The 139066-nt window shown below is 48.6% G+C and overlaps 8 protein-coding genes, 1 long non-coding RNA gene and 3 other non-coding genes across 14 annotated transcripts; 4 read left to right on the forward strand and 8 right to left on the reverse strand.

Annotated features, from left to right (window-relative positions):
* Positions 1 to 1583: 1583 nt before the first annotated feature.
* On the reverse strand, positions 1584 to 9725 carry LOC139340745 (sterile alpha motif domain-containing protein 9-like). Of its 2 annotated transcripts, XM_070976699.1 has the most exons (4): positions 8704 to 9725; positions 7364 to 7425; positions 7201 to 7261; positions 1584 to 6897 (listed from the first exon to the last, which is right to left on the reverse strand). In XM_070976699.1, the coding sequence occupies exons 2-4, from the start codon at positions 7384 to 7386 to the stop codon at positions 2389 to 2391; spliced, it is 4593 nt and encodes a 1530-aa protein (XP_070832800.1). In that variant the 5' UTR covers positions 7387 to 7425; positions 8704 to 9725; the 3' UTR covers positions 1584 to 2388. The 2 variants fall into 2 exon arrangements, with proteins under 2 accessions (XP_070832800.1, XP_070832799.1); XM_070976698.1 differs by lacking the exon at positions 8704 to 9725 and having other exon boundaries at positions 7364 to 8023.
* A 2055-nt stretch (positions 9726 to 11780) lies between these two features.
* tfcp2l1 (transcription factor CP2-like 1) lies at positions 11781 to 20036 on the reverse strand. Its single transcript, XM_070976122.1, has 15 exons — positions 19978 to 20036; positions 19399 to 19547; positions 17772 to 17845; positions 16153 to 16258; positions 15897 to 16003; positions 15659 to 15811; positions 15461 to 15571; positions 14334 to 14440; positions 13939 to 13990; positions 13726 to 13819; positions 13510 to 13600; positions 12929 to 13011; positions 12512 to 12654; positions 12211 to 12262; positions 11781 to 11879 (listed from the first exon to the last, which is right to left on the reverse strand). The coding sequence occupies exons 1-15, from the start codon at positions 20034 to 20036 to the stop codon at positions 11842 to 11844; spliced, it is 1419 nt and encodes a 472-aa protein (XP_070832223.1). The 3' UTR covers positions 11781 to 11841.
* An 899-nt stretch (positions 20037 to 20935) lies between these two features.
* On the reverse strand, positions 20936 to 86314 carry clasp1a (cytoplasmic linker associated protein 1a). Its single transcript, XM_070975298.1, has 40 exons — positions 86099 to 86314; positions 66864 to 66942; positions 66565 to 66668; positions 66274 to 66365; positions 66090 to 66165; positions 65855 to 65952; positions 63614 to 63684; positions 47936 to 48076; positions 47757 to 47830; positions 47046 to 47138; positions 46756 to 46901; positions 46022 to 46157; positions 45824 to 45894; positions 45673 to 45732; positions 45196 to 45273; positions 44921 to 45088; positions 44296 to 44342; positions 43876 to 44046; positions 41630 to 41737; positions 41070 to 41096; positions 40301 to 40465; positions 38793 to 38897; positions 37695 to 37757; positions 36879 to 36982; positions 35622 to 35866; positions 34784 to 34847; positions 34641 to 34643; positions 34376 to 34539; positions 33765 to 33843; positions 33539 to 33682; positions 31070 to 31219; positions 30835 to 30941; positions 29944 to 30069; positions 29461 to 29608; positions 29112 to 29358; positions 26416 to 26606; positions 26157 to 26285; positions 24977 to 25183; positions 24374 to 24490; positions 20936 to 23311 (listed from the first exon to the last, which is right to left on the reverse strand). Exons 1-40 carry the CDS (start codon positions 86294 to 86296, stop codon positions 23225 to 23227), a joined length of 4683 nt encoding a protein of 1560 aa, XP_070831399.1. The 5' UTR covers positions 86297 to 86314; the 3' UTR covers positions 20936 to 23224.
* On the forward strand, positions 67334 to 67460 carry LOC139340805 (U4atac minor spliceosomal RNA). The gene has a single exon (XR_011602962.1). It is a non-coding gene; the product is annotated as a U4atac minor spliceosomal RNA (small nuclear RNA).
* A 2834-nt stretch (positions 86315 to 89148) lies between the features above and the next one.
* On the reverse strand, positions 89149 to 92685 carry nifk (nucleolar protein interacting with the FHA domain of MKI67). The gene is made up of 6 exons (XM_070975968.1): positions 92461 to 92685; positions 91762 to 91890; positions 91299 to 91407; positions 90997 to 91208; positions 90771 to 90833; positions 89149 to 90481 (listed from the first exon to the last, which is right to left on the reverse strand). Exons 1-6 carry the CDS (start codon positions 92581 to 92583, stop codon positions 90251 to 90253), a joined length of 867 nt encoding a protein of 288 aa, XP_070832069.1. The 5' UTR covers positions 92584 to 92685; the 3' UTR covers positions 89149 to 90250.
* Positions 90552 to 90683, reverse strand: LOC139340807 (small nucleolar RNA ACA64). The gene has a single exon (XR_011602964.1). It is a non-coding gene; the product is annotated as a small nucleolar RNA ACA64 (small nucleolar RNA).
* LOC139340806 (small nucleolar RNA ACA64) lies at positions 91531 to 91660 on the reverse strand. Its single transcript, XR_011602963.1, has one exon. It is a non-coding gene; the product is annotated as a small nucleolar RNA ACA64 (small nucleolar RNA).
* Positions 92686 to 93497: 812 nt separating the features above from the next.
* On the forward strand, positions 93498 to 99027 carry LOC139340681 (high affinity cGMP-specific 3',5'-cyclic phosphodiesterase 9A). The gene is made up of 14 exons (XM_070976593.1): positions 93498 to 93585; positions 94273 to 94434; positions 94527 to 94578; positions 94757 to 94859; positions 95423 to 95565; positions 95659 to 95718; positions 96488 to 96665; positions 97197 to 97319; positions 97515 to 97607; positions 97767 to 97834; positions 97922 to 98024; positions 98168 to 98272; positions 98444 to 98590; positions 98682 to 99027. Exons 1-14 carry the CDS (start codon positions 93498 to 93500, stop codon positions 98874 to 98876), a joined length of 1620 nt encoding a protein of 539 aa, XP_070832694.1. The 3' UTR covers positions 98877 to 99027.
* A 721-nt stretch (positions 99028 to 99748) lies between these two features.
* On the reverse strand, positions 99749 to 101333 carry LOC139340022 (tubulin alpha-1B chain-like). Its single transcript, XM_070975574.1, has 3 exons — positions 101081 to 101333; positions 100825 to 100973; positions 99749 to 100729 (listed from the first exon to the last, which is right to left on the reverse strand). Exons 1-3 carry the CDS (start codon positions 101331 to 101333, stop codon positions 99749 to 99751), a joined length of 1383 nt encoding a protein of 460 aa, XP_070831675.1.
* A 3618-nt stretch (positions 101334 to 104951) lies between these two features.
* Positions 104952 to 116342, forward strand: LOC139340087 (glycerol kinase-like). 2 transcript variants are annotated; one of them, XM_070975696.1, is made up of 20 exons: positions 104952 to 105119; positions 107498 to 107571; positions 108389 to 108495; positions 108629 to 108706; positions 109507 to 109586; positions 109753 to 109890; positions 110120 to 110229; positions 110320 to 110386; positions 111786 to 111821; positions 112224 to 112291; positions 112605 to 112647; positions 112725 to 112805; positions 112901 to 112979; positions 113095 to 113191; positions 113301 to 113385; positions 113506 to 113626; positions 113902 to 114045; positions 114149 to 114235; positions 114353 to 114427; positions 115353 to 116342. In XM_070975696.1, the coding sequence occupies exons 1-19, from the start codon at positions 105066 to 105068 to the stop codon at positions 114424 to 114426; spliced, it is 1623 nt and encodes a 540-aa protein (XP_070831797.1). In that variant the 5' UTR covers positions 104952 to 105065; the 3' UTR covers position 114427; positions 115353 to 116342. The 2 variants fall into 2 exon arrangements, with proteins under 2 accessions (XP_070831797.1, XP_070831796.1); XM_070975695.1 differs by lacking the exon at positions 114353 to 114427 and having other exon boundaries at positions 104969 to 105119; positions 115353 to 115468.
* A 76-nt stretch (positions 116343 to 116418) lies between these two features.
* Positions 116419 to 120937, reverse strand: ddx18 (DEAD (Asp-Glu-Ala-Asp) box polypeptide 18). Its single transcript, XM_070975751.1, has 14 exons — positions 120791 to 120937; positions 120190 to 120369; positions 119908 to 120108; positions 119265 to 119400; positions 119076 to 119176; positions 118706 to 118905; positions 118412 to 118526; positions 118141 to 118280; positions 117894 to 118055; positions 117650 to 117802; positions 117403 to 117516; positions 117215 to 117271; positions 116938 to 117115; positions 116419 to 116821 (listed from the first exon to the last, which is right to left on the reverse strand). Exons 1-14 carry the CDS (start codon positions 120894 to 120896, stop codon positions 116676 to 116678), a joined length of 1989 nt encoding a protein of 662 aa, XP_070831852.1. The 5' UTR covers positions 120897 to 120937; the 3' UTR covers positions 116419 to 116675.
* Positions 120938 to 122519: 1582 nt separating this feature from the next.
* Positions 122520 to 125911, forward strand: LOC139340478 (uncharacterized). Its single transcript, XR_011602951.1, has 3 exons — positions 122520 to 122634; positions 123701 to 123793; positions 125276 to 125911. It is a non-coding gene; the product is annotated as an uncharacterized lncRNA (long non-coding RNA).
* The last annotated feature ends 13155 nt before the right edge of the window (positions 125912 to 139066 follow it).

Genomic DNA, 139066 nt, shown 5'->3' on the forward strand with positions numbered 1-139066 from the left:
AGACAGAGCAGGATCACATTACGTGCTTGCTTTCACTTCCCAGCCTGTTTATCATCCAGTCCTCTGACAGGGATGAGCAGGAACTTAATGTCTCACTCATTCACTTGGACTTTGTTGATCCTCATGACACAGAAAACAGCAGTAACTCATTATACTCATATGCAGTCCAGGTGGTCGTCCATGTCTCCATCTTCCCGGAATCTACACCTATGTTTGGTATCATCAGCTCCCTTTCACTACAATATGCTATAGGTGGGACTTAAACTGGTCACTTGTATGACCTTTGACCCCCAAACACATGAGCCTCAGCCATGTGTTGCAGTGCATCTGACTCTGTCCATCTTAAGAGATACTGGAGGAGAACGCACACACTAATGATCAAATTAACTGATATTGGTATAAACCCACCAATCAAGGCCTTTACAGATGAAACCACATGAGGATATTTGGACACCTTTGTGAGTATCTGAGATAACTCTGCTTGCAGATCTTCTAAACATGTCTGTGTATCACGACATCCGTGTGATTTTGATTCACTTAAAGACAAAGGTGTTAAAACTGAGCAGATGTTTATGATGCCTCTCCTCACATTTACACATAGATCTCTTACAGATGTTTGTCACTTGTTGAGCCATCTGCTGCTTTGACATCCACGTGGCACAGACTAGGCCCGTCTCCTGGGGCTGAGAACCTGAGCTCAGACAGGCCAGAGAACCACATACATATTCAGTAACAGGATCCACACCTCCCTGATCATCATGACCCACATGGTGACACAGCATCTGCAGCGCCTCCACAGGAGCGTGTGTGTGCAAGTCTATGAACAATGGAAATGGCAAAGTGAGAAGCAGGAAAAGGGGGGCAGCATTGCCTTGTTGACTAGTCAGACCTCAGATGACACAAATCACCCTGCCCATCATCCAGGGAGGTGGGAGTTCTTCTGTTTGGTGACCCTGCAACTGCCCATCAACGGCCACGAGGGCGCCCCATCTTCCTAAAGTTCACTTGCAACCATCTGTATATTGTTTTCATGCACAGTAAATGTGTAGATTCTAAACTTTATTCACACCCTCTGAAGTGCTTTTTGCATCACCTCGTATTTTGGCTATGAGCCGTATATTTAAGTATGCTGCATCAAAATTCTGTTTTCCTACTTTGTTCACTTTTAATGCAGCGATTCATTCAAGATTTGTGTCCAGTGGCACGAAATCCCGAAGTGAATTTAGGCTTAGCAAGATTTCTCTGAGATGTATTGAGCTATAATCATCTTGTTTTTGGTCTCAGACACTGGAGCACAAAGGAACTTAATATTGTACCTCTAAGTTTTACTGACTCAACAGACTCAATTGCACAGCCCATGGGTTCTATAATTTCTGAGTTTGTGGCGCCCTCCAGTGTGTCATACAGGTAAGGGCAGCCTTAAATGGACAATGCCACTTCATGTTGAAGCACTGTAATATACTTATCACAAATACCTGTATGTTTAATTTGTATATCTTTAAGTTCTTTTATGTAACTACTTAAGTGTTGGACTGGACAGTGACAGCTTGTGCACATAGTGAAGTAAATACATTCTTACATGGTGACATCACATCTTTATTTAAAAGGTATAACAAAGCTCACTGTTTTTCATGGAATGCAAAAAAGCTGTTCGAAGAAAATCTTTTCAGTAATGTAACGACAAAAAGTAAAAAAAAATCAGCAGTAACCGAATCAGGATCAAAATAAACACAACAAGTAAAAATAAAAATCAACAACTTAATATTCAGTATCAAAAAATAAGTGACAGTGAAATAAAAGAGACATTTCAGTAAAAGTTAAGTCAGTAAAACATCATTCAAAGGTTATTTAAAACCAAACCAGCTGCATCAGTAATGAAACATGCATGATCAAAGATGCTAAATGTAAAATATTGCAATATCTTACACAGTTGTTACAGTACACCATTTTTTTTTCAAAAGTTAAAAAAAGTGAAAATAAAAGTATGATGTAGATTATTTCATTTCATGGAATATTATTAAATCACTTTCACATTTCAGTTAATGCAGAACATGATCAAAGGTAATAGCTGAATTCCAATTCAAAGTCAGATAATACTGGAAAAAACAACATTTCAATTTCATTATAATGCTTCATACATACAACATAGAGTGAGCTACAGGACACATTTCAATAGTTATACTTAACAAATGTTTTCCTTTACGAAGAAATAGTATCAGTGACATAATGTACAGAGCCGAGGATGCAGGCAAAATGTAATATACTGCAGTATCATAATTCATTAAAAGCAACGCAATCCCTTTTTTAAAGTACAGGAGTGTATAAAACAGGTGGTTAAACAACAATAAGCTGAAAATATGGTAAGCTGGGAGCGGCTGCTTTCATAGCTTAGTTAATGTCAAGAGCAACAGGGCCTTTCATTGAGAAACCGATGAAGAATGTCACTTTTGACCCGTACGCACGGCCACTAAGCTCGCTTCGAAACACTGGAGTGACGTCGATCTTCAGTTCTGGGATACAAGTATCTGCCAGTATGAAGTCGCCCTTCACCTCACCAGTGACCCTGCAAAGGAGCTCCTCCACCTTCTTGTCTTTCCATATTTTGCCATTTTCCCACAGGGAGGAAAACTGTTCCTGGGTGGACATGATGCACCTTTTGATTGCCCGAAGGGGCACCAGTCGATGGTAGCCCTGCTTCTTTCCCAGGAAGAAATGGATCATGGGCCTCTTGCCATTGTACACTTCCTTCATCTCTGAGTGATAAGAGGTCTTCATCTGTGAGATGTACCTCCCCAGATTTCTATATTCTGGATTGGGCTGGTGTGGCTGTGGCCACAACAGCACAACTGCAATGAAGTGTAGTGGCAGACTATCACTTAATCGGAATTGCTCACACAGAACTTGGCAAAGGATATGAATTAGTTTCTGGTATGGCTGAATGTGTGGCGATTCCAGTTTGACACGACTCAACACAATGTTGAGATAGAGCAAGTTGATTCTCTCCTTCACAGTCATGTTACCAGATTCCCAAAGATATCCATACTGTCTTGCAATCTTCTCCATTATTTCAGGCGAGATGTCATTTGATAGAAAACTCAGAATCCCGGAATAGGTATCGGCTTTTTGCATCTCCAGGTATTGTCTTGCCTGGTGTAGCTTTAGCATCACTTGCATGGTTTTATTCTTCAAAAGAGCTGCAGAATCTGTCTTGCAGAAAAGCTTTGCATACACTCCAAAACATCTGAAAAGCTCATTTTGGGCTACTTGCTCACGGCTGTCTTTCATTCCAAATCTGGAACCCAAGTTGACAAAAAAATTGTCAAGGAAGTCAATGTTCACCTTCATCTTACATTTGAGGTTGTAGAGTAAATCCTCAAACTGTCTGAGAATGATGTAGTACAGTCTGTGTTTGCTTCTCCGTTGATCATGTCTTTCTACATCCTCAAGTTTAAGATCTCCAGAGAGAACCCTACTCATTATGTCATGGCGGACATTGTCTGAAGAAAAGATGGGGGTCTTTGCCAGCATGTCAATGACCAGGACTCCCACCTGAATTTCTCCCAGGCACCCTGATGTATTGAAAGGGCAGTTGTCTGTCTTGATTTGTAATCGGTGAAGTGACTCCTTCTTTGCAAGGCTCTGTGTTTCCTTGAATGCCTCCACTGCTGACTGAGCCATTTTGAGGAACATCTTCAGATCATCATAACCAATGAGGTCTTCCTTGTAGTTTGCAATGGCATTCTTCAGTTCATGCTTGATTACTTGTGCTGACGTGTCTGCAATATACGAGCTGTCTTTGGAAAGATCTCTTGCTCTCTTTGCCCAAAATTTGGCCTCTGAGAAATCCCTCTTTTTCAGGTAATAGTACCTGGCTAGTACCTGAGAGACCACGGCATCTTTCTCAAATCTTTTTGATGCATTTTTTAGCACCATCTCCTCCAGGCCTGGGGTTTCAGTGGTAATGTGTTGAATGAGTGGTGAGAACTGAGAGTCTTCCTCCACTGAATGATATCTCTTCACCAGAATGTGGTAAACATCCTGCAGGAGTTTGTCTTTGCCTTGTGTGCTCTCATAAAAGTTGTTTGTGGTCAGCAGAAGATCGGCGAGATCAGCTTTGCTCACATTGTGTGTTGTTGTAAGTTCTTGCAGACAGTGCTTTGCAATACTTGAATGGATAATTTTCACAGCTTTGAATACGACCTTGCCCTCAACTGAGCAGCTGGCAATTAAAGTGGAAAATTTGCCAAATCCTTCTTCAACTTTGATGGTTCCACAAAATGGTTTTGGTTGAAGACCAAGAAACTCCTCACACAGAGAGACAGAGAGAGAGGCACCCTTGCAGTAAACATGCAACAGAACTAAAACCGCCAGGAGTTGTCCCTCTTTCTGATTGATGTTGAAGCTCTTCAGGGTCTTGCAGGCCACACCCTGAACGTATTTTGGCGAAAAGTTCTTCTTCATGATCATGAATCCGTAGAAGGTTTTTTGAGCATTCTTGTGGGTTTTCTCAATTTCTACAAGTTTTTCCTCAAACAGTTTCTGCTCCTTGTCGGAGAGATTATTTCCAATGAACACTGTGTCTTCAGCCTCAGTGTGTTCAGGGGACTCTGACATCATGCAGTTCAGGAGAATTACCTGTGCAGAGTTAGACTGAATTTTTTTCTTCTCACATTCTTTTTCAACGAACTGCTGCAAGTCAAATACTTTTTCCTTGTCATCGAAGTCATCTATCATCAGCAAAACAGGGACTCGTGGTACTGTCTCCTCATATTTATGCATTAGCAGTTTGACCACTTGATCAGCGACTTCACTGAAGTCAGCGTTGCTGTCTCTGAGGACAGCACAACGGAATCTGTCCCGGAGAGCCCATAAAGTATGCATGGCCAAGGTCGTCCCACCGCATCCAGCTACATGCATGAGGTTGAATAGCACGCAGGCTTTTCTCAGAGAGCACAAATCTGGTATGACAGTGTTCATGATGAAGTCAAACTTGTCTCGCTTGATAAATGGTGTGGATCCAGGCTGCTCTGAGAAATAGAAATTCCACCACGACACCTTTCCTCCTTTGTAGAAGTCCTCCTCTGTGCTTTTTTTGTCCTCATTTCCTCCTTCACACTGGTTCACGCACAAGACCTCTAAGGTGTTCAGGCTGCGCTCCACTTTCTTTTCAAGAAGAACTTGGCCTCCTCCATGACAGGGTAGGAAACGACTGGATCTACGGTTTTTCGAAAAAAGACTAAGAATAGTGCCATTGATTTCAGCAAAAGAGAGCTCATATATGCATCTGTAGGAAATGTCCTTTCCGCACCGAGCATTGATGAGGTCTCTCCAGGAGTTGAATGCATTTTTATTGTCAAATAGGCAAAGGATTTGTTCTGTTCCTTTGAGCTCCTGCAAGAATGTACTGAAGGTCTCAACAAGAGGGTCCATCCTCTCACTCACTGTTGACAAAAGCAAGAAAATGACAAGGAATCTCTTGTTTGGAAGCACATCTTTCCGGCACAAGAAGGAAATCACATCTCGAACTGAGGCTCCCTTTTCCATCAACCACTGGTCTACGTCTGAAGGGACCTCATCCTCAATACCTCCATTACAGAATATCCAGCTGGTGTTTCGAGTTAATTTCAACTTGTTTGCAATGTCCTCGACTGCTTCTGTGATTTTATACTTTGCTGGTAAATGGACACTTACTGCACTCTGCTGTTCGAAGTAACACTGCAATCCATGTTTAGCCGATTCTGGATCAAAGTCTAAAACAGCTGTTGGGTTGAGTTCCACAAGAAATCCTAGTGAATCAAACTGGAATGCATCAGATCTGTTGGTTACAATCACGTACCGCTCAAAGTGCGACTTATCTAAACACAGCGTACCTCCAGTTATCATCTGACTTAATCTAGAGCCTTGAGTACTGCTTTTTATCACATTGAGATGCTTCTCTTCCGCCTGTTTGCGGCGTTGTGCCAACTGCGCCACACTGTCAACAAACTGGTTGTACTCCACCATTGGTTTAGCAAACGTGGTTGGTGCGAGGAGATCCCTGCTGCTGCCGCCATCTCGGACAAAGAATTGTTTCAGTGGCTGTGTTTCAGTTTGGGCAGTTTCTTTACCTTTTGCTTTTTTCTTGGCTTTTTTTATTTCCACGCTGAAAGTGTGGTAGATGTTGTCTTGACAGATCGTAAAGTCGGGAACTATGTCCACTTCGATCACACATTTGTCAGATGATGTCGTGTTCTTGTTGAGAACCCCAACAAATCGAGGGGGTCTGATGCACTTCTGAGCAGCCTGTTTGTGTTTATGCTCAAAATGACCATCAATGGCTGATTTTAGTTCATTTGCATAAGACTCCTTGTCCTCAACAGCCACTCCCAACACTTCACCGTGGACGAAGTTTGGCTTGTCCCCAATTCCAAAATGTATGGTGCCATTGGTGCGGCTGTTCATGCAGGCAGCTGCGAAGCGAACAATCTCAGCAGTGAACTTGCTCATTCTTGTTTCATCAGTTGTGTTGGTGAAACCTTTATACTCATGGCACGGTTCAATGAAGTCTGAGGCACCAGATTCTATAACATCAAGAATGCTGCCCTCCATGTATCTGTATGTATCATGGTACCTACAAAACGGATACGGCTTGCGTGGATTTGTAGAGCTTATTGGTTCCTCTTTTTTTAATTTAACTGCCTCATCTCTGGCATGAATGACAAGTTTTGCAGGTCCAAAAGTCACACCCATTTGGTTTAAGTCTGTTGTATCTAAAAGCAAAAGACTACGCCCATTAATGTCCTGCTGAAACAGTATTTCTGCAACTCTGTCCTCCACATCTTTCAGCTTGAGAACCCATTCTCTCACTTGATGTTTACTCCAGTCCTTGATGTCGGGTGACAGATCCTCCTCCTGACTCTAAAATAAGAAGTGCTGTTATTTTTCCTCATTTGCAATTCAAATTTTTGCAAGTGCAATTATTTGTTGATGATATTTAGTACTGAGGTATTACATGTTGCAATGCAAAACAATTACAGGTAGTTTAATACGTATGAAGTGAACACATTTTTAAGTTATGTTTGCTTGATAACTGTCTTTATCTTTAAATATATTTAAGTGTATATCTAATGTAAATGCTTTTATTGTATAGCAGCTGGCAGTTTAATGGATTGAATAGGAGCATCTCCCCCTAACATGTTGAGAATTTCAACAATTATTTACCTTCACTTCCCCTTGAGCTGCCATTACAGCACTGGTTCCTTCTTCGCAAACGTAGAGATCACTGTTGTTACAGACAGGATTTAAGAAGAGCAAGTTAGAATAAAGCACTGAACACTGCGCTGCAAGCACATAAAACACAAAATGCCACAGATTTCAGCTTTACCTTCCTTTTTCCTGGTCGTCCATCAGAGCTCGCTCACTTTTCACACATCTTGACGACTAATGCTGCAAGACAAAGTATAAATATGAATAAATCAGTGTAGAAACAAACGCTTGCTCTTATTCGTGACCACATATTGGATCTCAGCACTTTGTCAAGTCAAATAAATGAGAACTTTTTTTGTCCCCAGAGGCACAATTGGTTGTGCAGTTATAACATTACAAAGTGGTCATGGTTGTCATTTGTCATTTTGATTGGTTGTTAATGAGAGGAGGGCGTGTCTCACATGATAGGAGCCGCCTGAGGGCAGACGCCAGGCGAGTGAAAGGGAGTGGCATCCTGTTTGAGACTTTCATGGACAACGACTGATAACCATCGCCCTGAACTAGTTCAGTTTACGTTCTGTTTGTGTCTGTTACCTCATCTGAATGAAGCATCATGGCTGTTGGCACAAGCAGGAGACCTGATGTGTCTCAGCGTGCATCATGGCAGAAACAAAGCCGAGCTCACCTGGGTTTCAGGTGAGGCCACACTTCCTCTTCCTGGATTGACAACCAAAGGTGTTCAGCGTATGTGTTGGCCTGACAGAAGCCCGTAACACAAAACCTCAAAAGAAAACATTCAGGGTGCTCCTACGGCTCAGCTGGTAGGGTGTGTGCTGTCAGTGCTCTGCAGTGGTCGCAGGTTCGACTCCCACCTGTGGCTCATTTGCTGTGTTTTGTCCCCTCTCTCTACCCCCTCTCCTGTCATACCTTCAGCTGTCTCTATAATAAAGGCTAGAAAAGCCAAAAAATATTTAAATTTTTTTTTTAAAAAAAAGGAAAACATTCTCCCAGCTTTACCTGTTGTCTGTTATAAGACAATAGTACAGATATTTCACCAAAATGAACCAGTACTAGAGTAACAAACAACAGATACAACAGTACAACAGGTAAAAACGAACCCCAGACCTCCTGAGACGTCTCCTGACCTGCAGTGTCGTACTGTCGGTCTGTCTGATGTCTGATGTGAGATGGATTACTGGCTGGTTGAGGAAGTTCAGCAGTGAGCTCTCTGCTGCCAACTGTTGTTATCAGAAAACCAGGAAGAAGCTTTTATTCCCGAACTGTTTGCTCAACACACAAATCAGAGCAAACATTGTTTTAGAAGTGATAAAATGTTTTTTAAGGTTATGACAGGAGTCACACTGTCTGTCAGACAGACAGACAGACCGACAGACAGACCGACAGACAGACAGAGCTGGAGGATATGAAATTTTCCATCCACACTGATGTCGCCTGCTCCTCTCTGATCACACTCTTTTCCTCACCCTGCTCACACTGAGAAAGAAACGCAGCTCTCACCCATCCTCGCGATCCGCCGTCTGACGCTCACCGGGCTGATGTGACTCTTCGCGGCTTCTCTCCGTGATCTGCGCCGAGCTGCCGCGGAAAGCGATTCTTAAGTGGGAAACCAGTTCAGAGGAAACGAAACTTAACTTTCTCTGCGCGCTGATTGGCTCCAGGAAACGGTACCTGAGGCCTGAGGGGGACCGCAGACTTCAGGGTGAAGTCACAAGCGAATGACGGGGCGCGACGATCCTGCGTCATCACGTCCCTCCGAAGGCTGCTGTGCTCGTTCAATCCCCAAACTCAGCGGCAGCTTCCCGCCTCCTCCTGATGTCTGCACACCTGCACGCTGACCCGCGCGCACATCTCCGTCACCACGTGCAGGAGGGTGATGAACTGAGCAGCTGATGCTGTTGACGTGCTCTGTGTGTGCAGAGATGCTAAAGCTACTGTGAGGATTCAAAGTTATCCAAATCAAGAGTGAAGTTATGCCTTTAAAGCACAAAGTTCTGCATTCTGTACATCAGAGGGACGCTGATGTGACGTTCGCAGAGCGGCTGGAGGCTGCAGAGACGCATGTCTGAACAAAATGACCTTTCCTGGTGGATTTTGAAGGTGTGCTCCAGCTAACAGGCTAATTAGGCCATGCAAAGATAGAGGGGCTAATCATGAAAGTAAATACAGAATCTAAATTTCTCTTTATATCACAGCAGAAAAAAACATGTTTGAGCTCCTGTCCTGTCATATTTCCATAAATCTGCTCTTATCTTTCCCCACTTGATCCAAATCAACTCCCATCAGGGGCGGGACGAGACCTGAGAGGGGAGAGACACCTGTCTGTCCACAGTGTGTCCGAAGCAATATCTACAAACTAGAAATGCATTTCCTGAAGAAAATGCGTGGGCAAGCTGGGAGATGCAGGAAATATAAGCCAAAAGCACACCAACACACTGAACACAGAAGACGCCGTCAGTCACGTAGTCAAGCGACATACACATCCACACCTCACCTCCTTTACCCGGCATCATTTTCAAAATAAAAGTTCCTTCAGAATAAAAGACATGTATGGTGTGTTTTCCGCACGCATTTCCATTAATTTCACACGGCATTCTATGTCTTCCTGTGTTTCTGTCACACACACACACACACACACACACACACACACACACACACACACACACACACACACACACACACACACAGGTTTGCAACCTGCGCGCTTCCCAGATCACAGCCTTTAAAAGTCTAAACGCTACGCTGTCATATGTCCACGTAGAAACATGATTGAAACATTTTTCGGGTCTCAAAGACTTCAGAGTTCTCCGGTGAAATCTGTATTTTGATATCTAGTAGGGTTCTGACAATATCGCAATTTAAAAAGTCCCCTCATTTCCGTGTTCAGGCAGTGTTTCGCAGCTGCAGTTTGAATGGCTGTCTATGGGCCTGGTGGTCGGCACTCTCTGCAGACAGAGGCGATGTATTCCAAAACCGTAATTCGTATCACAATGACAACAACACAGTGTGACAGAAGACAACTTTCTCTACGTTTTTATGTAGAAATTGCGCATGAGGGTTGACAAATGAGGGAAATACAAGAGGTTGAAAGAGATTTTTTCAAGCCAGACAGCGTTAGAGCGTAGGTCACGTGATACGCTCTAGCTGGGCGCAATACACACCAATGGGACAGATCTGAAAGGCTCGGAAAACAGCAGTAAACTTAAATTATGATATCGCCGAAACTATGACACATACCAAAACGATGTGTACAACATGTAAAGTAGAACTTCTTCTGACCCGTTTAAAAGTTGAATGAAATTTCTAGCTGAAAGTATGAAGGAGTAGTTAGAGTTGAAAGAGGGCTGGGTTTGAGCTTTTCCAAACGTGTGTTCCATAAACTTCAATGTTAAAAATATTGTGGAAAAAAATTAATTATTGGAAAAGTACAGGACATATCACAAAGTTGAATTGTAGAAATATTCTGCTAGGTTAGTTGAACAGGTTACATTTTAAATGAAATTTCTGGCTGGAATTATGAAGGAGTTAAAAATCTGGAAATATTGCTGATTTTTTAACTTCCAGTCCAATGTTTTTTAATGGAGAAAAAAGAGGACATACTGTAGAATATTTCCAAGACTATGACAGATATCAAAACTCAAAGTAATAGCATACTGACTCAAAGGAAGCTTAATTTTTTTAAACTTTGCCTGCAATTTTTAGGTCCAGAATTGAAGGAGGAGTTAGGTGTCTTAGGTGTCAAAAAACAGAGAGAATAAGAAGAAGAAGAAGAAGAAATAGTGGGAAGAACATAAGTGTGCAAGCGGCCTTGCCAGCTTGCCCACTAATGACATGAAACGTTTGAAAACAGTAGTTCTCCTCCATATTAGACTGACACAGCACTTTCCTGTAGCTGTAGTACACTCACTCCATCACTTGATGGCACCTTAAACAGGGTGAAGTGAGAGAAACGTCTGCAGAACAGCAGGCTGATTTATATCCTCAGCTTTCGCACAGAACAGCCAATCAGACATTTTCATCCACCAGAATAAAAGCTGTGGGCCTCTAGAAAACAGTGCAAAGTACTTTATTTTGAGTGGAACACACTCGTCATAGAGCCACAGCAGTCAAAATCATCTTCCAGCCTGCAAACAGCATCTCTATTTTAACACACATTGGCCTACAAAGATCTCGCTTTCACCTAATTTAACTCCTCATGGAGAAAACAGGCCACAGCGTAAGCAGCACACAGTCAGTAAACCACATCACAGCATTTCATATTTGATATTTCAAGCAGGAAACGGACACGCGTCGCATTCAAACAGCATAATACAGTTTTGTTCATTTGTCTTTTCCATTTGTCTGTATGATGATGTGAGACATTTAACTTGCATTCATAGGTGGAAACGCTGAAAATGTGCGCACATGTGAAGGAGTAACACGGCACTGATTACAAAGCATATCAAACAGGAATCAGTAACTTTACAAAAATACAAATGAAACAGGAAAATTAACTAAGCAGAACTACAAAATCAGCAGTGAACTGAAGCCTAACGGCATTCTGCTCTTGGTAATGTCACACATTGCAGTCTAGAAGGATTTATTTACAATCTGTACAATTTCACTGACGAAACCTCGACCCTCACGAGTGCCGGCCGGTCATTTCAGCACAATGTGGTAGCCGTCGGTGTTTTCATCTGGATGACAGAAAGAAACGCAGTGAAGATCATTAAAAAACACCCAATAATCAAAGACACGGTTTGACGGATGCTGATGGCTAGATGTGAAATTAAGATGAATCCCCACATGGTGGAGAATTAAGTACAGTGTTTTAGAATATTGTACAGTAGATCAAATATATGTATATGTATATGTATATGTATATGTATATAGAGAGAGAGAGAGAGAGAGGCTCAGTGTGAAAGAAAATTAATATTGTACAGATATTACATGGATGTATCAGCAAGATGTTGAACATGAACACACAGCAGTGCAAACAGCAGGTGTGCAAAGGTTTGAGGCAGTTACCTCGTATGGTGCTGATGATGAAGCTCGTTTCCTCCCTGAAGTTCTGCACCATCTGAAACAAACAGGTCGACCGATGAAAACGTTTCAAGAGCTGCAGATCAAACTGTCCGCCTGCAGCTCATCGTCCGGTATAAAGTCCTAAAAACACGTCCTTTTACAGGTGGCACAATTAGCCGAGAAATGACAGTGCTATACGTCTTTGTCACTGTGCCTTCCTGTAAAAATGCCTCAATAAGTCTTAAATTGGCTCATTTGTAGAAGGTTCAAAGGCATGAGGTCAACAGAGGAGGCGAGAGGATACCTCGTCGGAGACTAAGACGTGGATCCCGTTGGGGTTTTGTCTGTAGATGTGTGTGATTTGCTGTGGAGTGATGGTGTACAGCATGGCGATCTTTTCAGACAGGTCCAACAGCGTCAGCTCCTCCAGGTACAGAGCCTGATAGACTGCAGGGAGGACGGAGGACAGTCCACACTTACACTCAGCGTAAACAGGCCCAACCCAACGCCGCCCTGCCATAAAGTCGCCTTTTATGACGCCTATTATGTTCAGTCTTAGTTGACACTGTCATAGAGGTGTTAAGTAAACATTAAAATCACACATTTCCAACATAATGAGCTCAGTAAAGACAGCAGGGCTGTTGTATTGGATTACCTGAGATTATACAGGTGTACCTAATAAAGTGGCCACTGAATCACAAGAGACAGTATGTGCACTTACTCTCCCCACCGTCCGGCTTGATGGGAGGCTGATGTCTGGCCTGCTGCTGACACACATAGATGGTGAGACGAGGCTGAACGCACCTGGAAAAGGTGAGCAGAGACTGACGCGCTGTTTCACATAAACACTGAAACGCCTGCGTTGTCAAAGTTCTCTGACACAAATCTGTGTTTCAGTTCATTCTACTGTCTTTTAGGTCAATTTTAACTAGATAAGAAAATATTGCATTTCCATCACTCTCAAGTGAATTTTAAGTCAAATGTTGAAACGTCTCTAAAAGACAAAGCGAGCGACGTGTGTTTCCATAAACTGGTTTGGAGTGAGTTAACCGAGCTGTCAGAAGGTGGCGCTATAAGCTACGTCACGCACGGCTGTGATAAAGAGGAACGATAACGTTCAAAGCCAGCGGAGAGAGTACGGAGAGGCTGATTCGTTCAGGTAAGCTGTAAGTCAATTTGTGCGTTTCCTCTCGCCGTAAACCAAGCAGCCTCTGCGTCGCCCGGCTTCTAGCGCCACCTACAGTCTTTTTCTGTGCGGCTCTGCTGTGACTGAGAGCTTCGAGGTGTATTTTAACGCCTCACCTTCCCTTCATGGTGTTAAAGAGGCGGATGCCGTCTGCTGGGCCGCAGATCTGGATCAGATCCTCCCTGCTCATCCTCAGCAGATCAGCACCTGCAACAACAGCAGAGGATCGATTCTTCCTCCCCGCTCAGAAACATTCAGGGAAATATTCCCCCGGCGAGTCGCTCAGCTCTTTTCTACTCATCGAAGTGCGCTGTGCTTTTCACCGCCGTTACCTGAGAAGCTGGAGAAGAGCCTGGAGAAAGGTGAGAACCTGTGACGGTGCAGCCACTGCAGAGTGTCCTGCGGCGAGGACGATGGCAGAAGGTGCTACATGTCAAAAAGAAGAAGTGAGAATAGCAGCAGAGCATCCACGGTCTCCAAACAATGGCCCAAAGGGAATCAGAGAGCAGCATTAACACTGACTGCGCACGGCCTCCGTTACTTACGTCAGAGCAGCCGGGCATGAGCAGCTCCTCCGGCTGGTTTGGAGAACAGTTGCTACAGAGAGAACAGATGGGGAGGGTTGAGTGTGGTTTGATCTACTGTGAAACACACCTGTCTGTCCAGGTACGATGAAAGTGTGTGTTTAACTGTGTGTTTGTAGAGTTTGGAGCCCAGCAGCGGTACAGTGGTCAACCCCAGGCCTACGTGACGAATTTACACCTTTCTTACAACTTGTCTGCCTTTTCACAGTGATCTTCATTAATCAAAATCAGCTCCACTTAAAGTCCACCTTGACATTAATCTACAGCTTTCCTACAACGCTCGACTAAAGCAGACTGATCACGCTGCTGCGCAGCGAACGTAGAAACGCCGACGCTGGCTGTGAACGCTGACTCACCCGTCTGTGAAGCTACAGGAAGTGGGCGACCTGTGGTAAGCTGGTGATGGAGCGCTGCTGCTGCTGCTGTGGATGGTGAGATTCAGGGCGTCAGGCCAAGGAGAGCACTTGAGAGGGAAGCAGGAAGAAGGTGTTTCCTGATTATTCAGCCCGCCAAAGTAAAATCATCTGAGCACAGAGGCTACAGGAGCACAAATTCAGGGTTAAAATATCTTATTAAACACAAAATGTGTATTTTTCTGCCAAATGACCATGCGTAACGTTGGTGCTGCTTGTGCTAACAGACCCTGAAACCTCTTCGCGCTCTACGAAGCCTTTCGTCGCTCAAAGTTTGCTCGATGTGCTAACAGGCAGCGGTTTGCGTATGGTTTGAGTATGGCGCTTTAAAATCATCCCTGAGCTCAGTTTTTCCATTTCTAATCTCGATTTTTAAACCAGCTGTGAAGGAAATAGTACATTTACTCAAGTATTGTACAATTACTCTCTACAATTATCTGACAACTATAGCTACTGATTGATAGTCACACATTAATGGTTCACATGTAACACGTATGATCGGTTTATAAAACATGTGCGATATAACAGAATATTAAGCAGTTAAATCCACCTCAAGCAGCTACAATGTTGTCTCTGTATTAATCCATCAAATGCAACGATACAGTAATATTTAGGAGCGCTCTGAAAGAGGCCACTCTGCCTTGCAGGTGACTCTGTGGTGTCTTTACAGGTGTAAAGGATGTAAGCGCTCAGTGGTAACACCTTCAGAAGATACAGTGCATGTTTGCTTTCATCCACTTGAATGACAAACCACATTAAGCAGGAAGTGCGGGGTCACCCGGCGTTCACCGTCCCAATCATTGACAGAGACTTTAAAAAGACTGAGTCAAAACAAGCACAGCGACATATTAACACTGATGGAGAGGTGGTTTAAAACATGTCAAAGACACGGCGGCGAAGCGACCGAGCGCCAGGCGAGGCCGTGACAATAAACCACAGGACTGAACGGCTTCGGCGCCCACGAGATTAGATAAACATGCAGATGACATAAGAATTTACTGCCGCGGGTCAATAAACGGCGAGCTGAAAGGCACCTCTCAGGTGCGCTCTGTTACATAACGGCGCCTCACCTCTTTCAGCAGGGTGGTCTCGTGGGACGGTTGGTACTTCTCTTTGTCCTGAAGGGTCTTTTTATCGATCTTTTCCCTGTCGGTCTTCAGTTTGCGGTCGGCTCCTTTGGGCTTCAAACATTTACACATTCATTTAGAAGATCAGCAGATTTTTCTGATGATCATTGGAGCGCAGGAAGCTCGTGCAGAGTTTCATACCTTGAAGACTTTGACCTGGCAGCTGGACGAGTGGACATGCTCCATGTACTCTCCGTGTTCATTGGTGGTGAAAGTGTCCACCTGGATACGAAAGGGGACGCCCTTCTCCCCGCCGTGCTTCCTGGGGGTGAACTCAGTGCTGATGCAGTTGACCTGAGAAGACAACAGAGGGTTTGACCAGCTTCAGTCTTCAGTCTGAACGCCTCCTGCAGATGTTTTCACCTGAATCTGACGGTACCTGGATGAACACGGAGGCGTTCTTCACGGGATCCCAGAGGAACTCAATGGTGTTGAGGTGCAGAGGGTGTGAACGAGGCTCCTGTATCCCCACTGACAGCGGGATATCTGCAAGAAATGAGCCTATGAGCGACGGGGCCGAACACTGACTGATAGATCTCAACAGCTATTGGCTGAACTGAAGACATTCATGGTCCCCAGCAGTTAGCTCAAAGCGTAGCTTCACAGAGCTGCTAGCGTTGGGACGGTGAACTCACCTATGTCCAGGATTCGGTCTCCGGGCCTGTTCCACCTCCACCCCTCCAGCTGCTGGTGCTCCATGTACTGCAGCCGACGGTCATGAAACACCACACGCACGATGCTCTGCGAACAGGCGGGATCAGGCGTTTAGGCGGGAGAGCAGCCGGGCGGGGCAGCTCGCACGCAGCCGAACAGCCGGACTGTCGGGCGCAGTGCGACATTGACATGAAGACATACTGAGACAGTTTCATGAGGGTCGGGAGGTGGAGTGTCATCTCCATTCCTACCCGTCACACATGCTTAAACAGAGCATCTGCAGACTGTGTGTCCAAAGGGAAATGACCCTCGGCCAATGAGCTACATGCATGTGATCTGTGAGATGCAGCTCCCACAACAGGTTTAAAGGTCCCATGAAATGCACATGTGAGCTTCCTGGAAAACAGCGTCTCTTCAGACGCTTTAAAAAATCCATTTTTCGTCTTTCATCCAGCACGGCTTTCCACCTCTGTCTCCACGCAGCTGTACGCTCATTGGCTGAGCAGTTTCAGCAGGAAATGCAGCACACTGAGGAAGCGCTGACGCCATTTTATGGGACCTTTAAAGACATTTTGGGGAAATTCAAGCATACAAAATTTAAGGGTGTGACGCAGTCTGAGACCTTACGATCATGTCAGGCTGAAGAAAAAGCTAAAAGCAAAAAGTTTTTGCTTCCATTCATTAATGAATTCATAAGAATTACTCTTTGTTTCCACCACGTTGATGCACTTTGTGTCGGCGGATAATAGCGTCCCGGCTTTCATTAGCACTGCAGCAGTTTTACAAAAAATAACCCCGCTGATGTCATGAAAATAACCCTGATGACATCATCCGGAAGCCTTCGTTGCGGACTGTGCGGTCGTGGTCTGATGAAGGATTCAGACTGAACAAACTGGACGGAGGACCTGTAGAAACACGCGCTGCTGGGATATTTATGGATGGAGGCTCGTGCATGACTGAGCCGTGAACCCGGCGCGTCGTGTGTTTGCGTACATGCCACCTGTCCCATTCCCGCGTTTCTAGGATGCGGCGCTGTGGCCTGAAGCGGCGGCAGCCTGACGAGGCAGACATGCCGAGTGGATGCACTCACACGGAAACGAAATAAAACCGCCTCTTTACTGTGAGGCGAGCGCGTCGACGAGCATCTTAAATGGAGCCTTTCAGCTTAAATGGTGTGCTGAAAACGAAACGACAGCCACTGACATCAGAAATACATCAGCTCGTTTTTTAAATCTCAGCTCACGAAACATGATGTCTAATCACGCAAAGAAGCGCGAGTCTTTCTGAAAAACACCCAGAGAAGGAGCTGATTGGCTCGTTCAGGTGAATCATACGGAGTGTGCGCGCGGTGTGCACATGAAGCTAACACCAGGTGTGTGTTTGTGAGGGCTTTTGTGACAATTCAGGAAAGAGGAAAGGTAAGTTTGGGTGATAGTACCAAGCTCTCCAAGGTCGACACCCCACCCCTGAAGTGGAAGGGAGGGTCGAGGGACCTGTGACGAACCACGAAACGCATCCATGAAAACAGATGAGAGAAGAAGAGGAAGAGGTCAACAAACAGACAACAACAACAACAGAAAACACAATACCTTACACCTACCTTCACATATTTGCTGCTTATATCTGTATACTCCACTAGTTTTCTGTTAAGCATACGGATTTCGTAGGACTGACCTACATTTTAAAACATTAAAAAAAACCTGATTAAAATTGAAAAATGTGAAATCAGTCAATCAGAAAAGAGGGGCAGTGGAGATAGAAACTGAATTAAATTAGAAACCGTTTAAGCCAGATGTGAAGGCCAGCCGCCAGAAAACGCTTACGAATCTCCATCCTGATCAAATACGATGCATTAACTTTAATATCACAAGGAAAGAGAATTAAACAGCCACTGAGGGACACTGCAAGGCTGACTACCAGTGATGAAGCTAAACTATGGACCCTGATGGCAATTAACGGCTAATCAATACACGCCATCGTTCCACGGCGGCGTGGTCGTTGGCCAGAAGCTGCATGCTACAGCAAGCTTACGTTCATTGTGTTTTCACTCCAACCAAATTACTGTAGAGCAGATAAGCAGGGCGGACTGGTAGATAAATGAAGCAATAAAAATGTCACTGTTCAACAAGAGAGACAGAAACAATCAGAAGGAGGAGGAGGAGGAGGAAGAGGAGGAGGAGAACAGAGAAGAAACAGAAAGGGTGAATTAGATTAGAAGGTAAAAGTCAGACATTTTTACACATGTAGGAGCTCATGTTGCACAGATCAATAATTAATGCGTCATAAATCCTTTCACATCTTTCCGCTGTGAGTTTCATAAAGTTTAAAAGTCTCAAAGTCTAAAGACAGACAGCTATGGAGGCAACAAAGGCCATAATCTGTTTTAGTTTTAGTCTTATTTTGGTATCAGACGGCTGAAAAATGCCAAAAACTGCAGTTCCTCTGATGGCCACTAGAGGCTGCCTCCAAAAGAGAGTCAACCCCCATAGACCCCCACATTAAAGAGGGTAAAGAAAAACGTGCTGGTGAATCTGAAAAGAATCTGAACGAGTGACTTGAATAAAGGCTCAAATAAAGCTGACAGGCTGGGACGCTTTGAGCGACGGCGAGCCGCGTGGTCCCGGCGGGAAAAAGATGGCGGCTGTTGGAGCGGTGGGAGGACTAACGAGGACGGTTCTGGTGAGTTTTTTTCTGCTTCTGTCGAGTCTGAGTGAAGTTTGTCTTCCGATGATCTGAGAGCTAAAATGACTGTTTCTGTGAGAGGAGTTCGGTGGCTTTGAGTGCAGCGACGTGGATCAAAAGGTCCGTCTGTCTGAGTCCTTTCCATAACGTCTACTGTCACGCCTGCTTTAACATCTTCAGCTTCCATTGTTGAACCGTGTTGTTCAGGCGAGGCGTCACTGTGGCCTATGAGAAATTCTGAATGCCATTTTTTTCTTTTAACGCTTCACTAACTAGAGGATAAGCAGCTTAATTGGTGCTAATTGCTTCTGAAAATGAGGATAATTGTGGCGTTTCTTTGCCTCCATAGTCAGTTTAGTCTGTGAAGTTACAAAAAGCTGAAATCTGGCTCATTGCTTACTCTGCTGACGCTCAGCTGGTTGGTAAACTGTCTCTTTGGTAGCTCCAGATTGGACATCTTGATGCAGTCTAACCTGCCGTGTGACAAAATGAGCTCCGGTCCATTGAGTCAATGAGGACAGTGGACTGACGGGACAGATAGCTACCTTGGTTGAGGTAAGTGAGACTCTCCTCCTGCTGTTTCACAGCCGGCGAGGTGGCTGCGCACAGGATATACTGGAACGGCGTCCTCCTGGCACCATTTTCAGCCATAAGCCTCGCTTCTTCGTTTTTCAAGAAAGGTGCCAAGGCGTCTCTGAAAGGGACCAGAAGGACAGAAGAGGGGCTGAGCGCGGGGGCCACAGAGGTGAGCGTCCCGTTTAATCTAATCATGTAATCACAGGAACAAAGAGGCTGAGGTTTCAAAGCACACAGTCACTCATCAGCTCGTGTTAAGTGGCCTGAAAAACAGCCTGTGCTCAACAGTCGTGCTCTAAATGTGGACTTTGAATGCAACGCTCCTTTAAAGTCAAAATCAGAAGTTCAGATGTGAGTAACAGCATACAGAAATGTGCTCCTGGAGGCAGAATTACTGCACGTTTCACAAGTACATTTCAAGTCCTGCAAGCACCTCTAGACCTCTGCAAATCTCGCTGCTTTGCACTTTGATTTAACCTGCAGGAGATCCAATGCTTCCCAGATGCAATCCACACGTGTCTGCAGCTTCTCAGCAGCTTGTGCTTTACCTAATGTAACTAGCAGAGTGCTGGTGGTAGGACTCAGGCTGGGAATGGCAGAACAGCATATTTTCCAGTGTGGCGCCTTCTTGTATCCCAGGACCACGAGGAGGACGTGGAGACAGACGGAGCTGCTTCTGCCTGCTGCTTTCCTCAGATTTCGCCTCAGAGAGGTTTGCAGCCAAACCTCCTCGCCCCCCTCTTATATGGTCCCGGTGATGTCATCAGACTCCCATTAGCATACCTTGGACGACCTTTGAGAGGCGGAGTGTGCGGGCACCCCTCCCACCACCAATGTGTAGCCGGGTTGATGCATTAATAGCAGCTTCACTTGAGCAGTTGTTGACACTGCCAACAGTGTGGCCCTAAAGCTCGACTTTAAACTCACTTAGTGTAATGATGTTTGAGGCAAATTTTAGAAAACAAACATGAGGACGGCCATACGTTTTGGGGGAGCACGGAGGAGGGTCATGTGTGCCTGCAGGTCTGAGATCAGCTGTAAAAGGGCTTCAGGATTGCTCTGATATTTCAAGTGGTTTAACTTTCACAGCAGCTCACACTGATAAAATATAGTGAAGGCAGTGATGGAGGAGCTGCTGTGGACACTGCATGAAACACTCCTGACTTCCAGTTTAAGTCCAGCATGCATGTTTATTTTTAAGCCCCCAGACTAATGAAGGAAGGCGGGACGAGTTCAGTCCCTCGCAGCTGTCTCCTCAAAGAACCTGAGATTAGGAGCAGGTCATCTGACAGCGAGCTCAGTTAATGTTTACACCGAGCAGCTAAGCACACCTCAGCGCTCGGACGCACGTGCTCGTAAATGGATGAACCGGACGGTAACGCTGCCGCTACCCCCCTGAAAGTCACGGACAAGGTTCAACCTGCGAGGGGAAGAAAAAGGCGAAGACGTGCGAGCTTCGGCCGAGCCGGCGCGAGATCAGACACACCGTGAAATCTGACATCCAGATCAGGTCTTATTCTGTTTATTTCTAGAGCAAACAATTTCTTTACATCGTTGCAAATCTATCACAGGTGGAAGTAAACAAAAGAAAACCTTCTGTACAGTTTATCATGAGAGAACAAAATCAAATAAAATATATAAATACAGGTGTGAATATTACACGACCGACAGACAAAAGAAAGACAGCGTACTGCAGAACATGCATAGTGAACAGATTGCAAGGAATACCATCGTGTTTGTTTCTAGGACCAGTAACGTGACAGCGACCAGCAGGCCGAGTGGTGAACTTAAACTCATGTCATGTGCAGAATGCAGATTTGCTTTAATTGAGAGAAGGTAAAACCCCATGAAGCCCAAACTGGGCTCATCCGAGTGTGAAAGCAGAGTGCAGTCAGGCATGTTACAGGCGTACAGGCCGCTGAAGTCATGTTCAGTACCAATACTTAAAAAGCTAAGTAGAACACATGGAAAGACTGTACATTCGTTGACTTAAATAACCACCATTGGCCCGTTCTCATTCATGAAAACACCACTCCGTCCGAGGACTCGGGCTGTCCTCGGGTGAAATCAGGAACTCTTATTATCATGATTAATCTGCTAGAAGTTAGCAAACGAGATAACAGAATTTGAAAGGCGAGATGAGTCTGATCCGGCCTACAGTGGCTGAACAAAGCACACACACCAACATCCGACTCCATCTCTTTGGGGTGAACCAATGAGGGATCAAACGTCTCGACTCCTCAAAGTTCACACTGAAGGAGAAAAACGCCGCCGTGCACAGAGGCAGGACCGAACCTTCTCCTTATCAGCCTGCTAACGAGACCGATCAGAGATGAGTGATCTGGTGATGTTACAAGTGCACTTTAACAGCCAAAACCCCCCCCGGGCCCGTCCAATCAGCACAAAGCTGCCCTGTGCTGCAGGTTGCATGCAAGCTAATTCGCTAACGTGCAAAAAAGTGAGATATTAAACCTGTTCACTTCTTTTTTCCCCGTTGACTTCACGTCACATCTTGCGAAGCAGTGGTCAAAAAAGTGTGTATGTACAAAACACCTTTGCAGGTGGATTCAGGGTTATTGCAGGAGCTGCGGGAGGAGCTACGAGAGGGGGAACCGAAGGAGGTGAGAGGAAACGGCTAATACTGCGTTAGCGTGGTCACAGGGGGAGAACGCCGCCGCCGCCGCCGCCGCCGCCGCCGCCGCCGGGGTCCGTCCTCCTGCAGATTCACATTGTTTAGAGCCAAGAGTTACAGTGCGGTGCGTCCCAGCGACTGTCCACAGTCCCAGCCAGCAAACCTGTGTGTGTGTGTGTGTGTGTGTGTGTGTGTGTGTGTGTGTGTGTGTGTGTGTGTGTGTGTGTGTGTGTGTGTGTGTGTGAGAGAATAAGGCCTGGTAACGTCCTTCCCGCCGCCTCGCCTCGTCCATCCCAGTGAGGGGAACATCTGCAGTATTTACAAAGCACTTCCTCTCCACTCACTCGCCTCAGGTTCACAGGCGAGACGCCACGAAGCGGCGAGCGTTCGTCAAACAAAAAGCTTCAACTTCTGCCCTCTGATTGTGAATTTAAGACAGATTTAACTGCAGTTTAACAGCAGTTAAATAAATAAAGATCTGCACAAAATTTGAGGGATTGTCAATTCGTTTGGCAGCTCATCGACTGTTTTTGTGGGAGCTCAATCAGGAACAGAGTGCAGTCGATGCACTGGCGTCCAGTTCACTTAAAACTGGAACTAAAAATGCTCATTCAGTGTTTTTCTCTCAAATTGTTTGTTCACACGCTTCTTTTTTCTTACATTATTTGGTTTTTATGCTCCCCAAACCTGTGGGCTCGTTGCCATCACTGGGCCAGCCAAATGACACGTCATCCTAACACTGCACCTCCTCACAGTCATCCAGGAGCTCCTCATCCTGTCCAATCAGGGGCAGAAGGAGAAACGGGCCTCCTCTGACTGAAGGCGATGGTGGAGGAGGAGGAGGAGGAGGAGGAGGAGGAGGAGGAGGAGGACAAAGTGTATTTCCTACATCCAAACACTCCAAATGTGTTGATTCCCTCCCGCTCGTCTCAAAGCGATCCGCAGTTACATTCAAAAGTTTGAGGAGCGAAGGTGGAGGAGGAGCTAAACGACGGGCCGCTGATGGGGTCTCCTCCAAACAGGAGACAAGCGCAGAGATATGAGGAGGAGGAGGAGGAGGAGGAGGAGGGGAAGCGCAGAGGCGGTCTGAAAGAATAGCGGCTTTGCTTTGGAAATCCTCCGCCGGCGTCCCCCGCGGGGTCTCCGACCGACACGTCCCTCCATTAACTGTGAGACGAGACGTCCGAGGAGCTGCTGCTGTTGCTGTTGGTCGTCTGGGCTCGTTTGATGTAGAGGTTCAGCAGCTTCATCTGCAAACAGGAGACGAGAGACAAGCGTCAGCTGAGCAGCATCACGTCTGACAGCGCGTCACGTTTCAAACAGTTTCATTTTATTTTGAAAGGCGCCACTTCCTGATCGTCAAGCTAAGATCAATCCAGTGGTTCCTGAACGCTTTAAAGCAGCTTTAGAAACGTGTTTCCATCAGCTTATTTTAAAGTACAGCATGAGAGAAGGCCAAAAAGGTTCATTCGAAGAGTTTGTGCTCAGCTGAAGCTGGAAACACCTTTTCTAAATAAGATCTGACGTCTGCGCGCAGGTGTGACGGAAGCTTCCTCACATCGACACGAGACACTTTTATTACGCTTTTATTCTGCTCGTATCAGAGCAAAGAACTGCTCATGACCACAGAAAAGCAGCCAGTGGAAACATCTGGACGGAAACCAAACTGAGCTCTCGTCATTGGTTTAATGCACCTGCGAGCTGATTTAAAGGTTTTTTCTTCATATTTGCACCTTAAATGCCGTCACGTAGCTCAGTGGTTCCCAGCCTGGAGGTCGGGACCCGCACAGGGGTCAGAGGATGAATGTGAGGGGTCATGAGAAAGCTGGGATGTAAATCACAGAGGCAGACTAAAGATTAGCTGGACGCTAATAATTTGCTGATTTTCATTTTGCAGCTCGGCAGGAGCTCGTCGTGGATCATCCTACGTGAGCGAACGAACGTGCCTCGTGAATCCTGGACAGACGAGAAAACATCTGCCATCCTCATGTGATCATAAGTGAGGGCAGGGGTGGTGAGGGGAGGGTCCCTGCATTCAGGTGAAGCTGACCCTCAGACCTCAACCCTTACATAACCCAAGGACACATGTAGTGGAAGTAGGGCAAATATGACCCCGTGCTTTATAATTGGCCAACCGGCTGAAACCTGCTTCGAAATAACAACATGGGAAGATGATAAGGCTCTGCGTCTGTTGAAGAAGAGTGTGTGTGTGTGTGTGTGTGTGTGTGTGTGTGTGTGTGTGTGTGTGTGTGTGTGTGTGTGTGTGTGTGTGTGTGTGTGTGTGTGTGTGTGTGTGTGTGTGAATGCAGTACCTTGCTGCCCGTGAGCTGTGCCAGGTGGGGTTTGAGATCCTCGCCAATCACGGAGTAGATAGCCACCAGACAGAACACGCTGGCCTTGCGAACGCTGCTCTCTGTGTTGTCATAGCCCTGCAGAGAGACGAGGCAGCATCAGGCACCGCGCACACGCCGCCGCGCACGCACGCACACACACACGGGGGGTCAGCAGGAACGTGGGAGGAGTCGCAGAGAGTGCAGAGTACACGCAAACATTTCCAGGGACAAATAAGGCAAATAATTCCCAGTGTCCAAATATGAACATTGTCCAAATATGCCTGTTTGGAGCCGGCAGGGATGTTTCTGCTCCGGCCGCCGTCTGACAGCCTGTTTCTGCCTCGTTTAATCCAAACCAATCACGAGACTTTAAAAGTGTTGTTTAAAAAACAGTCTTTACTCAAATGTCCTAAAGTCTGATTTTACTTGCAGGCTTTATCAAATGTTGAGTGTCCAGTCAGAACTAAAGAAAAGACAAGTTCAGGCCTTTTGAGCATCAAACAGAACTAAATTCAATCTAATCTTTATTTAAAAAGTCTAACTATACTGAATGTATACGTCTCTGAAAGCTGTGTCTGAGACCTGCAGCAGGCCGGGGATGATGTCAGGCAGCAGCTGCAGCAAGGAGTCCTTGACGATGCGTTCGATGACTTTGGTTTGCATCTTGATGGCGGCCAGGTTGATGGGGTAGTCGGCCGTCTGCACGATCGGGCACAGCACCTTGATGCACTGCTCCGGGTGGATGGAGCCGGCCAGGGTGGACGCCGCCTCCTCGGCTGCACGCACCACCTGAGAGCGCATGAGCGAGGGAAATGTGCCTCTTAATGGACTTAAACATCTCATTTCTCTGCAGGAAAATGACTGAAACACAGAACGTAATAATGATAGTGCAGAGTTAAAGCCTAAAGGCATCAGTCTGTAGATGAAAGCTCCTCATTGGGTGACGTGAGCAGCCTGAACATGTTGTTGTCTTTCACTCAGGACACGTTTGTCCCTGGATGTTGGATTTTTGATGGATGAGCTGAACCTGCTGTCCGCGTGAACACCTGAATCTTTGTCCCAAAGGTGGATAACTATTGATCTGGATGTGTCATCAAAGGGGAGTCTCACTGTTTATTTGGTGCATTTTCAATTTGTTATCAACCTCTGATCTGTGTTTACCCGCTCTGTGCCCCCGGGCACACCTGACCGCGCTGGGGGAAGGATTCTCTGTGAGTAGTCCTCAGAGCGGGGGGTCAAAGGTAGGAGTTACTGCATCGGCGATGACTGCTCATATTGATAACCAGATTATCTTAATGATGAGTCAGCAGTTATTAACCTTTTGAAGTGCAGGCCGCCTGAGGCACGTCATATATGGTGTTCTTATAGTATTTATTACAGGTTAGCATGGGTGTGCTACACACACTGTAAAACCGAATGCGTGTGTGTAAGTAAAGCTTTAAAGTGCTTCGAGCAGCACGAATCTTTCCTTTTATCAACGACGGATCAAATGTCGCCAAGCTCTCCGCTGAGCCGTTCAGCCTCTTTTAGCTCTTTGTTTTGGTTTTCCAGCCCACAAACTCATTAAACTCGATAAACCCGGTGCGAGCTACCCGCTCAGAGCCGACAGACAGTTAGCAACCAGCTGCTGAACGCTGTGGAGCCTTTAGCGGCTACAGAGGCAGGTGCTTCCCTCAGGAGACGGTGGAGACCGAAACAGAGCTACAAAGAGTCAACACGTGACTCGTCGTTCACGCCAGTGTTGCTCTGAGCGGCGGCGTACCTCCTTGTGAGAGTCCTTGTGAGCCTCCAGGGTCTTCATGATGGTCAGCTCGGCGTAGTTCTTGAAGCGGGCCGGCTGGTTCCTCAGGATCTCCTTCAGCACACGCAGGGCCAGAGCTCGGATGGTGTGCTGGGGGAGCAGAGGCGAGTGTGTGTTAAGCTCAGCGGAAACCAAAACTCACACCGTTTAACCTCTACAGCAGCGCACACACACACACACGCACGCACGCACACACACGCAGAGCCATCAGGTCACGTACATCTTTATCCCCCAGCGTCTCCAGCAGGAGGAGGAGGATGGTTTTAAAGTGCTCATCCCACACAGCCAGGCTGTCCTCTCGTGTGATCTTCAGCAGCTCCACCAGGGCGCCTTTACGCTCCTCAGAGCGCTCGTTGTGATTGGACAGTTCCTTCAGCAGGTCCGCTACCAGGTCTGAGTGGTCCTGACCGACTGCTTGCCAAGAGGAGACGAGAGGAGGTTACACATCAAAAAGGCCGTCAGTCCTCAGGCATCAGAAATCTTCACATAACTTTAACCCTCCACCTGTATTCTGTCTGCCATGACATGCCAAGAAGCCGAAACACGCAAAGCTAACGGCTAAATATGCAAAGCAAGCGTGAAGTCAAAGCCCCGAAAACATAGGTAAGAGTCAGCGATTCTGGACAAAGACTGCAGATTTACCTTTCCTCCCACTCTCTGAATGTGCACCAGACAAACTGACTAACCACCGAAAGAGGCGTTAATTACAGAGAACGAACGTCAAAGGTTAGTAAAAGCATCGACCGTTAGCAGTTAGCGAGCACCGTTAGCAGAGTTAGCACAGGTTAGCACGAACAACAGTGATGAGCTGAGAGCGAGTGAACGATGCAAACACACACAGAGTGAGTGAAGGTCAGTCAGTCAGTCAGTCAGTCAGTCAGTCAGTCAGTCAGTCAGTCAGTTTATCAGTCAGTCAGTCAGTCAGTCAGTCAGTCAGTCAGTCAGTCAGTCAGTTAGTCAGTCAGTTTATCAGTCAGTCAGTCAGTCAGTCAGTCAGTCAGTCAGTCAGTCAGTCAGTCAGCCAGTCAGTCAGTTAATCAGTCAGTTTATCAGTCAGTCAGTCAGTCAGTTTATCAGTCAGTCAGTCAGTCAGTCAGTCAGTTAATCAGTCAGTCAGTCAGTCAGTCAGTCAGTTAATCAGTCAGTCAGTCAGTCAGTCAGTCAGTCAGTCAGTTAATCAGTCAGTCAGTCAGTCAGTCAGTCAGTCAGTCAGTCAGTCAGTCAGTTTATCAGTCAGTCAGTCAGTCAGTCAGTCAGTCAGTCAGTCAGTCAGTCAGTCAGTCAGTCAGTTTATCAGTCAGTCAGTCAGTCAGTTAATCAGTCAGTCAGTCAGTCAGTCAGTCAGTCAGTCAATCAGTCAGTTAATCAGTCAGTCAGTTTATCAGTCAGTCAGTCAGTCAGTCAGTCAGTCAGTCAGTCAGTCAGTCAATCAGTCAGTTTATCAGTCAGTCAGTCAGTCAGTCAGTCAGTCAGTCAATCAGTCAGTCAGTCAGTCAGTCAGTCAGTTAATCAGTCAGTCAGTCAGTCAGTCAGTTAATCAGTCAGTCAGTCAGTCAGTCAGTCAGTCAGTCAGTCAGTCAGTCAGTTTATCAGTCAGTCAGTCAGTCAGTCAGTCAGTTAATCAGTCAGTCAGTTAATCAGTCAGTCAGTCAGTCAGTCAGTCAGTCAGTCAGTCAGTCAGTTCATCAGTCAGTCAGTCAGTCAGTCAGTCAGTTTATCAGTCAGTCAGTCAGTCAGTCAGTCAGTTTATCAGTCAGTCAGTCAGTCAGTTAATCAGTCAGTCAGTCAGTCAGTCAGTCAGTCAGTCAGTTTATCAGTCAGTCAGTCAGTCAGTCAGTTTATCAGTCAGTCAGTCAGTCAGTCAGTCAGTCAGTTTATCAGTCAGTCAGTCAGTCAGTCAGTCAGTCAGTCAGTCAGTCAGTCAGTCAGTCAGTCAGTTTATCAGTCAGTCAGTCAGTCAGTCAGTCAGTCAGGGGGGGCTTCTTTACCAGGAGCAAAGACTTTGGGGAGCGTCATCTTGTTCTCACCACTTTCTTGACGTCGGCCTGGAGAGGAGGGAGGTTAGGGAGGGATGGAGGCGGAGGCGGGGGGGTGGGGACAGGGGGGAGGCGTGGGGGGGGGGGGGGGGGGGGGGGGATGGGAGGGTGCAGAGCAGAAGGATGTGATGACGACAACGATAAGTGACAACAGAGGAGCAGCACACTCTCAGCTTCACCTGCACCGACAGGTGAGGCCGACAGGTGGACGACACACTGAGTGATGATGGACGAGGCTGCTGGCTGTTCTCACTTCAGCCTCTAAAAGCTGAAACACCGTGACCCTCAGCAGTTTCATGACATCACATAATTATTCTTTTCAGCTACAACGACCCTTAAATGAACCGAAGCTTGGTGCTTCAGTATCGTCTGTGAGACATGTTGTGAATCTGTGAGACGAGTAAAGTCTGAAGTGAGTCCAAACTGTGCAGGAGAAGACTTCAGAGCGAGCAGAGGATTAAACTGCTCGCTGCAGAGTCAGAATGTGCAAGGAGCAGCTCTGCTCACTGACTCCAGCTCTTTAGGTTTCTGTTTGCTCTTCTTTAACATGCTCTTATCTGTCGCTTTATTTATATTACTTTCATCTACTTATTTCACTCTCGTGACTTTAATTCTGCTTCCTTTCAGCTCCTGCTGGCTGCTGCCGGAGTCGTCTGGTTGGCCAGCGAGTTCCAGCTGCCTCAAACCAGTTTGGACAGTATTGACGACTGGACTGCACGTGTTCCCACGGCATCATGGGTAGGGGCAGTGTTCTCTGGTTTGATTTGATTTCTAGTTATACATTACATTTCCTGACATGTTCTGCAGTTGTAGTCGTTTTGTTTGAATGTCTCACTGCTGTCTGTCCCCCCGTGTGTCTGAATGCCTCTCATGGACTCACAGTCTCTGAACTGCTCCACGTCGTCGTCGAACACGGCCTCCTTCAGGGCGCTCTTGTCGTACGTGCAGATGGTTTCTCCGTAGCCGTAAGGAGCGAACTCGCGGCTCCGCGGCCCAGAGAAGGAGCGAGGCGACGGCGTGTTGAGGAGGGAGGTCTTGTTGTCCAAGGCGGTGCGACCCCCTTCCACCATGTCTAAGCCCAGGCGGGCGTCAGAGCCGGGGGAGGACGCCACGCCTTCTCTTCCTGCCTGTGAGACAGAGACGAGGACACAGGACATTCACTGAATATTACAGCTGTCTGTCGCAGTCTCTCCGTCGAGCTTTGCACTGGACGAGACCGCAGGACTCACAGCGTCGTCCCGCTTGCCGTCCTGTCTGATGGGCTCGTTCAGGTCCTCCTGGCTGCGGTAGCTGAAGCTCTGGATGGCCTCGGTGACGCCGCGCAGCGAGCTGTAGATCTCGTCCGAGTTCATGTTCTCGGTGTCGTACTCCATCATGCTACCGGACGCACAGACAGACAGACAGACAGATTAACATGGAGGAGACGCACGGACGTGCATTTGTTCTGCCAGCATGCAAAAAGTGCTTTCACACACAAACAGATTAGCTTTTAGAAAAGGAGAGCTCGGGTCTAACTGAGTTTTTATCTGTTTTCCACTGGAAGGCCACAGCGCTAAGCTCAGCTCTGAGGACACGTCCCTTCACTCAGAGACGAGTCGTCTCATCCAGTGAGAGACGCTCAGCCGGTTTAAAGGAGGACGTGGATCAGGACAAGCATCGGGTCTGCCCTCCTTCAGGGACTAATGTCTCTGTGTCTCAGCCCGCCTCATTACCTGGGTGAATATGCTCTGCGCAGGACCCTGAGGGAGGGGGCGGCGGGGGTGGAGTGGGGCGGAGGAGGAGGAGGAGGGGCGGGGGGGTGCTTTGACAGTCCGTCGACACCCCAACCCCATAACCGACTGATGGCACAGCGCAGCCGGGAGGGAAGGATGCACAGACAGGGGTGAGAGAGTGGGGGGGGGGGTCACCAACGAGACAAGACAGGAGAGGGGGGAGGAAGAGAAAAACGACAAGTGTGCAGAAAGAGAGAAAAGAGAAAAAGAAAGCAGTCTGAGCTTTGAGGTTAAGGGAAAGTGTTAATTCAGAGGAGAGGAGCAGAACCCCACAAAGCCAGCGTGCCCCCCCCCCACACAAAGCCCCCCCCTCAACTTTCAGCCGGATCACCTGGACAGGAAGCGTCCTGGAGGCTCTAAGCAGCTCTGGTTTCTGTGTTTGTGGGTTTCTGCTCGCAGAGAAAAGGACTGTACAGTGTGTGAGGAGAGTGAGCTGCTCAGAGTCCAGCTGTGCAGCCTTCACCTGCCACAGGTGCGCCTGAAGAGTCAAAACAGTGTGAAGCTCCTCCTGATTTTACCTTCCAGAAACATCTTTACATACGACGACATCACGGAGCCTGTTATCAAATGTTTAACGGCTCCAGCTGCCCTGAGGCTGGAAACACTGTTCTTTAATCTGATCTGCAGGAGACGAAGCTTCTTTATTTCCACCTGAAAACGCTCAGCAAAGGAAGGCGTTCTCTGAGCAACTCACTCGCCGCTGCCCCGCCCCGCCCTGCCCCGCCCGTCAGCTACGAGCGACGGTAACAGCGGCGGTTTTTCCACGAGGTTAAACACAGCCGAGCGTTGGACAGGAAACGTGCTGCAGGTAACAGGTCGGCGAGTATCTACCTGGGCGATAATCCTCCGTGGGAGCAGTTTGTCGGGGAGGTGAGCGGGCTGGTCCTGCTGGGGGTGTGACGCTGCGGCGTCCGACCAATGGTGTTGCTCGGGGACCCCTGCAAGGCATGGAAACAACTGATCTTATGACCGTGTGCTCACCATTTGAAGGTTGGCGCAGGTCTGTGATGCGAGCCAAGCTCCCGTTTGACTGACATCAGAGACGGCGGCGCGTCATGTGACTCACCACGCTGCTGCTGGTGTTGCTGGAGTTCTTCAGGTGGTTGTGCAGCAGCTTGGTGGCTCCGTCCTGGAAGGTCTTGGGCAGGGCTCCCAGCAGCATGGTGAACTCTGGGGTGTTGAGCTCGAACAAAGCGATCAACACCACCTGGGCGGCCTGGAGGGGGCGCAGGCGAGGCGCAGGTCAGGATGGAGGACAGGACAGGTGAGGAGGAGGAGCTGGTTTCAATGGTTTCAGAAGCACAGTGAGATACTTCAGGCAGACGAGCTGCGACTGAACCATCAGCTGCTGTGTCATTCATTTATTTTCATGTAATATTTGATCATTTTCCACACGACCAGCATCTATTAAACCAAAGCTCAACACTAATGAAGTCTTGAGACCAGTGAAACCAGCTTTCAGCTCCACAGTGCACATCTGGGTAGAACAACATCTGCTCAAGTCTGTCGAAAGAAACTGTTACAGGTGAGCGTTCAAAGCTGCATTCAGTGGCAAAAACTCATGAAGTCCACAGCTTTTCCAGAACACTAACACTACGTCAGTGCTGCAACATGCAGGCGTGTCGAGACCACAGCGGGAGGGGGCTGCAGAGGTCGGATGTTTAAGGCTACCGAGCTGAAGATCTGGCCCCTCAGAGGGTAGAGACTGAAACCAGAGCTGGCCTGAGATGTTAATCACATTTTGTGTCATAAGCTGCACATAAAGGCTGTTTTTTGTCTTTACTGGTTCACATTTCTGTGAATCTGCAGCAGAAGCGTCTGTTTTTAGTGATTCCTGAGTGGATTTATGGACGTTTGGTCTTCAGCTGGACTGGACTGTACAGACGTACCTAATAAAGTGGACACTGAGCGGATATATTTTATAAATATTTCATGGTGTTATTTCTGAGGGTCAGTGAGATAGTTCTGATGACGTCTATCTTTGGTTTCTATAAAGTTTGAGTATGTTTGCTGTCTAACGTCTTTTCATACAGTCTTATGAATCTTTCTTGTACAACCCTGATTCCAAAAAGTTCCAAAAAGTCTGCATAAATATAGAAATATTACAGAATGTGATGATCCTCTCTGACACAAACTGACCTGAGAACAGCTCAGAGTCAATATCTCTAATGTTCTTCCTCATCAGCTTCATTGATTTCTGTAAATATCTGCTTATTGTGAATCTGATGCAGCAAGGATGACGGATGTCACTGAGTTCAGACCTTCTGGAATCGCGGTTGTACAATAATAAAATGTTAACAGCATGCAGGTATGCAGGTGGATGAGAGGCCGTTAAGGTGAGTCGGACAAACAGTGTTAGGCACACGGTAGAGACAGAGCAGCATTCTGTTGATGTGGAGCAGTAAAACTGGTCATTTCATTCATTCATTCAGGTTAAACTGAAGTCTCTCCCGGCAGTGATCCATTAGCACGGATGTTACAGCAGAACAGCTGAAGCGTAAATGGCAGAGGTGAGTGACACTCTGGAGGAGCTGTCTCCGTCTTCAAGGTGTTGGTTAGGCGCCGGGCAGGCGGGGCGTTGCGTGCTGATCGTGTCGTGTTGTGATTGGCTGTCGGGGCGGGCTCTACCTGCTTGCACCTTTCTTCCTGGTTGCCCTCAGCGGACAGTGAGGCTGCGGTGCTGGACCTGCCAGCTAGCTCGTCGCTCACCCAGTTATGAAGGGTCTGGGGCAGCGGGGGAAGGCAGAACGGGCGTTACATCATGACACACACCTGCACCGTCACACGTGGGTGCAGCGCTGAAGCAAACCTTCATAACAAACCATCCGTCTCCTCACATCAGCGACATTTACAGGTGAAAACAGACTGAAGCGAGGACGTCTTTAAGAGGACTGAGCCTGGAGGTCAGGCGCTGATTTAAGAGAGGATTTCATTTTGAAGAGCAGCAGTGGAAAAACAAACAGAGGGGACACACGGGGAGAACATATGACGTGCATCAGACAAGGGGAAGATAATGGGCCGTTGACCCAAGGCCATCACACGGAGAGTGCCGATTATCAATGTTTACAACTGCTGCTCCGCAAACACCACAGGCTGAAGAATTCAGAGCAAAAAAAGAGGTGTGCAGGTATACAATCAGCTGGCTGAGGGATGACGGACCTGCGCTCCAAGCAAAAAGCCCATGAAATAAATGAACATCCCAGCAGTTAGCTTTGCAGTAAGCCTGCTCACCCACTCGTTCTGAGGGTTTAGTCTGCCATAACTTCCTCTGTGTGAACAATAAATACGTCTTTTCATGAAGATTTCAGCTGTGGGACCTAAACTTCCTGTTTTTTGCAGGTTAAGGATTAAAGCACCGTCATGTCCATCATGTGTCACAGCTAGAAGCACATAATGTTCTCATGAGAGGGTGAAGTTAAAAACATGAATATTTCAAATAATAATTCAACACCAGGGAGTAAAGAGAGACCCGTTTGTCAGAGGAGAGATTTCCATTGGCAGTGCTGAACAACCGCACTGACCAATCAGGGCCTACCTTCCTCACGTCAGAACTCTTGGGCTCAGTGGTCCAGGTGATGATGCGAGACACGGCCAGACGCGTCTCGCTGGAGTTGACGAAGTCCGTCGGGTCCATCTGCCGAGCCAGAGACTCGATGTACTTCAGAATGGCCACCTTAACCTGAGGAGACAACAGACGTTCAGCCGACACGTGCCGCCAATCGACCAATCAAAAGCAGCCTTTCTCTTTCTCTTCATCGCACCTTGAGATTGGGCGTCTGAGTCTGATCGACGATGAACCTCATCAGGATGTTGAACTGCTGGTCAAACGGGAACGACTCCCTGACAAACATGAAGGAGAGAAGTTAACGTTTTCAGTCTCAGGAAGTCATTTTTCAAACAGAGCGGCAACTTATTTTCATGACCGATTCATCACAAAACTGTGGAAATGCTCAAAGCTGCATCTTCAAATTGCTTCTTTTGTCCAAAAAAACAGCCCAAAACCCAAAGACTCTTCACTGACGGACACAGATGACGAAGAAAAGCAGCAAATCTTTAAATCTGAGAGGCTGAAACCAGCAAATATTTGATTTGATATTTTTTTATGTGAAAAACGACTGAAACAACTGACGAATGATCAAAACGGCTGTTGATTGGTTTAATGTGCAGAAACATGACTGAAGGATTTTCAGGGTGTCGCCTCTGATTGATTAACTTTCACAGCTCACAAAGAGACAAAGAGGAGCAAAGGTTGCAAAGCTTTACGTTCCACACAAACTCAATAGGTTAACGGTGGAAATGCACTCCGGCCTCTAATCTGAGCCGCCCCCTCCCTCCCTGGGACCTGACTGCCAGGCCTGCTTGCGCCTCACACCTTGTGACGTCCAGGGCCTTCTGGACTTTGGCCTGGACGGAGCCCAGCAGATCTGCCCCCATCTTCTTCAGCAGCTGAGTGAGCAGGACGAAGAGCCAGTCCTGCAGGTCCTCCCTGTGCACCGTGATGAAGTCCACGAGCGTCTCCAGGAACATGCTGAACACCTGAGAGCGTGAGGACAGTTCAGACCTGTAACACTGCGCGATCGGACCGACACGACATGAAGCTGCTCCTGCTTTTATGAACCTGGGTGAAAAACACTTACTCTCTGGTGTTAAATCCACAGCACGGCAGGCCATGCAACAAGAGACACTGCGTTAGTTTCAAGTCACTGATTGCTCTTTGTGGATGCTTTGACACGAAGCCGTCGTTAGTGACGCTGCTTCGGTCAGAACGGCTCATCTTTACCTTGCTGTGTGGGTCTGCGAACATCCTGGTGAAGATCTCGCAGAGTCTCTTCAGCTCCACTCGGCTGCACGAAGACAAACAGGAAGTGAGAAAAGCGCGGCAGGGTCCGCCACAGCACTTCACATGGTAACACAGGCAGCGTGACGCAGACTGTACCTGAGGCAGGTAGTGTGTCCCACACAGCACACAGTACACCTGATCACCTGTTCAGGTGTTCAGACGTACGCGTGTCCCACAGTTCACCACCTGTCCAGCGGTGGGCAGTAATGCACCTCTAACCTCCCCCGACTGTTATCAGACACATCTGACTTTACATCCTTTCATCTGACTCGTTTCATCACGTTTATCAGATGAAAACTGTTAAAAATAAAGTTGGACGTACAGAAGACGCTCGTTCTTCTGGATAACTCGTGTCTTTATTACTTTTGTTCCTCCTCTCAGCTCCTGAATGTGTGTGTCTTACTGTCCTCTGATCAGAACTGCTCACCTGAGCTGCTCTGTTTACTGCACCTTCATGACATGCACACGTCACGTGAGGTGGGAGGAAGCGATGCAGTCGAGAGACTCTTTGCCATCGCCATCTTTTGCATGAATGAGACAGTCAATGACATGCTTTTATATCACTGAGACTCCCATAAAGAGTGACTGGAGGCTGGACAAAATCCTGCTTATGCTGCCACAGACAGGACGTCCTGCTCTGTCTGAGCAGACGTCCTGCAGCTCAGAGCTATTACACAATAACACCTCTTTGACTGTTTAACAGCCTTTGGTCACGCCTGAGCGAGTTGGACGCAGAGGACCAAAGCTCACGTTTCCTCTCCGGCACATTTGGACACACCTGAGTATTCTTTGGCTCTTGAGCAGGTTCTGCAGACCCAGCAGGCCCTCCTTCCTCTCTGACCAGTTGGAGCTGGCGCAGTGGTTCAGGATCTCCGCCACATCCTCCGTCTGCCGCAGGTAATGGGGGATGCCTCCATTCCTGGAGCCGTACGAGCGCTCTGAGCAGGCGCTGGACGCGTCGCTGTTGGCGTCGTCATCGGAGTACATGCCCGGAGACTCGTACCTCCGCCTCAGCGGCTTCCTCTGTGGAGGACGTGAAGAGACGTAAGACCCACCGTGTGAGACTGAATGTTAGCCACGCTCTGCAGGACAGCTGCGACAGGTAGCCATGCATGTTCCTGCACTGCCACTCTTAGGCTCAGGGTAAATTTCAGACGTGAACACAGCTGGTGTTCGCAGTTCATTAGTTAAAAAATCAAATATTCCATTAAAGCCAGTCAAGCGGTGCAAGATAAGCAAAGACTACAAATGCAGTGCAGTGGGGGACACTTCAAACAGAGGAGCGTGTTTAACCTCATGGACGTCTGAAGAAACAACCACGTGTGAATAATGTACCAGAACACTGAGGTTCAACACTTTAAATCACAGTGTGGGAGCAGAACACTCTGCCGGGGTACCACAGATGCAAAGGACTGGGATGCGATGGACGAAAACATTCAGAGTTAAATGAAAGAATCGATAGAGATCAAAGGTTGGGGTGGAGGGGGGTCATGAGGCAAGCTGCGTCACTGTTTTCAACTCGATTAGTGTGTGATGAATGAACAGTGAGTAAAATGACCAACTACCTTATTCCTGGAGTCTCCTAAAAGCTGAGATGGTAACAAACAACCGAGAGGGAAAGAGGAGAGAGGGAAGGTTTAAACGGGGGACAAAGAACAGACACAGCCGTCCTGCAAGAGGACAAAACTAGACATTTCACATTTCAACTGATGCATTCTGAGATTACGGCTCTTCATCTTCATCAAAGCATCCACTAAAGTCACCTGACAGGTACGTGTCAACAACAACAACAACAACAATAAGTCATTAGAGTTTTTGCTAAAACCAGCGCTCGCCCAGTACGACGCACTGAGCGTCCTCTAGTGCAGCTAACAGAAGCGTTTATGTCTGATGGCGCTGCCTCGAGCGGCCTCCTGCAGCTCAGTCCAGAGCCTGAAGTCTGCTGGAAAAACACTTCCTGACAAATAAAAGGCTTGATGAGGGAACTAGACTTCACCTCAATAACAAACTCCTGAACGTCTCCACAGAGGCTTACCAGAGCATCAGCAACTGCCGCCTCCACCTCCGTGCCGGTGTTGAGGACCCTCATGGCGTTGACGGACGCAGAGATTCGTGCTTGGTGGATCAAACCATATCGGTCTAAAGAGGGGGAGGGAACAGAAGAAGGCAAAGGAGGACGGTGAGTAAAGCCTGCTGATGGAGTCCAAGTGGCCGCTGTGACTTACCTGAAGGGACAAAAGTTCCCTCACACAGAAAAACACAACGTGCATATGAAGCAATGCACTGTGAATAAATGAGCTGAAAAGAGGGGAAAGTGTCCAACCACCAAAAGCAAAATGAAAGAGACATGTCCCAAAAGAAAAACCCAAACAGAGGATGAAGAAGCGCAGGTGTGATTTGCAGCGTTTTCCTGAAAGATGGCAGGTACAGAGCACCAGTGACGCACCAACGAGGAAGAAACACAAATACGAGCTAACATGTTCAAAATCAAAACAACTGAAGCACAATTCACAGCTGAAAACAAGTGAAAACAGGCTGAGTCAGCACAAAAAAGGCCGTAATCACCATGAAAATCACAGCTAAAACAAAAAAGGCACCAAAACGCAAAGTGGTGACAAGCAGATGACGTCATGTTTCCCTTCACATGCTAACTCACTACAGCTTCTCCATTCTTACCGTTCCTGCTGCTGAAACACTGAATAAAACGCTCAGAAACACTCAGGAGGGAACAGAAAGTAATGGAATGACGGACGCTGCCTGCGGTCGCATCACTGAACACAACCACTGATGCATGCTGGTTCTACTGCCTATGAGGCCGAGGGGGACTGGGAGGTCTGGGCATGCAGGTCACCTGACTGGCTGTGGGGGTCGGCTGTGGAGAGAGCGCTGGTTGAACGGGAGTGACGTCGGGAGGCTGCAAAGGTGGGCGACATCCGGACCGGGGGGTTAGTGACAGACACTATGGGGTTAACACCAAACTCTGAGAGTGAGGAGCTGCTTTCACACTGCTGCACTCGTCAGACATCGCTCATATTCTTCTTTAAATGTTCAAAATAAATAATATCAACCCTGGACGTGCACAAAATCAGTGTGGGCTTCAGATGTGTGACATAAAACTGAAAGAATATCAGTAACAACCTGCTCATGTCACAACGCCTGCTTAGAAAGAGCAGTGTGTGGGCTTTAGTGACATCTAGTGGTGAGATTGCAGATTACAACCAGCACCCATCCCTTTACAGGAGTGGAGGAGAACCTAAGGTCCTCTCTGGAACCAGTGTTTGGTTTGTCCATTCTGGGCTACTGTAGAAACATGATGGTGAAAAAGACGACCTGCTGTTTACACACCAATGAGAACATACTTACAAATATTATCCTCAATTTCAGCCTCTAAATCCTGAACGCTGGACCTTTAAACTAACTGAAACGATCATGATGTGAATTACATTTGGATATACGGTCCAGTACGCCGTCGTCATTATTATTATTATTCCACCACTTTGTCCCTGTGATGATAAGAAGCCCACAGGTGAGGAGGGGGCAGAGCAGGGTGTCACAGAAAGGTTAGCCTGTGCTAAGCTAACAGCAGTACTTCTCAGCTCGTGCTTTACAGATGCATTGATGATAAAGAGTCATGTCACAGCACAGGAACTACAGCTGCAGCTGCTCTGTTTGCAGCTCTGAACGCAGCCTGCAGCGACTCCTCTGTCATCCCCACTCTTTGTCATTTATACAGTCTTAAGAAACAAACGAAAGAAACAAGATCCGGAGGAGAAAATACAGGAAAATAAGCTCTATGCCCCAAACAGTAGACTTCAGTGCATGCAGAGTGAGAGACAGGCGGAGGCCGCAAACAAACAAACAACACCACAACAACAGGAGGGAGGCTCGCGTCTGTAAGCCCGTCCCGCTCTGCAGAGGCAGGCCGGACAGCTAGCTCAGCGGTACTCACCCAGAGGAGCGAAGCCCCGAGCGGGGCTGGTGTCGCGGCTGCTCTCGCGACTCGTGTCGCGACTGCAGCCCTGACTCATGCTGGGACGGGGAATGCGGCTCCGGGCTAGCGTGCGGTAGGGAAGAGCAGCAGGAAGAAGAGCTTTACCACACAGGCTGGCTGTCAGGACAACAAGTTAGGTGGAGGTGTCAGTGAGCATTCATGAGGAGTGTGGCTCAGAAATGAGGAACGGGGGGGGGGGGGGGGGGGGGGGGTTATGAGACAGGAGGGGGGGGGGCAAAGCCTGCAAACTGCACTCCAGGACACCATGTTCATTACAGCCATTAAGTTTTGGATGAAACCAACAACAAACTGGTGACTCTGCTATGCTCAGGGCCTTGTTTATGAAGGAGGCTGCTGTTTCAGGCTGGAAGGTGGTTAAAGACAAAAGGCTTCGTCGGCTTGAACACATGAATGTGCTCGGCCAATGATGAGAGACTGTGTGTATCAATTTGATATTTTAGTATTTGATCACGTTTGTGAACAATTTCACAGGTTACCAAGACGAATTCCTGGCGACCCTGCCAGAACTTATCCAGATCTTAGTCTGGACCAAATGTGACAGAACGATCAACTGCCATCGTCATCCAGGAGCCCTGCCACTAAATAAAGAGAGACGAAGATGGACTGGAGAGATGAGGAGGTGAAGAAGAAGAAGAAGAAGAAGAGGAGGAGCAGTCGGCAGTCAAACAGACAGAAGCAGGCAGGATGCTGTGAGTGTTTGTCAGACGGCAGACTGCTGGTGAAGGTCAGACAGTCTGAACACGGCAAACTTCTGTTAACGTGTGATTAGAGTCATGAAAAAGGATCAACAGGCGTATAACTCAGATATTAAGACATCAAACTGTTATAACGGGAGCATGAACGGACCTGTAGACTGAACAGAAATGAAGAATATGACATTACTGACACATGATAAACACATCAATCCAACCTGACACACCAGCAGAGGGATGCTGACTCAGGCCGTCGGGTTAGTACGACGGTTTCCGTCCAGCTAACCAGGCCGTGTTACCCAAATGACGACTAACAAGCAGGAACAATTCAAGGCCTTTTCAGCCTCAGCTACGACACCCAGAACCACTGCTCGCTCTCAACCAATCAGATCGCAGAAGAAGACAAAGCCTCACAGAAACAGACACTGAGGTCACCTGCAGCGTCTCAGCAGAAACGAGTTTATCTTCTCAGGACGTTAAGGTAGAAAAGTTGGATTTGACCTTTCTGTACAGGTGTTTCTGTGACGAGCACACCTGTGTGACGCGGAGCAGGTGAGTGCGTCAGTGGTTCGCTGAGCTCATGTAGCCAATGAAACCAGCTAATTCAATGAATGAAGCCTTGCTTACACAATCAGCATTCTTCATTTGTGTGCCTGTTTGTTAAGACAGAGGACAGACAGAAGTCCTGCAGCTCGAAACAGCTTGTTTCTAGAGAAAGACGTCCAGCAGGAGGTGCCGGAGTCCTGGCCTTACCGAGGCCCAGTCGGCTGGGGCTGGTCTCACGGCTGCAGCCCTGGCTGCGGGGGATCCTGCTGCGCTTGTCTGCCGGCGTGGTGGAGGCCGACGCCGTGGCTCGAGGGATGCGGCCGTAGCCGCCGTGGCCGAGCAGCTTGCCTGGAGAGCTGGAGCGACTGCCGGCTGTGAGAGAACAAACAGACGCGTGGTTAGACGACAGTCAGAGCGGCCGGGATGCTGGCTGGGAGGGGTGAGGGAGTGGCATCACCTTCAAAAACATGCTCGGACTGAGTCAGAACTCCAGCCCAGCGCTGTGGGACAGTGCAGAAATGTAAAGGCAACAACATAACGTCTTTTACTTCCATTCATCTGTGAGGATTAACCTACGTCGTGTGGATTTAGTTCTATCTGAAGGACGAACGCTACTTTAGTGACAAAAAAGGCAAACACAGCTTATTCTGGATGCACAAATACAGATGTTACAGCCTGGATACACACAGGGTGGGGTCTACTTGTGCTGTGGGGAGACATTTACTGTGGCACCAGTCACCAATGGGAACACACGATGCTTCAACGGTGAAAACAAAGACGAGAAGATGGCTGACGGCGAACATTTCCGACTCTGAGCGGCTTCTCAGACTGTGGGACGAAGTAATCTGGACGTGATGAGTGGAGCATGCTGCTAGGTGAAAGGCTAAAAGAATGGCGTGCAAAGCGGTGTGTGCTAGGGGGGCGGTGCTTTGGGATGAGGCGTCTGGCTCGTGATTGGATGAAGCTGAGGCCTTACCACTGATGGGATTGGCTGATCTGGATCCTGGGTGATGGAAGCGATAGGCAGGACAGGGTGGAGATCGAGAACGGTCAAAATGAGACAGAAGGGGTTATGTTTATTGATTTTACCCAGCATGCAATCTGGACGGCTGTGAGCACGTTAGCAGATCTCCAGAATATACAGACAGACAGACAGACAGACAGACAGACAGACAGACACACACACACACACACACACACACACACACACACACACACACACACGTTTTATATTCAAAACAGCAGCACACACACGGTGCATGCATGTGGGCGCAGGTGCACAAATACCGGGGATTTGTGAGAGATTTTTGGGGGTGGAGCATGAGAAACATCACACACACACACACACACACACACACACACACACACACACACACACACACACACACACACACACACACACACACACACACACACACACACACACACACACAAGCAAGATCATACTGACGTGTGATGCACGCAGCACGCACACTCAGAGCCGTGTGATGAGCGAGTGAGCAACGTGACTGAGTTTGTGTGGCGTGTTCTACGTACGCTGGGACTGGGACACGACTTTGGCTCGGCTGCGTCCCCGGCTGTCCACCACCGAGGTGCTGGCCCCGCCCACGCTGCCCGAGCTTTGTCTCCTGGTGCGAACTCGACCTGGACGGTGAGGGAAGGAGAGGGCAGAGAGGCAGAAGTTCAATGCACACCAATGACCTAAACGTGGTCACCCCAACCCTGGACAGAGACGCTGGAGAAGGAAAAGTCTGGGGAGACAGAATGAGGACCTGAATGAGGGGACAGAGCCCCCCTGGAAACACACAGGAGGGAAACAGACAAACCTGGGTCCACTCGTGTTTGCCAATAACTCTCAGCTTTGTGCTAACGCTGGCTAAGACATGAGCGCAGAAAAGCACAGGTTCAGTGGCTTTAAGGGTGTCTAAAGGTGCTGAATCAAACCTTAAGAAATATTGGCAAACTGTTTGGCCAGGTCTGGAAAAAGATGGACAAACATTGGACATCCTGTGAAGCTGTCTATAACCTCCGCTTGAACCTCCAGCAGTAAAGAAAACCCTCATATGTTCATTACTCACTTTTTCAATGAGAACAAAAACACTCTGCCTTGAAACTTTAGCTATTAGCTTTAGCTATTAGCCTTAGCTATTAGCCTTCCTAGCTCAAACCAAAGGGTACTGCTAGCTGCAAGCTAAAGGGCTAGCTTTAGGCTAGAGGCACTCTATAACACGACCAAGAGTCTCCTGAGGATTTTTAAATGTGAGCAGCTTCTCCACATAAATAAAGGCAACTTGTACTTGACGTGACGTGTGATTTTGGTTTAACACAGCTCAAAACACACAGACTGAAGGGCTTTATGAGACGTTCGGGGTAAAAGCCATCTCACCTCGAGGAGATCTGGGTCATAAAGCCTGGAAATGATGAGCGCGATAAGCTAAAAATAAAGGTCTCCTTGAAACGGAGAGGAAGTGTTATTCTGGGATCAAACTACAGCAAGTGCAATCATCTCCAGCTTATCAGGATGCAGCATGTTGTGCCAAAGCAAACCTGATCGACCCGGTTTCACGTGCATTACGACTGACTCCACAGCTTTAGCTTTCTTTTGTTCCCATCAGACAAACTGACTACTGGCTGATTTAACTTGCAGGTTAAAAAAGGATCTGTGGTCCAAAACTTTGGGAGATGACTCGAAACAGGTGGTGATTCTCCGTCCTGAGGATCCTCCACATAATGAGGACGGCTTAAAGCTCTGGAGGGACGTTTGATTCACGACATGTTGGCGACTGTTGGAGGAAAGGAGGAAGAAACAACAACCCCGTCTATCAACTTAAACACATTAACATGGGACTGGATCCCTGTGAGTAACAGAGCTGATGGGCTGTTAGGTCACAGTCAGAGGAGGAAATCCATGCAGACAGTCCATGCAGAGCTCCACACAGGTGACCACCACTTGGAGGGAAAAGAGAGGAAGAGAGGGCACAGATGAAGAGAGGAAGATGTGAACGTGTAGCCGTGACAGCTGACAAAGTACACACTCGTACGTCTTCACGCTCTGTTGTGCAATCTGCACACACACACACACACACACACACACACACACACACACACAGGGTCACAGACACACAAGTCTTACCATCGCTTTTACCGGGAGTGCCATCTTTAGGGCATTTAAGAAAGGCGGAGCAGCAGCGAGTGGGAGGAGAGGTATAGAGGAAGACATTAGTAGCAATTGAAGCAGGAACAGGAGTGAGTGGACAAGCCTCATCATCATTAGTAAGGGCCCCTAACGAGCTACGGGGCCTCACTGGAGAAGAAGAAGGAGGGAGGGAGGAAAGTTTCTGCATGGCTGAAAGATTCCAGTAAATTTCCTTTCTAATCTATTGGCAGGGAAGGCCTAAACATCCCCCATCAGTGGAAACACCCTGAAACGTGTCACATCAGGGGGCCTCAGCACATCGATTCGTTCAAAGTGTCAGCGGAGGATCAGAGCAGGCTAATGACAAGCTGAGCAGTCGTTAATGACTCCAGTCAGGCGGTGCTCAAACACTGCACACCCGTCTGAGAACATCTCTTCAGTCACTTCACTCTGAGGGCTTCTGTCTTTGCTTAAGCCTGATTAATGAACTCATGGCTTCTTCAGCCTTTCACCTCACGTCCTGTAACTTGGATCCTCGTCACACTGTATTTATACTTCAGCCTTTTCTTGGATGACAGAGAGTGGAACTGGCCTACAGAGCTTTGCTTCTCTGCTTTTAGAGGGTTAGAACAGACTGAGGGATTACCTAATGAGGCGTAGGACCCCGGGGGAAGAGCCGCCGCGGAGCTGAACGGCGAGGAGGCGGGAACGGTGGACAGACGTGACTTGGCGTTGGAGGCGGCGTTTACGTCGATGTCGCTACGGGAGCGCTGCAGGGAGCCCGGCGTAGTGTGCACCCTGGTGCTCACCAGCTTACCTTCAACAGAGATGAGAAGCAAACATGAGGCAGTTTGGTCTGAGATCAGAACAAAAAACCAGCCGTGAAGCCCAGAAACTAGACTGATGACCTGCAGTGCATAGACAGCACCTGACATAACCAAGAAGAGAGCGTCTTATTCTGCATTTTAAAGTGTTTTCCTGCTCGTTGGACTCTTTCTTTCATCGCTCTAACGTGAAGTCTTCTCTCTTCACCACTGAGCTGTAGGTAAGGGTGAGAGTGACTTACTCCTCGTTATGCTCCCTCCAATGACACTCTTCACAGACAGCGGGCGGCTGAAAAGAAAGAGAGATTTTACGAGCAAGAACAAACATTATCGTTGCATCCAAGAATCAGCAGAGCCAATATGTATGTATGCATGTAAATATATGGATTCACTGTATTAGATCAAATTAATGACACAGTATGTTCCCACAGAGCTCAGCATGTTAGCGCTGCTAACACGTTAGCCTCTGGTTAGCGTCAGACTTCGCTTCCTGTGAAGAGATGAGAAGAAATGAGCTCACCCCCTAAAACACAGACACACCCCCCCCCTGCACACACTGATGACCACAACAGCTGCAGCCATGATGGATGGAGTATGAGGTCATCAGCCCCTCAGGGAATCTGTGAACTGGCTAAACGATGGCGATCGATTAGGAGCGCGTGCGTGAGCGCTCAGCCGTCTGCTGCCCGTCTGATTGTAATTATCAGTGTTTTCATATTCAACAGGACAGATGCATTAGTGGTTTTCTCCAATCAATTACAGCAAAGAGACGCGCAGAGGATGGTAGAAAAAGGTGGAAGGTGGGAGAGAGGAGAGGAAGGAAGGGGTGAGGGAGGGGGAGAAAGGGGGAGGGGTCACGGTTCTTACTTCAGGCTCTCCTGGGAGGACGAGGAGGAGCGGTCAGACTGGGGCAGAGACACGATGCTGTCAGAGCTCTTCAGGTGGGACTGGAGGGCCTTCTGATAGGTGGACTCCAGCGCCTGGAACAGATGCTCCGCCTCCCGGCTATAGTGACCGTGGAAACCCCAGTAGCACCTGCAGGTGAGGGAGGGGAGAAGCAGGTGATGAAGATGGATTTTAAGCTCAGCTCAGGTAGCTTGGTTTTCTCATACAGACAGCGAGTCTGCCGGGGTGACACTCACTTCCTGGCGATGGATCTGGCCTCAGAGTCAGCATCATGGATGCCTTTCTTGATGGTCTCAGTCAGGACGGCCACGTGTCTGGGATAGTAAGGGAACATGATGAGGAGCGATGAAGATCAGAACAGGAAGCAAAGATGGACGGCTCCTGGAAGCTTAGAGCTCAAACGCTGGAGCGCCATGCACACGTCTTCCTTCTCCTCCTCTGGTGGTCCACAGGGACTGCGTCCACCCACAGGGGGCTTCACACGCTTTTAAAGTCTCTGCCGTGGTTGTCATGGTTACAGAGACGGAGAGTCGCCTCCTGATGACGGCTCTCTCAGGACTCATCAGATTAATGAGCCTCATCAGAGGCGCATCCAGCCAGCAGTTAGCAAAATGTTTCAGATCTCAAATGTCATCATGTGAGAGGAGGAGGAGGAGGAGGAGGAGGAGGAGGAAGGGGCATTTCTGCATCACCTCCACACTGCTTCAGCTTACCTTTCCAGTGTATTGGTGTGCCACTCCTGTAACATGAGGTCCAGGAACTCATAGCAGCGTCTGGGAAGGAGACACATGTCCTTAAGTACACCTCGGCATGGGGTGCTTAGCATGGGAACAACAGGGAGGAGCGGCGCTCAGGTGGTCTTACCGTCTGACCGCCACGGACTTGGAGGTGCAGTTACTGGTGATGATGGGGATGAGACGCGGGTAGTGTGTGTGCTGGGGGACAAAGACAAGAAGACAGAGCTTTCAGTGATTCTCCATACGATTATCAGTCTGACGTGATGTCAGAGGCTGACGGGAGCAGGAGGGAGGGGCACATTAACACCCCCTCTACATGTCTTACCCTGAGGATGAGGCGGATGGCGGCCATTCCAGACGTGGCCATGACTTTGGCACTGTTGGGCACCAGGTTGAGCAGCGTGGGCATGACGCTCTCGGCTCCGTGGTCAAACTTGTTTCCCAGAATCGAAGACAAATGTCTGACGGAGGGAAGGACGCGGTGTTAAAGAACAAGTGATGTGTTACTGTAGTGTAAGAAGCACTGCTCCTTTATTTCACACCTTAACTAAAGAGTAAGACGCAGAGACGAACTTTCCTCCACGTGATGATCTCAAAGGGAGCTAAAAAACATGCGTGACATTACGAGGGATGGCGGGAACCACGTAGCTCCCGTCCATTCATCATCCGCCTGCTCTTTCCAGCTCTGTTCCACCTCATCAGGGTGCCATTAAAAGTGGGATGACGGATGTTTTTGGTGAAGAGCACGCTGCTCGTTCCACACCCGAGCACGGCTCGCGTTCATTAGCTTAAGTACGTGGAAAGAAAGCATTTTAGCGTAGCGTAACCTAATCAGTCAGAGGTTTGAGTTAATGTCACAGCTGTCAATCAAAGCCATTAAGACCATCCTGCCTGAATGACTTTTCAATTAAAACACAAACGACGGCCAGTTTATCCAGTTTGTCACCGTACTAAACTTTTTCTTTCGGGTCGTGTCGCTCTCTCCTCTGACAGGAAGCTCGCTCTGTGAACTCACCTGGAAGTTCAAATGACTGAACGTGACACAGCGTAGGATCTTACCCCAGAGTGATGCAGGCCTCGCGGACCACCTGTGAGCGCAGGTCTTTAGCCGACAGCTTCAACGGAGCCTCCAGGAGGCGCAGCTGCTGAGCGAAGCCCTCGTACTCAGGAGCACCGGCCAGCATGAGCGAGCGGACCTTCTTCAGCTGGACAGCACACACACAAGACACACGTGAGTGTTTCCTCACAGGGTGTGTGTGTGTGTGTGTGTGTGTGTGTGTGTGTGTGTGTGTGTGTGTGTGTGTGTGTGTGCGTGTGTGTGTGCGTGTGTGCGTGTCTGTGAGTCTTACCGCCACCACTCGGTGCTCCCAGTCATGTTTGTCATCAGACAGCACTTCTCTGATCTTGGTCAGCTGGTCCTCGAACTCTCTGTTAGAGTAGATCTGGACATAGACAGACAGACAGACAGACAGACAGACAGACAGACAGACAGACAGACAGACAGACAGACAGACAGACAGACAGGAGAGATAATGACATCAGGGTCATTACAAACAGGAATTTGAAAATACTGCAAATACCTTCAATGCTGAGCTGTGACTAAGTGCATGTTTGTGAGATTCAATCATTAGAAACTGACACAGAATAATTGCTGGATCAGTCCTGCTGTTGGAAATCAAACCAACAGACGCTGAGGAGAGTCAGTGATGGTATGAGGAGAGCCAGAAAAGAAAGTCAAACATACGACTATGCTGTCAACGCTGTGCTCTGAAAGAGCTTTAACGTAAAAGAAAGAAGGAATTCACGCTTTGACAGGGAGGGAGAAAGTGGGAGGAGGCAGTTCTGAAGAGGTTTCTATTCTTTCAATAAGAGCTGGAGTCAGACGAGACCATCTGATGCTCTATGCCCCCGACGTCTCCCCCCTGACAGACCAGCAGGACGCCTGCACAACATATGCGCCACATTAAAAGAAATAACAGGCAACGACTGAACTGTCAGGAAAAATACTATAAAACAGGTATTTCCATGTGCTCGTCCCTCTCGTACTTCACACTGCTTACCTGGACTGAGGGCACGTCATCAAAGGCTTTGATGAAGTCCTCTTCATCAACAGCACCGGCGCCCGCTTCCTTACCTTTAGGAACAAAAAGCACAAGGTATCACGACTGAGACTGACCAGCAGCTGCAGGAGCATCATCACAGCTGCAGTCTCTCCACATTCAGCTGAGCCCTCCTTCACCTGTGGCCTTCGCCGTGGTGGCTGAGCTGGGTCTCCGGACAGAGCTCACGACAGTCCTCCTGCCACTGGGGGGAGCTTTGGAGGATGACGAGGAGGAGGACCGGCCTCCGTCCACAGAGTCTTCATCCTCAAAGTTCTTATCTGCAGCAGCAGAGGCAGAAAAAAGGGAAACAAGTATTAGCTGATTAAATGTCAGACGTAACTGCAGGCCTGAAGGCTCGATGACTGTGTGAGAGACGTCCCGTAAGGATCAATGCATCATTATTAGCTCATCATTCAGAGGCACGACTCCGCTCAGAGGTCGTGTTTTCACGCAGTGTTCTTCCTGGTTAGTGTTAGAGCCATCGTGAGATGCATCATCACTCTGTTCCCAGCGATCTGCCGACCGCAGGCCCGAGTCATCTGTGCGTCGTATGACCTCTGCCGGCCTCGATGGAGGCTGCATGCATCCATTCAGCCTTTATCTATCCATCCATCTGACTTTAATCTGCTTTGGCAGCCGTGGACGGATACACGGCCCCCCGTCACCTGCCCAACGTGACCATTCACACGAGGGATTAGCCCCGGGCAGATATGAGGGCGCTGGGCGGCTGCAGTCAGCTGAGGTACGGCGGCGACGCAAACGTCTGCAGCTGAGCTCGGTGTCTATTTTTGAGGTCACGCAGAGAAACGATATTGACTCAGAATCACATCAGGTCAGAAAGAGTGTGCTCCTGTGGCGTAAAAAAAGCTGTTTAGAAATGAAGCTCGCCTCTTTTATGCACACAAACACTGCCTTCATCAGTGCAGACAAGTGATACACAGACAGATATAACAGCAAAGATCAGGCTCACACACAAACACCAGCTCCCGAAACGTTCCTGCCGCTATCGCCACCGTGACACTGCGAGCAGACGCGACGTGGAGGACAAAAGGCAACAGGTTGACAGAGGACAGAGACAAAAACATGGAGATCCACGTGAGCGCGAAGCCGAGCGGCAGCGGGAGAGATGAAAGGCGTCGTTCTTACGAGCGCAGATTTTCTTGCACACCAGCTTCCTCAGCATGTCTCTGCTGCACCCTCCTCTTCGTCAGGCATCTCTGTCCACAGGATGTGTGTGCGCCTGTGCTGCACGCCGGCACGGCTCTGACAAAGTGCCACACTAACCAGCCCTTCAGCCGTGTGTGTGTGTGTGTGTGTGTGTGAGACCGCTGGTGATGCTGTAGACTCTGGTGGTGTGAGGAGGGAGGGGTCTGTTGTTGTGAGATCACCTCTTTACTGCTCACAGATCAGATCATTATATTGTATTATTGTAATTCATGTACAACACTTTCCTTATTTGCTGTAAACAAGCAGTATTTGGGGAACATAAACTCTTATTTAACAGCCTCGTCGATGTTGAGGATGATCATGCAGAATAAGGCATTTTAAGGACTAATCTAATATGCTAATGATATGCATGCTAATAACCAAGCTAATGGCCACCTGAAGATAAAGTGTCGCCTGGCTCAGTGATGGTTTTCACAATTATATCTGCAGTTATTTAGTATTATTCCTGTTTATTCTGAGCCTCTGTGCACTGACAGGTGCTCTCAGAGCCTCGGGGGGGTCGGACCTCCTGTGAGGTTGATGTCAGGCGGAGCTGTGCCGGGAATCAAGTGATGTCACCGGACTGGATGCACCATTAATGACGGGCGCTCTCCAAAACCCGATGGGCACGGCGCCGGCTGGGCGTGGTTTCTGCTCCATTTCAACAATCAATCAATCAACATCACAGAAACACGGCGTGTGTTAAAGCCCTGCGTGGCTTAAAGTGGCCGAATCCATCCGTTAAAGCAAAGATTACTAACTAGCGTCGGCACAGTTAGCCACACAGCTTCCACCACTGGAACAACCCTTTGCTCTTCAAACTACTGAACTGGTCTCAGTGGTGAAAAGCCAGCTGGACTCCAGCTACCAGTTACATAACCAGTCATTAAAAAACAAGTATAATACAAGCCGACTGCAGCGGGCTCAGCAGAAAACAGGCCTGAGGACACGCTCCAAAGTTAAACTGGTATGAGCTCACACTGCCTGGTGTCCACCTCCATGCAGGTATAACAGCTGAGCAGCTCCACAGAGAGCACATCACACACACACACACACACACACACACACACACACACACACACACACACACACACACACACACACACACACACACACACACACACACACACACACACACACACACACACACACACACAGAGGTATTGATCAGAGCTGTCAGACAGGCTGTTCTCACCGACGCTCACACAAATGCTCTGTGTGTCAGGGGAGCAATTACAGCTGCACGCAACACACAATGAGCTATCCAAACACATGCAGACACACACACACACACACACACACACACACACACACACACACACACACACACACACACACACACACACACACACACACACACACACACACACACACACACACACACACACACACACACACACACTGCCTGCAGCCGGTCATTAGTGCTGTGTGAAGGTGACAGTAGCAGCGATCCCACAGGCGTCCTGACATCACCACCGCCTCCTGAAAACATCTAATCGCTGATAATCGCTGCACATGCAGAGCTGCTGTGAAGTCAGTGTCTTCCTCAGCAACTTTTTCATGAAAACATGAGGCCTGGAAGCAGGAGAGGAGGAAGGCCAGCGGATGTTACAGCTCCCATCATCCTCTCAGGGGGAAAGATCCCATGAACAGCATCGATATTCGGCGATGCCTCCCAACAATAACCGGCAGGCTGACCTCAGTTGGTGAAAGTCGACTGTGTTCACGTTTAGCCACGTTTCACGTTCAGGTACGGACTTTAAGAAGCACAGTCAGAGCAAAGTCTACTTCATGTATGTGTTTAACCTTTATTTACAAAGAGACCTGCCCAAAACACACAAGAACAAACGAATCACTAAACCTCTGAGAAACAGCAGAAGCTCCATCTTGCCCTTTTTTGCCATTTAATGCTTATTTTTGTCATTCCAGTGGATGATATGGATCATCCTGTTCCACTGCATATGTCCTTTTGTAACGCACCGTGCTGCAGGATGTTTTCTAGCATTGAATTCAGACACTGTTAATAGATAAATGATAATACCCCACAGGGTGAGGTCTGCTTCAGGGACGTGCTGCCTTGCATGTCCACTGGGTGTCAGGATACGCTGCAACACGCTAAGACACGCTGAGGCGGTCAAAGTCGCTGAAGCTGCGCTGGCATCAGCAGAGCCTCAGTAATCTGTCTCTGAACCACACGTTTATGTAACAGGGAGGATTTTCTCTGCGCTCGCTGAGGAAGAATGAGGCCCAGAGGCGCGAGGGGTTTACAGAAAGTTCTGGAAGTACAGATGTTTAAAGGAAGGAGGGTCTGTCTCATCCCTCCACCTCTGCCCCCTTTAACCTCCTCCATCCTGATCCCCATCTCTCTGTCTTCTTTTCCTCCCTCTGTCCCTCCCGGGCATCCCCGTCCTCACAGGACCAGCAGCCTCTGGGTTACATAAGAGACAGATGACTGGTGATCAGCGTTATGTCATAACAAAGACGTCTTGTTTGCTGACACACCAGAGAGGCTGCCGGCGGGGCGCAAAATTAACCTTCTGACTGCAACTTCTGCTTTTCTGAAGTCAAATATCTGCCAGCCTGCTGCGTGCCGTCACCATACGAGCTTTGTTCCCTCATAAAACCTCCACCCGTTTAATCCAGACGGGATTTAAGTCTGTCACGTATCTACCGGGGAGGTGAGCTCCTGCTCTCCTGGAGCTTCGCCTTGAAGACCAGGCAGGGAGGAGGCTGCAGCATCGCCTGCTCTGACTGCACACTGAGGCTGCTATGAGGGTTATTCTCTCTTCTACTTATACGACCTTCTGCGTTCTCAGAGAGGAAATCATGCTGTAACGTGACACTTCTCAGATCTCGGTCAGGAAGAGATTATTTCTGGTTGCCCTCGTTAGTTTTACAACCCTGATTCCAGAAAAGTTGGGACGCTGTGTGAGACGTGTCCACTCATGTGTTCATTAAGTGGTGAACTCGCTCCATCCTCTATGAACGACTGAGCCATTCCAGGATGTCCAATCATGATCCTCTCACCTGTCACCAATCAGCCTGTTTACCTGTGGAACGATCCAAACAGGTGTTTCTGGAACGTTCCATCTTTAAGTCTGTGAAACATGTCGCTGCATCAGATTCACAATAAGCAGAAATTTACAGAAATCAATGAAGCCGATGAGTGAAAACATTCAGTATTTTGACTTTCTACTGTCTTCATTTGAGCAGGATTAGCAAATGATCACTTCGCAGCTCTTTTGGACTTGGTTGTCCCTCACAGGTTCCTCTTGGACTTCCAGGACATCCAGGACGGATGTCAGAGAGCCGCCTGCCATTCCTTAGAAAACACTGACTGATCCCCTGAAGTTTGACTGTTGTGACGAGCCCACGATCATTACTGCCGTCAGACTTTACAGGGAGGTGCTGAAGGACGAGGAACCATCGTCTTTAAGTAACCACACCAGAATACTGCACAGCACTGTTCACCAATCAATTCATCAGTTTTCCAAACTCTGCTAATCAGCTAATTGTTTCGGCTCTAAATAAGGAAAACTCAGCTGATCTGATGTCTCTCGCAGCAGACAACACTTCAGACACAAAGTGAAAACAAAGGCCCTTCAGTGACGCCTTCACTGCGCACAGACAGACACACGCTCGTCCTCGCAGACGCGTCCGCTGTGAGGACAACGAGCTGGCTGTCCAGCTCGCACTTCATGATCAACTCCAGAGACGAGGACCAGAAGGAGTCGATGTCGCTGTCCCAGCGGTGGTGTCGGACCAGCAGCTGCCGATTTTCTGCCTGACCACGTTTCCTGAGTGCCAACGTTCAGGATTTTCTCCTCAGCTCGTCCTAAATATTTCAACGTGACCGTGTTCTTTACTCTGGGGGTGTTGTGTTTTATAAATGAGAGGGAACGCAGTGATATCTGCCTCTGAAACATGTGTGTTCACTTCAGGACAGGGCATCACCTCATGGGGTTTATTTTCCGCTGCGCTGCCACAAATGAGGATGATGAGCGTGTGTGGCTTCATCACACACACCTGCCTGAAGGTGTTCCAGGTGTCAGATTAGCTGCATTTGAGTTGCACTGAGAATCAGAGGCTGCACATCTTCATCTTCATCCATGTGTTTTGTGCATGTAAATGTCTCATATCTTTTACAGCTGTCACATATGTTCTGCTCTAAACGCTCTCTGTGCCGTTTTATGACGACGCAGATGAAAGCCGCGAGCCGAAACGTGTCGCTCTGACAGTAAAGCTGCTCTTTACACCTCCAGGCCGCTGGAGTTTTGACCTCGGCAGTAAAAAGCCATCAGCCGTGAGTCTCTCCCGACAAAGCATCTCTTCAAGCGCTCAGCGACGCTGAACGCCGAGCTGAGGCGGACGAGGCGGCCAGGCGGAGATCAGACGAGACACGGGAGGAGAAGATAAGAGACCGGAGCTGGAGCTCCACCCAGAACAGCTGATAGGTCTCACAGCTCACAGCTCCACGTCTGAAAACATCCATCCAACGACATCCCACACACGGCCCACTGAGCATGTTTCACTGTTTGAATACTAATAATGCACCTGCTCTAAAATCATGGGAAGTTGCACCATGTCAATCACATCACAGCTGTCTGACAGCTGGATTAAAAACACTCTGACGTCTCTGAGGCTGGTGGTTTGGTTTGGTTTGGTTTCAGTCGGTTTAGATGACCCTGGCCTGTGTCCTTACGGGGGGGGGGGGGGGGGGGGGGGCACTGCTACAGCGGCCCTCATTGTGCCCCTCAAAGCTCCCTTTAATCCTCAGAGTCACTTGGACAGAGGGTCTGTCTGCCCGTCTCACTTGGCAGCGAACAGAAGGAAGACAATCACATCATTCAGCGGGACGTCCACAGTTTCTACTCCAGTCTCTGTCTCACACACACACACACACACACACAGAATATGTCCACCAGTTTGTCTTTCTGTTGGCACTCTTGTCTCTGCTGAACTCGCTGGTGGTGTTAAAGGAAAACATCTGACTGTCTATATCTTTGTTGCCTCTGAATAAAACCAGCAATGGTTTGATCCTGATCATGGCTGACTGACCTTCTTCCTCTGAGCCACTCAGCTGCATTATTGTCCAGAAAAACACAAACAATATCTCAGGTGTCTCTAAAGGTCAAGAGTCAAATAATCCATGAAGACATTAGGACATGTGTGCATGCATGAGGGGACAGTGAAAAGTTTCCTTGTTCACTCTTCAAAGTAAAATCCGAATGCATCACAAACAAAGCACCAGCTCTAGAAAAGGTCTTTCTTCAGACCCGCCTCCACAGTGTGCAGCAGCCAATAGCATCAGCCCCACGGGCTCGAACACACACCCACACACACACACACACACACACACACACAAGAAGCACATTCATCTCTATGTAAAGCAGTGTGTGATGATCAAAGGGCGTCCTCAGAATGAGAAATCCTTCTTCAGCCTTCAGCCCTCCTCCTCCTCAAACACCGCCGTTAACTGCTTCCAACATGGTGCCACACATTAACACGCACACACCTGCTGTAACACACGCAGACACGCCGTCATCCCAAATCCAGCAGCATCGACGTTTCACCTTCACAGCTCTGACAGTCATGTTGTGTCTCCTTTTACTGATCCCAGCGCAGCATCAGAGCTGCAAAGTTCAGCTAACGGCAGGAAGTTAAAATCAGGTCGAATCAGCAGGTTTTTCACAGCAGTGCGTGCACGTGAACGACCCCTGACACGTTGGGACTGACGGCGAGCGGCGCACATCTGCAGCTCGTCACGGCCGAACGCTCGGGAACATACGCACAGTGTCCGCAGTGTTACAGCAAAACAGTGGAAGTGAGGGCGCTGAAGGCAGCACGCACACGCATGCACATAAACACACACATACAGACACACACACACACACACACACACACACACACACACACACACACACACACACAAAGCCTCAGGGATTAAGCCAGCTACAGAGGCGTTCTGTGATTGTGTTGAGGAAACTGATGCGCCACAGTTGCGACAGCGCGCCCACGTCCACAGCGCTCCCTGTGTGGAGGCGTCACTGCCGGCTAACAGTCGCTCCGTGCTTATAAATACCGCCTCTGTCTGAAGCCTCACTACACTGATCTGCTACAAAGGTCCCGATACAGATCCAGACGGGCCCACAGAACATCTGACAGCGAGCGTCTCTCTGTTGTTGGCGGTCGAGCTGCCAGCAGCTCCAAAGCGAAACTTCACGACTGCGACTCTGTGAAAACATGTGAGCTTGTTTGTCTTTGCATCACACAAAGAGGCCACACAGAGCCACGAGCGTCCACTGCTGCAGGCTGAAGGCCAAAGAGCGTAACAGCATCATGACCAGATGCTATTTTTAGTGAAACTTCAGCAGCAACAATTAAAAACTTTGACAGTTTCTGTCATTTTTTTAAGCAAGAAGGGCAAAAATGATTAGCTCCAGCCTGTAAAATGTGATAATTCCTCATTTCTATGGTAATGAACTGGATACTTTGGGACTCGTGATGTGCCTTTTTCTCTACTCGCTGACTTTTACAGACTAAACAATGAGCAGAGAATGAAGTGATAATGAAAATGCTCATTAGCTGCTGACCAACAGACTTCAGCTGCTCATTACCACACATTCATTCATCTGCCTCATATTCACACATGATTCTGACCGGTGGAGAAATTACTGACAGTTAATTAAAATCATGACGCTGCAGAAAGCATGTTCTCCCAGATTCCCATTGATTTGTTTAATTCCCCTCTGCTGACACCACATGAATAAGTAATCTAATAAACACTGCGATCAGCGCTCTGCATCAGCACTCGTCACTGGCGTGGACAGACTGAGATCTGTGCACGTTTAATCTGAGGGTTTCAGCTGTGCTGCATTACTCTACGAGAGGCTTAAAATGAGAGCAAGTCATTGCAAGAATAATCTCAAAGTGCTGCTGTTCGCAGTAAATTCAGCCGTAAAGACGACAAAATCGCTTTTCCAGTGTTCAACTTCAACGAGTCCAGAAAGGACATCAGAGCCGTCCACACAGGTAGAAAGTGGATTTTTCTGTCATTTTCTGCTGTGTCATAAACCTGCACCACAGGTTCAAACGCACACATCCACAGATAATGCTTGTGTACATAAGAAGCAGGATGGCTGGTAATAAAAATGCCATTAAAGCAGATTAAAGCACCGTCTGTGACAGAAGAAGGCAAAAGTGTTGTAAAGTAACTGAACAGCAGACACAGACAGGTTACATGAGAGAGGCCAGGACGTTTCTCACAGCTCACGAGTTGAGAGGAACTCTCTCAGCTCTCCTCGTCTTGGCCGAGATTAAACAAGTGTTGGGACGCTTCAGGCAAGCTGTCGCTCGAGGCGCCGAGGAGAGATAAACAAGGGCACGAGATGCAGCATCACAGCCCCGTCCTGAACGACTGCTGCTGCAACAGCATGAAAAACAAACCCAGGAACACAACGACGTCCTGTGAATTCAGCCGACGCAGAGAGAGCACGCCGTGCATCAGGATACACAGATTACATAAGAGAGTTAAAGTGTGGTCTTCTCTCAAACACACAGGCAGCCGCTGGAGACGGATACCGATCCAGACGTGTGCGTGATGCCAGTCTTACCTTCTCCAGCTGTCATGGTGCAAAGACGCCGTCAGCGCTGAAGCCAGAGAGGAATGCTGCTGCACCACTGCGAGCTCCTCTCTCTCCTGCCTCTGCCCTGTATCTCTCGCCCACTGTTTACCTCTGAGCGCTGCTACAGAAATGGCTGCTTTGTTTTACTCTCCCTCTCCTCCCCCCTCCCTTCCCCTTTCCTCCCTCCCTATGAAACAGCACCACAGTGAAGCCGCCCCCTCTGCCTCCATCGCTCTCAGCAGCTGATCATCCTTCGTCACTAAAGTCACTCGCAGAAGAAGAAGCTCAGCGCAGGTGTTTGTGATGCACCTACAGTAAAGCCACCTGTGAGCACTCCTCTCCTCACTCCTCATTCCTCTCTCCTCACTCCTCTTTCTTTGCTCCTCTCTCCCTTCTCCTCTCTCCCCTCTCCTCTCTCCCCTCTCCTCACTCCTCTCTCCCCACTCCTTTCTCCTCTCTCCTCACTCTTCTCTCCTCACTCCTCTCTCCTCACTCTTCTCTCCCCTCTCCTCTCTCCCTCTCCTCACTCTTCTCTCCTCACTCTTCTCTCCCCTCTCCTCACTCTTCTCTCCTCACTCCTCTCTCCTCACTCTTCTCTCCCTCTCTTCACTCTTCTCCCCTCACTCCTCCCCTCTCCTCACTCCTCTCTCCCCCACTCCTCTCTCCCCTCTCCTCTCTCCCCTCTCTCTCCCCTCTCCTCACTCCTCTCTCCTCCCCTCTCCTCACTCCTCTCTCCCCACTCCTCTCTCCTCTCTCTCTCCCCACTCCTCACTCCTCTCTCCCCACTCCTTTCTCCTCACTCTTCTCTCCCCTCTCCTCACTCTCCTCTCCCCTCATTCCTCTCTCCTCACTCCTCTCTCTTTGCTCCTCTCTCCCTTCTCCTCTCTCCCACTCCTCTCTCCCCTCTCCCCTCTCCTCACTCCTCTCTCCTCACTCTTCTCTCCCCTCTCCTCACTCTTCTCTCCTCACTCCTCTCTCTTCTCTCCCCTCTCTTCACTCTTCTTTCCCCTCTCCTCACTCTTCTCCCCTCACTCCTCCCCTCTCCTCACTCCTCTCTCCCCACTCCTCTCTCCCTCTCCTCTCTTCCCTCTCCTCACTCCTCTCTCCCCTCTCCTCACTCCTCTCTCCCCTCTCCTCACTCCTCTCTTCCCTCTCCCCACTCCTCTCTCCCCTCTCCCCTCTCCCCTCTCCTCTCTTCCCTCTCCTCACTCCTCTCTCCCCTCTCCTCACTCCTCTCTCCCCTCTCCTCTCCCCTCTCCTCACTCCTCTCTTCCCTCTCCTCACTCTTCTCTCCCCTCTCCTCACTCCTCTCTCCCCACTCCTCTCTCCCCTCTCCTCTCTCCCCTCTCCTCTCTTCCCTCTCCTCACTCCTCTCTCCCCTCTCCTCACTCCTCTCTCCCCTCTCCTCACTCCTCCTCCTCTCTTCCCTCTCCTCACTCCTCTCTCCCCTCTGCTCACTCCTCTCTTCCCCTCTCCCCACTCCTCTCTCCCCTCTCCTCACTCCTCTCTTCCCTCTCCTCACTCCTCTCTCCTCTCTTCCCTCTCCTCACTCCTCTCTCCCCTCTCCCCTCTCCTCTGGCGTCTCTCCTCTCTCCCTCTTCCCTCTCCTCACTCCTCTCCTCACTCTTCCCTCCTCCCTCCTCTCTCCTCACTCCTCTCTTCCCTCTCCTCTCTCCTCACCTCACCTCCTCTCCTCTCTCCTCTCCTCTCTCCCACCCTCACTCCTCTCTCCCCTCACCCTCTCCCCCCCTCCCTCTCCCTCACCTCACTCCTCACTCACTCACCCTCTCTCCTCTCCTCACCCCTCTCCCCTCTCCTCTCTCCTCACTCCTCTCTCCTCACTCCTCTCACCTCTCTCCTCACTCCTCTCTCCCCTCTCCTCACTCCTCTCTCCCCTCCCCTCTCTCCTCACTCCTCCTCACCTCCCTCCTCACACCTCCTCCTCACTCAACTTCTTGCTCCTCTCCCATCTCCTCTCTCCCCTCTCCTCTCTCCCCTCTCCTCACTCCTCTCTCCCCACTCCTTTCTCCTCTCTCCTCACTCTCTCTCCTCACACCTCTCACCTCACTCTCTCATCCCCCTCCTCACACATCTCTCCTCACTCTTCTCTCCCCTCTCCTCACCTCACTCCTCACTCCTCACCTCACTCTTCTCTCCCCCTCTCCTTCACCCTCTCTCCCCTCACTCCTCCCCTCTCCTCACTCCTCTCTCCCCACTCCTCTCCTCCCTCACTCCTCACTCCTCTCTCCACTCCTCACTCCTCCCTCTCCTCACTCCTCTCTCCCCACCCTCTCTCCTCCCCACTCCTCTCTCCCCACTCCACACCAACCTCTCTCCCACTCCTTCTCCTCACTCTCCTCCCCTCTCCTCACTCTCCTCTCCCCTCATTCCTCTCTCCTCACTCCTCCTCTCTCTCTCTCCTCTCCTCTCTCCCACTCCTCTCTCCCTCTCCTCTCTCCCCTCTCCTCACTCCTCTCCCACTCTCACTCCCTCTCCTCACTCCTCTCTCCCTCACTCCTCTCTCTCTCTCCCCTCTCTTCACTCTTCTCTCCCCTCCTCTCACTCTCCCCTCACTCCTCTCCCCACTCCTCACCCTCTCCTCACTCCTCTCTCCCCACTCCTCTCCCTCTCCTCTCTCTCCTCTCCACTCCTCTCTCCCCTCTCTCACTCCTCTCTCCCCTCTCCCCACTCCTCTCTCCCCTCTCCTCTCTCCCTCTCCTCACTCCTCTCTCCCCTCTCCTCACTCCTCTCTCCCTCTCCTCTCCCCTCTCCTCACTCCTCTCTTCCCTCTCCTCACTCTTCTCTCCCCTCTCCTCACTCCTCTCTCCCCCACTCCTCTCTCCCCTCTCCTCTCTCCCTCTCCCCTCTCCCTCTCCTCACTCCTCTCTCCCCTCTCCTCTCCTCTCTCCCTCTCCTCACTCCTCTCTCCTCTCTCCCCTCTCCTCTCTTCCCTCTCCTCACTCCTCTCTCCCTCTGCTCACTCCTCTCTTCCCTCTCCCCACTCCTCTCTCCCCTCTCCTCACTCCTCTCTTCCCTCTCCTCACTCCTCTCCTCTCTTCCCTCTCCTGACTCCTCTCTCCCCTCTCCTCACTCCTCTCTTCCCTCTCCTCACTCCTCTCTCCCCTCTCCTCACTCCTCTCTCCCCTCTCCTCTGGCGTCTCTCCTCTCTCCCCTCTTCCCTCTCCTCACTCCTCTCTCCCTTCCCTCTCCTCACTCCTCTCCTCACCACTTCCCTCCTCTCCCTCCTCCACTCCTCACTCCACTCCTCCCTCTCCTCTCTCCTCTCCTCACTCCTCTCCTCCCCTCTCCTCTCCTCTCTTCCCTCTCCTCACTCCTCTCTCCCCTCACCTCACTCCTCTCCCCCCTCTCCCTTCTCCTCACTCCTCACTCCTCTCTCCCCTCACCCCTCTCCTCTCTCCTCACTCCTCTCACCTCACTCCTCTCTCCTCTCTCTCTCTCCCTCTCTCCTCACTCCTCACTCCTCTCTCCCCTCCCCTCTCCCACACCTCACTCCTCTCTCCTCTCCTCACTCCTCTCTCCTCTCTCCTCACTCCTCTCTCCCCTCTCCTCACTCCTCTCTCCCCTCCCCTCTCTCCTCTCTTCCCTCTCCTCACTCCTCTCTCCTCTCTCCTCACTCCTCTCACCTCACTCTTCTCTCCCCTCTCCTCACTCTTCTCTCCCTCACTCCTCTCTCCCCTCTCTTCACTCTCTCTCCCCTCTCTCACTCTTCTCCCCTCACTCCTCCCCTCTCCTCACTCCTCTCTCCCCACTCCTCTCTCTCACTCTTCTCTCCCCTCTCCTCACTCCTCCCCTCTCCTCACTCCTCTCTCCCCTCTCCTCTCTTCCCTCTCCTCACTCCTCTCTCCCCTCTCCTCACTCCTCTCTCCCTCTCCTCTCCCCTCTCCTCACTCCTCTCCTCTCTTCCCTCTCTCACTCCTCTCTCCCCTCTCCTCACTCCTCTCTTCCCTCTCCACACTCCTCTCTTCCCTCTCCTCACTCCTCTCTCCCCTCTCTTCCCTCTCCTCTCTCCTCACTCCTCTCTTCCCTCTCCTCACTCCTCTCTCCCCTCTCCTCTCTTCCCTCTCCTCACTCCTCTCTCCTCACTCCTCCCTCTCCTCTCCTCTCTTCCCTCTCCTCACTCTCTCTCCCCTCTCCTCACTCCTCTCTCCCTCTCCTCTCTCCTCACTCCTCTCTCCTCACTCCTCTCTCCTCACTCCTCTCTCCCTCTCCTCACTCCTCTCTCCCCTCTCCTCACTCCTCACTCCTCTCTCCCCTCTCCTCACTCCTCTCTCCTCTCCTCTCTTCCCTCTCCTCACTCCTCTCTCCCCTCTCCTCACTCCTCTCTCCCCTCTCCCTTCTCCTCTCTCCTCTCTCCTCACTCCTCTCTCCCCTCTCCTCTCTCCTCACTCCTCACTCCCTCTCTTCCCTCTCCTCACTCCTCTCTCCTCTCTCCCCTCTCCTCACTCCTCTCTCCCCTCTCCCTTCTCCTCACTCCTCTCTCCTCTCTCCTCACTCCTCTCTTCCCTCTCCTCACTCCTCTCTCCTCACTCCTCACTCCTCTCTTCCCTCTCCTCACTCCTCACTCCTCTCTCCCCTCTCCTCCCTCTCCTCACTCCTCTCTCCTCTCCTCTCTCCCCTCTCCTCACTCCTCTCTCCCTCTCCCCTCTCCCTTCTCCTCACTCCTCTCTCCCCTCTCCTCACTCCTCTCTTCCCTCTCCTCACTCCTCTCTCCCCTCTCCTCACTCCTCTCTCCCCTCCCCTCTCTCCTCACTCCTCACTCCTCTCTTCCCTCTCCTCACTCCTCTCTCTCTCTCCCCTCTCCCCTCTCCCCTCTCCTCTCTCCCCTCTCCTCCCTCTCCTCACTCCTCTCTTCCCTCTCCTCACTCCTCTCTCCCCTCTCCCTTCTCCTCACTCCTCTCTCCTCTCTCCTCTCTCCTCTCTCCCCTCTCCTCTCTCCTCACTCCTCTCTTCCTCTCCTCACTCCTCTCTCCTCACTCCTCACTCCTCTCTCCTCTCTCCTCACTCCTCTCTCCCCTCTCCTCACTCCTCTCTCCTCACTCCTCTCTCCCCTCCCCTCTCTCCTCTCTTCCCTCTCCTCACTCCTCTCTCCTCTCTCCTCACTCCTCTCTCCCCTCTCCCCTCTCCCCTCTGAGTTTACTCTGTTAGCACCGCTGTCAAACTCAGCTGGAGGCTGGTTTAATAGCGCCGCTCGTCCTCCGTCCACACAAACACCAGACGTTCCTGTCAGCTCTGAGGCACATGGATTTAAATTAACATGAGTCATCCTCCGCGGTCACAAAGCCAGTTTCAGAGTGGAGCCTGCGAGGAGCCGAGCTGCTGATCATCATGAATGTGATGCTGGACTATCTAATAACTGCTAACGTGAGTCACGGCGGCATGTTCCTGTTAGCTTTCCCAGTGAGCTTTCAGCACTCTGCTGAGGGCTGAGCGGGAGAAGGTGCACCTTTATGCACGGATAAGATCATTTCAATCTGAATTAAAGCACACAATGAAGCGACGGACTCCTCCAAGCAGCAGATAGTTCAAACAGAGAAAGAATAATTAATTTGCTTGTTTCATAATTTATGAGATCTGTGCTTTGAGGCTATGTGCTTTACTGATGAACAGCTGCCTTAAAGGGCCACTCCAGCTATTTACTTGTGAACTTAAATAAAGTCTTAAGTCTTACCAGAGACAAAAAAAGGTCAAAATCAATCAGCACAGGCTGAGATGTTGTGATTTTTAGTGGCTAATATGGATCAAGCTGCAAAAATACAATTCCCATAATGCATAATGTGTCAGACCCTCCACGCCTGCTGAGCGCTCGTGTCTTTAAAAGTCCACAGCCCAGTTTGTGATGTCATCATTGGGATTATTTTGGCGTTCTGATGGAGACATCACACAGCTGTTTTCAGTCGTCACGTGGAGCGACCTTTTGATATGAATAGAAGCAGCCTGGTATACAGTTTATTGCTAAAATAAGCTTTGGATAAAAGCAGCCTTATAATAACAACACACAATCAGTTTGTCTGCTGTTATCCTCCGCTGGACAGCGGCGAGTCCCCACAGAGAGACAGAAAGCGTCATTTCACAGCTATCAGCGAACACCAGGCGGCCAGCTAACGCTCCTGAGAGGCTAAATGAACGCAGCTGTCGGGCATTTGGAGTCCACGTGTGAAACGTTGTGAAGCGTTAGCTGGAAGGAGACGCTGCAGACGAGAATGCTGAGCCCGGTCTAACTGTTGTCCTTGGCTCAGCTGCTGTCCCTGTAGACGCAAAGTCGACGGACAAAACGCCCACAGGTGAGCCACTGTAGGGTCTAGCATGTCCTTTAGTCTCTTTTCTGCTCTGTGCTGTCTGTTGTGACATGTTCATTCAGCTCAGAGGGAAGCCTGCTTCAGTCTCTGGCTCCACTGAAAGCTCCTGTGGAGGAACCTCATCCCCTCGAGCTGCAGGCTGTCCGTCTGGCCTGCAACCCCGCCTCTTCCTCCACACACACACGCACGCACGCACGCACGCACGCACGCACACATGCACGACACAGTCACGCTCTAAAGGAGGCGGACACACCCAGACGCAGTGGGACGGAAAGACGACTGAAAGACAATGAAAACACATAACAAACAGCAGCGATCTGCTGCAGACCCACAGAGCGTCTTCACTTCATACCACCTTAACTGAGACCACAGCAGCCTGATATTCACAGTGCATGTGTCCGTCCTCGTCCCCCACTGAGCTGGACGTCAGCAGGGAGGAAACAACAAAACCAGTGACGTGAGCGACGAGAGGACGACCACCCAGCAGGGAAACGGTCCACATTTTAGCAAAAAAAAAAAGCCTGTTTCAGCAGCAATGCTTGACATGTCCTGCTGATGGAGGCGAATCAGAAGGCCTGAGAGCCACCTGGACGCCACATGAAAGACAAACAGCTGAAGTCAATGAAAACTACAGAAGCTGTACAGCAGCACGGAGGAGGAAACTCACCTGAGCCAGAGGACGAGATCATATTCCCGGATCTTTGGACTTCATCAAATTTACTGAAGATTACATTCAACCTACAAGAGAAGAGAGAAAAATAAAAAAACTGCAAACAGGTGATGACAAACGCGCAGCCAGGTGTCTGAAGAGTGGAGCAGAGAGAATAACGGCAGCCTGGAGCTGCTGACGGCGCCATCCATCACTCCCTCTGCTCTGCGCAGCACAGACCGCCAAGACCAAAATAGACGGCGTCCAAACCTGCCACACAGGTGACAAACTGGCATTAAGCCAGAGAGAGAGAGAGAGGAGACATGAGAAGGAGGACAGACACAGAGGACACAAACAGTCTGTGCACAGTTCATCCAAACCTGAGCTCTGACGCTCTGGCAGCCCGTTGGAGGAGCTCGTTCAGCCGCCGATTACAAGCGAGACGGCCGTCAATCAGATTTAGAGGCTGGAAAAATCATCCGAGCTCACGTCGAATACAGCAAACGTCTGCAGTGTGTGTGGAGTGAAACCCGAGGAAGAAGAAAGCCGAGGAAGAACACAGAGCACGCCCCGACTACAGCCGAGCTCAGCTCGCTCCCGCCTGACGCGACGAACGAGACGTAACGATGAAGACACGTGTGAAGACACACAAACAGACGACGACGTGTGTGTCATCAAGCGCGTGTTGTGAAACATCGAGTTAAGTTAAAGATGGTAGGATGGTTAAAAGTTAAAGTTTTAGGAAACACAACAACAACAATCAGAAGAGACGGACTGGTGTTACACCACACGAACGTGAAGCTTTCTGGAAGCTGTGTCATGAAAGCAGCTCGACTCGCTCCTGCAGCTGCAGGCGGAGGGAGAAGACGAGGGAGTACTCCGTGTTTTCTAGTTTCTGAAACTCCCAACATGTGATGAAATGAGCATCAGTCCTGTGGGCGTGCAGTCTTTCTGGCTTTTTAAAGTACCAGTGATCCTACATGAGGCTGAGTGTGTGTGTGTGTGTGTGTGTGTGTGTGTGTGTGTGTGTGTGTGTGTGTGTGTGTGTGTGTGTGTGTCAGCTGTCACACACACGTCAGACGTTACTGCCAAGCCCAAATATTATACTTCAATTATACTGTATGTACTCAGTACACGTTGTGCTATTCTTGTCACCTTCAAGCGCACTTAAGTGTACTCAAGTAGTCCTGGAGTACCACGTGAGTAGTACATGAGTACACCTGAAGGGTAAATAGCTGCACCAAATCAGGATTCAAGAGAATTCAAAACACACTCGCAGTACAACTGTATTATATCACCAATGTGTGGGAAATATACTTAAAGATACTTTAAAATTAAACTAAAGTACACTTTAATTAAGCGTGCTGATAGTGGATTACAAAGTACTTCATAAGTGCACAAACATTTTGGACTTTAGTACGCTTTTTATAAGTACTCTGAAATACCACTTTAAGTACTGCAGAATTACTATATTAATTTTCAGTACATTAAAGTTGAACTTTTCTACTTAGAAGTACACTTTTTAAAAGTATACGTCAGGCATACTTGAAATGAAAAGTGTACCCGTACTGACTTTCTATACTTCAGTTATATATCTAATACAGTAAAGTATACTCCTGTTTGACCTGCGGACAAGCACATGCCTCTCAGCTACAACAGCATGAACTCAAACCCAGTTGCCAGTTTATTAGGTACAGTGAGCGAAGCCTAACGCAGCCGTGCAGTAAATCCTCCATCATGAAGGAGTGAGAGGAGCTGATGGTCATGAGGGAGGATGCAGTTTATGGAGCTGTTGAGCTGTTCTGCATGACAATGGACATAATATCAGAAACACCTCTTACTATGATGCACGCGCTGTAACAGCAGCACAAACCACATCCTCCAGAGTGACCCTACAGCTGAAGCAACGCCTCTCTGAAACAGGCCAAACAGAAACTGATCATTTTGACCTTCGTGGAGGGGGGAGTGGCTGCAGGCCTGCTGGGTCACACTGCATCAGTTTAAGAGAGGCGTGCGCACAGTCAGTGTCTGCAGCTGCAGTGTGCTGATTCGGCCACCAGGGGGCGAAACATAGCGCTGTGTCTGCTACCTCTTTGTGTCTAGACGTGAGAAAATCCTCCTCTGACAAATAAAAACAGCATCTGACCTTCACACACCGTGTGTGTTCATGTGTGTGAGTGAGAAAAACAGAAAAGAACAAACAGGAAGCACAGATAAGACGACAGCCAGCGACGGCTAGGCGGCTTCCTGTTGGCGTACCGTGACTGTGGAAGGCCCTTTTTGCTGAGATCCATCCTCACCCTCTCGCCCACGTGTCTGTAGATCTCCACCAAGCTGCTCATGGCCCCGTCACGGACCTGATGACCACAAGAATTCAGTGACAGAGGCAGAAACCATGAGAAGATCCTCATGAACGTGTCAAATGTCCCATGAATCTGACTGCACAACATTCCCATAAAACACAGGAGATGGAGCAAAGCATGATGGGACACACCTGGCTGGTGGGGTCCCCCAAGAGGTTACATATGTGGGGGACTATTTTACTGAGGGTCAGGCCTTGAGCTCCGTACCTGGAAGACGAGAATTCAAGTGAATCAGTGCACGAACTGGAAAGACGAAATCGTACGACCGCCATCGTCACCGCCACGAGTGAGACGGACGCGAGGCGTGTGACTCACATGCTCAGTGTGGCGATGAGACAAAGGCACACTCCTTCTCTGGTCCTGTTGTTCTTGTGTTTGAAGCCCCCCAGCATTCTGTCCCACACATACTGCAACACACAGCAGAAGAGGATGCACGTCAACACGGCATATCGGCAATAACAAACATCAACGGCCAGGAAATAGACACTACCGACTGCAACTTAATAGCATGCCATAAACTAAACTTACAGATACAATGACTCATGAAAGCTGTGTGTGTGTGTGTGTGTGTGTGTGTGTGTGTGTGTGTGTGTGTGTGCGCTTTACCTGCGGGGTGGCAGCTTGCTCCATGATCTTCAGCAGCAGCGTTTGGTCCTGGTCTCGCACTTGATCTTTTGCGTCTCCCAATCGATCAATAAGGCTGGGCAGAACTGAGGGAGAGAGAGCAGAAGGAAGCAGCGCTACTCAGAATTAAGGGCAGAACAGGAAGTGGCCAGCAATCAAGGTGCTAGTGAGGAGCTATTCAGATTTAGAAGAAGAAGAAGGAGGAGGAGGAGGAGGAGGCCCTTTGGTGTGTGTTATACACTAAAAGTCATGGCATTACACACCTGACACAAGGATCTTACCTGTTCCCACATGGGCCCTGAAGCGCTCCTGTAACCTTGTCACTAAGGCAGATAAGAGGTCCAAACCCAGCAGCGCCACCTGGTGGAGACACAAAAAGCAAACATGAATTAATCCAACAGCATTTTTAAAACGTTTCATCGACATAAACCACATGATTCTTCTCTCATTTCATCTGTATCACTCATAATCACAGATGATTTGACTGATCACTGCTGCAGCTCCGGACGAGCACAGGCTGAAGGCTGGGATCAAAACGTCCTGTTGCAAAGGATTATGGGTACAGGCTTTTTTAGGTTTTTCAGCCTCTGCTGTGTTAACGAGCGATGCTGGCCTCCTGCAGCCTGCGCAGCATCAAATTACAGCACATCTGACTCACATTTCAGGCCAGAAGCTGCAGTTTAACTCCTGCACCATGACGGAACCTCCTCTGGAGAAACGTTGATAGATATGCACACACTCTCAGCTAACATCTTTCCTTGTCTTGGGGTGAGCGAGCTGCTCAATGAACGCATAGTGAGAGCAGCCCTGCTAACACCAGAACAACACAGTAGCACCACCTGGACTTCGATCCAGAACATGGTGCAATTTTTGGAAACCACAACCCTGATAATGTAAAATATAAACACTAACCCAGTAATGCAGTAACATCACCATGCTGCCATCTAGTGGCAGCACAATGAACAGACAGAGGAACTGTGTCAACCTTATCAGTGAGCATTTCTTTATGCTGCAATGATCAATTAATCTTCTCTCTCTGTTGAAGATAAAACACGTTTCCATCACGGCAGATATTCAGTTTGAAGCAGCTTTATCCTCCTCTGCTCGACCTTTCAGCACACTCTACTCATTTTATGCTCTCACATGCTGTATTTTCTTGCTTTTCCAGATTTTTTTCTCCCACTGGCAGAACAGGTAGTAGCACTGAGGCAGGCAGAGGGCCTGGTGTCTGCAGGCCTAATCCTCAGATCAGGTCCCTTTGTTCTCCAACTGGAGGGAATTACAGTAATTAGACTGATGACAGGGCCCAAACAAAGACTCGTGAGAGCTCTGAGAGGGATCAGATGAGTTTAACAATGGTTTCAACCTCCAGAAACTCCACTTCTCCGTTTGAGGAGGTCACCTCAGAGCTGGGGTCAGCTCCTCCCGGGTGGGGTCGGTGCAGGAGGTCTCGGCTGGAGCTCAACACTCTTTTCCTCCTTCCTTTTCTGAACTCGCCCTGTGTTTGAGTGCACGTTCGGCAGAGGAGATATGCAGAATTATAGCGCAGGCCAGAACAGATGAGGACAGACAGGCTCCTCCTCTTTGCAGACAGATGGCTAACTCCCTTTTACATCCACATCCGGACCCCCAAAACACAAATACAAGCACACGACCCCCCCTCGAGGCTCTAAACCCAAATCTCACAGACATCATCCCTTCCCAAATCCGCCTACCCGCCATGCTATGTTCTCAATTCTACTCTTATTGTTCACTGCAGCATGAGTTCATATCAGCAAAAACACCTGGATACCCCGAAATTTAACCTGTGAAACAAACACTGTGCACAGTTAAGAAGAGCTGCACGCTGTGTGCACAGAGCACAGCTCTCAGCACATTGTATGAGAAGTATGGCACAGCTGACACAAAGCAGGGAGGCTGAATATAAACTCTTCATCGTCAAGGCTCTTCCTCCGTCAGCGGCCTCTTCACGCCTCCTTTGTTTTGGAGTACAAGCACAGCGTTCGTCTCCGTACTTTCACTGTTTTCTACAAACCAGGACAGTGACGCTGACTGTAATGTTACTGCGTTACAGTCAGCGTCACTTCTGAAGCCACACAGCCGTGAGGGCAACGTTTAGCTTGGGAGTAGCTTAGCATGCTAACAGTGCTCAGGGTCCTGAAGAGGCAGAGAGAGCATCATCTAAAAGCTGATCAGCGAGACAGTTTCTGCAGCTTCCTGCGGACGTGGTCGCCCACTGCACTGAGAGAGGTGAAGAAAATGACCGCGAGGCCTCTTCAATGATCATCTGGCCTCCCCGCTCTCAGCTTTTCACCTCCTCCTTCTGATGCAGTCGCACAACATGCTGTTCAAACCAGTTATTTGCTAGCATAAACTGGTCTGTAGCCGAGCTTTTGGACACCCAGGTTTCACTTCAGGACCTCAGGCAGCACACTGGCTTATCTCTGACATCCAGACCCTCAAATCTCACAGGTGAGGATCCACAGGTGAGGATCCTGTACGACCTCTCATCCAATCACAGTCACAACAACACAGCAGGTTTCAGTCTGGAAACTGTTCAGACAAACTCACACGAAGAGGCAGGTCGTCTCTTGCCTTCGACTCTGTAGCTGTCAGGTATGTGTGCGCCGAGCGCCTTCACACATCCAGCTCTGATTGGACACCTGCGCAGTCTTTTATGAGGTGTACCTGCGTTACATAAGAATTTGTTTAATCTTAGTTGGACATAAAACAACGCCTCTCCACTCCCTGTTTCCACCCTCAGTCCTCAGACACTGGCGGAGCAGCTCTCCTCTGAACATGGCTGACATCCTGCTGCTTCCTGTGTCTCTGCAGCTGCAAGTCTGAACACACCATCAATCACAGAAGAAGACGGCACGAGCACGATGCTCGCATGGAGTAATGCAGTGACCTGCGGAGGCTCTGTTCATGTTTTGGATGGTAAAATAGCTGCAGGTCATTTAAAATAAGAAAAGATGGACAAGATGAAACTTTATTGATCCCATGCTGGGAAACAAAGTCGTTACAGGCAGCAAAGTGTCAAGAGAAATGAAGAATATATGTACATATATATATATATATATATATATATTCATTATGTACAGAGGAGGAGCTTTTTGCTCGCTGTAGGAAAGCAGTGCTGCGTCTGAGGGACCGACCTCTGATCAAACTAACCCACTGACATGAATCCCACTTCACTGAAACACATGCTGAAAAGTGCTGTGAAACCAGCCGACCGCGGCCTGCTGCTCCATGTGTCTCTGATGTGGAGGAGCCTTGAAATTAAATCAAGCATTTCTCCTGCCTGTCATCTCATTAGCAGTGGAAACACACATGAAGGCGCACAAAGGGAGAGGCAGACACACGTGCAGAAACACGTCGCCATCTTTGCAGCGATTTCCTTTATATCATGAGAACAGCTGGGCATGCTGTGTGTTTCCTCAGGGAGGGGATCCACACACACATTTTACCATCTCAGTGCACGACACCAAAGAGCCTTTCCCACACAAAGCTCGCAAACACACAAGCGAAACTCTTTAAAAGAAGAAGATGTCAGAGCACAGAACGACTGAAAACATGTGAGGAAATGCTGCCTCTTCCAAAAATACTTCATGATAGACAAACACAGCAGGCGGCAGAGTGCTTTATGATTATGCAGCATACCTGCCCCCCCCCCCCCCCCCGCTATATAATACTAACAGGATTCTGATGTCTTGGGCATTTCCATAAAGCCAGGACTTAGTCTGGACCAGGTCTAGTTTCAGCTGAAATCTCACAGCAGCTGTAAACAGAGCTGCTTTTTGTGTACAGTAGTGCTGCAGATATTGGACCAAATCCACCTTAACTGACAGGTGCTGACATTCGCAGGTACGTCTTTACGCAGCATGAAGTGCTTCTGTTAATCACCACCAGCTGTACCTGCAAACTAGCAAAAGAAGTTCTTCTGCACTAAACCACCACACAAGACGAGACATGTGATACAGGTTACATAAAGAGAGGAGCTAGAAAGCTAACGCGTGCTGCAGATCACAGTCTCTCTGGTGTCTGTATGGCAGGCGGCAGGCGGCAGGCGGCAGGCGGCAGGCGGCAGGCGGCAGGCGGCAGGCGGCAGGCGGCAGGCGGCAGGCGGCAGGCGGCAGGCGGCAGGCGGCAGGCGGCAGGCGGCAGGCGGCAGGCGACAGGCTGCAGGCGGTAGGCTGCAGGCTGCAGGCGGCAGGCTGCAGGCGGCAGGCGGCAGGCTGCAGCCTGTCGCCTGCAGCCTGCAGCCTGCAGGCACCTCGTTACTGTGATGGTTACTGTTTTACACAAATACAAAAGGAAGTGTTTTGATTTCCTGAATACAAATCAGTTCTCAGTCGAGATAGACAGAGTTACAGCACGAGGACGAGGCTCATACTCTAAATCTCCATTATTCTGTTCTGGACGTTCATTATGAGGTATATAATCTTCATCCGGAGGTTTAAGAAGTTATCCTGCAGACGTTTTGCTCCAGCTGGTGATGGAGCAGCTGCTTGGTTATGTGGAGTTCAGACTTTGTTCAAGGATCAGCTGAAAATGCACAGATCGCTGCAAAGCTTGGCGAGCTTGGGCACAAGCCGACATACTGTAGATGTCTGGTGACTCGATCACGTCCTGTAGGGACGGGGTGGGGGTGTCATGGTGGTATTCCTGAGGCGTGATCAGCCGGCAGTGACTGCGCAGTGACTCAGCGTCGTTCACCTCGGGCTCGGTGGCAGCTAGACGCTGGAATGTACAGTAAACACTCATTACGGAAAAAACCCGAGCACACACAAAGACGTGAACACACAGACGACAGAATTACACACTAATACACACACAAACACATTAGTCTTTTCCAGTTCACCTCCTCCAGAGAGGACACTTCATGCTTGATTTCCCGCAGTGAAAACACTGAGACGAGAGTGTCCTCCTGCAGACATACTGCTACTGATACTCACACAGCTCCCTCTGTCTCAAGCTCAAATATATTTCATTTTTCATTTCCAAAGATTTATTAGCAAAACATGTCCCCACATTTGGTGTTTTGATGGTCTGAAATCTCTTTTAGGCGTTCACCTGACTTGGACAGAAATGTCGTTACGCTCTGTTGAATCATTGAACTCGGTGGAGCGCTCAGTTCAAAAGTCTGGACCCAGACAACAACCAGCTGCTGAACAGGCGAGCAAATGCTATTCACACAGGCCAAAATGTCAAATTTGCCTCAAAGGGCTTTACGATCCGTCCAGCATATGACACCCTCTGTCCTCAGACACTCAGCCTCTCTTGATGCATGCACTGTCCAATCACAGCTTGGCAACGGTAACCAGGAACAACAGGTCTGAGGCGACGTTCACGCGGCTGTAGTACGAGTGATGTTCCACATGCAAAGACTTTGGGGCGGTGGATCTGTTTCTGCCCCCTCCAGCAGAAATATCAGAGTGAGAGTGTCAGGAGTGGATTAAACGCTGAGTTTAAGTGGCTGCGTCACAAAAGCCTTGTCCAGGTCAGGAGGGTCTGATATCATATTTAGGGTGACATTAGTGGCTGTTTATGCTACATGGACAAAACAGTCTGATATTTGCCTGTTAGCCTTTTGTCTTTGTGCAGCGTTAGCATATAGCATTGCATCATGAACGCAGCAGTCAAATGAATATCTGGTCATTGGGTGACGTTAACAGCAAATGTTTTGAAATAACTCACAGAGTGGTTTGTTTTAAAACGGGGCGGGGCAGAGTGGAAGAGTCCTCAAGCTCCAGCACCCACATACAAAGCCGACAGCCTCCCGTGACGCCTGAACACAACACAGCTGTGAGAGCGTCGTCAGGCTCCATGATGGTTTTAAGACAACGCAGCCTCAATCAATCAGTCCAAACTGTGCAGCCTGTGTGTGTGTGTATGTGGAAAGCATGACAATAAATACGAGCTCACACCTTCAAAAACTCCCAGAGGGGCTGGAGGACGACTGGACAGGCTTCCTACAAGGTCTCTGGCTGCCAGTGTTACACTAGTCACACTTCTCCTGCCAGAGCCGAGTCCATGCCGAGCATCAGACAGAGTCATTAGCAGAGAATTTAGAGGTAGACGGACTCTGAGATGCTTGGCGTTCAATCACGGCTGTAAATCTCACTAATGGGAGGCTTCACGGAGTACAAGGCAGCACATCTGTGCTTGTCTTACATGCCACCGCCAAAAGAAAAGGTTATGTCAGCGACTTTCAGGCAGAAAGCTCACAATAGTCTCATAATGTGCCATGTTATTTCTCCACTCTTCAATGCTGCGTGTTGTCTCTGGCTAGGTGCAGGCCTTAACGATGGCCTTAAAGATCACTAATGAACGCCCACCTGTTAACCCCGAGCACGCTCCCTCTCCCATTAACAAAGCAGCATGTGCTCATGCTGCTTCGTTAGCAGCAGCCGCGATGCATCAGACCTTGTGTGTCTGCATCCAGTCAGAGGTGTAAAAATCTTCTAGACGCACGTTTTCTAATCTCACTGCAATGAAAAGTCTGATTTAAAGGAGCAGTCTGCAGGGTTTAGTGGCATCCAGCAGTGAGGCTGCAGACAGCAACTGAAAGGCACTCTCTGGAGTCCAGTTTGTCCTTTCTGGGCCGCTGTAGAAATATTTCAACATGGCGAGCTCAGTGGAAGAACTGCTCCTTCAGCAGATAGAAAGAGTTCATTCTTAGCTTCAGGTGATTATACACCAATTATGATTATTATGTTCTATTTCTGCTGGTAGATGCTCCGAAGCCCTAAACACTGGTCCTTTCTGTTTATTTTGAAAAGTCTCCAGCTTTGTCCCAGAGGCCTGTCAGACAGCAACCACGGGACGGCCGGTGACGCGAGCCGAGGTGCTCATGAGTCCCGTCGGCCCCCGGCGGGCGACTAAAAACAGCAGCAGCAGATCAGGCAGCGGACTGACGGCGCTCAGAGGACGAGACGCTGCTCCGGCAAACACAGGTGGAAAAAACACAGTCAATACAAGCTTACAAGATGACACACACACACACACACACACACACACACACACACACACACACACACACACACACACACACACACACACAAACCAACAGTGGACAGAGTCTGTCCACCAAGGACACTGTGACCGCTGCTCAAAACATGCATTTGTCACTTTCTCTCATTGGCATAAACACTTGCACACGCACGCGCACGCATGCGCGCACGCACGCACGCACACACACACACACACACACACACACACACACACACACACACACACACACACACACACACACACACACACACACACACACACACACACACACACACACACACACACAGTAAAAGCTTTGCCTGCATCCATTTAATTCATATTTGCATAATACTCAGATGTACCAGCAGCAGTGAACGGACACTCAAGCACCCTAACGTAAACGCTCTGCAGCAGCTTTCAGCCTCCTGAGCTGAGCTGAGCTGAGCTGAGCTGAGCTGAGCTGAGCTGAGCTGAACGCTGGAGGCTGTCCAAGCTTTCCTGGACTGAGCTGCAATATTTAAGCCCTGACATGAAGTTAGTGTCTGAGGCGGCCACACGTGCACTGTCATGGTACCTGCCAGAGCGATGAGGAGGACGTCAGTCTGCAGGCGGACAGCGGTCTTAATGGAAGCGGCAGCCAACAACAACCGGACACGGAGGCAGAGAAACGGCTGATTCAGGACGTCGCGGGCTGATGAAGGTCATGGAGAAGCAAGACGGAGGTTATGTCAGAGCAGGCGAGAGGTGATGGTGGCAAAACACACCAACACGCTACGCCACCATCAGACCGTCAGCTCTGAGGTTACCTTTTGGAAACGCCTTCCCCTCCTTTGCTCTCCGTGCACAGTTTACCTGCTTGAACGTGATTGGTCAATACCACCTGAACCACAAAGGGACAGCAGAACGTTCTGATACCAAAACCCTGTCCCCCGCCTGCAGACTCTGCTTCATGAGCAGATACAGTATGTCTACAGTATAGAGAAATCACAGTCTTCAATGTCTAATTTCTGATGAATTCAGATGTTTCAGAGTGAAAAATGCATTTTGGGAAAGTGAAAGGTCACATTTTCATGACTGGCCTCAGGTACAAAAAGAACTCAGTAACAAAATAAGCAGATAACTAATCAAGTGTAACGTCAGCAGTTAGTCAGCGAAAGCCGCAGAATAAAGGCCTCGTTCAGCAGAGCTGCTGTGACTGCACCCCTGCAGTGTTTCTTGTGTTGTCCGGGAATAAAAAGCCAAAGAGCGGAGCAGCAAGTCAAACCAGAGGCCTCTGTGTTCCCCCAGATAACCACACTCCTCTTCTCCTGGTGTTTGCAGGAGCGGCTGCGTTCACGGGAACTCCACTCAAAGGGGTGCGAGTGCTAATGACCGACAGATTTGTGTTAATGCAAAGAAGGAACAGAAGAGTCATGAAAGTGCCTTCGTTTAGGGAACATGTGATCCTGCAGGGCTGCACTAAAGTACAGTCAACAGCTTCCTCACAAAGGAGAAGAGCTCCAGAGTGACATGACAACACAACTGATGGAGCGTCATGCTAGCTGCCATGCTAGCTGCCATGCTAGCTGCCATGCTAGCTGCCTGCGACACACAGCATGTCAGTGCTACGCTGCTCTCTCTGCTCTCCTCGTCACAGCAGCCTTTCATCCACCTCACAGCACAGTCCCTGTAACATGAAGGCCACCATGACGCCTGAACTGTACGTACAACACACTCTTTTGTCTGTGACTCTGGCACAGGGCTCACGCTGGACCATGACACAGCACATTGGATGCACAGTCCACTCAGTGGCTTCCCTCCTGGGCTCTGCTGACTCAGCAGAATGAATGGCCGAGCTGATAACGTGATACGGCTGTTGGAGCTCCGGCGTGGAGAACGACACAGACCTGATCAAAGGAAAACTGACTGGAGGGAAAAACAGCTCTGAATTTCAGGAGTATAATCCCTGGATTATTCCCAGAGCTGCCGGGTTATCGTCTCATCATTTCCCTCTGAGGGGGGCGTCCAGGGAGGAGTCAGATCCCAGCAGGAAGCTGCATCCTGGAGCACGCTTCACGGACTGATGCACAAATATTTGGCTTCACGGCCAGAACAACAGATTATCTGATTATAAAGTCTACACACACCTGGATTGTTCCACCTGCGTGAGTCACAGAGGAGCAGCGAGAGCGGCAACACCAGAGCTGCGTTCAGAGCGGCGACCAGGCTGCGTTCAACACTGTGAACTGTGTCCTCAATTAAACAGACTTTATTATTCAAATCTATGCAGAGTATAAACATGAGTTTCCTCCACTTTTCCTTCTCCTTCACACACACAACCACATACTGATAAACAGCACACACACAGATGGTTACAGCACGAACGGACACGTCACACTGCACACACTACACACACACTACACACACACTACGCACTGCATGCACTGCACACACGCTGCACACACGCTGCACACTGTTTACAACCACACGCTGTCCCACACGCTGTCACTGCTGCCATCTTATTGGGTATAAATGTCTTGCCTTGTCCTGTCTCAATGTTTTTTTTTTTTTGTCTTACTCATTTTTTAATTGCATAAAAGGACAAAGCCCCATAATTCATTTCACTGAGACCAGCACAGCTCATTCAAATAATCTAATAACAACAACAACAATAATAATAATAATAATTCAGCCTTTACCCATGATGCAATGCAGCATCTTACATCTGGCCAATCAGATACGTGCAGGCATACATTCATGGATTAAAGTCTGATTTTACTGTTTATCTTATGGTCGTCTAGATAAAATAAAAGCCGGGGTGACAGCTGTAAAATCCCGTCTCAAAGCATTATGAACTGAATTTCAAGTCTTTCAAGTCAACGTGCCACAAACTGAAGTCAGCCCCAAGAATTAAAAGGACTCTGGACACTTTTACGACCCCCCCAGTCAGAGGACGGCGCAGTTTGTCTGTCATGTTTCTGGAGCCTGTTGATCCGGTGGGGTGAGAAGAGTTTACAGCAGCTGAAGATTGAGCAGCACTGAAATCTGCTTTTGGTTTTAATACTTGCTGCTGCTGAAAGCATGCGTCCATGAAGTGTTTGTTCAGGTTAAAATGTGCACAGTCACACACGGCAGCTCAGGTCAGAGGTGGACTCGACTCTGCTGACGGTAAACTGTCGCTCACGGTGACACGGATGATGTAACCCGATTGCTTAACAGAGGCTGCGGCGTTATCTGTCATAAGGACGACGCCACGTGCCTTGTTGCGACACGGGGGATTTGTTGACCTGCAGAAGAAGAGAAGCTGCAGAGACGTCAAAGTCCAGGCGGAGCGACGGCTGCTGAAGCCGGGGAGGAGCTGTGGAGACGGGGTGAACCTTATTCAGATTTCACTGTCAGATTCATCTTTGTTATTCAATCTTTGCCATTTATTATCTACTTTTCTCCACTTTCATAATGAGGATTTTTACACCCTTCTAATAGCAGAAAAGATCTCTGCTGTTGTGTTTTGTGCTGTCAGCAAAGCATCGCTCACTCCGTCAGTCAGCCCCAGTCTGAGTCCAGCCAATCCAAATGTTTGAACAGATCAGCTTTAGATTTTAATCCAGTGCGATCTGAAGAAGCAGCGATGCAGAAAACGTTTTTTAAGCGAATAATTGGCCCAAAGATGAGCTGTGTGTTGTCTGAGTTGTGTAACTGACACAAAGAGAAGCATTTACATCGCAGACAGGATGACGCAGTGCTGCTCGGCAGCGACGCCGCTGAGGGGAAAGAGAGTTCAACACAGCGACGGACAGAAAGCAGGAGATGGAGATGGATGCTGATGTGCTTCAGAGGAGCGGGGTTTCCTTCAGGGCCTGCAGGGGCACGCTGATCGATCACCGGAGAACACAGAACATCTATGAACCGTGTCTGAACGCCGCCTTCGCAAGTTAAACTATCAGATGTTTGGGATGTTCAGCAGGAACAAAGTCCCACAGAGACGCTCAGCTGGTCAGAGCCTGCAGGTTCTCGTTCCAGAGCGAAGCCTCTGTTCTCACAGCTGTAACCAGCTGTGACTTCGTCCAGAGGGGACGGGGAGTTGGTCCAACGACGGCGTGACCACATGGATGAGACGTCTAAGCCACCTGTGACCTCACCTGAGGATCTTTGGGAGTGGGTGGTATGAGGACATAAACCCTGGCTTTGACACGTCACTCACACACAGTTAGCTCCTGGATTGGACAGTCGTAGCATCATATTAGAAACTTCATCAGCTGGGAAAAAGACGTGAGCGTCTCATCATACGTGAATACGAGCATCAGTCTAGACTGCGGCTTTCCTTCAGTTCACTAGAATCTGCTAGGATGGAAAACACAGCAACTAGCAGCTATCAGATGTCCACATCCTTCTACTTATACCCACAATGCTTTGCTTTCTTTGGCCCGGACAGGCCTGCACAAACAAACTAACTGTGCCGTTCAGCCTCTGTTCCTCTTCCCTTCATGGAGGTTTTGATTCCCATGAACGTGACAAAACAACCGAAGCGAGACGAGCTGTGCAAGTTCAGTCAGATTGTAACTGTTCTTTTATTTTGAAGTTTTCACCCCTACCATAATAAGAGTTTCAAGCAACCCTATCCATGCATGAGACTCTGCAGACAAAGCAAAGCTTCCTCCGCCTGCTGCACCACCCACTTCATCCAAATCAATTCTCCTTCTGATCACAGCAGTGATGCACCATCTGCAGTCTGTTTTCTCATAACTCAGCAGGAGCTCACACATCCATCATCTTCACGCAGTTGAACTGACGGCGTTGTTTGATCTTTCCAGCAGATCAAGAGGAGATTCCTTTGACCGATTAACACTTAAAAAATCTGATGTGATCAGCCACCGGAAACATATTCTCTGACCCTGAATCACAGCGTTAAGACTATAAAACACACGTCCATAAATGCTGCATGTGCATGAAGAAACGACCACATGGACACACCGTCATGCATCCACCAGAACATCTGCATCAGTGAAGACATGCGTCAGTCACCTCAGGGTGCGCTGCCTGCTGTGGCCCCTGTGCAGCGCTGAGAGGATTTATTGGCCCCTCGTTGGTCTCTCAGTCAGGCCTCAGGCGGAGGCAGACTAACCCAGCCTAAACTGAGCCAGTGGTCTACCTCCTCCCTCCATCTGCCAGACAGTTGTGCTCATTAATTACCAGCCGGCTGCTGCTGAATGGAGACCAACATGTAAAAAAATAAATAAATAATTGTGTAACTGGGAAATAAAATCATCTCACATGCATTAAAAGGAAACCTGAGTTGCACACATGCAGCTGCTAGATTAACTGGGAAAAAAGGACAAATCCTTGAGTTGAGCAGATTAAATAAGAGAGCAGATTATGAGCGCGGGGTTGGCGCTGAGGGTCCCACCACTGGAGGATTTCTACTGGCAGTGATGGAGGGTGGAGGGGCGGCTGCAGCTGCTGCTGGTGACAGTGATGGAGGCAGCGATGGCGACACACAAAGGGATCATCTTTACACAGTGCGAGCGTCTGCACAGGCCGGGAGAGCAGAGCTCGAGTTCACTGAGGAGTCAGGAGGTTCAGAGGAGAGGAAGTGACGAATGGGTAAGAAGAGCAACAGATAATACAGAAAGGAGCAGAGATAGAAGAGGAAGAGGAGGAGGAAGAGGAAGAGGAGGAGGAGGAGGAGAGAGCGACGCAGGCCGGAAACAGAAAGAGGGCCAGCTGGTTCAGATCCAGGTGCTTTAACGGTGGCTCTCTAAGCATCAGCAGGAGGTGCATCACTACACTCCTCCTCCTCCTCCTCCTCCTCCTCCTCCTCCTCCTCCTCCTCCTCCTCCTCCTCCTCCCACTCCATCCACTGCTGTGTCACTCACATCATGGCGCAGCCCTGCTGCTGAGCTGGCTGCACTGTTGCTGGACACACACACACACACACACACACACACACACACACACACACACACACACACACACACACACACACACACACACACACACACACACACACACACACACACACACACACACACACACACACACACACACACACACACACACACACACACGAGTGTGTGCAGCCATTGATAAGGTTCAGCCCTATCTGAAGGAGACATGTGTTTCCCACTTCTCACCCAAAGCATGCTGGGAAGAGCTCAACAGCCACAACATTTCTGAGGATGCTGATCGTTTGGTAACGACATGAATGAAACGCTGACATCATTAATCAATAAGATTTCCTTCAAATCAGGGTCTTCTGTTACAGGTGGACCTGAAAGTGATTGGACAGAGCTTCTGTGTCGTGAACAGACGCTCTAAAACTGCCGCTGACACCATGTCGTGCCGACCTAGGTTGAATTTTGCGGCTTAACCCATGAAGGGCAACGCTGCGAGTGCAGCAGACATCACACTGAGGACTAACTCCAGCATTAATCCAGACTAAAAGAGCTTTTGATCCGAACCATCACGTTAACACAGTCACTGTGTTTGAACACACAAGTACAGACACGATGAGCAAACACAATGATTCATTCGACACCAGTAAATCCAGAAAAGCATCATTTTATTTTGGAGGAGTCAACCTTTACGTCATTACAACGAGGGTTTCACCAAACTTGAATCCAGCATCAATCCTCTTAAGCCTGGGCTAAACCTGAAGACTAGCTGACGCCCGCAAAGAGCAGACAGACCACAAACAAAGACTGTTTTCAACAACTTAAACACATTTTTCAGTCCTTGACGGTCAGAACATGAACTTTAGGAGTGAGTGAAAACACCAGACAACACGCCGAGCCAGCGGAGCTCTGGAGGGAGACGACCCAAAAACCTACGAGGACGCCAACCTCTACGTGTTCTGCTACCAAAACAAACATGGACGGCAACCTGCAGGTCGACAAGGAGGCGTTTGTGCTGGAAAGGCCACTAAAGGACGTGACGTCAGCTGTCAGCGTCAAAGATGTTTTAGAAAGTCTTCAGCTTTAGACTCAAGTCGCTGCAGATCACACGTGTTGGGACTGGATCTGCTGACGGTCAGCATGTGTTTTCCAGCCTTTATGAAACCAAATCCCAAACAATCTCTGAGGTTCAAGTCAATGAAAGTCAAATATAATCTAACATTTCAGAAATAATATTCAAAAATCAACTTTCAAGAGCCATACATATCCAGATAAATGAGAGGTTTTGCACAGTGCTCTTTGATTTGACAGCAGATCAGTTAGACGACAAGTTTAACGACGAGGGTTTAATAACTTAGAACCAGATCTAAGTCAGAGTCCAACCCCAGCAACACAAACCAGACTGCTTGTTTTACTTCACAGATAAGATCAATATCACATCAATCAAATCCCTCACAGCACATAAGACGTGTGTGCTGCTTCATTTATGACACACACACACGCACGCACGCAGCAGGGCAGACCATGCAGCCTCTGCGTCACCTTGAAGGCCTCCCTTCATCTTCCCCCTCTGAGCTGTGCACAAAGCTCCGCTCTCCCAGGGTCCATGAAGGTAACATGGTTCAGGATTAACGTGTAACGTGGGGCCACGCCGAGGCTTCAAAGTGCCCCTTCAAGCTGAAGTGACGGCCTGGTGACCTGCTGGACACACACACAGATGATGTGTGACACACGTCACCTCTACAGATTTCCACTGACCGTTTGTGTGTGTGTGTGTGTGTGTGTGTGTGTGTGTGTGTGTGTGTGTGTGTGTGTGTGTGTGTGTGTGTGTGTGTGTGTGTGTGTGTGTGTGTGTGCGCGCGCACTCAGCTGCTGGAGTCTAATTCATCCAAATCCAGAGCTTTGGACGAAGGTTACAGAGGCTCCTACAGGGGTTTGCTGCTGTCACTCAAACTGACACACACACACACACACACACACACACACACACACACACAACACACACACACACTCTCTCTCTCTCTCTCTCTATTCCCACCTCCACAATGTGCTGACTCAGTAAATCAAAGAGAAATGTTATTGATCAAGTAATCCCAAAGAGCCAAACTGTAGTCTGGAACCTTCTGCCGAGTGAAACCTCCTCAAACCTCCTCAAACCTCCTCAAACCTGGCGGCGAGTGGACCATGAGACGGAGAGTGTGACCTGTGAATGCAGGACAAACGACACGTGTTGCTGCTCTTTCTTCATCCCTTCATCCATCCTCCCTCTACCTGAACCCACTCAGGTCGCATTCAGGGTCAATCCAATGTGTCATATCCATAATTTAAGTCGCTAAGCCTGAAAAAATAAGGTGTGTCAGATCCCGTAGATGACAGCTGTTCCTTCAGTGCGTCAGGTATATTTAATTAACATTTAAGTCCATAAAAGTATTGGACTGAACTTGGTATCAGCCAATAATAAAAGTCAATCTGCATATTTGTGCTTATAAGCTACAGAGTGAGACGGTGAAGGGAGCTGATGACACAGTTTTCAGTGTTCAATAGTCTGATATTAAGGTCTGAGCACAGCCATTATGCTTGTGCTCGTCTCAGGTATCCGAGTGCCGTTTAGCAGCAGAGCCAACTGAGGTAAGCACTTAAAATGTCGCCACAGGGAAATGGCTCTCTTGCCTTAATAGGCCACATTACTTGCTGCACAGTTTCCTGTTGAGACATCACATCCCCCCGCAGGGCAACAGAAGCAGCGTTTTACGAGTGCAACTTCAAAGTGATGTCATTCAGCTGCACCCCGGAGCGTTTGAGCAGACGAGTAAATCATCTGTCCGGGCTGTGACGACGTCAGCTGGTCGGTCCTTCCTGCAGCCACGGGCAAACAAAAGGCCGCGATTTCATCGTCCATCCTCATTTGATGCCACCGTTTCCCCCGAAAGCTGCGCTGTGCTACCATGACTCAGCAAAAGACCGAAGCAAGAACATCACATGAAACTCACTCCAGCCGTTTGACAGCTGAGACGTGTTCGTGTTGAGGAAAGACAAAGCTTTGGTCCCGCGTTCGAGCCACTCAGCCTGCAGCACCACACGTCTTATATAACACATGAAAGGTGGGGTCATTGTTGTGATGGACGAGGCGAAAACTGTCTCAAACTTTCGGTCTGGCAGACCACACGGCGGCTATTTCTGTGGAGGGAAATGAGAAGACACGGCTTCACCCTCCTGTATAAAACAAAGCCGTAAACTGTAATGAGCAGGAGCGGAAAAAGCCTTTCAAAAGCCGCTCAATGGCTCCCCGAAGACAGCGCCGGTCCTCAATCCCGACTCTGAGAAACACGAGCTGGGACACATCTCACAAACACTTCTATCTGAGCTGACTGAAACCCCGGGAGAGGCCGGCAAAGGGCGGGAGAGGGCGGCACAGGGTGGGAGAGGCCGACACAGGGTGGGAGAGGCCGACACAGGGTGGGAGAGGCCGGCACGGGCCGGGAGAGGCCGGCACGGCCCGGGAGAGGCCGGCACAGGGTGGGAGAGGCCAGCACGGCCCGGGAGAGGCCGGCACGGCCCGGGAGAGGCCGGCACGGCCCGGGAGAGGCCGGCACAGGGTGGGAGAGGCCGGCACGGCCCGGGAGAGGCCCGGGTGGCCATGCCAGGGTCCTAAGGCGTCTGCGTACCCCAAATTAAGACAGAAACTGAGAACAATGAGCCCAGACTGAACACTAGATTCAGCCTGTTTTGAGCTCACTCACGCACAGAACACACAGTCGCAGCTGATAAATTGTCCCTAATGGTAGGAGTACGATAACAGTGGAAATGCTGTCTCCCTAATGACCTCTTGCAGGCATCATAAGAATTAATCCACATCAGAAACGATCCTCTGCTCCAGCCACACGGACCAGACACGGCTAGCAGCAACATTTCAGGTGGCACCAGGTTGTCTGAGCGATCACTTCAAGGCCCGTCATCCGGAAACCAGCCGTGCCAGCCTTCATTTAGTCAGTAAAGCGGCTCAGCTCGCAGGCTCAGCTCCGCACAGGCTGAATCAGGGATGAAAATGACGGCAGGAAGCGGTGACGTGATGGATGGCTACTGACAAACAGCCTAACTGGTCTGCTGGAGGCGGACAGGTGTGGAAAACAGGGCAGAGAAGGGGGGTGACGCACCAATCCCGTCCTCGTTCATTGTTTTTGGTGGTTTGTGCTCCCTCGTGCACTCTTGCTTCCTTCCTTCACTCCACCTTTGCATTCAGCCCGTCTTTAGGTGTGCTCGTTCTGAGCTGACGTAGCAGCTGAAGCCACAGCTGGGATGCTGCCGCTGACGAGACACACCCCGAGACGGACGGGACACGCAGGAGGACAACTGCACGGAGAGGTGTCTGCCCACCCGCAGCACACATGGCTCTGCGCTTCAGATCGCATCAGCATGAATCATTAATCGCTCTATTTAGAAACGGTCCTGGCACCAGCAGCCAGCGACGGCCACGCTTCATGCTGATCACAACATACTCAAACACATCCCTTCCAGTGTCTCAGCGGTCGCTTGATGTTTCTGGGGCCTTCAGGGAAGAGAAGGCATTTCAGAAGTGTGCCGTCAGACCTAAATATTGTCATATTAACCCAGCTGCTCAGGGAATTTCGAAGCTTTTCTGAGGTTCCTGGGATGGATGGCAGCAGGTTCAAGTCTGCCACACAGAAAGAAATCCCACAACAATCACGTATTGTAGATTGCATCATAAGAGCTTTGTTGGAGCAGCTACCGTGGCAGATACCTCACTAACCAAACAAAAGGTGTTTAAAGTGCACTCTTAGTTAAGATATGCAAACATACTGGAATAGTTCAGAAACCACTGGAACCTGCTGAAGCTCATGAGGAAGGCAGAGTTCGTCTGTCAGTCAGGTCGGTGGAGGTGAATGAAGGAAAAATAAAATACTGTTTAATCTATCTGTCATCGTGGCCTCGCATTAAGCCGCACTGCGAGCTTGACATGATGTTAAACTCCTTCCAGTCTACACCTCACTTGTCAGCTCACCAGTATGAACAATCTGCTGTTTGTCATCTAAACTCCTTCCAGCGACGTGCAGCAAAGACGAGACGCCGGGTGACCTGCCGGCACGCTGAGGTTTAGGTTGGGAGAGTGTAAAACACGATAAAGCTCTTCCTTTAAACAGTTGCTTGGTATTACAGGCATCTGCCCAAAGCTCCATTTATGGTGAATGAGTCCATCACCCTCTCTCTCTTTCTCTCAAACTAAATAGTTTCCACATTAGTTGCCAAGTGATCAGTTGGGCCTGTGCTGAGGATACGGCCTCTGTCTGGCCAACAGCGCGAGAAGCAGCCCTGAAACGCAGAGCTGTGTTTTCTATGAGCGCTGTCACACCTGAAAGAGGGAATATCATGACCTGCTTCTGACAGGCTGACTCACCTCAGCCTTCACAGCGCCCAGAAAACACTAACAGAAAGCTGCCATCTTCTCTAATCTTGCATCTTTTATGCAGCATTCAGACCAAAACAAGGCCAAAGTTTAATGTTGGCACAATGGCTGTTGTTCTGTCTGTTACCCAAACTACTGACTCCTCTGTGTGAAGCCTCATATCTGCCAGCTCGGCCTCCAACGCCACCAGCCTCTCGCCTGATGCAGAAAAACACAAACCCTCTCTGGCTCGGCGTGGTCATTTGCACACACAGAAACGATCATCACAACGCGGGATCACGCTGAGACTGCGGAGACGCCGGGAAGGAAAACCAGGCGAAAGCTTCCCCCGTCCTCGCTCGCGTACAGCATGCAGGGCATCAGGGGCAGGCTTGGCTTTGTTCAGGCACATATCTCTGACATTTTCAGGCCCACATTGAGCAAAAGCAGCATATCCCAACATGAAATCAGAGCTTTAGTAAACAATGTGTTCGCCAGTCACGTCGCGGCAGAGAAAGCAACCTGCGGTCGGCGCTGAAAGGACTGCTGATGTAGTCACAATTCAGGGTCAGATAAAACCGTGCCCCAGATTGAACTCCAAAATAAAGCACAATCAATCACAGAAGAAGAATGTAAGCCAGCGCCATGGTGAGGGGAAACAATACTGTCACGAGCTGCTGCCTGCCTGAGGACACTGTACTGCACAGCAACAGTAAGAAAAACTGGAAACTCCACTTAAACAAACTGGAAAAGGCCTTTATGTGACAGCACAATGAAGAAACAAAACTCTGTTTACAGCAGAGCTTTTTTCAGCTGCTGTATTTGACTCAGAAGCTAATTACATGTGTGGGAATGCTCCGGCGTGTTCGTGCATCTGAAAACAGATCATATCTAAATGAGAGCCTTTTAAATGAGAGATAACCAGGACGCTGCTCGTGGTTCAACGAGCCGCAGCAGATAAACTGAAGGCACAACGTCTCTTCAAGCATGCTGAAACAACACACCCCCCCTTCAGCCCACAGTCAGCAGAAAATTGCAGTGGGTAGAAAACCAGCTGCTAATTACGGATAACGAGCGCACACCTGAGTGCAGTCATGTCATCTGGTCTGAACCACGATGCAAATGTGGAACCACGCAGCTGTTTGCTTATTGTGAAAGCTTAAAGCGGCGTGGGTGCAGGTGTGGAAACCTGACCCCGCCCCACACTGTCCCACCACCCCTGTCGTTCAATGCCTCGTCAGCAGTTTACCTTGAAGTTGCTGGAGTTGACCCAGGAGCTGGCGATGCCGTCCACCATCTTGTCCAGCGCCGTCTGATCCTGCTCCAGGTCGTGGGACTTCTCCTTGTCCGAAATGTAATCGATGATCTCTTGCCCCACCTGCAGCCGCCGGCCCACGTCCTTCTGCAGGACCTGGGCCAGGCAGTTCTCCATGCTGGGCTCCGTCATCCTGGCCTGTGATGACCGATGGCTGGCTGGCTACTCGCGATCCTCTGCTGCTCAAAGCAGCGGGAATGACAGCTAAACAAAAGGAGCCCCAGTTAATGAGCGAGCGGCTGGGTGACCCGGAAAGGGAGAGGAAAAAGAGAGGCAAGTGTACACAGTCTGCTTGTATTTTTATCCCAGAGGACAGCCCTCGCCTTTGTGCGAATGCTAGCTCGCTAGCAAGCTAGTGGCCGTGCCCTAGGGATGATGGAGCGCGGCTCGGGGAATGGCAGCAATGCAGCATGTGTGTGTCTGGACAGCAGCTGGGGAAAGTTTACTACTCCCTCCCACTTGGGTTTTTTCCCCCTCTTCTTCCCTTCGAGGAGTCGGAGCCAAACCGCTATAGCAGGGGTAGAAGAGGTGGTTTTGGCGAGCAGAGCGCGAGGCAGCAAACAGAGAGGGATGGCGAGGGCTGGCTTAAAGCTCCATGTCTTGTCCCGGGATCTGCCCTGGAGAGCCCTAGAGGAGCAGAAAGGACAGAAGGGTCAATTCAGAGTCATTTTAATCAGAATAAACTGTTGATTGGTCCTGGCACAGTTCAGATTTCTGAGCTGATAGTGGTTATCTGACGAGAAATGTCATAAAATATGTGGCCAAAACTATGTGGACACCTGGAGAACATACTGCGACAGCACACAATGACCTTTTAGACTGAAGTCAGACATCTAACAACTGATTTCATCCTGATTCAAATCAGTTTTGTCCATCAGACATCAGACTAAACACATTCAGTTTATTGTCACAGAAAGAGAATTAAATCAGCAAATCCTCATATTTGGGATGATGTTTGGCTTTCTGCTTGAAAAATGCCTAAAAGTTTAAGCAGACTGATATTGGAAATTCATTGTTTGTGCTTTTATTGTTTTAATTCAACAACGTACACAAAGCCAGCGTCGTGGTTCAGAGCCTGAGCTCGACCCATCCAACATCCCACCCCCCCACCCCCCCGACATCAGCGGGCGACCTCAGTGCATCTTCACTACATAAGAGCAAATGTCTGCAGCCAAGTGCCAACGTCTCCTCAGAGGAGCTGAGGCTGTCAGCAGCAGATTAATGCGCGTGGTTTTGGGATCAGAGCTAACGTCTGGGCGTATGAATACGTTTGGCCACGGTGTCAGAAAAGTCCCCGGAGCTTCAGGGTGCTTCCCAGTCGAGGGATGAATAAGCTGCTGAGCCACACGAGCAGCCGGTGAAACTGAAGACAAATCAGCACTCAGAACAAGATGGAAGACAGCTCAATGTAGACTGGACGAATCCCCCCACCCAAACACAAAGCCCCCCATCTCTGCCAGCTTCCAACGCTCGGGGAGAGGCCGGGGCTCGGGGTCGAGCTTCTGTGGCAGCTCCCATGAATGAACACGAGGACGTCGCTGCAGTGTTTACTGCTCTGAACTGCTCGATCAGACGCCGTCCTCCCTTCAAACGACTCCAGGCCTTCAGTGCGACGCGATCATCTGCCAGAAAGGAATGTCTCACCGGCTCCTGACGGACGGGGGACGGCCTTTGTTGTGGGAAGTGAAATTCAAACCTGCGAGCTCTGAAGCAGATAGATGTGGGCCATTCACCGGACTATGACCTCCCTGCTGCTATAACGCTTGAATTACTTTCACATAGATGTGCAATCAAGATAAACGTTCCCCTTTGTACGTGCTGACGATGGTAATAACACATATAAACATTAAGACTCCTGCTGGGCTTTAAATTAACAGCTAAACAGCTGTAAAACAGACACAGTGTGCGTGTGTGTGTGTGTGTGTGTGTATTGTGCAGGACTGTGTATGTATACTGACATTTAAGTGTGAGTGTGTGTGTTCAGTGTAAGTAAAGTGCACAGGTATGAGAGGAAGACATTTCAGTAGTAACGCATCAGCTCTACTGTTGTTATTGTTATTATTATCTTATTATTATCTCTTAAATTTAAGACATGGAAATTCAACACTTGTCAGTAAGGATTCAGTTTTTATTGTTTTAGGGTTTCAACCCCTGAAGCTGCTGTAATCAAAGCTCCATTGTTCAGCTTCCACCAGACCTGCTCTCCCCTGACAAGCCACTCATCCCTGTCACACAGATTTGCTGCTTGGTGTCTGTTTACACACACACACACACACACACACACACACACACACAGCTCTATGCTAGCTGGGCTCCAGCTAGCTCCCAGCCTGACCATCACTGCTAGCTAAGCCCGGCGGAGGAGCTCCCTGACAGCTCCTAACGTGAACCACAACGTCAGCCCTCCCCTGGATTTCACCCCCGTGGCTGTAAGACCCCCATTTTCTTTGTTTCTCCCTGAAAGCAGCCGCTAACCCCTCCACGGTACCAGGCACGGTAGGTGTGTGGGGAATAAAAGCTAAAGCTAGCCCCTAGCGAAGCCCTTCCTTTCAATGAAACGTCAGTCCGCAGCCAGGCGGCACAAAGAGGAGAAAATGTGGCAAGGAGGCGCGGAGGTGCTGCCTCATCCTCCGGCTTTCCACTCACCATATCCTGCTGAGACTCCGCTCCGGGGTCGGACATACAGCTCGTCTTTTCAGCCTGTAAATGTTCAGTCTGCGGCCTCAGACCTCCTCTGTCTTTCTCTTTCTCTCACACTCTCCACCCGGAATTCTGCCTGCAGGACAAGAATGGGATCGTCGTGCGCATGCGCAGTCGAGCCTGGGATGATGTTGGCACTTGGAAAACTGTCGCATGGCAATGCAAAAAAAAAAAAAAAAAACTGTCCGTGTGCATCGTTGAAGCGTAAACTCGACGTCTAGCGACACCTACTGGACGCACGCGGCGGTGACGGAACGATTAAAGTGAGGGTTTAACGGCTGTTTGGCTCAAAATGGAGCTGTGAAGCAAAAACACACAGAGAGCAAATGTATTAAAAGATAAAAATATATAGAAAAAGAAATAAACTCAAGCAGAGCTGTCAGAGGGAAAAATAAATTGTTATACATTTAATTAAGCGTTTTATTAGATTTAAGCGGCGACCTCAGTTCCACCAGAAAATGTGAACATTTAGGAGGTGATGTACAAAATTTCTGTTTGTGAATAAAGAACTTTACATATAAAACAATGAAGCTGATCACAGATTTGAGGGCGCCATCATCTGGATTATCATAGTAACACACCAGCAGTTCAGGGACACCTTTCTTTATTGATCCATACTTTACAAAAGAGCCCAAAGGTGATGAATCGCCCAGTTTAAAGCCTCCAGTGATGATATGTAGATTTACATTATATTTGAGATATTTCCATACATTTCTACTTGTGATCGTAGAACAGCGCAGGCGTTATAACATGAACGATGGCTCTGCTCTCAGACAGTGAGCCAGTGGGCACAAAACAGAGCTGAAACTGAGGCAGCTGAAAGGAACTGAGCCCTCATTATTCTGTCCACACCTGTGCTTTTCCTCCTGTCACGCTCCTTCAAAGGCAGCGTGTGTTTGTATTAACAGGACGACTCGAGCGCACGCTCACATCATTTATTTCTATAGACCATAGTTTACAGAGTACAAATTCAGTCACACCTTCAGACAAGTGTGATCACAAACAAACACAAAAATATATAATTAAGAGTTGGTCTATTTAGTATCAACATCAGAGCCTTTATTTCAAAGGAAAGAGTCTGCTGAAAGACTGAAACGCACATTTTCCATCTGTCGAAGCAGTCCGAGCCCGAACATCAGGCTCACTGTGCTGAAGCTGCAGCGCCACCCACGACGTCGCTCATGTACAATCCAACTGATGTACCACAATGATGGCGGCGTCTGTCATGAGAGCTTCTTCTTTGAATGTGGTTTGCACGTGCTGACGGACGCGCCGTGATTTCTGAACACAGCTCAAAGCTGTCCTGTGACTCCTGACGCAAATCAGACCGAGCGCCATCCTGACATATCTGCAGCCAGAGCACCAAGTCCACAACGCAGAGGACGTTCACTCGGCCTCCGCGCCCTCCTCAGAGGGTTCCTCGCTCTCTGACTCATCACCCTCTTCCTCCTTATCGTCGTCACCATCTTCCTCCTCCTCCTCCTCTTCAGAGGAGCACTCTTCATCTTTCTCTGCAGCCGGCATTTTAATAACAATTTCATCGTCTGCGTCGTCATCGTTGACGACCATGGACTTCCTCCTCTCCAGCACGGAGGGCGTGCAGACCGGCGTGGCGTCCTGAAGGGGAAGAGAGCAGCTCATTAGGGGACGTCCATCTGTCTGTTTGATTCTGTCCAGACGTGATGCAGAATGTTGGTACATGGGTTTTATCACGGAGCCACTGACAGACACACGCGATAAGCTTAATGCACCTCAGTACTGTCAGCACAGGTATCTGACCCCAGATCAGCAAACACACCTGCGGCCATTTTCAGTCTGTGCTAAAGCCAAACGTACACCAAAAAGACGCTGCGTAAACATAAGAACAGAACATAATCACTGCAAAATCCACTGGTGCTGGCCTTACATCACTGCACGTGGACGCGTTCATGGAATCAGAGGACGTTTTCTTGGGAGGCAGCTGGGCGGCCTGGAGAAGCAACGAGAGCAGCACAGATTAACACCGACAGAGGAAGGAGATGCTAACAGTTAGCATCCATTAAAGTTACTGTTCCCATTTCAAATCACATGTCTGAGGATTGAGGCCGTGTGCCGTAAAGTCCCTTATCATGAATAAACCTGACATGACTTACAAATCCAGGGAAGTCATAGTCGATGCCGTTGGCTGCAAGCCTCTTGCGGAGCTTCGCTTCTTTCCGCAGGAGCTTGCCTTTCATTTTGCTGATCTCCTCTTCTGTGTGCTTCTTGTTGTAGCGTGCGACGGCGGGATACGACGGCTTTTTAAATTCCCTCTGGGAGCCAACAAACAGCTTCTCGTGCACCTTCTCTGGTGGCATCACATGACCTGGGAAGCAGGAAGAGGAAACATCAGGCTGATGAAGCTGAAGCTCTTTTAAACTGAGCAAATTCAGACTTTCATGTGACCAGTACTCACATTTGATGAGTCTCTCTCCCATCAGGTAATTATTCATCGTCTCTGCGACTATTTTGGCTACTTCATCACAGTCAAACTCCACAAACGCATAGCCTTTGCTTCCACCTGTCTGCAGGTAAAAGAGAATGACAGATGAATCACACATCAGTTGTTTCATATCACACATCTGCATTTGATTAGCTGGACTTTTATTTAATGCTTTTACACTGTGGGTATTTCAGTTTCCTGGTGCTTTTGTTGGAGCATGGGTTTTATCGCTCTGCCAACAGGTGAGCAGGTGATAAGCTTAACGCACCACAATACTTTAGGCTCAGTTATCTGACCTCAGACCAGCGTTACGCCTGAGATCATTTTCAGTCTGAGCCAAAATTCAGTTAAATCGCTCAGAATCATCTTGATTCTTACCAAACTACAGACTCATTCTTATTCTCATGTTTGTGTGTTCGCTCATCAGCTGAGCTACCTTTTTACTCCTGGACAGCCGCAGCCTCAGGACTTTCCCAAACTGCTCAAAGTAAGATCTGAGCTGAGGCTCGAACAGGCCGAGCGGCAGGTGGCCGACATAAATCACTCCAGGTGTCAAATGGCTCACCTGTGAACACAGACGACAAGAAGACAAAGTGACTTAGAGGAGGAACATTTGCGCATTAGCAGAGGAACAATGAGGTCTGGCTTTGTTTAATGACTGGACTTTAATGGGTTCATTTCACACATAAACATACATTTCATAAGAGGAGAAACACCTGAACTAAAAATGAAGGCTCAGTTCCATTTAGCTGCTACAGGTGCTGGTATGCCGCATGCTGACTCACTGGGACACTTTTTAACCACTGACTCTACATACACCATACACTTCGTGTGTATATACATATATTTCTTTCTGTTTATAACCTAAAAAGATCTTTAAATGTCGAATAACACATCCTATCACAATACAGAGGAAACTGTGGAGCCGCCATTTAAATAAGAGTGGCCTCAGTGAAACACGAGCAGCCGCTTTCACGCTAGCTTAAACTCATTATGTCTGAAAACGCGAACGGGTGACAGAATAAAGTCTAACACGTGCTAACTGCAGTGAAAACATGTTGATAATGAAGCAACAGCAGCCTCGTGTGCAGTGGCTTCAGCTTTCTTTCAGGGCCACACGCTCATCTCGACCCACCTTGCGGGATTTGTTCTTCTTCGCCTCCTGCACCTTCTTCTTGAACTCTGACTCTTGTTTGGGGTCCAAAGCCAGCAGTTGTTTGGCGGGCTCAGGAGCCGTTTCCGCTTTATTTTCAGTCATTTCGATTAATTAAAGATAGGAGACATTAACTGTCACATGAAAACAACCTCGTCGAGCTGCTGCGAACCACGTTGGTCTCTTCATCCGGATGCCCACGTGGTCACAGCCAAAGAAGAGCGGAGGGAAGCGTTGCTGATGTCCACAGTGCGCCCTGCACAGCGCCACCCACAGGCCTGGAGGGTACCTGACTGTACAGCGTCAAGCAGTACAATTACAGCAGTGGTGGAAGAAGTACTGAGATCTTTTACCTGGGTAAAAGTAGAAATATCAAAATGTTGAAATACACTGTTACAAGTGAAATTTATCCATTCAAAATTCCCCTGAAGTACAAGTACAGAAGTATTCACAATAGACATAAAGTATGAATACAGAAATCATGCATCGCCCAGGCTACTCTAAGTCATAACATAATCTGGGAATTTAATTTATTTAATTTCTTATTTAATTTAAATAGTGATTTGCTCTTATTGTTCTATATGACTCAGTATCTTACATTTAAGAGATATCTCATTATTAGACAATAAGACTTTTTAGGTCTATGAATTAATGATATAATAACATAACATTATGTCAAAATTACGAGCTACTAGTTCTGATTCTGATAATTATTATTAAAAAACACATATTAATGAGACAAAACTTGTGTGGTGGATATTATTTTTCAAGCAGCAGAACAAAAAACAATCTGCAAAATGATTCAAATAATAAATATAAGAATGCACAGACACAAGGGAAAAAACAGGGTATCAATTAATTACTGTCATCTGGGAAAAAAAAAAAAACTGAAGGAGGAGCAGAAGAGGGGGAGGAGAGAATAAGAACAAGGGGGTGGAGTGTTCACCAGCAAAATAAGACAGATATTAGATAGAGACCAGCAGCTCACACAGCACCATCAGTGGCTCTCAGTTCATGACATGGAAACAAAAATCATCTACTTCACAGTGAACGGGAGGCCGGAGCAGGCCGAGTTCCCCGTGGACTGTCCTGCACAGGATCTCAAAGGTAGGAGCTACTATCTACAGCGCACTTACTTATATTAGAAAAAGTATTTTGTGCATGTCTGAGCACACACACACATCCACATGTCCAGTTACAGAGTTAAAAATGAATGATTCACCACAACTGTCCTGAAGGTAAGTGTGATGTAGACAGACAGACAGACAGACAGACAGACAGACAGACAGACAGACAGACAGACAGACAGACAGACAGACAGACAGACAGACAGACAGACAGACAGACAGATATTCTAACAGTACCTGGATGAAATTCACACATCAGACACCACAGAAGAAGATGGAGGACCTGTGTGAGCGTGGTGGAGCTTGTCTGAGCTGCAGGCAGCGATACAGCTGCCACTGACAGCTGCTCGCTCCTCACTCAGGCTCTTCATGAGTGTTTTGTGTCAAGTGGTGAGGAAGGCAAGAGAAAGCGCCTCAGCGAAGATCTCACATACAAAACATCTTCCAGCAACAGCAGACTGTGGAGTCAGCTTCTTTGAGTTGTATTAATTAAGCAATTAGTCACAGCGTTTATGAAAGGTGCCTCATTAAAAAGCATTGCTTAAAGAAAAACATCATACCATTCTGGAGCTTCATCCAGGGCTTTCAGCTGCTCCCCAGGGTCTTCCTCGTAGCTGAGGTTTGCTCTATAAAAACTGTGAAATGAACGGCGAGCTGTTCTTTCCAGATCTGTTCCGCTCTGCAGCCGAGGCGGGACCCCACGACATCCTGAAGCTGTACAACCCCAAAGGCAGCATCATCAACATCTCCCCGGGTCTGGAGCCCAACAGCCTGAACTCCTGCTACAAGCTGGAGGTGGTGGCCGCCGACTGCAACAGTGAGCCGTTAGGTATCTTTACCTTGGCAGCATGGGAGTCAGAGTGCTCTGGTTTATTTAAAATGTGCTGACGATCTCTCTCTTCTCTTTTCTTGTAATTTCAGGCGTGGAGCTTGCTGGTGCACTAGGATTTGACCTCTCATCCATGGAGAAAAGGTACGCATGGTGGCTTTAAGAGAAGCAGGATGTTCTTCATGACTCTCTTGAGGAAAACTATGGTTTAAATCCAATGTGACAGTCTTTTGTTATGTTCAATAAACTGTGTGCAGTAACATCTAAACATGCCGATGAATGTCTAATGACTTGACCCCTCACTGGTGGTGTGTGATCTCAGACTGCAGAGCCTGGAGAAGAAAATCTTGATGGAGGCCGGTGAGACTCCTGCGGTCGTGTATGAGATGAAGAAACAGGTTGATTCATTCCGGGAGAAACTAGAGGTACGAACAAACCCCTCAGAGGCTTTAAAGCTGCCTTTTGGGAAAAGAACACAGACAGCGGAGCATTTAGCGGCTAACGCTCCAGAGGTCGACCGCAGGAGCTCACAGAGACCAAAGCAGACCGTGGGAGAATGCTAATGTGGCTCCAAGTCGACTGCATGTTAGCATGGTAGCTCTGCTGGTCTGCCACTCGGCCGGTTCATCCGTCCACCGCTTTGATCCAGACTGAAGGATCTCAAAAGCTACTGGATGGATTGGACAAACATTAATGGTCCCCAGAGGAAAGCTTTCCATGAAGGTTGCTTCTTTTGTACAGACACTCATGATCCACAGTGCCATGTCAATTGTAAGGCTGCTCTTGTGTTAAGCCACCCAGATCTGCTGGCATGGGTGCAGTGAGGCCCTTCTTCTCATTGGTGCAGTAAAAACAGACTAAAAACAGACGTTTGAAGGCAGTATTGACAACGATAGTGTTGAAGATAGATTCATTGTAATTGCTGAGCTGTTTTAAAGGGTCGCTCTGGGGATGTGATGTGACTGGATTTATCTTCCTTCTTCGTCAGAGCGTGGAGCATCTGAGCTGGCTGGGATTATTCAAAGACCTGTCAGAGGGAACACACAAGCCCTCCCCGTTCTACCACAAGAGGACCCTGCATAAGACCAGGAAGGAGTGCGAGCACGTACGGGAAAAGTTTCTTCAGATGAGGCACGTTCACATGAAAGCTCGCTGACAGAAGAATGAACTGCCCTCCTTCGTTGTGCTTGATAATCATTAGTGTTTGTGTTGTGGTGTTTGCAGCTCCCTGGAGGTGTCAGATGAAGTGAGGCAGTACTTAAAGACCCCAACCTTTGATAACTGGTAAGCATGGACTGGGCCACTGTGACTCTGGAGATGTTTTCAAGCTCAGCGCACCTGTTTCCTCAGCGGTCAGCTCAGTCGTGCCCAGCGAGAATCTCTGATGTGTTTCTGAAGAGGACGGCAGGCGTCACCCTTTTCTTCTGAACCACACGCTCATTTCAATATAAATAGGCCTGCAGAGGCTCACACATCAAAGAAGGTCTTCATAAAAGGCTTAATCAACACACCATGTTTGAAGTGGGCTTCACTGGGAGGAGGCGCCTGCTGCGTTCAGCAAGGCTCGCTTATCATTTCATTTGTTCAAAAGCTTTTAAAGCAAACCCACAACGACGGCGGTGGATTGATATGTGTTACGCACAGGCTGCAGGACGATAAACCGAAGCTCGGAGCGTCACATAATGACTAAAATTACAGGATTCCTTCTAAAGCCTGATAAAACGTGCTTTCCTTTGCTTCCCGTTGTGTGCAGCTCGTGGTGTTATAACAGATCAAGCTGCCATTATTCTAGATTTTTGCTCATCAACAAATCCCATGAAAAGACCAAACCCAACTACGTGCGTCAACACTTTCTGACTTCCTGTCTCCGTCTGTGATGCCAAGCTGTTCCTGCTGAAGACGTCTTTGAAAAGTATCTCACAAATAAACTGTTCATTGTTATTATTCTTCAAAGGCTCGATAAGGCCTGACTGCTTTACTGTATATAAGGACTAGCTGGTGTGAGGCAGAGGTTTGAACGAGATGACTCCTGAGTGGTTTGTGTGTCGTGCAGGCAGTGGGAGGACACAGAGATCATGGTGCTGCTGCAGGTCATGTACACAGATTTAGATTTCATAGCGACCTTCAACATCGAGCCTGAAGTTCTTCAGCAGTTCCTGTTTGAAGTCTACCGGAGATACAACAACATCCCTTTCCACAACTTCAAGCACTGCTTCTGTGTTACCCAGATGGTGAGTGCGTGTGTGCGTGCATGTGTGTGTGTGTGTGTGTCCGTGTGCGTGTGTTTCATCAGGGCAAATCATGGAGAGCTCGACTGTAATCATGAAATCGTGCAATTATGCCATCACCTTGATGGTTAAGTGGTGAAGGACATGTGGTCCTCAGGTTGAAAGGTGACTCACAGCTCAGCTCTGCAGCATCTCAGCGCAGCCATGAAGGACGCCGCCTGATGCTGTGAATTCGTGCCTTTAGCGTCTCTTAAAGAACAGCTGATGCATAAAGGGTTTGTTCTTTAAACCTGCATTAATTAGCGTGTTTGATATCATCAAATCAGCCGGCCGTGTCATGTGAACGGTTTGGCTCTTATGCTTAAAACCACAGAGGAATTCCACCCAACTCTGCGTGTCTCTGATGCTTTTAGCTCATTGTTTAACGTGGAGAGGATGGTTTGATGGGAGCGACTCACACACTTTCTCTCACGTTATGCGTAATGGAACGTGTCCAGACCTCGGCCTGTACTTCAGTGTCTTATCTGTGAGCAGATGTACGGTTTGATCTGGCTGACTGACCTCAGGAGTAAGATGGACAGCGTTGACCTGCTGATCATGCTGACCTCTGCAGTCTGCCACGACCTCGACCACATGGGATACAACAACGCCTATCAGGTAAGTGGCATTTCCTGTTTGTCTTCTGCAGACAGTGTGTCCTCCTGAGCTGAGCCACGACACAAAGCGGGACTTTCATTCCTTTCTGGTTTCAGTTTCTTGTTACTTTACATCAACATATGTTCCAGTACTCAAGATATTTGCTTCAGCATCACGTCTGTTCCATGCTAATCAGAAGCTCTCGCCGTCTTTCAGATAAACGCTCGGACTGAACTTGCTCTCCGCTACAATGACATCTCTCCACTGGAGAACCACCACTGCGCTGTGGCTTTTGAGATACTAGAGAAGGTAAAGATGACCACACACTGTTCACATCTTTCTGTCCACGCTGCCATGAAATGTTAGGGGTTTGAACTGAACCTGGACAGGAACAGGGGCAAAGCTATGACATGGAGTCTGTCAGTGATTCTGTGAGCAACAACGAACCAGCGATTTTCTGTTTTGTAGACCGAGAGCAACATCTTCAGAAATCTGTCCACGGATCAATACAAGCGGATAAGAGAAGGGATCATCAAGTGAGATCGTCTTTCTGATTCACCTTTTGTGGTGTTGTTGAGCCATGACAGCCCCGTAGCGTGACTTTCACTCTGACATAACTGCAGATGCATTCTGGCCACCGACATGACAAGACACAACGAGATCCTCAACAAGTTCAAGTCCATCCTGCCGACCTTTGACTTCACCAGCAAGGACCACAGAGATGTGGTAAGAGGAGAGCTGCAGAGGTCTGACCCAGCTGCAGCTCATTCATTCTTTTGGGTAGTAAAGGATTGATATGAAAGTGTCCAATGGGGACATTATGATTGGAGACGTCATGTTAATGTGTAGCCGTCCTGCTGTGTGTGCAGCTGATGATGATTCTGATCAAGGTGAGCGACATATCCAATGAGGCGCGGCCCATGGAGGTGGCGGAGCCCTGGCTGGACTGTCTTCTGCAGGAATTCTACAACCAGGTGACTCAGTCCTGATGTATACGAAGACGTCTAGTGCACCTGAGTATTAGTTTTGCTCACCTGATCTGACCTTCTTGTAATTTTAATTACAAATTATTGGCGTCGTTCTGCTGATTCAAACCTTTGTAAGGCGTGGAGTGAACCATTAATTCCAGCTCTGTCTGCCCACAGAGTGATGTGGAGAAGTTAGAGGGTCTTCCAGTCACCCCCTTCATGGACCGGGACAAAGTGACCAAGCCTTCGTCTCAAACAGGCTTCATCAGATTTGTCCTTTTGCCCCTCTTCATCGAGCTGGCCAACCTCTTCCCCTGCTTAGAGGTGATTTATATCCAACAAATGAAATAACCCTGAATAAAATGGTTTGTGGTTCTGACAAGTTACTTTAGTTCATTCTTCACTGATTCTGCAGCAACACATTATCAACCCGGTACGAAAGGCTCTGGACTATTACACAGAGATGGAGAAAGCGCTGGAGAGGGAGAAACTGAACCGGGCTCCGAGTGAGAACACAACCAGGAGTAAAGAGAGCGCTGCGGGCTCACAGGGCTCAGCTGACAGCCAATCAGACGGCGGGCCTGGAGCCTCCAAGCCAGACACACAGTGAGCGGTGGAGGGCGGCACATTTCAGAACCGAGCAGCGCCTGTCGCACCTCAGCTAAAGATTGTATGAATTTGTATTGACTTTAATATATTTGAACCATCTAAATCTGGATTTTTGCTTGTTTATTTACGAGGCTATAAAGCACAAACACTGCATGCTGTCCTGAGTGGTTTTTGTTGGCGTCTTGATGCAGTATTATGTAGAAAATGGTGCGTTTCTGTGATATGCCACTCAGATCTGCAGGAAATTCCTGTTTCTGCTGTGAGGAATACACCGTTCAAGGTAAAAGCACACGTGCATGTGTTGATGTCAGTATCATCCTCCATGACAGAAGGGATAAAACACTCAAATTAGATAGCGAGTCACCTGAGCTGAAAAGGCCATTACTGTGTTTTGTGTCTGTCTGAACTTTTTTTTTACACCAACAGAGGCACAGATCAGAGCTCAGTACAATACAATACATGCCTATTCAATACTCCTCTCCTTCCTCTTCCTCAGTACTATCAGTACCAACCTCCTCCACCGTCTGCTTGAAGAAGAGTTTTCCGGTCTTCACTGCAGTCGAAACTTGATGGTTAAATGTGCACACTGACTCTAACTGAAATGTTTTCAGATTTTTAACTCTTTAAAAAGAAAAAGTTACCTGAACAACACTGAAGACATAATGCATTTCAGGAACTTTATTTAAAAAAAATCATTCAACACATGCATTAAAATCATCTTGAACTGTTGAACTTTTTTTAACACTCAGACAAAATCACAAAACATTTTTTAACATATTTAACAAGGTCCATTTAACTCATGTTTAACTGTTGAACTTTCCAGCTTTGGGCAGGTTTTTTTTTTGTTTTGTTTTTTTTATATTTTTTAACTTTTCAATACTCCTCTCCATCCTCCTCTCCTTCGCCCTCAAGGTAGTCGACTCCAACCTCCTCGTAATCCTTCTCCAGAGCTGCCATATCCTCTCTGGCCTCGGAGAACTCTCCCTCCTCCATCCCCTCACCCACATACCAGTGGACAAAGGCACGCTTGGCGTACATCAGATCAAACTTGTGGTCAAGGCGAGCCCAGGCCTCGGCAATAGCGGTGGTGTTGCTCATCATGCACACGGCCCTGTGGACCTTGGCCAGGTCTCCACCAGGAACGACAGTGGGTATCTCGTAGTTGATGCCGACCTTGAAACCAGTGGGGCACCAGTCCACAAACTGGATGGAGCGCTTGGTCTTGATGGCGGCAATGGCAGCATTCACATCTTTGGGCACCACGTCACCACGATACAGCAGGCAACAAGCCATGTACTTGCCGTGGCGAGGGTCGCATTTCACCATCTGATTGGCTGGCTCGAAGCAGGCACTTGTAATCTGAGCCACAGAGAGGTGCTCGTGGTAAACCTTCTCAGCGGAGATCAAAGGGGCGTAGCTGGCCACAGGGAAGTGGATACGGGGATATGGCACCAAGTTGGTCTGGAACTCTGTCAGATCCACATTGAGGGCACCTTCGAAGCGCAGAGAAGCGGTTACAGACGACACAACCTGAGCGACCAGCCTGTTCAGGTTGGTGTAAGTGGGACGCTCGACGTCGAGGTTCTTGCAACAGATATCATAGATGGCCTCGTTGTCCACCATGAAGGAGCAGTCACAGTGCTCCAGGGTGGTGTGGGTGGTAAGAACGGAGTTATAGGGCTCCACCACTGCGGTGGACACCTGTGGAGCTGGGTAGATGGAGAACTGCAGCTTGGACTTCTTGCCGTACTCCACAGACAGACGCTCCATCAACAGGGAGCTGAAACCAGAGCCGGTACCACCTCCGAAGCTGTGGTAAATCAGGAAGCCCTGAAGGCCAGTGCACTGGTCAGCCTGAGGACAGAGAGGGAGAGACAACGATCACGTCAGATACAGCTCTGTCTTTTCATCTCATACTCTGGAGCAAAATCTGCTCTGACTGTACGCACCAGTTTGCGGATCCTGTCCATCACCAGGTCGATGATCTCTCTGCCGATGGTGTAGTGTCCACGGGCGTAGTTGTTGGCAGCATCCTCGTTCCCAGTGATCAGCTGGTCAGGGGGGAACAGCTTGCGGTAGGTCCCTGTGCGCACCTCATCTAAGGAAATGACCAGAAATTATATGAGGGTTTGAATAACTGGGAGAAGAATAAAACAAAATAACAACAATTATATTTTTTCTACAATTCATTTCATTTCATTTTACCGATAACAGTGGGCTCCAAGTCCACAAAAATAGCTCTGGGATTGTGCTTTCCAGTTTCAGTCTCACTGAAGAAGGTGCTGAAGGAGTCATCTCCTGCTCCGAGAGTCTTGTTACTGAGTATCTGTCCGTCTGGCGTGATCCCATGTTCCTGACAAAAAAGCTCCCAGCAGGCATTGCCAATCTGTACACCAGCCTGACCCACGTGGATGGAGATACACTCACGCTGGAGGAAAACAAAGACAATTTGTAACATTCAGCATTAATTTTCAACAGACATTTATATATGTTTCAACTATTTCTAATTACATGCTTCAGATTATACATCATATGTTTAAGATAGCTCAAAATCTAATCTACTCTAATCTAATCTAATCATCATGACCAAGTCACCTGACACATGCTGCACACTTATTTTGAGATGTAATTAATGAAGATATATTTAAGGCAGAAAAAAATCTCATGTTGAGAAAATCCATAAACAAGATCTCTGGAGGGACATAATTTCAATTACACATCAAGTGTTTGATGCAATAATTTTATTACAAACATCTGGTTGTAGTCAGGCCCTTTGAATAGGTGGCAAGGCAGAGGAATATGACAAGGCTACTGATGTAACCCAACCGGGTATGTGTGCAGGAAAGCCTACAAGTGTGACTAACATTTAATTTATAGGTCAAACCTTTTCCGTTAGAAAGAACATAACAAGAAATTAAATAAATGCCACTATAACAGCAGAATAAAGCATAATCAAAGCAGACAACACAGAGATGGACAAACAATATAAAGTCCATAATAGCTGCTGGCACAAGCACACACATTAAACCAAAGAGAGCTGTATGGGTTTTACATACTGCATAGTGTGCACACAATGTTCTGTTGCTAGGCAACAGCAGTTTTGGACATCCCTCTGTAGTTGTTGGACTCATCTGTCTGAACATCAATCTGAGCCATGCGCACCACCAAATCCTCAACAATCTGCTCTTGGTTCAAATCATTTGGAGTCTATGCTCAGTTCTATCAGTTCTATCAAGTTAACTCAACCTCTGTGTCCCAATTTAACCAGTCCCCTCAGGATACCACCAGGATGATGCCCACCAAATTGCGCCGCTTTTTTTTTTTTATAACAGTGGAACAGGTAGAGGAATTAGTGATGTGTCGGTCACAGATGAAATGGCTGCTGGGAGCTGGAGCAGAGCCGCTTTGTGTTTTTTTCTAGACTATATTTCTGTTCAAGCTGCACGTGATTGGTCAACAACATGATGTGTGGTGGCTTCTGTGTGTATGTACTGAGCGGGGTTTTACCGACACAGCGCGCTCACACACGCACACCTCTGCACTAAGCTGAATAAAATAAATATTTTTATTTGTACGAATTTATGTGTCATTTATCAGATCAGACCCCGTCCCCACCCCACCCCCACCGCCGCCAAAATCTCACTCTGAACTCAATTTAAAACTTGAGAGCCCGGATTTTGGCGTTTTGCAATGCTAACACGACCAACAATGCTAACCATTATACCAGCTGTTGTTCATAGTTTGTTCAGTTTGCGCTCACATCTCTCCACTATCCGCGAAAACAAACCACTGACGTGAAACGTCTGTGTTGTTAAAGTAAAGTCACCTGCATATCACAGACTCCCATCACTTGTTTTTACCATAAAACATGAAACTCTGTTAACTGCTCTTCACCATAAAACTTGCAGGCGAACGTTAGCAGAAGCTAAACGTTCAGCTATTAGCTAGCTAGCTAGTAGGCAAACGTTCAGCTACCATCTAGCTAGCTAGCTAGCTAACACCGAAAAAGACGTTGGCTTAAACTGATAAATAACACCGACTGTTAGCTTGTTAAAACTTGATTAAATCAAAAAGAAACTTTGCATTATTCCCTACTCACCATGTTTCCTGACACCTATTCTACTTACTCGAGTTGAAATGTGAATTCACGAAGACAGATCTTTCACTCTCCGGACTTTCTATGAGACATATGGCTGAGATATGAGTCTTATATAGTTGGGTTTTTTAGTCCCTTGCGCGGAAAAGAACAGCGGAATCCTATTGGTTGAAAGCGACCGTCAACAACATGATGTGTGTGATCTAGACGTACTGATGGGGGGGAGAGGCGGGGGTTACAGACACAGCGCGCTTACAGGCACGCACGCACGCACGCACACACACACACACACACACACACACACACACACACTAAGAAATGCTGAATTAAATAAATAATTTTCCATCCATCCATTCTATACCCATTCTCTATTCTCCAGCCCTATTCCAGCTGTCAACGGGTGAGAGGCGGGTACACCCTGGACCAGTCGCCAGTTGATCGCAGGGCAACACACAAGACAAACAACCATTCACGCTCACACTCACACCTAGGGGCAATTTTAGAGTCACCAATTCACCTAATGAGCATGTTCACATGCCTGTGGGCGGAAGCCGGAGTACCTGGAGAGAACCCACGCATGCACGGGAAGAACATGCAAACTTCGCACAGAAGGGCCCCGCCTGGGAATCGAACCAGTAACCTTCTTGCTGTGAGGCACAATACCTGCTGCGCCACAGTGCAACCCATAAATATTTTTATTTGTACGAATTTATGTGTCATTTATCAGATCAGACCCCATCCCCACTCCAACCCCCACTGCCACTGCCAAAATCTCTCTGAACTCAATTCAAAACTTGAGCGCTCCAAATTTATATTAAAATGTTTTTTTCAGTGTGAGAAATACAATATGTGGTGGGAGTGCATGACAAAAGACCGAAAAGCATGACTGTCACGCTCAATGCGTGAGACTTGAGATCTGAGATTCAGTATATCAACAATAAATTCAACTTGCTGAACCAATTAGAAAATCTAAATTTAGCAAATATTGTCAGAAAATAGCTGAATATCTACATAATATCTTGACAGGAGATGTAGCTTCAAGTCCGTGTGGTTTAAGGCTTCAGACCCAGTTATTATCTCACTGTGAGAGAGAGCTGTGACAAACCAGCGGGGTCAGATTCAGTCCGAAGCTCCTCATGACCCGCCTTTGAGGCCTTTGTTAACTTTAGAAATCTGTAATCTGATACCATAAACAGTTGTAGCATGAGCCGTCCATCAAACAGCGAGGGCATCATCAGCTGCACCTCACAAAGCCAAATAAAGATCTGGACTATTTTTAGGGTCAGGCCTTTATCATCATCCAAGGAGGAGGCCCATCTGACTTAAAGAGAGGGGGCTCATCTTGATTTTTATGTCTCTTCCTACCTCTTCCTATAAATTGCTGGCTGCAACTATTCATTTTCCCTGGCTGTGAGATTAATAAAGCTATCTTAAAGAACACATTTTAGGCTTGCTTTCAGTGGAGAAAATGGTGTGCCTCACACACTAGAAAATGAGTTTCTCTTCACATGCCTTTAAATGATCCCTGTGTTTTATTAGAGGTGTGGTAGCTCTAATTTAAATCTGAGTCACACATGAAAACAACTGTAATCTTAACCACAGTTTGTGAGTTTTTCAACCATATTTCTGTAAAATATGTCTTCAGTAAAAACTCTGTGATGTTACAGGGACAGACACTTCTCTGTGTTCGTGAACCAGTGAATGAATGTGACCTGTTAACGTCATGAACCCGTTTCCCTGCCATAACCTCCATTTTTAACGAGCGCTGTCTCTGCATTCTTCTCAGTACCCTCCAGACAGTCTCCTATGACAACGTGCCCCCGAATCTGATTGGACAGCGTGTGGCGACGCCTACTGACGTGCAGCCAATCGCTGCGTCAGCCCTGGCCGGTTCCGGTACATCCTCCTACTCCCTCCACTGGCGTGCCCGCCCAGTCGACCTACCCCTCACGCGGAGCGGTTGCCGGCATTTAAATAAAGGGAAAAGTAACAGAAAACAGTGTCGCCGGGCAGGTTGCTTCAGAGGCCGACAGCAGGTCGCGTTTAACGTCGTGTTTTGAGTGTTTTAACGGCAACGACGAAAGAAGCACAAGAATGGATCCGCTGGTCGCTGCGATCGATCAGGGCACGAGCTCAACGAGGTTTCTGGTGAGTGACGTGGAACAGTCGGTCAAATGTTTAGGGTATAAAACTTCTGCCGTTTGCTCTCTTTCGGCATTTCTTTGCTTGTTTGAGAACAAAACCGACAGCAAATAACGAAACCCTAGACTGAAAGTCTTTCAGTAAGTGGAAGTGATAACTTTGGATGAGATTTAACGCCACAATCAGCCTGTAAGCAACACACGGCGCGGGTGACCCCCATCGACATCCTCCGTCAAGCTAATACATTCTGGGTTAGCTAGCAGCGCGTGTATTTATTCTCTTAAAGTGCAAAGAAAAGACATTTGCTGGACAACTTTAAGTCTAAACACAGAAAGTCCACGTCCAAGTGCGCCCCTGCTGGTGGAAGAGCACACTGCCACTGTATTACACTACGTTACAACAGATGAACTTTGATTACAGAGCACAACTGTTAGCACAAAAGGCTAACTTATATGACTTATAGCATGCTATTAAATGATCTCCTTCACATCAGGTAATGACCTGGTTCATATGTCAGGTTTGTTAAGAGCCTGGCAGCATTATACATGCTCATATATTCAGATTTATTAAATAAAATGGCCATTGTCAGCTGATAACAGTCTGTAGCAGTCACTTCCTCAAAGATTATTAGTGCATCACAGGTAAAGTACTGAAGGAGATGTCATGTAAGAAAACCTTCAGTTTATATAATGAATATACATTTCATATAGCTGTATGGTAAGGACAGCAGTGTGTGCGTTTAAAGGTAATAATTTAGTCAGTTTGGCTCTTTATATTAGGAATTTTGTACATTTTAATTCTGTCATTTTAAATAGTGTTAAGGGAGAGCAAAGTAGAAGGATTATTTTACTGTGGTTGATGAATAATCTCTGAGATTATAATTGAAGTGCCTCTCAGATCTTTCCACATGCACACAGAAACGGTGGATGTCAGTCAGGTATATGTTGTGGGTTGTGTAAGTTCATGACCCATTTCAAACTAAACCAAGTCGCTCGTCCTGTCTTGTGAAATTCAGTGTTTCCTTCTGGTTTCTTCACTTCGTACTGGTGACCAGCAAACAGACTCCTCTCATACCATATTATACCAGATTTTCACTTTGTTGTCACCGCTGAGCAAAATGAATCCTGTGTCGTGATCCTTTGTCAATAAAATTGGGCTTCCTCAAGTAGGTCAGCTGGAAGACTCAGCCTTGGCACAGACCACAGCGGTTTGGTGTTTTGTTGAGGTTTCCAAAGAGTACACAGACGCGATTTGATTACTGAGTAGATCTGACAAACCTCTTTTGGGAAATCTTTGTACTGATTCTAAACATCAGGCTGGTATTTTTGGGGTGTTACATCTTTATCCCAACCTCCCTGATAATGCTTTGGAGTATATTTCAGATGTATGTGGTCAGAAATGATGGATGTCAGCAGAAAACAGCTGCGATAGTATTGTTATTGATGTTAACTCCGTTGGTGACCTGTTCTTTCCAATCCTTTGACCTTTGACCCTTTGATGACATTGTAGGTCAAGTACAGAAACCCTAATTTTAACCAGAAGTTAAACTTTAACATAAAGGTTGAAGTTCATCCCAGGGTCCAGATGCAAAACTGAGCCTTGACTTCTGAAGCCTCCAAGAGGTTTTTTTTTTCAGCAAATTCATTAACTTCTGTCACCTTTTTGTAGATATTTTTCATTTGCCGAGGCTTGTCCAGGAACAGGGTTAGGGAGCGGTGGATTGTCAGTGATTACATGGAAGCTTTCCTGATGTATTGATAACTCCGTGGCCACGAGGATGCGTGACGTGACTCTGGTGTCATGTGGAACTTGTTGGTATAAATATTCTGTGGTCACATCCTCCAGGTGTAGTTTTGGTCTTGGTGTGACCTCGGAGGTCTTAAGTCAGTCCTGCTGTGACGGGGACGATGTTCCTGTTTGCTATTCGACTGCGTGACTTCATCTGAATGTCACTCCTTCCCTTCGGTGTCAGAGGCGTCAGCTTGTAGCCTGCTTGTATCTGTGTGTCCGTCCAGTCAGAGATCGTAAAGTTTAAAGAGCTCCAGGTTGGCTGGAAGCTGCTTGTGGGCCACATGTCTCTCAAGGTTAATGTTTTTCCCAGCGTGGTACATTACTGTGCAGAATTCAAACACCCTGGCAGCATTGAGAGCTGTCTCCAGCTGAAATGTAGCCCCCTACTACTATTCACATGAGGGTAATGCTACGCAGAGCTCGATGCTATTACCTTATTAGAAGAAAGGCTGACTTCTGTTTGAGGTTACAGCTCACAATGCTGCCTCCCCCCTCTGTAACTAATGAAGACTTCAGCCTGTTTTTGGCTTTTTCCCCTGCATCCTTTGTTTTATTTCTGTTCTCGGTCTCTTATGGATTCAATTTCTCCACAGGTGTTCAATGCAAAAACAGCAGAACTGTTGAGCCACCACCAGGTAGAGATCAACCAGAGCTTCCCCAAGGAGGGGTGAGTTCACTGCCCTGACCTCTTCAAGTGTTTCGACTGACCAACCAGACGTAGAGACTTGTAAAACCAACAGAGCCACGTTCCTCTGGAGCAGCTGGGTTTACAGTGTGGAGGGATGTTTTAGCTCCTTGCTAAACATTCAGTATGCAGAAATCTTTGAAAATGGCATGAAATTGCTTTTGTATGAAAGGAAATATGATAAGATCTGGTTATAAATCCATAAATGCTTTCTGGGTTACCAAGGTCACATTTTAACTGCATTTGAGATTAATCAGTTACTTTATTTGACGTGTGTCATGTAGCTGAGTCGAAGGTCCAGCTCTCTGTTGAATGCTCGAAAGACACCTTGTGTCTGCTCCATTTAAAACAGTTGATGAGGCCATATGTCTAATTTCATGGCCGTGTCAGTAGATGTTGCCTGTAAAAATCATTGCTCTGTGTTTTGGAACAACAACAAAGGCTCAGTCTAAATCCTGGACATTTGTCCCTGAATGCACATATCCTGAAGCTCCCAGCGTTCAGCCGAGGTCATGTTGCAAGCTTACGTCAGCCGGAGGGGCTGCTGTTTACCTCTTACCCACTCAGAAGTACTTTGAACCATCATGGCTGCTCCCTCTGTTTGTTATGTTGTGAATGTGACTTTTCACCCTGAAAGCTCAAACCTGCTAACACAGTGTAGCCTTGTGATAGGGAACAGGTAAAAATGCATCCCATGCATGCTGGTGGTTTTCTTCAGATCTCTCTGGACGTGTTTGTGTCTGTGCACGCACACGTGGGGTTTTGTGTGTTTACGTGCTCGTGTTTCTGTTTCAATCAGCTGGGTGGAGGAGGACCCGAAGGAGATCATGCAGTCGGTGTACGAGTGCATGGAGAGGACCTGTGAGAAACTCTGCCGGCTCAACATCGACATCTCCAACATAAAAGGTGGGTGGAGATATGTTAAGCACACCTCCACCTACAGCTGGAGAACAAAACCTGGCTGTTAACCACACCTAACAGAGAGGAGCGGCTGGAGGATCAGAGCTCATTGACATTTATGTTGTTGCTCTTCTCCCAGCGGTGGGCGTGACCAATCAGAGAGAGACGACCCTCATCTGGGACAAAGAGACTGGAGAGCCGCTCTACAACGCCATCGGTATCACCGCCAGATATTCTTATTTACATATATATCATGTCGTATTTAATCATTACAATTAACATTCTGCAAACATTAACATTCACCAAATGTAGACGTCCTCCACAGTGCATGACAGGGCTGCAGTGTCCTATGTCACATCTGTCCCCGCCCCTCTGCCCTCCACCCACCGCCCCATGTGGTAATGAGCTGAGCACATGCAGTCGCCAGCCAGTGGAGCTGGAGGCCTGCGTGCTCGTGTTACCAGCAAAGAGCAGCCTCTGTCTTAACGCCAAAGGCCTTCAGGTTCAGCTGGAGAGGCGAGCTGCCTCTTGGCTGCTCTGTGGATGGAATCTAAGTCATGCGTCGGGGGGGCGGGGGTCCACATAGCTGAAGCGCACACACATTCTGTGACTGCCATCAGACAAAAAGTCACGTTTCTGAGTTTTACGTTAGCTGCTGTTCCTTCATTTCCTTCAGGTGAACGGAGAATAATAAAACAGCTTGATGAAGCTTGATCTGAGAAGAATTTTAACCTCGTTCTGAAAATTCATTCTTGTGTCTAATGTTCACTTCTTTACACTTCTAAAAGTTCATGAATGAATGACTTTCTTGCAGCCTGTGACAAGAGGCTGCAGGTAGAAGTTGCTTTAATTTACTAAAAAAACGACAGGAAACGGTGCTGAAATGGTGACGAGGGCTTAAAAGAAAGCTGTAAATGCCAGCACTGATTGTTCTGTGGATGGACTAAAGTCGTTCAGACGTTTCTGTCTCATTTAAGTATGTTAGGCTCTTGTGTTTAAGCTGTGCTCTGTCTGTAGTTTGGCTGGATCTGCGCACACAGTCCACAGTGGAGAGGCTCATTAACAAAACTCCTGGCAAGAACAAGAACCACCTCAAGGTGAGCGACCTTCAGCAGGTTTTAGATTTTAGACTGAGGCTGCAGCGTTCAAAGACGTGAACAGTCAGAGGAACACAGAAAACGTCTTTTTGGACCAACAATGTCCTTTGATTCTCTTTGATTTCTGTTTTTTCTTTTATCCCAATGGTCTGTGTCCTCTGTCCAGCACAAGACAGGCCTCCCCATCAGCACCTACTTCAGTGCGGTGAAGCTACGCTGGCTGCTGGACAACGTGGATGAAGTGCGAGAGGCAGTGCTGAGCGAGCGCGCCATGTTTGGCACGGTGGACTCCTGGATCATCTGGGTAAGAGGCTGTCCCCGGCCATCGGTCAGAGCCGCACTGAACGAAGTCTGTTTGTTTCCTGTGAGTCAAAGCACAAGACAAGACGCTGTTTTAGAGTCAAGCTATAGAGGACAAACTGGTGTGTTTCTGTTTGTGAAGCTGTGGCTGGAGCCCGCAGAGTCCAGCTCAACGCCCCCTTTTCGTTCACGTTTGATGCACGCTTGTTTGACTCAGTGCTGTCTTTCCTCAGTGCCTGACGGGGGGCAGGAACGGGGGGGTCCACTGCACAGACGTCTCCAACGCCAGCCGCACCATGCTCTTCAACATTCACACCATGGACTGGGATCCTGAGCTCTGCAGGTAAGCTGACCTTTCACGCTCACACTGCACATCTGTCCAGGTCAAACACACCACAGCTGCTCCTTCTTCTCCTCTGCTCCCTGTCTGCAGATACTTCGACGTCCCGATGGAGATCCTCCCCAAAGTCCGAAGCTCCTCTGAGATTTATGGCCGCATGGTGAGCTCGCTTCACCTTCGCCGTCTGTTCTGTGCTTCACTGATCCTGTTTGTGTTTTGAGATTGACCCGATAGGACCTGACCTACTTAAACGGTCCAGAGCTGTGAATCCACATGAATGATGGCTGAGCTATGATCATAAAACACTGTAAAACACTGTGGTGCACGGTGTCATGAAACCCTTTAATCACTGAAATGATGGTCTGTCATTTACAGTGTGTGTGTGTGTGTGTGTGTGTGTGTGTGTGTGTGTGTGTGTGTGTGTGTGTGTGTGTGTGTGTGTGTGTGTGTGTGTGTGTGTGTGTGTGTGTGTGTGTGTGTGTGTGTGTGTGTGTGTGTGTGTGTGTGTGTGTGTGTGTGTGTGTGTGTGTGTGTGTCCGTTCTTGTATCTTATCTCTCGATGACAGCACGGTCTTAAATGTTAAACCTGTTTTGTGCACCTTGCCCTGCAGTGTGGCAGCTTTGTTTTCCTGGTTGTACGGGTCAGGTTGTTGTTTAGAAGCGTCTCCACGCGTCCTCTCAAACCTACGCTTAATGTCTGCACCTTCTCACGCTGCAGCAGCCTTTCTGCTGAAACAAACCAATAACTGACACTGGAAGCGACGTCCACTCTGCCTTTACTGTATTCCTTTCCTGATTTTAGTCACCTTATCTTATATTGAAATGGTCAACTTCCATTGTAAACAAACTTTGTGCGTTGCTGCTGTTTAGCTGGTGAAAGGCAAACGTGTTGCAGCTCTGCCCTGACTTTAACTATTCAATTTTTAGGCATTAAACTGCAGATTTGCACTGATGACGTCCTGCATGGTTTGATTGTGGTTGGGATTACTGCAGTTTATTTCTCAGCAGTGAACACTTTTTATCATTAGGATATGTTTTGTGCATGTTTATGACTAAACACTCAAAGAGCTCTCATCACTGCAGAGGTTCACAATTTCCAAAAAAGTATGTCGCACTGACTGCTGACTCCTGTTAACTGGCCAGTGGAGGCAGCAAGCGATCAACAAGTTTGTGATCAGCAGAAGGCGTTTCCAGCTATCAGCTAGCCTGAAAACAAGGCCCAATCTGTCTGTCCGGCCACAGTTCAGCCTTTGCTGTGGCTCAAAAACTGACATCCATAGAAAAGTTTGGACTCATGTTGAACTGGAGTGTCATCTTGTGTTATGAAGTTAACCACAATACAAGATGGATAAATCCCTGTTTTTGTTAGCTTGGCTGCCATGTTTGGTTCCTCACAGTAAAGACGCGTCCTGTCAAGGCCCGTCTTCCTGCAGCTTCCTGGTGATCCAGAGGTTTTCAGTGAAGACAGACAGACAGACTGAGATCAGCAGTTTCACAGCAGTCAGTATCATCCTGCAGTCGTTTGTCCAAACTGAACGTGTGTTTCTGTCTTTCCCCAGAAATCCAGCTGCCTTGCAGGAGTTCCCATCTCTGGGGTAAGAGCTCTTGAATGTTGTCACACTCCTGTCAGCGCTGATGTCGTCAGCGTGCTGCGGTGTGTGTTACACATGGCTTTCCTCCACATGACAGACTTTCCATTAGTGCCCCACGATGCTTTGGCCAAGCCAATATTAGCCCATCTCAGATACATCATGTCAGCGCTTTGGTCAGCCTGAAAGTCACATGAAACTGATCTTTTTCCACTTCAAAGGCCAAATGAATCCAATGCTCACAGCACTGCTGCTTAGCTTAGCTTAGCTTAGCTTAGCTTAGCCTGTGGTAAGGTTTTAAACTGTTACAGATCAACATTGGTCAGAGTTTCTCATGTGAGACACTGATTGTGATAAATGCATACACGGACTGTCTCGGCCCTCTAACTGCCACCTCGTCTCTCTCAGTGTCTTGGGGACCAGTCGGCTGCTCTGGTTGGTCAGATGTGCTTCAAGGAAGGCCAGGCCAAAAACACGTGAGTCATGCTCCGTTGTCTTCATTTTGCTTGTGTGTCTGCGCTGCTTCGGCGGTGGAACGCTTCTGTTTTTCATCATCTTCCTCCAGCGCTCTGCACGTTAGCTCGTGACGTACTGGAGCACCAGCTGCCGCCTCCGCTGGCATCTTGTTTTAACTGTTGAAAAAATGAAAGTTGAAAGAGATGAATCAGACAGAACAAGCTCCTGGACACTTTGTTATTTTGACTAAAGACGACACTTGAATGGTGAAGTTAAATGAAGAAGAATAACAACAGTAGTTCAGTCCCTGCTCTCTGCTCTGTTTCTCTAAAGGTATGGCACCGGGTGCTTCCTGCTCAGGAATACAGGGACCAAGGTGAGATATGCTACCTGAGAAAATGTGAAACCATGTCTGCAGGCGTGTCGTTCCCTCACTCTCTGCTTTTCTGTCAGCCTGTCATGTCCGACCACGGCCTGCTGACCACAGTAGCCTACAAAATGGGAAAAGACGAGCCGGCCTGCTACGCGCTGGAGGTGTGTGAACGCTCTCAAACTGGCCTCCACATTGCAGTGACGTCCTCCACGGCGTGTCCTGGTGTCTCACTCCGCTTGTGTTTTCTCTCGTGCAGGGCTCGGTGGCCATTGCGGGGGCGGTGGTACGCTGGCTGAAGGACAACATGGGCATTGTGCAGTCTTCCTCAGAGATCGGTACTTAGCATCTCAGCTAATCTCATGTGAAATCTGTGACTCGTTCATTGACTAAATGCAGTCGCTTCAAATGCTGGAATAACCAGTCTTCTTCTGTTTCTGCGTCTTATCTCAGAGACACTAGCAGCTGCAGCCGGCTCGTCTTACGGCTGTTACTTTGTGCCGGCTTTCTCTGGACTCTACGCCCCCTACTGGGAGCCCAGCGCAAGAGGGTGAGACGGTCAGCTGTTAAAACACGTCGTCACGGGCGACTGACACTTCACCCTGAGACGAGGACAAACTGAATCATGTGACGACGTCTTTCCTCTGCTTGTTTTCCAGCATCATCTGTGGACTCACGCAGTTCACCAACAGGAACCACTTGGCCTTCGCTGCTCTGGAGGCCGTCTGCTTTCAGACCAGAGAGGTGAGCGGCGCCGAAAACACCAAAGCACCTGCTTTACTTCAGCGTGTCGGCTGTGAAAGCCCTGGAGCTTGTGGTTTGGTGTGACTGCTGTTGATTGATTTTGCTTTGCGTGTCATTCAGATCCTTGATGCCATGAACCAGGACAGCGGCATCCCTCTGACGCAGCTGCAGGTGGACGGAGGCATGACGTCCAACAGGTTACTGATGCAGCTGCAGGCCGACATCCTCTGCATGTCCGTAGGTGAGGAGCCTGAGAGTGTGTGTGTGTGTGTGTGTGTGCGCGCGCGCACGCATGCGCCCATTCACCCAAACAGACACTTTGTAGATATCAGTTATTTTACATACGCTACGTCCCAGCATCCAGCTTCATGTCTGTTTGTGCGTCCCAGGATCTGTCTGCTGCTTCCAATGCGTCTCCCACCCTGCGTGGTTTTCCAGTGTGTCTGAGTGGAGGACTCATTTGTTCCTAACATTTCAGTCTTTGTCTCTCTGCCTGTCTGTCCCATCCCGGTCCAGTGCGGCCCACCATGTCCGAGACCACGGCTCTGGGTGCAGCCATGGCGGCGGGGGCGGCGGAGGGGGTGGAGGTGTGGAGCCTGAGCGCCGGTCACCTCCCACAGGTCACCTCGGAGAAGTACGAGCCTCAGATCAACTCCGACGGTGAGGAAGTCAGAGCCAGAGGAAACGCACTTTTCAGCCACCTGCACAGCTCGTGCTTGTCTGTCGTGTCCTGACTCAAACGTCCGTCTGTCCTCTCAAACAGAGAGCGAGTTCCGCTTCGCTCGCTGGAAGAAGGCGGTCCAGAGAGCCATGAACTGGGAGACCACGGAGCCCTGCTGCAACGCCAACGGTACACCTCTGTCTTATTCAGGAATAGTGTTGAATGAAGTTTCCTGACCTCGAGCGGCGGGCGAGAGTCTGACCGCAGTCCTTCTTGGACGCTCTCTCTCTGTTTCGCTGACAACAGGTTTAGGGAAGAAGATGAACGGCGCCCCCTGGGGGGTCCCTCCCACCCCTCCCCCGTCCAGAGTGGACCCCTAAGGTCCGACCGCTGCTGCACGTGACCGTTTGAAGTAACCACACTAACCTGCTGATGCAGCATGGTCACGTTTCTCAGCATCACTAACACAGCGTGTCCGAGGGCTGGACCAACACAGGCCCTTCATGTCCAACCTCCCACAGAGAAGAAGAGATCATGCAGACATGAAAACTCTGAGCTGCTCCCTCTGCTCAAACTGTTAAAGTGCTTTTATTGACACGTTGAACAAAGTGAACAGGATCTCGTGGACCGTGTTTGTTCCATGAGGCAAAGGTTCGATGCCCAAACGCGTCACTTTGTTTAACATGACATTTAAAAGCATTGATTTTCACGTGTGCGGATGTATTTGGGTCAGCTGATCCTCTGGACTCAGCAGGTCTGACGTAAAGAGGACGTCACTGTGACGTGAATGAGCTGTGCTGGTCCGGCCCTGGTGTTCATGGTCTGCATGTCACTGCTCGGTACTTTCCCACGTTTCTCCAGCTGACTGAAGGGGCCGTTGCTCCGTCAGGCCGCCGCAGTTTAAACCTGCATCAGCTGGTCTCTTAAACACCTTCACTGCTGAGGTTTAAACTGCGTCTGACTCCAGCTGCTGCGTTCTGCATGAATGCCTCGAGCATCGCGTCTGAGGTTGAACGTCCTGCAGACGTGGATGAAGGTTTCACCTGAAAACAATCCCACAACGCCTGGAGAGACGGCCTAAATGCTAAAAAGACATGCATGAGGGACGTGTCTCAGCTCCTCAGTGCAGACTAAGACCTTCCCTCCCATAATCTGCTTCAGTTGGACTCCTCTGAACCACAGACGGAGCAACAGCCTTGATGGGTTTAACTGCTTTGCTTCCACTTTGTGTTCAGCCAGAAAACTGCTGTCAGTCTGTCAGTGTGCTGGTTTCTCATGATACTAACGTCCTTCTCCCGCCTCACAGGCCACCAGCAGTGATCATGGTACGAGTCCAACATGGAAGCTGAGCGTGGATCCGGACTGGATGGCTGCATGGCGTGACGCGCAGCCGCTTTGGGGAAAAGCGTAGCCTGTAGTATCTGCTGAAAAGCTATCATCACCCTCGAGCGCCACCTGTGAGCACTCTGAAGAAAGTATGGAACCATTTCTGATGGAACTTTGCTCGTCTTCACTGAACAAGTGAAGGTGTTTGCCGACTTCAACTCGTGCAATGAATCATGGGGGAATCAGGCGTCCCCAGCGTGCAGGAGAGCTGCACTGTCGTACCTCATCACTGTGACTGCACACATCCTGAACTGTGCCTGTTTAACCGTCTGTTCTGTTCATAGTGTGGATGTTTGTACTTTTTCTTCTGGGATGTGAGATCCGAACATGTGTCCTGTTGAAATGGAGCTTGTTTTCCATCATTCAAAGCGACGGCTGGCGGCCTCTCGACAGCACTTTAGAATTTGTCCTCCTGTGTGGGAAGGGGGGGGGATTATGGGAGCCTGCGGGTTTTTTAAGGGGAGGTGTTTTTAAGTGGTTTTTATTTTTTTAACTTCATCTTTGCTGAAGTCAGCGCTCTGAGGAAACCCCTCATCGCTGCTGCCACTGATTCTATCCATAGTTTTGTATTTCAAACAGAAGCACAACCTCTTGCCCTCCGAGCCACCGTACACGTCCACGATGCAGATCCTGAACCTCACTCTGATTCAGAACGCAGATGACTGCAGATGAGCTTGTATTTAATGAAAGTTGAACATTTTTATCCTGATTAGTCGTCATTTAAAGGGAACATTTGGTTTCTGTGTTAATAACTGCTGACGGTGTTCATCTGATCATCCCTGAGCCCGCCTGCATGTCGCCTCTGGGTTTTTTCTGTAATTTGTTTGAGATGTAGAGCAAGAGTGCTTTAGCTCTGCAGGAATGAACTGATGCTGCAACAACTGACAGAAATAAAAATGAGAATCAGCTCACACTGTTTTTATCCAATGACTTCACAGTACGAAGCCAAGTCTGCTTGATATGAACGAGGCAAAGTCGACATCTTTAAAGTCAAAGGAGGTTTAATATCCAGTCAGGTGACAGGAGAGACGTTAGAAAGGTGTTTGTAGACTGGGACGTCCACACTGATGTTCTTTATACATTTACAAAATACTTTTACACATCTCAGAAGGAAAACAGGGCCTACAATAATGCATGAGGGACGTGTGCACAACACGACGTCACGCATGTTCGAAGCAGGAAGTTCATGGAAGGAGCCGACACAGCGGAGGAATCAGCCCAGGCTGGAGCTCGCCTGAAGGACTCAGCGGGAAAACTGCCTCTTGTCGCCTTTTGATTTGTTAACATGCTTAAAGATTCTGGATTTTTTCACGTTGTTGGACTTCTGGTATCCGAACCCGCCTCCGCCGCCTCGCTTCTGCATCTTCACGCCTTTGCTGCTGTGGACGTCTGCGGAGGGACTCGATTAAGGAAGACGTTTTTTATTAACACGACGACAAAAACAAGATTCAGTGCATTCATCACATCAGACAAACAGCAGCCTGTGACGTCACAGCAAAGGATACTCAGGTCGACGTATGGAGGGACTTTGAAGCCGAACGACAGCGCCACCATGGGGAGGTTGAGGGTGTTGACGCTGTAGATCTGTTTGAGTGAGTGGGAGTCGTAAGCCCTCACATAGGACTTGTAGGCCTCCTGGGCTGACTTGTGGAGGTAGTAGTTCTTCTCAATCAGCTTCTCCAGCTTAAGAAGGAGAGACAGTGTGAGGTCAGCGGCGAGCATTCGGTCCGTCTTTGTACTTTTAACTCCAGATAACCAAAAAGATTTAAGCAGACGTCTCACCTGAGACTGGATATCAGCGATTTTATTCCAAGAAAACTCGAACTCGCTCAGCGGGACCTGAACAACACAGAACCACGATGAACTGAAACCGATCCCCTCTAAAGACGCTTCAGGAGAAGTACAGGCTGGAATTTACTGTAAAATGGAAAATACAGACGTGTGTGATGTCGTGGAAAAGAGATGGTCACCTTGGCTTGTTTCAGGAAGCGGAGGAAGCCGAGCTCCTCCGGTCGGAGGATGAGGAGCGCGTGGCCTCGGCCGTTGATGCCTCTGGCTGTCCGGCCCACCCTGTGGATGTACTCCTGTGGACAGAAACCGAAGCTTAACACGAGTCTTAACCTGTGACTTCACTGCAGCTCGGACAATGACCTTCAGAAGGCATCGAGTGAGGCGATATTTGAGTCCTCGCGAGCCGAGCTGCATCGGCTTCAGTACCTTGGGGTCGTCTGGGGGGTCGTACTGAACGATCCAGTCCACCTCGGGGATGTCCAGCCCTCGAGCTGCCACGTCGGTACACAGCAGGATGCCCGAGTCAGCGTTGCAGAACTGGAAGAAGGTGGTGGTACGTTTGGTCTGCTTCTGTTTGCCCTGTGAAACACAAAGAGAAGAAGAAACGGTTTTGTAGATCAGATGAAAACCACCTACGACGACGATGCAGGAGGTGAAGAACTCGTCTCACGTGGATGGCCATGACGGGCAGGTCGATGTAGTTGAGCAGTTCATAATGGAACTTCACAGACATGCAGGAGGAGAAGAAGACCATCAGCTTCTTCTTGCGGTTCTTCTTCAGGAAGGTGAAGAGCAGCAGGAAGCGCTTCTCTGACGGACACACCACGTAACCCTGGAACAGGACAGACGTCGCTCCACCTCAGTTTCTACACACAACGTAACACGAGGCACATTCAGCAGAGACGCAGCGACACTACCTGCTCCAGGCCGTCGACGGTGGCGTTGTCTTTGTTGTCGTCCACGCCGACGTACAGGGGCTCTTTCTTCAGGGAGATGCGAGCCAAGTCCTCCACCTTCCGGGTCTGAGTGGCTGAAAACAGCATGGTCTGTCTCTTCTCTGGAGGATGGAAGCGTGACGCAGGAGGGTCAGAAAACTGTGCCTCATTTAAACCACACAGAAACACAGCCTGAGCTCACAAAACTACAAAAACCACAGAGGAAGAAGAGCGCGGCGCGGCAGACACGTACTCGGCAGCAGCTTGATGATCTGCTTCAGCTCCTCCTCGAAGCCCACCTCCAGGATGCGGTCGGCCTCGTCAATGATCAGACACTGCAGGTTCTTGAACATGAATCCAGGAGTGTTCTGAAAGCACAAAGTCTGGATTTAATCATCTCATACGGACGTTAAACACGAGCAGGAGCTGGAAAAGAAGAACTCAGCAGCGGAACAATGATCTGCGATGTCTGATGTCACAATCACTACGTCTATCAAGTGTCACGACACCAATAACAAACTGTGTCACTTCCTGTGTCTACACTCACCTGGAGGTGGTCCAGCAGACGGCCAGGTGTGGCCACCAGGATGTTGACGCCATTGGCCAGTTTCTGCGCCTCAGCCGAGCGGTTGCTTCCCCCCATGATCAGACCGTAGGTGTGCACATGGTGGGTCATCAGCTCCTTCAGCACGCCATAGGTCTGCATCGCCAGCTCACGTGTGGGTGAAAGGATCACTACACCAGTGCCTGGGGAGGGGGAGGAGGGGGAGGAGGAGGAGGAGGAGGAGGAGGAGGAGGAGGAGGAGGGGGAGGGGGAGGGGGAGGGGGAGGGGGAGGGGGAGGGCAGTTAAAGATATACAGCTTGATGCATCAGGTAAAATCAATATTTCCAGGAGGTGAATGAAGACGAGGATTACCATTCCTGGGCATGAACCTGAGCTTGTAGATGAGCTCTATAGACGGGATGAGGAAGGCCAGCGTTTTACCGCTTCCTGTCTTGGCAGCAGCCAGAACATCCCTGAGAGGAGCAAAGCAAACAGAGACACTGTGTGATCATCTGAGCATCGCTGCAGAGCTACAACCAAAGCAGGGGGTGCGGGTCTTACCTCCCCTCCAGCAGGGGCCGAATGCTTTTGTGCTGGATCTCAGTCATGTGTTCGAAGCCCATCTCCTTCACTCCTTTCAGCGTGTTCTCGCTCACCAGCCCCGCAAGAGAGGCGAAGGACGTGTCCTCGAACGCTCCTGGAACATCAGGTAAAGGTTAATAAGTGCGAAGGAGGAGACGTCACGACCATGTGAGAGAAAACAGGCAGACAATCGTGTCCTTGCGGTCACTCCTGTCAGGAGAATCACTGGTGACTCCTCCCAAAGACAACCACAAGAGTCTCTGTACGCCTTCGCTGACACCCGCGTCTCGATGGACACGCTGAGCGGGCAACACATGAAGGCGACACAGCAGCCCCTCTCAGACACCCCCACGTTAATGTTCCAGAACAGCTCGATTCAAGCCGCCGGGGTCGTTCCTGACAGCCGTGACAAACCGCTGGAGGACAGAGCCGAGCGGGGAAGAAACGAAGAGGACAAGAGACAACCGGACCAGGTCTGTGTCCACTGAAGCCCAGTTCAGACTTCAGGGGTTCTGGACCCGTTTACTCCACGTCCCCCATCTCCTGAACTCAGCTCACATGCGATATAGCTGCTGAAGGTCCCACCTGGTCTACAGCGAGAGGACATTGATGTTTTCAGTACCTGTTAAGCCAGAAGGTAATTCAGGTTGGTCTCCCTCTTCATCATCTCCCTCTTCATCATCTGAAGCTCGCTCTGGTTTGTCAGAATCCTGTTCTCCATCTTCAGCTGCTAGCGCTGCTGCTGCTCCCTCCTCATCCTCCTCCTCCTCTTCCTCTTCTTCTTCTTCGTCTGCTTCTTTCACTGTTTTGGTCTTCTTCTCAGCTGGAATGAGGATCAGAACACGTTAGCTCACCGTCACATTAACACATGAACATGTCAGGGCGGTAAACTCCATCCGTCTACCTGGTGAGTCAGCTGTGTCAGGAAGTTTTCTTTTCTTCTTCGTCTTCTTCTTCTTCACAGGAGTTTCCTCTGCTGTGCCGTCCACAGGCACCTCAGTCTGCTTTTTCTGTTTCTTCTTGGGCTTGATGTCTGTCTTGATGTCAGGGCTTGAGCCCTGCTCCTCCAGCCCGTTTGAGGTTTCTGTCAAACACATCGCAGAAAGAGACAAATAATGAGAAAAAACTGTTACAGATTATGATGAGCTTCATGATTCTGCTTCCTGGGGCTTCGATCGCGTTTCTGATATTCAGTATTAAGTTAATAATTACGGATTTTCTGCTGCTAATTGAGATGTTTGACAGTGTTTCAGTGCTAGCTAGCTACATGTAAATTCATAACACTCTGACAAATAACGGTGACATAAATAAATATCTAGTGTTATAACGTTGAATCGAGATCAGCTGACACAATGTCTGTTAGTGAAAACCCAACTCTAAGATGTTAGAGTTCAAATCATGCCGTGAGGAGCTAACGCAGTTAGCTTAGCAGGTGAGGGTCGTCGGCGCTTCAGAAACACGGAAAACAAACAACAACCTGGGAGTGTTTTCTCTGACAGACGTACCGCTCTGTTCCCGCTCCGCGCCTTTACTCTGCAGCTTGCGCTCTTTGTTCTTCTCATTTCTTTTCTGGATTTTCTTCCGCAGAAGTTTCATCTGTAGGTCCGCCATGGTGTCTGCGCACGGCACACGTGTGTGTAGTTCTCAGGACCCTTCGGGGCGCAGTCTGCGCTGCCTGAATGAAAATGCGAAGGACCTCACAGAGGCGACTAAAATTCCTGACAATAAAATAAAATAAAATAAAATAAAATAAAATAAAATAAAATAAAATAAAATAAAATAAAATAAAATGAAATGATAGCATCAAGTAAAAAAAAAAACAACTTTGCAACTTAAAGGAAAGACTTTTGGCCAGATAGCCCTTAAAATGTTTTAAATTAACATAATAAAGCTCTATCGCGTGTACATATTTCTGAGTGACGTGAGGACGTAACTTACGTCCCTGCAGTGACGTAACGTTTACTGCTGGTACAACTTTTAGGCTTCTTTCTAATCTCATAAACGGAGTGCTGACTGCTGTTATTTGTCATTTGCATCAGTTACCTAAAAAATATGTAAATTATGAGAAATTAGTAATTAATTATTCTTAATGATCGACTTTTGTTTGATATTTCGCAGATTGTTTGAGTAATTGACAGTAAAATAAGTTCTAACTGCAGTCATTTATCTGCTGTGTGCCTTCATGATCACTGTCTACACCTGCAAAGAAAGACAGCAGTGTGTACCACCTTTGCACCAACTGAACCAAAGCACATCCAACGCAGTATCTTTAAAGCAGCTAAACTTTAAGTATTCACATAAAAGTCAATGACATTTTTTCAGGCTTAATTTGAGCCCTGATCAAATCTGTTCTCCTGCATGTGCAGAAAATCCAGATTTGTTCCCTGAGACATCTTTTATTCTCACATAATAACACTTTAGCAGAATTAGCTGGTAATAATTAATTAATAATAATTAATTACTAGGACATAAATTTATTGACATGAACATAACACATGGAGTCATTTCGGCTCTGTGGGAAAATTACCTAATAATACTTTAAACAAACACTCAGTCCTGTGAATTCAGACCAGCTGACTTTTAACTCTTCATGTTGCTGTAGGTCTGGTTTTGTACTTGCTGTTGGTCTTGCTTAAATCAAATTTGGAATATAAGCAGTAATCCAAACAGTCAGGATGAGCGCAGCAGACACTCTGAGGTGACATTCACACGGCCCTCTGGTCAATGGAAGGAACATAACCACTAACCATTAGCGTTAGTGGCTCAGTAACACCAGTTAGACCAGTGATGGCAGACTGAGGCTTCCTGAACCTCCAGCCCCAGAAAATACTCTTTCACATGGAACAGAAGATGCAGGACAACATACACACACGAGAGCCAGCTGGTGAAGGTGGAGATGTTGGTGTTTCTGTCTTCTCCAGGTTCACGTCTGCTGGATAATGATCCACTTCCACTGTGGCATCTGCGGCTTCTTCTACTTTGATCCACTGCTGTGTCCAGCAGATGCCAGAGGTCATCTAATAAACGTTAAAAGAAAAAACATTAACAGTGGCTCACATTTCTACAATGAATGTTAATTTTGACAAAACAAAGAAACAGACTGCTTACTGTTGTTCATGGATGCTGTTGATGTTGATGCTGTTGTACCTGAGCTGGCTCATCCAGCCTCGTGCTCAGGGCGGGGAGCAGAGGGGGTGGGTCTGCTCTGTCGGGGGAGGGCTCGGCTTGTTATTGAGGAAGTTGCAGGAGACAAACACAGACTCTTGAGAACATCTCGGCTGCTGATTCTCCACTGAAGCGACGCTTTCACATCTACAGACCTGAGAAATGGTGTGACTGATCATCAACGGTGAGTCCAGGCCGACCTGCAGGCCGCACATCGAGCCGTGTCAGAGTCACTGATGAAGATGAAAACTCACAGTGTTTGTCTCCTCCTCCTCCTCCTCTGTCGTCTTGTAAACCTTGTGTTATTTGTACAGTACCTTATGAATTATTTGTTTGTCTTTGTCCAGCATTAACTTTCAACTCGTTTTAAACACTACATGACTTTAAGCCTTCCTTATTCACGTCATGAACCTGCATATTAATTACATTATAACAGAAACGTTTTAACTTAAACCGCACATGAATCGATAGCTACATACAAATGAGCAACATTAGCGGCGGATCACTTCAGAAAATAAATAAATAATGAAAAGCGGAAACAACACAAACTTCACTGGCTGCATTACAACACATGGAGGGTAAGGCCTCTTCTGGAGGACTTTTACACACTTGACAATAATTTTCAAACACTTTTAGACACTGGACAAACGAACTTTTTTCTACGTATTTCCTTTCATTAATACGGTCCCCCCCGAAACATTTGCAGACATGTAGTTCCGGCTATATGTCTTTGAGGGTAGGAACCAAAGTTCAACGAATGTGTCACTGAAAAAATTAACGTGAGGCAGTTACACACACACGAACACACACACACACACACACACACACACACACACACACACACACACACACACACACACACACACACACGAACACACACACACACACACACACACAGATGAATCACTGCTGAAGTGTACAGTGAGTGCACATATATATATATGTACATATCACTGTATGTATATAAATATGTGTTTCACTAAGTTAACGAAACTGAACGTTTCTAACTGACAAAATAAGAACTCTACATTTGTAAGACTGTCGTCTGTGAAGTCATTAAAGTAAAATCAAAAACATTTACTCGCTGAGGAAACTCATCTGAACACTGAGGTAGTGAATGTCAAAGAGGCGTTCAGGAGACTCCACTGGAACCATGATGGGTGCAGGTTTCATGAACGCTGATACCTTGAAGGCGGAGCGCCCTGTGAGGGCGGGGTGTGTTGCAGACGTTCATGTTGTCCTTGTTGCAGCCTGCAGGTTCGTGGTGCAGAAGATCCAGGCTGCAGTGAGAGGCGAGCCACGGCCGAAGACAGCAGGCACCGCAGCATGTAGGCAGGAAAGAGGTGGGTTTGGTACGAATGGTCCAAGAGTCCAGATCAGTGAGCCCTGAGAGGCGCTACTGGACGACCTGCTCGAGATTACTGCCCTTAAATCAGAGCCGATTCACAGAAACATGAGGCAGTTACTGAGAATCAATGAAGCGTTCAGAGAGGCTGTTTTCAGGCTGCTCGTCTGTGGTCACACTAGAGCGCAACTCTGACAACACTGAGCCTTGAGCAGGTGTGTGTTTCCAGGTGTTTGCAGATCAGGAACAAGGGTTCAAAGGAGAGACGTTAAACTGGTGTTTTTCCACCTGGACCCAGTTTTCCCATGTTTTTCTGTCAAAGTGCTTAAAGTATTGATCGACAGCGCAGCAGGCGGCAGCTGCACAACGGCTGCAATCTGATCCATCAGGGCGACTGTACCAAGTCGATGTAAGAGCCACCGTAATAACATCAGGACTGAAAATATCTGGAGGCAGCAGAGAAACAAGCAAGTAGATCCAGAATATTTAACAGGTTTAACTCGAGCAAACCAGAGCTGGTGACTGTGGGGACAGTGGACAGATTAACCAGGACAGTTCGGTGAGTCTTACTCTGTCGAGGTTGAACGACGTGTCTGCTATGGTTACGGTGAAATTGCTGTTTTTGTCAATGTAGTCTGGTGGCTTTCAGGAGAGTAATGCAAAGGCTGTTTCTGGTTAAACAAAAAGGATCTCGAGTCACTTAGTTTGACACAAAAGCATGAGAAAATCTGCGTCTTCAGGTGCTAAATGTTGCACTTTCTTCACCTTTGATCTACAGAGTTATTCATAAAAAAGAAACGATGAGAGTCTTTTACTCATTTCATTTCCAGATGTGCAGGTTCAGCAGCTGTGGTCCATCCTGCTCCCACTGACGCTGACAAAGACTTACAGTCTGTAATTAAAATGACAAACATATTTAGCCTTTCATCCAGCGGTTTCCCCAAATAATCCCATTACCCGCCGAGCAGCTCCAGTGCTCTGCATGTCCACCGTCTCCTCACTGAGGCTGACTCTGATTTGAGAGCAGTAATCCCGTCAGATCTGAGGGCTCAGCTCTTTGCTCCCTCCCTGGCAGGCTTCCTTTATTCTCCTTCATCCTGTTTGATCCTCTTTCTGTTTCCTCGTCTTGTGCATGTCACACTGTCGACGAGTCGGCCGTGTTTATTTAATGAGGCTTCGGTTTAGTGTGGTGGATTAGCTTCCTCCTCCGCTTTGGAAGGTCTGCAGAAACTGGCCAGTAAACACAGAATAATGAGGCCTCGATCAGCCAAAGGCAGCCTGACAACCCAGCTGATCCACAGCTGTCTGCTGTGAGAGGAGAAGGTGGAGTTAGCATCCCTGTGAGGGGCTGACAGTCAGAGCTAACAGCTAACAGAGCTCAACACAGATCCTTCAGGACCATATTGTGGGGGTTTGAAGTATTTCTGCCAGTTATATTGTGAGTGATCGATCTTTGCATCCCGCCTCCGTCTCTCTGCAGAGCGAAGGGGAGGCAGGATGAGCTCCGAGGAGCCGGCCCTCATTTCCCAGCCGACGGAGGAGGTGGACGTCCTGCCGAAGGAGGAGTGTGGCTCCTGAAAGTAAGCTGAGAGCTGGAGGGCGGAGTGCAGGGTCCACAACGAGGAGACGAACACACACGAAGACACGTCCCAGAGGTCGTCTTCAGGTCGACGCTTTAAAGAAACGAGCTGATGAGCTGTGAGGCTTCATCGTGCTTTCAAACAACAAATTCAATTTCAATTTCAACGGTCCTCCGTCACGCTGACTGCATGCGGCTCTGTTCAAGTCATTCCACTCTGCTGATTTGTTTTATCATCCTGGTCACAAGCTTCATCGCTTCGTTCGCTGCATCGATTTCTTCCACAGTCTCACCCCGACACACGAGCAGACACAAAGATTCAGAGTCTGTTGAACTCCCAGCTGCCTCCAGCTCTCAGCTCTCAGCTCTCAGCTGTCGGTCCTTCGTCCAGCAGACAGAATGAAGGCCTGATCACCAACTCCTCAACAGAGGAGCTGATCAGTCTGGATGAACATGAAAGCGTCTGCTGCATCATATATTCATGAATTCTGTCCTTTTCTCTGTCATAGTTCTCATTAAAAAGGGCATTTTTCTGCTGTTCTGTCTGTGAGTTCCTGCATCAAAGTGCTCTGAAACAGCGTGAATAAGTGAACCACGTTCAGCTACAAGACGCTCTCCATCTGCTCTCCCTGAGCAGGAAATCGAGAGGACGGATCGAGAGAACGTGAGAGGAGAGCGTCATTTTTCACTTATTCACCTCTTATTACATGAACCCTCATGAATGCACAAACAGATGCATGAGGTCGTCAGTGTAGGCGCTTAAAAATGTCTTAATATCACACTGGACTGTGGAGGTTTGAGGTTGCAGAGGAGCATTTCCTTCATGGTTAAAGACCCCGTCTGTGTTTACGTAGCACATCTGTTAGTTTGCTTTCTACATGCAGAAGCTGCTCCAGCTGATCCGGCTGGTCCAGAATGAGCGCTGCTCTAATGGAGGCTGCAGGGAGGAACGTTGGCTTCGCAGCTGGTGTTTCCTCAGCACTTCTTCCACCTGTCAGCTCTTCAGCTCTCCAGGACACAGGAGGGGCTCAATCTGCTCACATGTCAGTGTTAAGCCAATCAGCTGACTGGGCCTGCGCCACAGGTATGAAACAATGGTGGAAATCTACCTCTGTTTTCTGAAAACTCTTTAAAATTCGTGTTGAGTTTGGTTGGGAAGTTGCTGTCGGAGGAGCCTGTTTTTCAGATTAAAGGCTTCTGGTGTTTCTCTGCTGAGTGAGCAGCAGCTTCTGGAGGTGAAGCTCATGATGGAGCTTCGTTGCTGGCAGAGAATCAGACTGTTTGATCAGTTTGTACCTGATGCTGCTGCAGACTGGTCACAGATCTGCTATCTGCTGAGGACGCTTTGAAGCCCGGATATGATTTTTTTTATTTAGACTGTAACGTACTCTTGATTCCTGTGTGATATGGTGAATATAAGACGCTCGTCTCAGTGCTGCTCAGAGGACAAACATCCATCCTCACGCTGTCTCCTCACGTCTGCAGTGTGAGTGCTGTGTTGATGACAAGCTGCTTCTCTTCGTTATGAACTCTCACCTGTGGACGTCTGTCTTACAGCATCACTGATGTGCAGGGTTTCCATTTCTCTGCACACACCTTGATACGACTCCATCGGTCCTGTTTCTGTTTGCATTGCACAGTCACAATCACTGCTGCACGAGTGAAATCTGGTTTCATCTCTGCAAACAATCTGCTGACGTCTGTTAATCACGAGCATCCGTGTAATGAGAGTTAATACGCTGCTCCTCTTCACAGACGGTAGATGATCTACAGACAGAAATTCCTCGAGGCTCAGAAGCCTTTTTAATCTGCTGATTGATCACCAAAACAAACCCAGCTGAGCGATGACAGCAGCAGCACAGAGGAGCAGGAGGACGGATGGAGGCGATGGAGACGTCCATCATCTGCTCAGGAAACACACACAGGCAGTTTCTGTCCGAACGCACTTTGGAAAATTTGTCTCAAAGCTCATTAGCTTCATCAGAAAGAGTTTCTCTTAAACCGAGGAGCTCGTCGTCGCCTCTTACAGCGCTGCTGGACGAGGAGGGGACGACAGGAAGTGAGCAGACGAGGACAGCCTACAAAGACCAGCTGATGTGTTTAGGTGTTGGAGTCTGTGGATGGAGAGAGCTGAATGACGGCTTTGGAGCCTCCAGGCCATGTTCTCAAACCCTTAAGTGTTGCTCACGCTCATGCACACAGGTGTCATTTCAGTGCTCTGCACACCTTTCAACGACGCCGTGACGCAGCATTTTCATTGGCGTTCACTTTAAGGAAGGAGTGAGTCTCCTGTGTGGTGAGGTTTTTTATGTTTTTAAGGTGATAACAGGCAGAACGTAGAATGTAAACACTAAAATCAGGTCTGATTAATTATGATTTTAACTGCTTCCTGTTTGTATTTGTGTGGAATTTGATTGGCCGGTCAGCTCGCAGTGGACCGTGTGACAGGTGGATTCCTCCTCCAGCTGAACACGAGCGACCCTCCACCTTTCAGTGAATGTGCTGAGCGTCGGAGACAGACAGAGTAAGATGGAGTCGGCTCTGAGCGTTCACGTGCTCGTTGTGGCGGTGAGCGATGGCAGCGTCTCCGTCTGCTGATGAAGCTCTAAATCACGTGTATGTCCTCTCGCCGCTGTCAGGATAACTCACTTTAGAGATCCATTTCCTGCCGGCACGCCTCTGCAGAGCTGCATGCGTCTCCTGCTCCGTCCTGACCTTGGATTGGAGAGCCACGCTGTGTATTTTGCCCTCAGAGATGCAGCTTTTCAGGCCACACGTGGTCGAATATGTTCAGCTGAAGAAGAGACAGATCTGGAGGAAATATCCCACAATCCTCTGCTGTCGGCAGTTCTCACACTCAGTCAGGAAGGTGTCATGAGCGGCAGGTGTTCGTCCCTGCTGCCGTCAGGTGTGCAGGAAGTGGAGACAGAGGCTACGTCCACACTGCTCCGGCCTTCAGGGCCCCGAAACAGAGAGTTCTGGGAACGCCGCTGAGCCTGTTTGAGTTTAAAAAACCAAGACTTTCAGCTGTGACGCAGACACCTTCACCTGACATCAGTCACCGCATGTCACACACGTCTGCATGAACGCTCATCAGGTGTGTCTCAGGTGTGGTAGCAGCTTCAGATTAGCCTCCCAGGCCGACGTGTCAGAAAGGTAGAAATCGAACAGACGTTTGCTTTGATTTGACAGATTTCTTCTCAGTGAAACTTTGTGGGAGCAGACAGATATTTTCATGATGTGACGTTCAAAAGGATTTTCATGTGGATTAAAAAGGTTTTGCGAGCTGGCAGCAGCTTCACACTCTGAGCGTCTGGCAGCCGAGCCACGACCAGACGACCTTTAACGAGCAGAGTGAGATGAAGGATGAAGAGCAGCCGTCACGTCTCCTCAATAATGTCGCTGCTGCTCTCAGAGGCCACACGATAACTCTGCAGGTGTTACACAAAGACACAGCACCTCCAGCCAGCCCCCCCCCCCTTCCCTCCTGCTCTATCACACCTGTGAGGGGGACATATCACACCTTTGTCATCCTCACAGGTGCATCGAGTGCAGTCCTGTGGCGTCTCTTCGATCAGCTGTCCGCCCGCTCTCTTCTGTGTGTGGATGGTTTGGGTTTGCCTTCAGCATCCAAGTGGAAAATAAATAAATGAGAAAATGGAAATAGAAATAGAAACAAGGCACATGTGGCTGCTGTGATCAGTGACAGCTGAAAACGACTCAGTTCAGGCTGAACACGTTCTTTTCTGGATTTCTGACTTTGTGATGTGATGAAGGTTGTTGAGCTGAACGTGACTCAGACGCATTCACATCAGCGGAGCCAATCATCTTCATCATCCTTCATCATTTTAAGTCACATTCAGGGACAGACGGCAGCTGTACGAACACAGTGCTGCTCGAAAGAGGAAGCCAACAGCAGCAGCAGCAAGGTTCAGACGTCTGAGAGAGAAGACCTCTGTTTGTTTACAGGAAAATAACAACAAACAGGAAGTGGATTTAGAAAATAATTCAGCACAGAGAGGGAGAGAGAGAGAGAGAGAGAGAGAGAGAGAGAGAGACTCTGTCTGTCTGCCCCCCCCTCCTGTGGTCTGCTCCATGTATCTCTGCCTCTCTCTCTCTCTCTCTCTCTCTCTCCTCTCTCTCTCTCTCTCTCTCTCTCTCTCTGTCTCTTTCTCTCCTCTCCCTCCCTCTCCCTCTCTCTCTCTCCCTTTCTCTCTCCTCTCTCTCTCTCCCTCCCTCTCTCCTCTTTCTCTCTCTCCTCCCTCCCTCTCTCTCTCTCTCCTCCCTCCCTCTCTCCTCTTTCTCTCCTCTCTCTCTCTCCCTCCCTCTCTCCTCCCTCCCTCTCTCCTCTTTCTCTCCTCTCTCTCTCCCTCCCTCTCTCCTCCCTCCCTCTCTCCTCTTTCTCTCCTCTCTCTCTCTCCCTCCCTCTCTCCTCCCTCCCTCTCTCCTCTTTCTCTCCTCTCTCTCTCTCCCTCCCTCTCTCCTCCCTCCCTCTCTCCTCTTTCTCTCCTCTCTCTCTCCCTCCCTCTCTCCTCCCTCCCTCTCTCCTCTTTCTCTCCTCTCTCTCTCCCTCCCTCTCTCCTCCCTCCCTCCCTCTCTCTCTCTCTCTCTCTCTCTCTGACGTTAAACGGAAACTTGACAGCTCTCGGTTGAACTTTTCTTTCCTCTGCTGTTATTGGACAGCTCCATGAGGCTGTGCGGACGCGGACACGGAGGTGAACCCTGAACTTGCCTCCTCGTGCCCTCCGTCACTCTCTGTGAACAGGTGTGTGAATATTGCTGGAGTGTGTGCGGGGACGCAGCGGCACCGTGCTGCTCCACGCAGCGCTGTGCTTCCTCAGCATCACGTGGTCTGAGCAGGCTGGTCCACGCTCACAGTCACAGTGGACACGCTGTCTCCACAGGACCAGGTGGGTTGAAGATGTCTCCTGAGCGGTTCTTCTCGGTCAGCGTCCTCCTCCTCTTCGTCTCTGCGGCGTTACCAGCTGTGTGCTGTGAGTATTCCCGCCTCCTTCCTCTTCATCAACTTTCTGTCTCTCCCTCATCTTCTCTGCGCGCTTCGCTCTCATCCAGCAAACCCGACGCGCGTCACCCCCGCGGGTTACATCCATCATGAACCCCCCCGGATGAGTTGATGTGTGTCACAGGATTACAGCACTTTAACCCGACTGGCTCGGCTCGGCTCGGCTTGCATTTCCCCTCAGCAGTCACCCAGATCAGATCCGCCTCACCGAGACCCCCACCCCCATGGTTGAGACGCAGGCTGTGAGCCCCCTCCTGCAGCCTGTGGGGGCTCTGGGCTGTTGAACTGATGGCCGCGCGGCTCCGAACCACAGCGGCAGTAATTGTTCTGTCCTCCCACATAATCACCGCGCAGTCACTCCATCAGCGCGCAGCTGCTCTTCAGGCTCTCAGCACGTACTGTCAGCTTTGAGGTACTTGTACTTGACTCGAGTATTCCCATTTTCTGCTTCTTTACTTCTACTGCGCTTGATTTCAGAGGGGAATACTGTACTTCAGGTTGAGATTAATACTCAAAAACTCATAAATGATCATTTATTATTAGTACTTGTCAGTTCAATTTGGAGTGCAGGACTTTTACTAGTAACAGAGTATTCATTAGTACTGTGAGTACTTCTTCCAGCACTGATGGAGGGACTTAAACAGTACTCCATTACATATCCTGTGTTCATCTAAAATCACTACTTTTGCATGCAGCTCGGTGTGGTGTGATCTTTACAGTCAGTACCAAACGCAGTATTTCTCTGTTACTCTGTGTACCTTGAGTTTCTGTCCAGAAGTTTAACTTCTGAAGTATTCATACTTCAATGAGGGAATTCTCAGCTGACATTTTTATTCATGTTCTCCAGAGGATGAGCCCGACTGGCTCTGTGATCCCCTGGCTTTCCCTCCTGCGCCACCGTGAGGTTGACCTTAGTGGTTTTCAGTGAAACGTTGCAGCAGCTAATGGACGTAAAATTAGTTTGAGACGTTTGAAAACTGATGATCCTCTTTTCATTCAGCGCCACCATCAGGCCGAAGATTCAACTTTAGCTTTGGATCGAATGCTTCCCATCAGCCTCAGCTGTACTTTGTATTAAGTGCTATTCAGCAAATGCTAGCATGCTAACATGCTACACCTGCCAAACATCAGGATCTTACCATTGTCACGATGAGCGTGTTAGCATGGCGTTAGCATGGCGTTAGCATCGAGCTCTGACAGGCCGCTCAGGGTCCACGTGAGACCTCGTGACTTTGTCTTCTCGTCAGTCTTTAATCATTTAAGAGTCGGCGTCAGGAATCGCTCTGGATTGAATTCAGTGTGTGAAGTCTCGTCAGGTGTTCGTCCTGTGTGAGCGCGCACCTGTCCTCGCCGTCATGTCCATTTCTCACCTGTCTCTCATTACTGACCTGCCTTCTCAGCACTTTGGCTGAAAGTGAGCAGCAGATTAGGGTTTGTTCCATTAAACATGTTCTGTTGCTCTGGAGGTAGAAATGATGTCCTGGTTGAGCTGAGCCTGAGAGCAAAGGTCACGGCTGGGAGAACAGGTGAGCCACGACGCTGAGAACCAATATGAAATACAAAGACGTGGACAGGAAGAAGCAGCTCCGAGGCAGACCATGCTAAATCCTCCATCCTTCATCTCTTCGACCATCTGTCTGTGACAGCTTCCCTGAGTACTCTGAGTGTACTCTGAGTGTACTCTCTGAGTACTCTGAGTGTACTCTCAGTGTACTCTCTGTGTTTTTTGTTTTTCTAAAGCTCACACTCTCCTTTATGAGTCATGCTGGTTTGAATGGCACATTATAGCAATGGATGGTGTTTCTTATGGTGGACACGTATTAATAGTCAATGCAAGTATTTCATACTTCATAATACTGCGATTTACAGTATGTGCTTTTGGTGCGTGAATCAGGGCCTAATCAAATATTTACTAGCTCAGTGGAAGCTAATAAAACTACAAACAGGGGAAGCAAACTCATACATAACTGCTATGAGAGAAGAGTATTGAACCTGCTCTGTATTGAACCCAGAGACGATGAGCTGGTGGGCTGAACTGCGTTTGCAGCGGACTGGCTGCAGTTTCACCTGTTAGAGGAACGTTTGTGTACTCAGAAATGACTGGAAAGCCCTTCGTTATTCTTCCAAACCCAAACTGCTCTGCAGTACCGGCGGTCGTTTTGGGAACGTGGTCCATATTATTCTACATGTTCTTCAATAACGTGCACGTTCTGAGAGCCCCCCTCTGTACAGCTGCTGCTCACATGAAACTACAAAACTCACAAAATTCAGGGTTTTTAAGGGAGTCTGGGGCCAGGTGACAGGTTTTACTCTGGAGGACAGATCTGATCTCAGTGAGGACAAGAAGACATTAAGGACAACAGGCGTAAATGTAAACATATTGTCCGGATACAAATCCTGTTTTCATACCAGCTGTTAAAGCTCTGCATTCAAAGACGAATACAAAAACATACCAGCAAAACGTGCTTAAAGTATCAAAGTAAAGATACACATCAGTTCATAAGCATGCAGTATTTTACTGCAGGTGCAGCTAGTTTTAATTACCTTATATACAGTTAGCCGGCTAATGGTTCCCAACGTGGGGGTCGGGTCCCTCTGAAGGGTCACCAGATGAATCTGAGTGGTCAGATGATTCGTGAGTGTTGGAAATGGACATTTTTGGGACATGTCTTCGTGACTGTGTTGGATAATTTGACCTCTTTGGGCCTCAAATAGTTTCTGAAATGAAACCACGTGACAACTCAGACATCTGAAGGAGTCAGAACAAGCCGAAACGTTTCCAAGTTCTCGAGTCGAGTTGAGCTTTTCATCGTCTTCAGTGTCTTCATGTCCATCTTCACGCTGTCCCCTTAGCCTCCACGTCATGACCATTATTCTGCTGCCTGCTGGAAACAATGACGTCAAGATGATTAACGTGACACAAATCCGTCAGTGAGGCGTCAGTCCAGATTTAACGTCCGTGAAAAACATCAGGCGCAGATCTGAAGCTCTGAAAGGCTCAGTGTCATTAAAGTGTCCACAGGGGAGCTCTGCCGTCTGACCAGCAGCTCTTATTGACAGCTCATTAGCTTGAGTCACACGCAGGCAGCTGGTGACCGCTTCATCACTCCTGCCACACACACACACGCACACACACGCACACACACGTCCAATTAGAGAAGCCTCAGCTGGATTACGTGCTGCAGGATGTCGTGTGGCGGCTGGAGGTGCCGTCAGTGTGAATAATAATGTTGTACAAGGACTCGACTTTCATTAATGAACGTGATCTCATCTGATTATCTTAGCACATTTTTCAAACTTGGTGCAGAGATTTGTCTCTTTGAAGACAAAGACGACATGTCAGGTGGACATCTTTGACTGTTCCTTCACGGCCTCCACGCTCCAGAAACACCTGTTTGGATCATTCCACAGGTAAACAGGCTCATTGGTAACAGGTGAGAGCATCATGACTGGGTCTGAAGGGGCTTTCACCTGGTACGCATCACCTGACGGCTCAGTGGTTATGAGTCATTTCAGCTGTTTCCATCTCTCAGTCCTGATCTTCCACTTTGTGAACGTTCACGTCAGCTGAGAGTCCGAGTGCTTTCATCACTTCCTCTTCATCCGCTGTCACCTGTGACTTCAGCTGGAGGTTCAACCAATGAAGAACGAGCCAGTTTTAAGTTGTACGAGAGGACAAAAAGACAGAGTTCATCGATAATCAGCTTTCATTCCTGTCAGCTGTTATCGGACAGCGTGTGAGTCTCAGACTGCTCTTCATCGTCTTCATCGTCTTGAAGGGAGAGAATAGCAGCCGAAATCTACAAATTGAACCAAAGAGGACGTTGATGAGAGCCTGCCGGGGCTTCACAGGGCTGTTTCGAGCATCCTGCTGCGCTGATGACGACCGTTCATCAGACAGAGCTATGACAGCTGTTCTCCAGCTGTGCTCTGTGCTTAAAGCAGCTTATCACGAGACAAACAAGGTGTGAGCTTTGCAGCCGAATGTGCAGCGGCCATGTTTGAATGGAGCCGTTAAAGAGCGTCTGTGCCTTCATGTTAGCAGACAGGTGGGACAGCCTGTGAGGCAGGAGCACGATGAATCCCGATGGACCCAACTGACAACAAGCCGCCTCATCGCACAACACGAGTGATGCTGCAGAGGAGTCAGTGAGTCTTCCTCTGTGGTGCGACCGGAGCAACAGCACCACCTACTGTCAATGTGGATGAAGCGATGGATGGACCACGTTTGATGGAAACCTGCTTTGAGTGACGTTCTCTCGATGATTCCTCCTCTGGTTTTCCTCCAGAGCTTCAGTGATCCTGTTGAGTTTAACTTTGAGCTCGACTTATAATAAGCCGAGTTTAACGTTGTGAAGACTGGGCGCTCACAGTGCCGCCGTCTCCGCTCCGTCCCTCAGCTGTGGTCCGTCTGCTCTGGCAAAAGCCTCCTGGCCTCAGATCAGACTGAAGTTTCCGCCAAGCAGCAGAAACCAAACAGCCACACGAGAACAGACTCACTGCTGAACAGAACAGGAACAAACGCATCACATTCAGTTTTAGAAATCTGTAGTCATGAAGTGTAAACACCTTAATCTGACTCAGATTGCAGTTTTAAAGTGACACTGGGCTGAAATATAAAGTCTGAAAGCTTTCGTATCAGCATCGAGTGTTTTAGCACAGCAGCCTCTCAAACTGAATGAGTGATCAGCTGCTTCAGGCTCGTTAGTGTCCTCGCTGCACCCGTTAGCGTAGCTTCACCTGAGGTGGATTTTGTCTGGTTCCTTCATTTTTTATGATTTCGTCGTCTGTTTTTTGACTCGCTGCTCTGCTCTGCACGCTCGCCCACGCCGGCCTCCATCGTGTTGCACACTGCGTCCTGCGTGGACGGGTTAGGGTTAGGGTAAACGGATCACAGGTGAATGTCTGCAGCCTCTCCTCCTCTCCTTCTCCTCGCTGCTCAGCACAGAAACGATCCATTGGTTTTGTGTTGTGAACGCTGGCAGCAGAGTTCAGACTCAGATTCGTCAGCTCAGTCCGTCTGCGTGTCCACCATGACAGCATAATAAATCCACCTACAGCGACACCTCATTCAGCCGTCAGCACTCGCCTCAAACCACAGACGGACCTCTGATCTGTCCTCAGGTCAGTTTGCTTTTACCGCTCAGGTGTTTTTGTTCCTGCGTGAGAGGATCGTCTCATATTTCTGAAAAGGTGTTTGTCTATAAGCTGCGTCTGGCAGACAGAGGATCTCTAAGACGTTACACACAGGATTCATATTGAACTGAAAATGAATAATCGGAGCTGCTCCAGCCGTCTTCACTTTGACTTATTGTTCCCTCGCAGGCGGTGCAGCACGCAGGAAACAAGGCGTGCATGAGATGAACGGCTCTTATTGTTTGTTGGGATTGTCTGCACAGCTGCTGAAACAGGACGAGCAGAAAGAAAACTCATATTCGTGACATTTATCTCAAAATAATAATAATCCAGGTGTCATGGTTACTTCCCAGCTTCTGTAGGTGTGCAGTGATGAAGAGGGTTCGGCTGCATGTTTGTGTTTAATATGTGCACAAAGCTTAATATCTGATACTGCGTTCAACCAGGACAGACAGGACAGGCGGCAATACCTGATGTGAAAACTGCTCTGTAGCATCGATGAATGTTTGTCTTCAGCCGGCCATGAGAGTGGTATGGATCTTCTCGTCTAAGTTAGAGTAAGAAAGCAAACCAGCGGATGTGGACGTGTTCCTTTAAAAGCACATTTTGCAAAGCGTTACCTGCTCTGTTGTTCAGGTACGAAGACATAACGATTAAAAATGATCATTCACCATCTCGTCGTGATTCAGCTGAAGCCTCCCATCACACAGTTGTCTCACTCCACATGGACCTCTGCTCGGCTGAAAATGTGATTTTGTGAAGAGCCTCTGATGGCTGAGCTCCTTCTACGTGCAGATGATGGTCCATACTTGGAAAAAGCTCTTATGCTATTTCCCTGCCGTGTGTGTGTGGGCGTGTTAATCAGTGCATGCTCGAATGTGTGTCTTTGAGTGCATCAGTAGAGGAGCACAGAAACCCAGTGAAGCGTGATCATGACTCTATCTAAGAAGCTCTTACAGCGTTGTTTTTTTAGACACGTTTAGGTGGACTGAGATTACACAACCCTCTTTACCAATGTGCAGCTCGCACAGCAGTTAATCCACATCCACAGTGAACCGCAGCGAGCGACACACTTCACACACACCTCAGAATCAGCTCTGTACAGAACAGCGACCACACCGAAGCGTCGCATAGAAAAACTCCCAATGAACACATGAAACTAAAGTCTTTAGTTATGCAAAACACATTCTTCTAACCAACCACGTCTTCTGTATTTGACCACAAATTCTCATCCCCCTCTTGAAATCCACCCGATTTGGTGGACGGCCTCCTGCAGACATGTCCAGACATCCAGCCTTCATTGTGTCCAAGAGGGACACCTGATCACCTCCTGCACCTCCAGAACGCAGAATGTTGTGAATTTCAGTCAGATTTACGTCATTTTGTGTTGTCTTGTTTAAGTTTGGAACAAAACTTTAACCATTTTTACAATTTTATTACAATATTATTGAGATGTGTGCAAAATGCAGCGATGTGGTCGCTGAAGGTGTTAAAGCAGTAAGTCATCCACACGCATTGAAGCGATCTGGTGTCCACAAGGCGGGCTGTTAGCAAACAAGAAGCGATACCCAAAAACGAACTCAGGCGTTCATATCTTATTGAAGTCTGACCAAACTTGGTGCTGATCGGATGAAACGTGCCAAAAGAAGCAAAAATCATGCTAAGAAAATCAAAATGGTGCAAAAATAATCGAGGTACAAACAGCTTGTATCTGTCAAATCCACTTATTTTAACCGTTCGTACTTTTTTAGACAAAAACACTAATAGCTTAGTGACTGACCACATGATGTCACTCTTCAGTACATGCTGTACTGGAGCACCTGTGTTCCAGGTATGATTACTTCAGCGCGTGTAGTGTTTGAGACAGTGATGCAGAGCCGTATAGAGCAGCGCTCCATCAGAAAATCAGTCGCCAACAAAAGAAGTAATATCCACGAGACACTCGTGACTCACATGTGAGAGCTGTGAAGTCATCAAGAATAACTGATAACAGGTGATAAAAATGGATGTGAAATGAAAAACGGAGCGAAGCCACTGGGTTCATTTAAAGCTGGATTAATTAAAATAATCATGATATGATGAGAAAAGAGCCACTTTCACCATTTTCCCACCTCACATTCGTCATTCACAGCATTAAATTACCACCTGTCACTTTAAAGTGGTCTGAAGGGCGCAGAGGGAAGAAATGTGTGTGAGCTGAAGAACAGACTGATACCTGATCAATCGATTGGATAAATGTCATCGATGTGGACTCGTTTCATTTCACAGCTTTTTTCCATCAGTTCATTCATTCAGTTGATTTCTGTCACTTCCAGCGTTCAGAGTCACACGTCTGCAGCTAATGACTGAGTGTGTGTGTGTGCGTGTGTGTGTGTGTGTGTGTGTGTGTGTGTGTGTGTGTGCGTGTGTGTGCGTGTGTGTGTGTGTGCGTGTGTGTGTGTGTGTGCGTGCGTGTGTGTGTGTGTGTGCGTGTGTGTGTGTGTGTGTGTGCGTGTGTGTGCGTGTGTGTGTGTGTGCGTGTGTGTGTGTGTGTGCGTGCGTGTGTGCGTGTGTGTGTGTGTGTGCGTGTGTGTGTGTGTGTGCGTGTGTGTGTGTGTGTGTGTGTGTGCGTGTGTGTGTGTGTGCGTGCGATGGAATTTCAGGCTGAATGAATGATGTGTGTGTTTGTGAGTCGTACATGTGTGATTAGTGGTTGCAGGTGGAAGTAATGACACCCAGGTGGTCGGTGGCTCACCGCCGACGAGCTTTACCGTCAGCGCGACAAAAGCTTTTTCCCTGAATAGATTTAATGAGCAAAAGGACAAAAGTGAGGAGGCTGCTTTTCCTCCAGGAGATGCACCAGGAGAGAGTCAGCGCTGATGAGGAGTCTGCAGAACATTAAGAATCAGAGCAACTACACCTGCAGGCAGGTATTAACGGGGTCCGAGCCCGCTGAAGGGGTCACACGTGTCAGCTCCTCATCAGAGCAGCACAAACATGGAAGATGTGCCAGGCCTTGAAATGCAGCCCTGCAGGTCCTGACGAGACAATGTGTGAAGCGTAAGGCTGAACTTTAGAGAGAGACATTTCCTCCAGCCTGTGAAGTCGAATGGCGTCGTGAATCTTACTCAGTATTTAAGCTGCTGCCATAATTAAAATATCTGGACAGGAAATGAAAAAATATATCGAGGCTTCAACATCACGTCGCTCTTCTGTTGTGGCGTGAAGTGCAGAGGGAGGGCAGGAAGTGATGCTCTGCACAGGAAACACCGACACGCTCGAAATGCTGATGTTTCGTGGAGGAGCTTTTCTCGAGTACCAAAGTCGTTGTTCCTTTGCAGTTTTCACTTCCTGCCCTCCGTCTGACTTTAACGTCTCGTGACTGCAAACAGCCTATTGCTGCATTCCTTCCCACCTGTCACCGTGTCGACGGCCAGTAATGAGCGAGGACGTGCGGCCGGTCTAACTGCTGCTTTCAGCTTCAGTCTGAAGGAAACTGTGGTGCACTCTTTGAGGTTTTGATCAAACTCACACTAATTGGTGGAACAGCTGAA

The sequence above is a fragment of the Chaetodon trifascialis genome, chromosome 12 (assembly GCF_039877785.1).
Source record: "Chaetodon trifascialis isolate fChaTrf1 chromosome 12, fChaTrf1.hap1, whole genome shotgun sequence".
NCBI classification, from domain to species: domain Eukaryota; kingdom Metazoa; phylum Chordata; class Actinopteri; order Chaetodontiformes; family Chaetodontidae; genus Chaetodon; species Chaetodon trifascialis.

What these genes read in the sequence shown, in the direction of transcription:
- LOC139340745 (XM_070976699.1), bottom strand. Translation starts at nt 7,386, where the DNA reads ATGGACGACCAGGAAAAAGGAAG. An exon ending in GACGACCAGGAAAAAGGAAG is followed by an intron (nt 7,262 to 7,363) that starts GTAAAGCTGAAA and finishes CTGTAACAACAG; the next exon opens with TGATCTCTACGTTTGCGAAG. An exon ending in CAGCTCAAGGGGAAGTGAAG is followed by an intron (nt 6,898 to 7,200) that starts GTAAATAATTGT and finishes TTCTTATTTTAG; the next exon opens with AGTCAGGAGGAGGATCTGTC.
- tfcp2l1 (XM_070976122.1), bottom strand. Translation starts at nt 20,036, where the DNA reads ATGCTGTTCTGCCATTCCCAGCCTGAGTCCTACCACCAGCACTCTGCT. An exon ending in CACTCTGCTAGTTACATTAG is followed by an intron (nt 19,548 to 19,977) that starts GTAAAGCACAAG and finishes GGTCCCTTTCAG; the next exon opens with AGACGCCTTGGCACCTTTCT. An exon ending in TAAGCAGCAAATATGTGAAG is followed by an intron (nt 16,259 to 17,771) that starts GTAGGTGTAAGG and finishes GCCTGTTCGCAG; the next exon opens with AGCATCGTGCGTGTGGTGTT.
- clasp1a (XM_070975298.1), bottom strand. Translation starts at nt 86,296, where the DNA reads ATGACGGAGCCCAGCATGGAGAACTGCCTGGCCCAGGTCCTGCAGAAG. An exon ending in AGCAAGCTGCCACCCCGCAG is followed by an intron (nt 66,366 to 66,564) that starts GTAAAGCGCACA and finishes TGTGTGTTGCAG; the next exon opens with TATGTGTGGGACAGAATGCT. An exon ending in AGAGTTCTGACGTGAGGAAG is followed by an intron (nt 31,220 to 33,538) that starts GTAGGCCCTGAT and finishes CGCCCCCTCCAG; the next exon opens with GCCGCCCAGGTGGTGTTGAT.
- nifk (XM_070975968.1), bottom strand. Translation starts at nt 92,583, where the DNA reads ATGACTGAAAATAAAGCGGAAACGGCTCCTGAGCCCGCCAAACAACTG. An exon ending in AGAAGAACAAATCCCGCAAG is followed by an intron (nt 91,891 to 92,460) that starts GTGGGTCGAGAT and finishes CTGTGTTCACAG; the next exon opens with GTGAGCCATTTGACACCTGG. An exon ending in ACTATGACTTCCCTGGATTT is followed by an intron (nt 90,834 to 90,996) that starts GTAAGTCATGTC and finishes TTGCTTCTCCAG; the next exon opens with GCCGCCCAGCTGCCTCCCAA.
- LOC139340681 (XM_070976593.1), top strand. Translation starts at nt 93,498, where the DNA reads ATGGAAACAAAAATCATCTACTTCACAGTGAACGGGAGGCCGGAGCAG. An exon ending in ACCCCAACCTTTGATAACTG is followed by an intron (nt 95,719 to 96,487) that starts GTAAGCATGGAC and finishes TGTGTCGTGCAG; the next exon opens with GCAGTGGGAGGACACAGAGA. An exon ending in CTTTTGAGATACTAGAGAAG is followed by an intron (nt 97,608 to 97,766) that starts GTAAAGATGACC and finishes TCTGTTTTGTAG; the next exon opens with ACCGAGAGCAACATCTTCAG.
- LOC139340022 (XM_070975574.1), bottom strand. Translation starts at nt 101,333, where the DNA reads ATGTTACAAATTGTCTTTGTTTTCCTCCAGCGTGAGTGTATCTCCATC. An exon ending in CTTGGAGCCCACTGTTATCG is followed by an intron (nt 100,974 to 101,080) that starts GTAAAATGAAAT and finishes TCATTTCCTTAG; the next exon opens with ATGAGGTGCGCACAGGGACC. An exon ending in TGGACAGGATCCGCAAACTG is followed by an intron (nt 100,730 to 100,824) that starts GTGCGTACAGTC and finishes CTCTGTCCTCAG; the next exon opens with GCTGACCAGTGCACTGGCCT.
- LOC139340087 (XM_070975696.1), top strand. Translation starts at nt 105,066, where the DNA reads ATGGATCCGCTGGTCGCTGCGATCGATCAGGGCACGAGCTCAACGAGG. An exon ending in TCTGCTTTCAGACCAGAGAG is followed by an intron (nt 113,386 to 113,505) that starts GTGAGCGGCGCC and finishes CGTGTCATTCAG; the next exon opens with ATCCTTGATGCCATGAACCA. An exon ending in GCCCTGCTGCAACGCCAACG is followed by an intron (nt 114,236 to 114,352) that starts GTACACCTCTGT and finishes CGCTGACAACAG; the next exon opens with GTTTAGGGAAGAAGATGAAC.
- ddx18 (XM_070975751.1), bottom strand. Translation starts at nt 120,896, where the DNA reads ATGGCGGACCTACAGATGAAACTTCTGCGGAAGAAAATCCAGAAAAGA. An exon ending in TGCCCGTCATGGCCATCCAC is followed by an intron (nt 117,803 to 117,893) that starts GTGAGACGAGTT and finishes TGTGTTTCACAG; the next exon opens with GGCAAACAGAAGCAGACCAA. An exon ending in ACCCCCCAGACGACCCCAAG is followed by an intron (nt 117,517 to 117,649) that starts GTACTGAAGCCG and finishes TTCTGTCCACAG; the next exon opens with GAGTACATCCACAGGGTGGG.